The sequence below is a fragment of the Centruroides vittatus genome, unplaced genomic scaffold, assembly GCF_030686945.1.
Source record: "Centruroides vittatus isolate TY-2023 unplaced genomic scaffold, ASM3068694v2 scaffold_861, whole genome shotgun sequence".
NCBI lineage: Eukaryota > Metazoa > Arthropoda > Arachnida > Scorpiones > Buthidae > Centruroides > Centruroides vittatus.
In genome coordinates, this window is record NW_027122718.1 from 9,139,589 (window position 1) to 9,283,767 (window position 144,179).

At 29.8% G+C, this 144,179-nt stretch overlaps 4 protein-coding genes across 6 annotated transcripts in view; 1 reads left to right on the forward strand and 3 right to left on the reverse strand.

Moving 5' to 3' along the window:
• Positions 1-218: 218 nt before the first annotated feature.
• Positions 219-14,007, reverse strand: LOC136990221 (dorsal root ganglia homeobox protein-like). The gene is made up of 3 exons (XM_067288603.1): positions 13,565-14,007; positions 9,155-9,462; positions 219-1,209 (listed from the first exon to the last, which is right to left on the reverse strand). Exons 1-3 carry the CDS (start codon positions 13,761-13,763, stop codon positions 523-525), a joined length of 1,194 nt encoding a protein of 397 aa, XP_067144704.1. The 5' UTR covers positions 13,764-14,007; the 3' UTR covers positions 219-522.
• A 17,921-nt stretch (positions 14,008-31,928) lies between these two features.
• On the reverse strand, positions 31,929-76,354 carry Naa35 (N-alpha-acetyltransferase 35). Its single transcript, XM_067288265.1, has 20 exons — positions 76,231-76,354; positions 66,559-66,656; positions 63,145-63,178; positions 59,642-59,756; positions 57,163-57,237; positions 56,923-57,090; positions 56,172-56,282; positions 56,033-56,083; positions 54,361-54,444; positions 53,864-53,984; positions 50,089-50,270; positions 46,702-46,761; positions 45,605-45,711; positions 45,218-45,383; positions 42,841-43,019; positions 40,783-40,868; positions 38,031-38,152; positions 36,519-36,782; positions 34,119-34,199; positions 31,929-32,106 (listed from the first exon to the last, which is right to left on the reverse strand). Exons 1-20 carry the CDS (start codon positions 76,308-76,310, stop codon positions 32,038-32,040), a joined length of 2,253 nt encoding a protein of 750 aa, XP_067144366.1. The 5' UTR covers positions 76,311-76,354; the 3' UTR covers positions 31,929-32,037.
• A 45,036-nt stretch (positions 76,355-121,390) lies between these two features.
• LOC136989954 (zinc finger protein basonuclin-2-like) overlaps positions 121,391-144,179 on the reverse strand; it is a 117,883-nt gene continuing 95,094 nt past the window's right edge. For all 3 annotated transcript variants that reach the window (XM_067288262.1, XM_067288261.1, XM_067288263.1), the window contains 2 exons: positions 132,045-132,280; positions 121,391-124,808 (listed from right to left, as the gene is read on the reverse strand). In XM_067288262.1, coding sequence (XP_067144363.1) covers positions 121,947-124,808; positions 132,045-132,280 — 3,098 coding nt within the window. In that variant the 3' untranslated portion in view covers positions 121,391-121,946. The remainder of the gene's footprint in view (positions 124,809-132,044; positions 132,281-144,179) is intronic.
• Positions 125,228-144,179, forward strand: part of LOC136989963 (microcephalin-like) — a 305,005-nt gene continuing 286,053 nt past the window's right edge. Inside the window, exon 1 of the mRNA XM_067288272.1 lies at positions 125,228-125,241. The gene's annotated coding sequence lies outside the window, so the exon portion shown is untranslated. The remainder of the gene's footprint in view (positions 125,242-144,179) is intronic.

Consider the following 144,179-nt stretch of genomic DNA (forward strand, 5'->3'; position numbering starts at 1 on the left):
TTTCTTTTTTTTATCTTATTTAACATAACATAAAATAAAAATATAGATTTAAATATATATATATATATATATATATATAATTAAAAAACTAAAGTTTTAAGACCATGTAGAAGCAATTTTTATAACAATTCTCCATATTGTTGTGGCATAGAATAGGTTCTTCTATGTGATAACAATAGAGAAGATATCACAAAACTAGAAAATTCGGCGTGAAAAATCACTTTAATTACAATTAATTCTCACACAAGTCTAGTATTTTTCCACATTTTTTTATGTTTTTTTTTAAGTCACGAACATCAAAGTCAATCGGAGAAACGTAAATTCCCGATGAGCGAATTAACACATTATTTACCAGAAGGGACTTATTAACAAGTAGTCTGTGCTCTTCTGGCCATAGAATTTTATATATAATATATATATATGTAAATAGTCCATTAAAGTGTGTTTCTTAGAACTGTTTATTCAGTCGAAAGTTATTTTTAACTTCATCAGAATATACAAAAGAAATTCATTGAATATTTTTCAAATACACGTGCGTTGTAACTCGGCCATTTCTCTAGTATTTCTCAGGCTACTGTCCGACCTGGATGTGGCAGGGGGTGGAGAAGATTGTTGTTCACGCGCCTTAAGCCGTAGTAGTTCCAAACTGGAGCATGATGCCGATTTTCCAATATTAGCGAGTCCTAGATAACCGGGAGTAACGGGAGCTCCGGAGAACGATGTGCTGCACAATGTGGGAAGAAAACCCGATTTTGTTAGAGTGGATGTAGGAGGCGGAGGAGGTGGTCCACTCGGGCTCAAACTGGATGACGTTGTCGAAGTGCCGACACCGGAATTTAACATGTAGATGGAAAGTAGGGCAGAACTGAGAGGACCAACCCCCTTCGACCAGGCGGTGCTAGGAGATGCTGTAGGTGGAAAGGCGTGAGGGATGCCCGATGTACCGTGTAGCGCTAATATATGGCCCAGTCCTAGAGGCGTGCTGAGACCAGATAGGGATGATGTGTGTAATGCCGATGCCCACAACTGATCGGACGGTCCTAGCGATAGAGAACCAGCAGCGTTACCAACGTGTAGAGGTGGGGGTGTCGAGTACAAGTCGCTCCTGGCAGCCAACAGTGGTTCGCCGCTTCCCGTATAATTTGGACTGTCTCTGCCCAAGGCTTTTTCTCGTTTCCTCCATTTGGCTCTTCTATTCTGGAACCACACCTACACAGACACAAGGCAGACAAATCTTATCAATCATCTCTCACTTATAAGTATCTAATTTAATAGAAAATATTCTAATTATTACACCTCACATCACGTTCTGAACATTTAATTTCTAAGTTTTAATCGAATTTAATTCGAATTTATATTCTAAAAGCTCTAAATTTGATATTTTTATGTTTTATATTTTTCTAAGGACTTATTTTTATAATTCTCACATTAAAAAAAAAACTAGTTTAGAAAGTCTTTACAGAGAGAAATTTTAAAGGTTTTTTACTCAGATTAATGAGGCATTTGTACACAAATTAAAGAGCCCAAAGCCACTTAAACAGTTTAGGAAATATAATTAAATTGGGAACTTTAATTTTGTTATAATTTTACACGTTTCGTTTATAATTAATTTCATAATTATTATACAGAACAATTCAGTAAACACGAAGTTAAAATAGTAAAGACAATATATCAAATTAAAAATTTGATAAAAATTCTCATAGGCCTACTAAATCTTATATAAATACTTAAAAGTATAAATTAGATCTATGCTTTTTCTATATAGTAGTAGGCCTGTATGTATAAATTCATTGCACTTCATTCATTAGATTATATCTACAAATTTATCGGTCGTTCTATTAAATATAAGTAAAAATTCGAATTAAATTGGCAATTCTTTATTTTTGTAAGTAAAATATATTTAAGAATAAGTTCAATTAAAGCAATATATTCATTAAAAATCGAAGATAAATGCCATGATTTTTGTGAAAAAATCAAGTATCGTGCGCTTTTTACGCTTCGTTCCTTCGCCATTTCTACAATTCCCGATCGAAGAATTAACCTTTAAATTATTATATTCGTAGAAAAATAGCAAGTAATTCAATATTCGAAAACAATTTTTAAATTAATAATTAAATCATAAACAAAAAAATATAAGAGATTCCACAAGTCATGAAGCAAATGTACAGTACAGTACATCTACTAAAAAAAAGAACAAATATCTGATGTCAGAAATTCTTTCCTTCTCTTATATTTATTTTAAAGGAAGAGAAAAGAATCATATGAGGCTCAAAAACCTTTTTTTCCTAAGTATTCAGCAAGTATAAATTGCCCTATCTTAAAAAGAAATCTAATGGTTCTTTTTTAATCTTAATTAATGTCTATAGATTTAATACTATCGGTAAACTTTATAAACTTTAATAATAATTTTTAAATAACTAAAGATTATATCATGCTTCACGTTAAATAAAAAAATCGAATGAAATTCCTAAATTATAAAGTAATTTTATACATGCAGAATTAGTGAGAAAATTCCTATTGATAGAATGTAACACAAGCATATAAAAACATCGAATAACTATTTTTTTTAAACATTTTAAATAATTTAATTAGCATAAGAGAAATAAATTTTGCGAGTTTTCCTAAAAGTTTTTCGCTCAGACAGCCGAACTAACTCAATAAATTACACCTTTTACATGCTTCCTATATAAATCCCATTTCGTTAACTTTGTTTCCATTGCCGATTATTATATAACTGTACAGTACAAGAAATCGTATTGATTCTTTAGGATCTATACAAATATATAATTAAAATTAATAAAGTAACCATATATAAAACGATCCATGCTTTAATTTTTTTTATAAATTTAAGGGTATTTTTTTCTTTTTTTAACATTAAAAGTATATGCATTATACAGGCCTACACGCTTACGATGTATGCTTATTTACTACAGAAATATAACTAAAATTAATATTTTAATTCGATATTTTTGCCAAATAATTAATTTTAATTTGTCCTGAAGATAATAATAAATAAAATAGATAAAAATATTTACAATATAAAATTATATATGAATGTAAATTCTAGATGAAGAACGGTTCCTTATCTCACTTTTGTTAACGATTCTATAAATGTTATGCTATTTTAAAGCATTTTAATTTAAACTTTTACTTGTATATTAGTAAATTATAAAAATATAACATGAAAATTTCAATATAGAATATAATATTTATGTTATTAATGAGAATAAGATGAATAGTTTCTGCTGGAAACCGAACCCTCTCGTTTCTTAGGCCTCTAGATTGAATTTGCAATGGAGATAATTATCATTTTTATATTATAGTTAATTAACACAGTGTTTTTTTAACCTTTATAAGCCCAAGGACCAGTAAAATGTCCGAAAAAAACCCTAAATTATATAGGCCTAATTATTTTTAATCCTACTTGGGTATTACCAACATTTGGGACATACTGTGCTATTTATAACATAATAAACTTAAAAGTATGTTTGAATACATAGGAAAACAATTAATTAAATCGGAAGTAAATTATTAAAAGTTAATCTCATTCAACAAAGTTTTAATCTTTATCAATTTAAGTCTGCCTGCGGACACTTGTCCCATTGTCGCCAATCACACAGATGGTCCGTAGACTACAGGTTAAGTAACTCTGCTTTAACACGCATTTTATATAGATAAGAACGGCGAATAGTTCGATTTAGAGCCAAATTTTTTGAATTAGTTGATGTTTTTTTCCTAGTTATTAACACTTAGAATTTAGAGTTAGACAATATTTGTTTAATTACTAAAATTTTATAGCTTTATCTAATCATTTAAGGTTAAAGTAAGCAGTAAATATCGTTAATTTTAGCAGGGAAAAAAAGTACACAAAAGCACGAAAAGGGGAGAGAAACCTAAATAATTTCTAGATAAAAAGAAATAAATAAATAAAATCAATTTTCTTAACTAATTTACGTTTCCAATTTTGAAGATCTAAACATAAGATAAAATAATATTTATTTTAGTTTATATAGAATAATCCATTGTCATTTTTGTAAAATTGATTGTTTCAAATAAAATTACTATAGGCGACTTCACCCCATTTACTCTTAAATTGCTGGAGAAAGTAACAAATGATACGAGAATTGGAAAATAAAATCTGAGATTTATTTATTTATTTCGAAATTAAAAATAATTTATTTCAGTGTATAGACAATAGATCCAGTTACACACAACTTATTTAAGAGAGTGTTTAAAGTATTGTACGCTTAGATATATTGAAAACAATGATATATATATATTCAGAAATTCTAATTTCCTATGGATTCTCCGGTTATGTTGCAGACAATGTGAGGATTTTTAAAGGTTATTTACTTCTCTAGGCACTTAATATTTAATTTAAATATACAATATATTTAATATTGAATATTTATAGATGCTGCTGGAGAATCTTAAGGAGGTGCTTAAGATGCCACGACTTATGCAATTCTAAATATCTTTATGCGGTATCGAGACATAAAATAACGTATTTAGGGAGCTTTGGGGAAATTTGAATACCGTTGGTAACAACCGTTTACAAAATCCTGAAAACATTCGGAGAATATTTATTAATTATACTCAAGATCATGAAGATCAGAAGAAGATTTTTCAACTAATTTTACTAATTAAATTCATTTTCTAGCATCCATTATTAAATAATTTCAAAAGCAATACAAGAAAATCAATAATAATTCAATCTGGAATGGAGAAAATTTGTATAAATTTACTAGAATATAGAGAAATTTATCTTTTAATTTGTTCCTTCCGTTCTTATAATTGTAGATCTATCCGATTAACACACTATTAACCACTTAAGGAGTATCATATTCAAATGTAATTTTTTCGTAATTAAAGGAGAGAATAGGGAGGGATGGAAAATTCTATATAATTCATTTTTGGATGGATTCATTCTTTCCATAAAGTAATAGAAGCATGCAGTAGGCAATGGATAACGTGAATAAGAGACTAATGGCTTCTCTTGTCCTAAAGTGTGCTTCTCGAGCGGGTAGCAAATTGCTAGGTATTTGATGGATACAATTTCCGTGAATTGAGCGATAAAGTAATTGATTCTGCCTCCATTACTTTGCCTGGGGGTAGGAAAAGATCGCTACGCGAATTAAAAGGTTCGGATTAAACTGTTATCAACTGTAGACTTTGAACTAAAGTTGAGCAAATTTTATTTTATCCTAGAATTTTATTCACGCGATAATGTAATATCTACCTTAAAAATAAATCAAATTTTCTATATCGATGGGCCGATACAGCCGATTTGCCAGTCTAATTACCCCAAAAAAATTTCATAACATCTAAAAAGATAATACGTTTAAATCAAGCATTATCCATTTAGATTTATCTTTAAAATTAGAAGAAAAAAAAATTTATCTTCGACGTATAAATTAGCTTTAAATACAGTTAAGAAGCCAGAATTTTGGTGTAGAATAAACATTTTTTTTTTTTTTTTAAAGATCTATCTTTTAATCTTTAGTTACTATCGATTCTCGATGATACCCTAGCTTATATTAATTACTTTCTGGAAAAAATATGCCAATATGGAAGAAAAATATTTAAGAAAAAATTAAAATAATCTATTAAAAATTTACTAAATTAAAATTTAAAGATGTAAACATTAAAATAAATCTATAAAACTACAAGAATCAGTGGCACTATGCATGCTAAATGGGATTTATCAATTAAGTTCGAGCTCCATTTGCATTTGATAAATTCCATTTTCTCTCTCTCTCTCTCTCTATACAGATCGATATACTTTAAGAATCTAATCCTATAACGATATAGGGCCAACAATACCAAGTTTATTCTTTAATTTAAATGCTAAACAAGTCCGAAAGAATCGAGTCGCATCTTTCAAAAAAAATAAAAAGAAAAAAAAAAATATATTATTTTATATATGGCTTTATACCAAAAGAAGTTAAAATTATTTCGTAGAATAAACTACATTTTTATGTTCTAAAAAAACTGAAGGGGAAAAAAAAGAAATTCCCCCGAATCGATAACAGCAGGATATCATAAAATTTGAATTCTTTACATTTCAAACAATTTTAAATCATTGAAAAAAAAGGTGGAAAATAAATTCTTTTTTTAAGTTTTATAATGAATTATTTTATTTATTTATTTACTAAATCATTAAAAATTTAAGTAAAATTTCTTTAAAAAAAATTCTACAGTTCATTATAAAACTATAAATAAAGCAAAAGTTAATTTGTGTTTGCTGTGCTTTTAATTGCTTCTATACTCAATTGTTTATTTATAAAATAGAACTTAATGATATTTAAAAAATTAAAATGTTCAAGAAATAAAATAAAATTTTCTTTCCATGAATAATTCATTATTTTATTTTATTATTATTATTATTATTTTTAAATTCTTATCGAATTTTCACATCAGCAGAACAAATTTTGCATTTTTTAAAGCTTAGAAAAAGCAGATTTTTTTAAAATCATTTTTCTATAAAAATTTAAAATTAATTTTTAAAAAAATGAGTAAAAAAAACCGACAAAAACAATTTAAACTTGATCTTTAAAGAACAAATTAATATAAATTACAAGCGCATTAACTTTTTTACATAAACAATGCTTGATAGACTCATAAATTGAACTTTATTTATTTTTTAATTAATTTATATTTATTCCTGTAAATTATGTATATTAATACATTAAAAATTCAGCTTTGAAGAATGTCTAACATAGGCTACTTTATTTTTTCTAGGCCTATAATTTAGCCTATATAAGTAGGCCTATCTTATATAAAGAATAAAACCTTTAAACGTAACCTATGTACACAATTTTTGTATAGATTTTTAAATTTAAAATTTATGTAAAACGTGTAAATTTTTCACTTAAATATCTTAAATTCTCAATACGGGTCCAAGGCCTTATTTATACATACTATAAGGCCTACAAAAGGCGCTACATTTGCAAATTTATTGCTATTACAAAAGTAATTACAAATTAAAGATAATCCTTATTTATTATATAATATATAAGGATTATAATTTATTAAAATAAAGTTTATTCTAAAAGAATTTCATTTTAAAATATTAGTTATTATGTTGTAAAGAGAGAAACGTTAATTATTTTTCGGGGAGGAATATTTACATTATTATTATTATGTTTTTGGTTTTGGTTATTGAATTTTTATATAATTTAAAATAAAGAGTGATGTTAACTGTTAAAAATTAAATTTTTCTTGCATTATTTATTATAAAATATAAAAAGAAAAGATGCAAAATGAATAAGCAACAATCCTTTTCAAGATATTAATCCTTACTTATACAGTAGATTTATTATTTTATCGTTGATTAAAGCCGAAAAACCTAAATTTCCGTTGAGTTAAAGAAGGTTTATACAGTTATTTTTTTAAATTATAAATGTTTAGAATGTTGTAAACGTCAGTATTTATAAACAGGAACTGAATATTAGGAATAAAAACTTAAATAAGTTATATTTATATTTCAAAATTCCTTCTCAAATTTTTCTAGAAAGTTTAGAAATCGATTATCGTTTCGTTTTATTTAAATATTTAAATTATAATATTTAAATCGGAACGAAACAATGATTGGTTTAATAAATAAGCGTAAGCGTAACTCCGCCTACATCTATTTCTTAAACCAATCGACGTTAAGACAATCATATTATCAACTAATCCGAAAGCCTATTTTTGAATTTAAATAATAATATTATTTTTTAAACTTTGTTAAGTAAATAAACGGGTCAAACTTTTTAATTGATAAATATATTTTATAAATAAATCCTTAAAAATTATAGACCTACGAGTTATTAAGCTTTAAGTCTATGGCCTAAACAATTTTATGTTGTTTTTAGAGGTTTAAACATTTTAAAATTTATATAAAATCATTTTTATTTAAGTAAATTCTAATTAAATGCGGGTTTATTTTTTAAGATTTTAATCATATTTTTATAACTTTTAGCTTTATTTTCACTAAAGTTTTCGTAACCGTTCGATTGTAAGATAACTTTATTCGCCTGAAAGTATTATCTAATTAGAAATTAATACTGTGAAATAATGTATTAATCAAAGATTACAACGAACTTAATCACTAATGGAAGATTTATTAATAAAAATGACATAGATAGAGCAACGGGAGTCCGCAAAAGAGGAAAAACGGGGCATTTACCCTCTCCTGGGATCGAATAAAAAATTAATATGTAACCTTACGCCTCGACTATGAGACGTCCTGTCTGTCTTAAAAAAAACTAAAAAAATTAAATAATTAAATAAAAATTTATTGATGTAGTTATCTGGCTTTAAGCTTTGTCCCTCCCCGGAAAATTTTCTGCCAACGTTCATGGATAAGGCCTACATTAATGCAATCTAACAACTTTCTAGCAATTAAAAAATCATTTAGAATTAAATCAAAATGAAGTCGTAACCTATAAACACATCTTTAGAATAATTATATAATTTTTAAAAAGTCTAGAAACATTTTAGAAATTCCAAACTTTCACCTATTGATTTACCTATTGAAACTTTTTATCTGTAGTTTAAATAACATTAAAAAAAGGTTTAAAAAAATAGTTTTAAAACAGTAAATGAACATAAAAATCCATTAAAAGTGACAGTAAATTGATAAATCAAGAGAAATAAATCCATAATCGACTCAATTGGAAGGATTAGGCCTACATCCCATCTAGATATAATTGCGAACGGATAAAAATTGTTTACTTCAACAAGAGATAGAATGATTAGTAAAAAAGATAAAGTCTACGAATTGTGGTGATTTATCAATCAAAATCCATTCTTTACCATTAAAATATAGAGAAAATTTATTATGACAGTTCGGCATTACTTTAATTGAGTTACACGAACGAAGACGGATTCGTGCATTATTAGCTATTTAGTTAATAGCTTTATCACAGTTTTCTAATTATAAAATAATAAAGGAAACATTCGAGAAGCATCATTACTTATGATATTATAGGTTTATATATATATAAACTAATTATTAATTCCTTTAACCTAGCGATGTAATGAAGAACTTTTACATATCAAAACATCATATTCTCTACTTCGATTTTTCTCGATTTTAATTTAGGATTTAGTTAAATTTTTTTTATCTTTTTTCCCCCTTATTTAAAGAGAAATTATCGATTTAAGTTACCTGTACTCGTGCTTCACTCAAATCCAATCTCATTGCTAGTTCTTCGCGAGTGAAAACGTCGGGGTATTGTGTTTTTTCGAATGCTCTTTCTAGTTGATGCAATTGGTATGTAGTAAATGTAGTTCTGCTACGTCGAATTTTTCTCGGTTTATCTTCGTTGTCACGAATTCCACCTTCTTCCGAGTTAGTTTCAGGTTTCGATTCTTCTTGAGATACTTTTTTTCCTACGTTTTCTATAGACTTAACATCAGAAGATCCTTTACCACTTCCTGTATTTCTATTCACTTGAAAGGCCGTAACGTCATTTCCTGAGTAAATAAAATCGCAATTAAATATTTTATAATTATAAAACGAATGTTTTTATTATTATTATTATTATTTATTAAATAACATATTTTCTAACGAAAAGTTTTGATAATTTCGTTATTTTCCCGAAAACTGTTTTAGAAGGGGGGAAATGTTGTATCCAATCGAAGAGGAATCCTATATTTCACTTCAAAATTACTCCGGAAACACCGTTAATTAAAAACTTTTAGTAATGTTACTCAGTCCCCATTCATCTCTCAATATGAACGTCAAAATCTACTTTCGAGTGAGCTTCAAAAACTGACTCTCTCTAACAAATTATCCAGTAATAATTTCAGTTAGGCGACTGTGTCATTTCCAGTTACTCATTAGCACGTCCAACATTGCTGATGGTTTGACTCGTCTCAAATTATCCCAGTAATAAAATAAATTTTTTATATATATATATATATATATTTTTATTTTTATTTCCTTCTTTCCCAATTTTTCACTTTGTAATATCAATAGGGGTAGTGCGCGCTTACGTCACAGATGCTTAGTAATTACGATCGTTCATTCTGTTATCACCGCCAGGCAATCCAAACAGAGTTTCTGTTGTCTTCTAGATTTTTTTTCCCTTTCCCCTACTTCTTTTTTTATTTTTTTGTTAGGACCAGAAGACGGTATTTATTAAAATCTGACTAATGGTTTTTCTCTCGAACGAAATTGCTTTTTCAGCAACTAAAATATCCACAAAATGGCATCTAAAATTTACTTAGATATATACATTTCACTTCTTCGTCTTTTTTTTTTCTACATGGATTTTATTTTTGTAAACGTGTCAAAATCTATTTTAAATAATAAAAATTATACTGTATATTTATATATATATATATTTTAAATTAAAATTAAGCCTGTATAATTTTATACTTTGCACAATGTGTTAACATTTGTATTAATAAACACTTACTTAAACACGGAAATTTCACTGCATTATCCATTTTTTTAATGAAAAAAAATAGAATTTTAATTAATTTTACACATTGTTAATACAATTTTTTTATATTAAGTCTTATAAACGAATAAAATATTTTTGAAATTCAAGAGATTAAAAGATGCTGATTGTACTGTACTACAGTACAAGAAACCAGTCTTTTCTAATATAAAATTAAACGTATTTTCTTATATAAAAGACTAATTAATTAAACTGATATGTGTAGATAATATAATTTAGCAGATAATTATTCAAAAATTAAATGAAAATTTATTAGAAAATTGTCGTAAAGAACGTCTTCTTTCATTGAACTAAGCGCATTCGGATATGAGAAAATAGACAATAATTATTGAATAATACAAGGAGTAAACCTCTCTCGAATTTCTTATAGTCCTTATAGGATAAACTAACTGATAAATTAATTTATATTTTAGATAATTATAATATTCTGTAGTAAATTCCTTGTTAAACCGTACAGGACAAGAACTATATTTGTGCTTATCAGATATTTAAAAATTACTGCAAAATTTGTAACTTATATAGTAATTTTTCATATAATTCTGTACAATTATCCGTTAAAAGTAACTAAATTTATTAATTTTTAAGCAGAAAAAACATTAATTATCACTTAAAATTTGATTAAAAAGCACCTATATAAGACGAACATCACGCCGCTTCTGCATCCATTCTTAACTGTTTTATACGTAAAAATGTCTTACGAAATGAATTTTAAATCGTATAAAATAAAAAATTCTTAATGGAAGAATAAATATAGAGTTTTATAAAGTAAAAAACATAGAGATATTATTAGTATCGACACAATTAGACTTACAGCAAATATTTACAATAGGAAAAATAACTGAAACGTGTGTAGAACTGTATATAACGAGCATTACAATTACAATTATTATGTTAATAGAGTAAAAATTAATAATACTTTGTGTAATTTATAAAATAAATTGAAATAGGCCAAATATCTTTCTAACATCCCCGAAAAAAAACTGCTAGAAAATTGATAAAATTAAAGATAGAAAGAAGTAACGTATCAGAGATTAATTAGAATGTACAAAGCTGTTCGTTCTTTAGCACTTAATTAAAACAAATTTAAAAATAACTTGACGTGTCCTTTATAGGCATGTGCATGTACTAAATGTATTTTCTATCCCTGTGCTCCGTTTTGCATCTTCTGTTAACTTTCCAAAGAAAACAAATGGGATGAGTTTATATATATTGAAAAGAAACAAGAATTTAACTACTTAAAACTGTAAATATAGTAAATTAAATAAAGAGAATTGAGAAAAATAATATAAATTTACTACACAAATTATTTAATTTATAATATACACGAAGGATTATCGAAATTACAAATGCTACAAATTGATGGGGATAAGTAAGAGGAGGTTAAAGAAATTATAAATGAAAATATAAATTATGATATATTATATTATAGATTAAATAAAATAGAAAATAAATAAAAGACATTTCTTAGATTAATTCAATTGTAAAAGCAATTTACAACCCAATTAACAAAGCAGAGTTTCGGATATTACTTTCATTAAGCACATCCAAACCTTATGCAATATTAATAAAGAGAAGTTCTATTAGAAAATGGCCGCTCTTACGTAATTCAAGAACACTTTTATAAACCGAATTAATTAATTTAGTTTCTTAGAAATTATTTAGCAAATTGTTTGCGATCGAAAGAAGTACAGTACCTTTCTAAAGTAATGAAGGCTTTTATTTGTCTTGATACTTAATGTAGTAGACTGTAATTACAGTACGAGGGGAAGAGGAATCTTCTTCATTCGAGATACCCACTGAACTGAACCAGATTAATCAGGTTCCGAGTCATTTTTATTATTATAGGACAGGAAAATAACAGGAAATGACCAAGATTTGCACAATCCGCATAACTATACAATCCTTGTTATGAACTAAGACCACTTCTCTAAGATCAAACCTGTCCTTGCTCTCTAATTACATAAAAATAATTATAATAATAAAGATATTATGAAGCAATTTACTGTGATTTTTGAATGAATAAAGAGTTTTTAAAAAAATGTATATAATAATGATTAAACTTTACTTTCAATTATTACTTCGCCATATTTAATAATAAAATATCTCATGTGTGTTGCATGTGTTTGCACTAGTGATTAAGTTTTATGAATTCAAAATTCTAGAATTAAAAGTTTAATTAAGAGAAATTCTATTGTTATGATACAGAAATTCAGTTTTTTTTTTAACATTAAAAATTATTTTTTGAGCTAAAATAAGGAATTATTTGGTGTTAATTCCATTAAAATGTATACAAACTTTAACACGGAGAAACTACGTGAGGTAGGATGAGGGGATTTATACTGTTAGTGCCGCTAAAATAGAAGGAAATTTTCAAATTTTAACACGAAAAAATGAAATATTTAAACTAATAAGATGAGAAATTTTGCTATAAAAGTGTATAAATTACAGTATATGAGCTGGGAAAATGTATGATGCGAACAATAGATAATCCGGGAAGTAGTAATCATCCCGAAATTTAACGCAAAGTCGTGTTAAAAATAATAATTGTTATATTCTTTTCAATAAACCGTAATTTAGAATTTGTCAGATTAAAAAAAGATTATTTAAAAGTAACCATATTTTAATAAATAAACCACCTGTTTAGGATTAAAAGTACAAATGTAGCCATCTGCCTTTTAGGTTCTCTACATTAAAATACATGTTACATGAAATAATTAAGCTTTGTTCTTATCAAATAATAATAGTAATAATAATAAAGTATAGCTGTGTTTTTGAAGAGGAATATGTGTTAATTTTAACTATTTTATACTATTATTTCGTTTGTTTGCACGTATTAATCTCGATTAATTTGTTTCGCATCCGCTTAATTTAATTGGATCGGAGTTGACGATGATAGACTAGAGTTAAAGGCTAGGAAAGATTATATTTATGCTTTATAAGTATAGAAACTACTCACGAATAATCAGCAATAGTCCGAAATGAAGATTTTAGTCTAGAGTTAAGAGGAAGAGAAGAAGAGAAGTGATGTGACAAAGGAAAAACGTTGTTTAGAATTTACTAGATGCCAAGGATCCGAGTGGATTCGATGGCAGTCAAGAGGGTCTACTTACCACTTCTATTGTGCACACTAAAGTCTAAAACGTCGGGGAGTTGAGCGAGTGACGACTTGGGGGTGGTAGTAGAAGGAGAATCTCTGCGGTAGCACTCTTTGCTGGGATTGAGCAGCCTCTCTATGCTGTACAACGAGACCTTAGCTGGAGCACGTTCTGTAGACTGTCTCTCCATCGGTTGGCAATTTTCTTCTCTCATCTGTCCGCTGTCCGAGGGTTCGAGACTCGCACGTGTCGCGGTCCCGAGGAGTTAGACTGCTCGGTATGTGCGCAGGTCGGGATTCGTCCCGCTTACAACGCCCCCACTACCGCACTGGTCCAACTGGGGACGTCTGTTCTATGGGCAAATATCCCGTTAACGCAATTAGCGACCAGACCAGACACGGAGCACCTTTAATGAAATGTTTGCCGGTTGGCGCCGCCGTCCGATTGGCTGCTATCCCGATAGACTCGGCCGTTCCCACCTAATTTCGGTGCTAACGCGTGTTGCGTGGAAGAGCAATGCGGGGGAGAAGACGGATCCCCCCTTCGCTCTCATACACTCCGTGTTTACTTTGAGTTTTGGACCAGTTCATTACGTGCCTAATCTCTTCCCCCCTCTAAAAGACTATACAATAGACTAGTCCCACTCACACCATTCCCGCTTAAACAGGGGGACGGTTCCCACCCTAACTTAACACTCACGGATCACTGACAACCCTCAGCTTATACTAAGTGACAGGGGCACCATTTACAACACAGAAAGACTCTAATTATCCCAATAGGACTAGGCTTCTAACCCCCGTCGGTATCGGGTTTGGGAACAACCGAGAGAAGGTTTACTGTAGAGGAAGTAAGCTAAGGCTCCTTCTTTGTAAACTTGAAATATCTTCATCCCCTTCTATTTATCCAGGAGATTAGAGGACCAGTTTTTCGTCCATTGGTGAACGAGTCGCCAACAGGACGTGGGTGTTATTTTAGAAAACTTTTTCCCTACTCTTCACTCCGGGGTTCCCTTCTTCGCTTATGTATACATTTTTGTTATCGGAGAGTGAATTCCTATCCCCGCATCTGTTTATTCGGGGGTGGTGACATTCGTGCTATGGAATTAAGTCTTAAATACGTTCGAACAGATAAATGGGGGGAACTAAATATGGCTGCGACTATAATTACGGACTTCCCGCCAGGCAGCGGTGCGACACAAAGTAAGCAACAAGCCTAATTAGGTCTAGTTAGCGTTGGAGTCAGCTGCCGTGTCACTCAGCCTACATGGCGGTTTGTTTGGTAAATAGTGGAGGACGTCTCCGCCGATCAGGTGGTGCCTCCCGTCGACGGCAGCCAATGGAAGACACTCGTCCCTGTGACGTCGAGACATCTTATTGGGTTTGATAGCCGAGGCGCTCATTAATTACTGCCAAAGAATCCATTGTCGAGCAATTCGCATCACGTGCTTCTTCTTCGCTCCCATAATTATATAAAACTAACCTAATTGCTTTTCTATATATATGTATATATAATGATTATTTCTTCAACGCTCGTTTATCGTTATGTCTAGTGAAGAGCGGCTTTCCATTTTACTAATCTCTATAATATTTTTCCAACTTCTTACATCTTCTAATACAAAACTCGATGTTCAAGCAGAATTCTGCATTCTTTCACACTCGAAACCACCCTCTTCTTTCCTCCTTCCACTGACGATTTTTCTCTTTATTTTATTTCATTTTTATACGCATAACTTCCATTGTAAATTTACTCGATTATTATATATTTTTGCACTGAAAATTGCATTTACAATGCCCTTAACTTGATTGCAAATTCACTCCATTCTCCTTTAACTTCAACTGTCAATCCAGTTGATTCTACTCTCAACTTGGGCAGCAAATTCATTTAATTATTATACTCTTAACTACCATTTATAAATCTATTTTATTTTATTGAGTATTTTTATAAAACTTTAAACTATACGCCTTATGAAAACAGTAAAAAAATAAATCGAAATTATAATAATGCATTATAGATTTATAACATGTAAATTGTATTCTTGATCCTTTATTGTTTTCTAAGTTTTGAATTTTAATAATATTTCTTCGAGATGCGGCAGAAATCTAAGGAACACTTTTTCTTATTTATTGGTTTTCGTTTTTTAATATATTTTTTAACGTTTATTATTATATTTATATGAACTTCTATCAGAATAAAATATATATATTTTTCTTAACCCCTTCATATGTATATATAAAACCATGAGTGCATATTCTATAGCCTGCAGGATATTTTTACTGTTTGATTTTAAAATTTTCCTATCTTATACATAGAATTTTATTGCAACAATGAGAAAATAACTTTAAAATATTTAAAATTTTAATAATTATTATCTCTAGGAATATTGTCTAACTAATTAACCTTTATTTTTCTCTTCCCTGTTAATTACTTGAATAAAATTACAAATTTAGTAGTTTATATAACAATTTGTATTTATAAAATGTATTTAATTCTATGCACATTCCTGTCTTTTATATTATTATTAATTTTCCTTTGATAATTTTACTCTGATATAGGCCTATATACAATTGTCACGTCATATCCTTACAGGAACAACAGAATCTACAATAAAATATGCCTATTTGTAAATTTATTTAATATAGGCCCTTGAATTTCTCATCAATTTTGACATATTTAGGCCCTAAACATTTAATTACTCGTATATAAACTATTAAAACCCTTTAAATTTTTAACTCTAAGCACTTTTCTTCACAAGCATCTTAACTTCTGTAATTTCACCGTAGGCCTATAGTTAATTTTTATTTTATTCTTGATTAATTATTGTTTATTTATATAGTTACGGCATCTCAATATATTATTCCGATACCAATTTGTCGATTTTTTTAATCATTACGAATACAGAATGAGATCAGAAAGAGCCTGGAATTTATAAATGATAACCGGGATCAGGAAGCAAAACATAATCAAGATTTAAAAAACTAATAGAGTAAGATCAGTAAATAGTATTATATTCTATAGATTATCATCATTATTATATAAATATCAACGATTAATACACGATAAAGCAGTAATTTTACGTGCGTGTAGGCTATAATATGAAGAGTAATTAATTTCTCTCTTAAATCAAATATAAAATTTATCAATACTTAAAGTCAGAATTGCTATTTATATAATTATAGTTTAATTTTTTTTAATAATAATTAAATTAAATCTGAATTATTTATTCGATAGCGAATGTATATATATATATATATATATATATATATATATATTATCAAGTTATTCACTTAATATATTACGAGAGATATTTCTTTTATCGTTATAGCTCGTATCTTGTTAAGAAGAATATAGCTTTAGGTAATAAAAAACTGTCCTTTTTCATTTCCTATATCCTATAGATATCCATATTGTGTTTATTCAGCTCTTGTAAAAGTTTATCCTGATTTTTCGTTAGTGATCTAACATTTCATTTCCTATTCTTAATACTTTTATATATTCCATTTTGTTTCCCTTTTCCGTTTCTTTGACGTTGAAAAGATAAAATTACGAGGATTTATTTCTTCAAAAAAAACTTATATACTTTTTTTTTTATATATAAAAATTTATGCCCTTAAAGTTTACATAAATATTTAATTAACACGTCTGTACGCTTCTCTATATAAAACTTAAAAATTGATTAAATTTATATTGTGAGCAAAATAATTATATTTTTAGCTAGTGTTTACGTCTCTTTCTCTTTTTATATACAGTCGAATGTTATTAGAATGGAGCCTTTTGTATTCGTTTAACGACCGTACAAGTAAATATCTAACACGAGTTATACGGAGAAAAAATTAAAATAAAAAAAAAAATTAATTTCAACTTAATTAAACTTCATATTTTTATTTTATTATTCTTAAAAGTGTAAATTTGTATCGAATAATTTCAAATAAAAAAGAAATTCTTACGAATAAATTGGAGAAATTTAACATTTTTAAATCTCTCTTGCATCATTGTAAAAAGTATTCATTAATTCGTAAAGTGGAGTTTTTTTAGATTAAACTTGTATAATTTTTGATTTAAAATGAATTAAACCAGTGTCACAAATAATAAAAAACATTTAAAATATAATTTAAGTGTATATTTAGAATAAAATTTAAATTTGTCTATTTACTTATTAACGTAAAAATTCATTAAAAATTGACAATAAAATGCCTTTTTTCTATATTTATAAATACAAAAAATGATATATTAATATGCGAGAATTAGAAAAAATATATAAAATTTATTGTCTAGATGAAAATACATATAAAATTCGGCATGTTAATCGAGGTTTATTGTTCGTGAAGTGTAATTATACTTTATCAGTCTCCAATAGAGATTTATGGATTTTTATTATAACGAAAGGGGAAAATTAAAAGGGTGTATCGCCGAGGGAAGCATAAAGGATGATTTGTATAATAACAATTGATGGAGATACTTTTAAAGTTATAAAAGTTGTCAGCTTCTTAGAAGGAATAACAAGAGAAAACGTAGGAAATATTCGAATCGGATAAAAGAGGAAATTTGTTAAGGATTAAATTGAGACGTTGAATATTTCAGCTTGACTTTATTGAGTAAAGTTTTCTAAGTAATCAGACATTAAGTGACATTCAGTTATTCTATTTCGGAACCCACTTTGAATTTCACACAAAGGTGTTGCTGGACAACAAACAAATACCTTTCAGTGATTAACAATTGCAAAAATACAGATACTGTTGTATAAATCTGGTAATATATATTGTTCAAAAGGAGCTGCTATAGATATAAAGTAGTGTTGAGAAGATATTCACAAAGGCCGGATACAATAGCGAGTGTAGCAAACTAGAGTCAGGTGACACGTGCTGTATATTGCTACTCAATCGTCTCCAACATGGCATAGCTTCTAACGTTATTACATTGTCCACTCCTATTCACGCTCCGCTGCTTAACTGATAGCGGGACGAAAACTGTCTTCGGGGATATTAAACTTCATGGGTTACATTGGATGTATAGAGACCACACGACCGACACGAGGATCATCAGCTAGAAACTTGACGGAGAATCGGCCAGGGTCTAATATGCCGCAGCCTTGTACACCAACCAGTATCACTGGAGCTTCCATTGATTCTACCCTGGGGCACAGTCAACCCAATATACGTCCCGAATGGCAGCAAAATCCCAAAATTATGTTTACCCAGCTCCTCGTAATCACAGCAGCTCAGACCAATTTCGCTTCATTGCTTGGTGCCAGAGATTGCAGGGAATTTCCGTTCCACTATTCCTTTATTAAACAGTTGACTAGTTACACAAAGAAGACACCGAGTTGACGGCCGTGGCTCGATTACCTTCCACGAACGCGTGACACGTGACTCGTGACGCGTGTGTCCTCTAGGCAGGACTCCTCGACATCCGCTTCCACCACCAAATAGATCTATCTATATAGTGGACAGTGTACACAAGATCACCGAGACGACTCGTACTCGATTGTCAAACGTTTACAAACGAAATTCGACAAAAGATTTCTCCAGAAATTAAACAGAAACATTAAATGTCAACAGCTCGTTCGGTTCTAACAAATACATTTATATCTACCCTTTTCTATCCTCATTTTAACAATTATTACGCTTCCTATGCCATTACAAATCAATGCATTTCCAGGCTGAACTCTCGCTAACTAATGCATTCGCCGCTCACTTATTTATTCTTTCTTTTTAATCATTTAATAATTCAATTTTTTCTTAATTTTTACATTAAATTCAACGTTATAAGGCGATATTCGATAGGCTGTTTCGTAAGAGATTCATTTTGTTCTCTGAATAGTAATAAATGATATTGATTTTATATAGAAATTGAATAAAGCGATTTTTCTATAAAAATAGAAAATTGCACAGAAAACAATTAATATTTTCTAGAAAACAGCCACTCAATCTCGTTAAGTTTTAATATTTGTTCATTAAATACGATTTTATAACCAAAACAATGGTTTATATTTTTGTTTTAAAATTAATTAAATATTATTTTTATAATTTTTCCATTGTTTTTAATAATTATATTTTTTAAAAAAACGTTATTTAATTTATTTAAATTATTTTTTTAAATTAAAATGTAAAAAAAATTAATAATTTTGTATATTAGACGAATGGACGGATCGATATTTAAAATTGCCATTAATAGTCAAATAGGAGTTTCTACGAGGGGGTGATTATAGATGTTTGACGTGTCTACTAAAGTGCGATTATAATGTTAAGAGAACAAATTCGTTTCCAATAAATTCACATAGAAAGGAAAATAGGGGGAGGGAGAAAACTCGAACAATGTACAAATGTGCCGAGTGCTTGACGCTTGATTAATTATCTCATTGACTAGTTGGACTCGTTCTACGATTATCCTCGTAAGAGGTATTATACTATAACCACTTAGTTATTTGTGTCGAATGCTGTCTAGAAAAGTGATGACTTGTTTAAATCGTTAATCGGACTGCCAAACTAAGAGCCGTACTTGAAGTATCGCCTTGCATACAACCCTCCAGTCCTTCGACATCTGTCCACAACGCATAATGTGCACGCCAGATGTACTCTACTGTACATATCGAGACGTTACATCTACTGATTGAAATTTCTACATATTTTAAAGTGTAATATACAGAGTATAAGCACTAATTTTCAAATATGTCTGTAGAGAATAATAAATTATCAATAGTGTACCCATTTCTTGATCGGTTTTTATCAGTTATGTACCAATACAAATACTGGATTTTAAACTAATACATAGGCTAGTTATATATAAACGTGTATGATGTGTACTGTACGGTACAATACTAGGATAAGAGATATACGAGTACTGTATAATTCGATAGCACTGGAAAAGGAAGTATTGTTAATACGAGTCTATTCTCACGTACTGTACATACAGTATCGATGCTGTTTTCAATGTTGGTATTCGGAGTGGCACTATTTACATAGGCCTATTAGTATTGTTATCAATGTAACTGGTACTGATGAACAGTATCACTATAATACTACTGATTCAACACCAGTTACTATGCTACAAATATATTCATCGCTTATATTTAATAACTTCTAACCATCTGAAAGAGTTAGAGAGGGACCGGATCTTAATTTCTGTAAGTAAATTGTATTATTATTTATATAACCAAGCCGAATTGTATTCAATATTGTCCTTATTTATAACACATTTTGTATATTAAGCAGTTTATGAATAAATAAATAAAAACTAAACATTTATTTTCTTAAAAATATATTTAATTAAAATTGATTTTAATTACTAGACTTAATGAAATTTACTTATTAAGAAAACATCATTAGAATAATTTATAAAGTGTTATTTTATCTTCACACCGGTTATTATTATTAAAAATTCTTAAAATGTAATTACCGTTCTGATGTAAAAATGCAAATATTCCGATGACAGTATCTTAAAGATAAATCAATTGAAGGAAAGATCTAATTATAAAAATATTTGCACACAGAAACTAATGCAAATTTATGCGTATTCTTAAACCCGATCGTTGACAAAAATTAAATATTGATACAAAATTTTAATTAAATCACTTTCGGCCATAAAATTTCATTATTTTTATTTAAATTCGAAATTTCCTTTATAAGGTTCTTTCAATAATTTCACTTATATCCCGAATGCATTGTTCTTATTTGTACTTTGACCTTGCGAAATTGTTCGTATGCAAATTTTGACAGCAAATAATGTCTATGTAAAGATTAAAATAGGAGAAATATGATCAAGCTAAGCTTCCATCCTTATATTATATCCTTAAATTTGCCTTAAATTTGCCTCATCCTTATTTTTACCGTAGAAGCTGTATGTACTGTGCACGATAATAGAAACAATGGCCCGTCTGTTATCATTTTAACTTGCCATTTTTTATACTGTAAAAATACAATAGAACGGTTTTCTATTCACGAATAGAGTTAGTCGAATATTATGGTTTTAGTACAAGTGGCTGGTCTTAAATTATAGGCAAGGCCTAACCCACAATGGGAGTTAGCCAGGTAATCAATAGGGGTAACTAGACAGGGGCCATTCCCCAAAAGGCTAAATGGTCCCAAGAAATTTCCGAAATAATAAAATCAAAGTGAGATTATTAGGGGAGAGTCTAGAGGAACCAGTAACCCTAGGACCATTCGATTACACAATGATGGTAAGAAATAGGGCTCTTATTTTCACTTTTCCGTACTAATCGTGTAATAATGTTCTTGAATTTTTCTATTTTAAACTATTTTAATGAGGTAAGTTTGTTTTGACGTGTTAGTGTTTAATTAATTCGATTATCCTAATTGAGAGGCATGAGATCCATTTCACCCCATAATGATCCACTTCATCCTTACACCGTGTTGAAATGGACCGTTTTGCCAATATATATTTTGAAATTTCAATATCGTCACTCCCGATAAACTTAAGTGTTTACTAAATTATAATGTTTTAATCACTACCTGCGGTACTTTTTAACAGTACAACTAATTTAATTTTCTCTATTTAGTTTCATACAATAAACGATTTTTCTGAAACTGGTCTCTATCATCTCCAACTTATCCTATATTTTCTGTGTTTATTACTCTATAGTAACTGTGTATCTATGTCAATTTTGTATAATCCCCGTGTATTGTCCTCGTATCTGTAGACGTAGACAAGATGTGCCTACCCTTATCTATATATTTAGTAAAATATATCAGATATTATTCAATGTATAGTTCTTATCTGTTTACGTTCTTGTGTACTGTACAGTACAGTCCTTGTGTACGATCTCTCTGTCAACATGTATACAATCCTCAAGTTCAATGTTCGAATGATAATGGAATATAGTAAATAAAAAATGAAATAATAAAATATTAACAATGTTTATAAGCTTATAAATTATATATTTTTTTTAACATAAAACAGCAGTAAATAAGTGCTAAAAGTAGTTTGATGTAGCGGATAAAATGCGAATTTCTATGTTAAAGTAATTTGCATGTATTAGAAAAAATTCTTATAAATTGCAGAAAAGAAAATCTGTTGTCTTCAATAAAGAAGAATCGATAAGGAATAGATAAGAATAATGTATTTTTGATTTATTACTTCCTTTTCTTATTTTCGAATTTGAGTTTTTAGTAGCTTTCGGCATATTGTAAATCATTCGAGTAGAAAAAATCATATTAAGGAAGACGATTAGATATATAAAAATTATATATATATATATGCAGAGAAGGATAAAATCTTTTATTAAATTTTTCATATGGAGCAAAATTCGCAGTTCGCACAAGAATAAAGAAAAGAAGCGGGGCAAGATGACTAACTTCTTGAAGATTCTATAGAGAAACAATGGACGATATTAGCGGAGGGTGGAAGATAAAAGAATATATATAATTTTTTCTTTATTTTTTTAGAAATTTCGAAGAAAAGCGTGTAATTAAAGCATTGCTTAATTGAACATTGAATGATTTTTCGCGTCGTCTGTTTCCGTCATGAGAAAGACGTGAAAGGACACGGATTAAGCAGGTTCTCTATTTAACAACTCCTATTCTTCCATAGGATCAATTGGATATTAATGCTTCCTCACCACAGACGATCCGGCTTGTCTCGTTAACCTTAATTAATCACCGATTCACAGCAATTTGACAATGAGGCAGACATAGGACCGATAATTGTGCAAGTTCCAAATGTACGGTGTCCGGACTGGATGCTGTACAGAATACATCATTAGTCGGTGCTCAATCAAGCCATTTGTGAGTACCTCGTCCAAAGTAATTGAAAAGATTGGACAAAATAATTACCCTGAAAGACTAGAGAGACCACAAGTGAAAGAGCTTGTACGAAGCGGCGCGCGCACCACAGGGGTGTCAGCTGCTTGCTAGCGGGTGGTCACCAGCTCCGAGCAGTGCTCGAGTCTGCACATGTCACCGTGTCATCCTCCGATCCCTGTAGAACGGCCGTTTAGTCTGCCTAATTGCCTGTCCTCCTTTCTTCTCTTCGCTTCACATTGTACGTGTGATATCGACAACCAGTTCTCTACATCCCTTATAAACAACCCCCGAGCTAACTGGCAAGGAAGGTGGTTCCGCTCTCTATACACTCTATATTCTATCAAATTGTTTCAAATGTGAATCACCAACCAAATCTCCTTTCATACGACGAGTCGGTCTTATGAATAAATATCAATAAAATTATTCTTTTTTGATTACCCATCTACAAACCTTCCTTCCTCTCTTTTATCATTCCACTTCTGTTACGTGCTCTACTCCATCTTCTATCACTCCTAATAACTTTAAGGCTAATTAAAAAAATAATATACCGTACCCTGTGCATCCCACTTACCTCAACCGTCTCGGCTCTGTCCTTTATTCACTAATTTCTAATTAATTCTAATAAATTATATTGTTCTACCCCTTTATGACGCGTTAGAAACGTAATTTCTTACATTCGTTTCTCCATTTTCATAGATAAAAATCATAAGATTTAATACCGAAATATATAGAAACACAAAGAAATAGATAAACGTCGCTGATCAGCGGCATGATACTCTATTGACATATCGCTATTGATGCTCGTTTCTCTATTGCCTGTGGATATCCATGACCTATTCTCTGTCGTGATATTTGATAATCTTTATGAAATTTTCAATAGAATGATAAATTAAGTCTGAACTCTACAGAATAGGAAATTACGAGTAATAACAATTTATAACATTTTGTCTACGAGACACAGAAACTTCCTAAAACATCCAATTTTTCATTATAAAGCCCCAATATTATACAAAAATGAATATTTTTCTATATATTGGAACTTTTTTTTTTAAAGTTAAAGAGAATTTCAATGCTTTCTTCAGTTAAAATATCAGTTCAGAAGTACGTTTGCTTGTCTGACCTATCTGGATGCTCTTTATACATCTGGTTATGGTTCGAATTCTTCTTCCTTTACATATATATAAAGCTGAGATAATAACTCAAGAAATGCTTTGAATGATTTATTTTCTGGATAGATTAATAACTTAAGGGTAATAATCAAGTGAGGAAACAAGAAATAATAAAGGACTAAAAGCGTTATAGACGAAAGAAGAAACGTATTATATTAGAAAAATTGAATTAATTTGGATAAAGAAAATGGCCCAAAGGGATATGGAGATAGAAAAGTAGTTATTTGATCTTTTTATTTTAGTATATACATATATAAGTTCCTTACTTTACATTAATAAGGAGACGAGATGGGAAAGGAAATGAAAAGTTAGATTTAGGAGAGTGCATGATTAAAAGATTCACCATTACAAAATATCGTGAGTATAGTCTCATATTAAAGATAAGAAAGCTGATTTTCATAAATTTCTAAATGTATTTCTGAAAAATTCCATAGTGATGCAAGGGATGCGAATGATAAAAAAGTGTTTCAAACGTGGAATTTTTGAATTTCTTTGTTTTTGGATCGTATTTATTTTTATTTAATTTAAAGAATAGAATGTTTTTTTATGCACTTCTTAACAATTTGTATAAATTATTAAAGATTTACAAATAAGAAATGAAGATAAAGATCCTGCATCAGAGAAAATTCAAAGGTTTAAAGATGGAGAGAATGCTTTAAATATAATAAAACTTAACGAAATTCGTATTTATGAGACACTTAAAAGCATAAAATTTCAGTATAATTCATATTAATTTGCATACATATTAACAATGCTACGAAAGAAGAAAATAGTGTTCCTAATATGTTGTTTTTTTTTTAATTTTAAACAGGTGTGTTCTTCTTCTATATATATTTTTGGAATAGTCAAGAGCATCGTGGGACTCAACAGGGGTTCAAACGTAGGCCTTGGTATAGTTGTATCAGTCAATACCAAGTAGGCCATTCTACTAAACGTCGAGAGGTTTGGCTCTTATGACTTATCCTCAAGCTCTTAACGTAGAAAATAATAGACATTAAAGAGAGGAGGTTGGAACTGGTAACGGTCATAACATTTAAGACCAAAATTCCTCTTCAAATGTTATTAAATGCTGACGTTTGTTACATGAACAGATGTTATTGTATATTGTAAAAAAAGTAATTATAATTAAACCTAAAATAAATATTATAATATTTATTTTATTTGAATAAACATTCAGTCAATCAGCTAATATCTCATTTTACCCTCAATTATAATAAGTACTGTAATAATATAACACAACCTGTAGAGACGAAGAGATTGTTTATTGCTATTTATAAAGAATATTATTTATATTTCAAAGTATTACGTTTCAATTATTTACGAGTTAAGTCTAATATTCAAATTCAAATGTATTTTTTACGTAATTAGTGTACCGTTTTACCCCAGTGTGCCATTTTTAGGCCAGTTCTCTGGAGGAAAAAGACCAGAAAGCAGTCCATACAGTAAACGTATACTTGTATAAGGTTCGTTGTATAGTATTTCTATATAAGCTGAAATAAAATATAGTATATGAAGGCTCAACGAGTGTATAAATTATCTTTCTCTTGTATAGTAGATAAACAAAATACAGGGATGAATGATGCTTTAGTTATAGACTTACTTGAATCAATTCAAGTATAATAAGTTAAATATAGTGATATAAACAAATTGATAATGCAGAAAGAGAGATAAATCAAGACGAATCCTTAAAATTAGGCATAAAAATGTCCACAGATTCAAATAATAGGAACAAAACCATAGACAGTATAAATAGAGTAATGCTAAGAAAACAAAATAAACCGAAAGAATAATATCCAGTACATGAAGGAGTAATAACAGATACCTTTATTATTGAGAATGTAATAAAAGATACGTTGTTTATGGTTCCCGTTGTACCGTTTGTAATTAGGGCCACAAACAAGACGATAAAGAAATAGAAATGAAAGGTAGTTCCTTTCACAGACAATCAATAAAATAGGATAGAAGAAAACTTTGTTCACTTATTGATAAATCAGTGTCTTTCAACGAAGGAAACTTGTCACGCGGCTCTTACCATTGAAAGGTATTTGGATCAATCAAAATTTTCTCAAAAAATTGATAGGAATTTCGAAAGGTACAGGTAAAAAAAAACATTTAAAGGGCATTTTTATCACTATAATTTCTCAGCAGGCAAATCGCCAATCTAAACTCTATTCCTACGCAATATCGGGGTTTTTAAATACGTTAAAAACGTTTTAAAATCGTTATTAGGTAAATAATAAAATATTTTAACATTCCCCCTCCCAATGTTACAATGGAGAAGTATATAACAAACACATAGGCCTACGTAGCAAAGTTATATAGACGTTAATTATTAAATTACAATTTTATTTATGGAAAAATCAAATAAAAAATTAATTTTTTTTTCTATTTTAATTGAAATTATATTAAGACATTTTAAATTTTAATTCTTAAATTTGTAACGTTTCAACCGGTAGATCGCGACTCCCAGCAGGAAACATTTTTTTTTCCTCCTCATTTATCTTTAATGTTACATTCTAAAGAAGCGCATTGAGCCTACAGCTTCAATTTAATTTAAAAAAAAAATGTTTAACATAATTCTAAGTACATTTATCTTTCATTAAATCTAATAAATTAAAGATGAATTTGTAGTATAGAAGTGAAAAATTCATTCGAAAATGCTTACAAAACGTTAAGCGAAACGTTTCTGCGTGTTATCGGATCAAATTAAAACTATTAATAAATAATTATCAAACGTAATAAACGTTAACGTTTACAATTTTCCTATCTCTTAATACACTTACGTAGAAAGCAAAAACGTTTCGAGTGCTGCCATCTGGTGTAACTTATCAAAATTGACGACAAACGTTGACATACAACGCTTTCTCATATTTATATTAGAAAGTGTTAAACAATTTGCAATTGTACCGTCAGGCTATAAACTATTCAGAATATATATAAAACTATTAATAGAATGAGAGAACAAAGTATAAAAAGCATAGAAATATGCTGATTCTATTACTTTAAACCGGTGTTTTTCAATCCTTTTTTGATAGTGGCACCCCCGCAACTTGGTAATTTTTTCTTGTGGTACCCTTACTTCTTTATCATCATTAATGAAGGATTCAAAGATTCGGCTGCAAAAAAAGGAAGCGTATGAATAAATTCTGGCAAGTGTCAGCGAAGTGTACAAGTGTACTTCTGGGGATTCGAGCATTGAAAACCCCCGAGAAACTTCTGAAATGGATATTAGAACATATTCTTCAAACCATTGGCTTAAGATTCTATTACTAAAATAGCCTTATTTTAGAATTAAATATTTTTAAAATTTTCATCGATTTTGTTGAAAATTTCACTCGTTAAAAACTAGTTGCTTCAGACCACACTGGGATGATGGATCCTGAAGCTTAAGCTTCATTATTTTCATAGTATTGATAGATCCTTCATTGCTTTTAGTACTTTTAGCAATACACGTAAGAAGTGTTATGGTATCGCTCAGCACTATATTTCGCAGCACCGGGTCCCACGAATGGCCGAGTGGATAAAACCACTGGGCCGACTAAGTGGGGTCTTCATTTGTCTAATACTTAAATAAGGGATCAATTTCCCATAAAAGCCTTTCCGAGAGGCAGATCGCCCAAGCATTATGCTGCCTTCTTCCATCAATCCATTTCGTGGCACCCCTGAAGTCTCTCTCTTAGTAAGCACTTTAGAATGCCGCGGCACCCCGGTTGAATACCAATGCCTTAATCTTTCAATAGGGTAAAAATGATCACTCTTTAAGATTTCGTTCCATTCAAATATCAGTTAATAATGAATTGGAATGGGAATGGAATTTAGTTTGTTAAACAGTATGAATATTTTCCAAGTAGTGTATTTTGAAACACACTGTTTTCTATATTAAATTCGAAATTAAATCACAAGGTACAGTCTAAGGTTATTTTTAAAAATACAGTCGAATGTTGCTAATCCGGCACTATTAAAAACCAGCTAGTGTCGAATTACTGGAACGTAGGGAGTAGGTAGGTAAATAAAACATGCACGTAACACGTGCAAGTTGCTATAACCTGTACTATTAATTGAAAAAAGGTTTTAAAATGACACGTAACAATAGATTTTTTAAAATTTATTAATTTATTTCGTGACAAAATTATGTAAAATTCCACACAAATATTCCATATTGGCAAAATTGTAGCGACGAACAAGGCGGCAAATCCGATTATTGGTTCTTTTTCGTGTTAAACAAACATAATTAAGTGTAATACACGTAGTTTACTCGAGTTTCCAATAAATTCACTTTACACTTCTATTCAAATTTTCTAAAATGTTTTATTTTTACAGGGCCGTATAACTCCAAAAGAATAAGTGAGTACAGGGACAATATTATGTATTAATAATTTTAATAGTATGTTTTGCATTTAGGTGTGTTCTTAGTACTGCATGTAATCTGTTCTGATATTCGAGTGTTAATCTTTGTTTGATCTGTGTATGTTCCATTGGCCTGTTTGAATTCTAAATATTTGTAAAACTCGCCCTCTTCTATGGATTCGATAATATCGCCCCTTCTGAGTACAAAGTCTTCTTTCTTCAGAACTCCTTTTTCAATGGGGAGTATTTTGCATTTGTCTGTACCAAACTCCATTTATATATCATTTGAGTATGAAGTATGTGTGTGTAGTTTGTAAGAGATGAAGTTGAAATTATTATTGTTGTTATTGTTATATCTACCATAATTCCGAAAATTGAGTCGATTATGCTGATTTTTGTAAATGACACATTACTTATGTATATGCTATTAAGTATTAAAAACTATTAAGAATCATATATATATATATATATATGCTATTAAGTAAATAGCATATACATACTGATAATTCATGCAGTGAGCTTTTTTCTGTTTTCCTTCTTTCAACATAGGTTTCTCTTTCACATTCTTCTTCCAATTGGTTCACTTTGAAAGCTAAATCTCTCAATATCCTACTGTTATATTCTCATCCCCTGCAGAGAGTATCAAAAATAAGTCACTACGTAGTCTGTAATGAATTTTAATAAAATGAAAATTACGGGAAAAACTAAATTAAAACGAGCATTTATTTATCGTGACATGGTCACAATGCCGGGCTGCAATTTTTAATCATAATTTTAATTTATTTAATTTAAATTATATGCCTTCCACCTCAATTAATACTGTATTACCTATTTTTACTAAACATAGAACAGCCGGATGGCCAAACGGTTAAGGTGTCAGTCTATCGCTCTTAGGACACAGAAATAAATCTAGTCGGGTTGAAAAACCCTAGGAATTTTTCGGAATATGTAAAGCCCCGGCCCTAGTTCGGTGGCTACATTGTGCACCTGGCCGAACTACTGTTACCAACTTTCTTATATGTTCTTTCACGTACTCATCCACTTGTTTCAATCAAGACACTCTCTGCCTTCCCCTACGGCACTTCCCATGTATACTCTTGCAGTAACAGTAGTGTGTATATTGAGAAGAAACCTTAAATAAAGTCTTTATTGTGTTGACCATAATCGTTTTCTAGAACTGTTTCTAGATTAAACATTCCCAAAAGAAATCTCATTTCAAGTAGTGATCTTGTATGGGGGGCATCTACAATGATGCAAGTGATTACAAAAGCTGGAGTGTTTCTGTTTCTCCACATGTAATCTGTAGTAAGTTATATTCTTATAACTTGAATTGAATCTAAATGTGGTTTTAAACATAAAGAAATGCTGTCTTACTTAAGATTACTTTTCACTAATAAATTTCAAAATAAAATATAATTTATCATTTATTTCTATCAAAACAAACATTGGAAAATTGATTTTATTGAGTAACTCTCTAAATGGAACTACAGTCAAATCTTGATATAATGCCAATGAATACTTGTATATGGATATCCTCTATAAATATAGACTCACGTAAACATTAGAGACTTCTATAAACTTCAATATCTATATTATTAAATGCACGAATTCGCATTGCAAACATCCTTACCACCAAATCACACGACTTTCAAGCTCCCAAACTTAAACATTGTGTGCAGAGCTTGATACTATATATAATTCTGATAGTTTAAGATACTTCCATTTAGCGCCAGTCTCAAAGTGATCAAATCCAAGTTTTCTGGAATAGACCACCGTGTTAAGGTGTGCCGAAAGCTTCAATTCTGCCTTTACTGCCGAGCAGCACATCCCTCCATTGATGGTGTACTGGTCTGGGGAGCCATCTCATTATGACAGTCAGTCACCACTAGTGGTGGTACATTCAAAAAATTCTGTGCCATTATGTGCTAGCTTTTATGGCAGGGCTGCAAACGGTCATTTCCAGTAACACAATGGTCAGCCACACATAGCGAGGAAATCAGGGCACTATGAGATAATATTGAAATTACAACATTCGGATACAATGCATGTGCAAGAAAGTGTAGCAAGCCATTTTATATATAAAGATGTTTTGCTTGATTAGTGTGAGTACAGCACTGAACAAAATTAATTTCCCTGAAATTAAAACGTTTTATCTTATTCAATGTGCGATACACCTTTTTACCTTTAGAAAAATGTTTCGTATAAGAATATTTTTGTTGCATCGACATGCATCCAGCCTTGATTGCTCATCAAGCATTTGTGGGATGGATAACTAAGGCTGGATGAGACAGTAGCTTTACCTTTCTACAAATGTGAAGGATCTGGAGTGGAAGATGCAACATCTGCAGAAAACTATAGTGTATCACAATACTATCACTGAATAGCATATGGTGCCCATGTGCATCCATGTCTGACTGCATCATTGCATGTATCCAGGCAAGAGAAGGTCCTACAAGGTAATAAAGACTCCTTTAAATTGTATTATTGTTCCTTAGAAAATTGTCCCTTTGTCATTATATATATGAGGAGTCTGTTGCTTAGCTGATCTGAGACACTGACAACTTATATGTTTGAAGATTAGTTTTGCATACCAATTCAGAATACTCCAAAACTTATAACTAAAATGGAGATATTTTCCCTAAAATTATAACACATTAAGTTTGTATTTTCATTTAAACATCTGATATTCTTTGAACTGTGAGTACTTTTTCATGTGCAGTCTATGCAATGATATTTATCTTTCAGTGACTTTTCACTCCAAATAATCCATCTATAATCATGATTTTTAGAAATGGAAACAACAAATTTAGTGCATAATTTCTAGACGTTACAGAAAATATTCAAAAATTGATTTTGAACGTCTTTTTTTTTCACATAATCACCTAATAGCATCATTATATGACTTAAAACATCTTGAACCTCATTAAAATTCCAAATACTTAACCAATCTTTAATCTTCATCAATGTTTAAGATGTAACAATCTTAAATACTGATGATACAATGAACATGTTTGATAAAAATGTTAATATATAATGTTTAATATATATTTTGTAAAAATGTTAATTACTTATGTATTATGTGAAATGAAATGGCAAATTTTAATATAAAATAATGAATAATTACTTTATTTTACAATTATTTATTTACAGTTAATAAAACAATAAATGATATTTTTACAGAAAAAATGAGAAAATGTAACAATTAAAACCCATATTACTATTTATTCCAGATGATTCGTATAATAGGAAAACTCTTGTGCAAGGAAAAATCAAATTCAGGTGGATCCTAAGGATAAATGAAACAAAATAACAATAAATATTTATTGATGTTTTTCACACTGAAATATTTACTTCTTTATAACAAACAATTAATTACATGTTAAATTAAATAGTAGGTTGATAAAATAATTCATTTATGAAAAACTAATGTTAAAAGATATATCTTATTTGACATCTTCACTCAACGTTCATAATAAATGTCAAATATATTTCAAATAGGTTTGAAAACTAATTTTAATAAATGAATTATATCTTTCACTTCTCCCAAAACAAAATGGTTATATGTAATGAAATAACCCACAAAAATACTCAAAACCATTAAAATTATTTAATAATAAGAACATTTTCGTCTGTTATCCACAATCATCATCGGGTATAAATGAATACCGAACACAACTTTAATTAATCAAATACTGAATTATATGTTTACATTTTCATAATGACTCGGGATATCTTCTATATCGAAGTTAAGACCATTTACAAAAATATTGTATATTTTTGTAAATGACCATTTACAAAAATATTGTATATTTTTGTAAATGGTCTTAACTTCAATATGAATTATATGTTTTTAAAACTGTGAAAATGAATTATATATTTTTCCACATTAATTAATTACATAACAATCAAATTAATTTTATGATGTTTTGTTTTTGAACCTATTATTATTAATATCATTTTGATAGAGGTAAATTTTATTTACATTAAGATGAATATTGCTATAAGAATAAGTTTTTTTTTTTTTTATTTGTAATGAATGTCTTATTTTTAAGGTTTAAATATCAATTATTAAATGGTAGATGAATGTTTATGTATATAGAGTAGAATCTGCTTATTGTGTAATCACAGCTACTATAATTAGCCATCTAAGGTTATACAATTAGGGATACACTAATACTGATAAGTTAAAATGCATTTATAAAAGTTTTACTTTTGTAATCAAATTTTTCAATTATACTTATCATTATCTTCAGATAAATAGGCATTTTTAAGTTGTTTTTCACACTATCAGCCTCTTAACACATTATTGATAACATACAACAGTTATTGTTTTCATCGTTATTTGCTCAGAGTACAATAGCTAAATTACTGACATTTCTTTCTTCAATTACATGCTAACAATTGTTATTAAAGATGGTACTACAAAAAACAGCAGGCAAACACTGAATGAATTACTATTAATTAATAATAATAATTAACAAATCTTCAAGTTATACATTTTATAATTGTTTTAACATGCCCTGTTAATGTATTGTATTGCCATCAAGGAAAGATTAAGAAACCTAAATCCTTTTTTAAAATCCTCTCTTACTGCAATATGGTTCTACAATACATCTACAATACTAAAATACATCAATAAAGGTCTCTTGGAGTTTAATAAAGCAATTAAAAAGGAGCATAAAGTTTGAAATGCATTTTGCATGTAAATATATATATATATATATAAACTAAAGTTTTTGTAAATAAAAGAGGATTTTTAGTAAATCCTTAATTGTTTAATCTTCAAATTGAAGACAACACAATACAGAATAAAGTGCAACATAATTCTACAATAATTTTTGATTTACAATTAATACAGGGTTTTAATGTCGTTCAATAAAACCAGAATTTCCATTAATCTATCTTACTTGCATTCACTCATTTTTTATCTCTTATAATCATCATGAGTATAAGCAAGTTCCAAATCGATCACAGTAAGTGGATTCTATTGTATATAAACATCAAAATATTTTTATGCATGTGAAATTATTCACATGAATGAACTGAAAAGTAAAAAATAAGTTTTCTTCAGTTTTTACAATATTCTTGATGTTACAACCAAACAATATAAAAAAATATAAGCCCGAGGGTACTCATGTTTAGAAATGTTCTTAGTTATACTTTTTATAAGTTTTTACGGGTTTCCAATGAGTGCCCCCATACTTTTATTTTTGGTCGCATAATATCAAGAATAGCATGAAAGCTGAATAAAGTATTTTTGATATTTTTATTTTTGAAATATATTTTAAATTGTCTTACCTTTGATTGCTTTTTATGTCCACTAAGTAATAATTTCATCACAATGAAATTTGTTTTTGCTACTTTCATTATAGACATAATCTAAAACAATAAACAGAATAGCAATTTTTTAATTCTAAACATTTTCAACAAATTATATATACAGTGATATCTCGGTTTTTGTCGATAATCCATTCAAAAACAATTGGCAAAATCCAAAACCGATAAAAACCGAGGCAATTATTTCCATATGAATCAATGTAAATCCAATTAATTCATTCTAGACACTCCAAAATACATACCAAAACACATTTTATAAAGAATAAATATTGTGTATAATACTAAAAATAATAAGAAATTAATATAAAATGAATATAAAAAACTAATGTAGAGAATAAATAAACATTTAACATGGCATTCAAAGTGCTATGGCTCTGAAAACTTTGTTTGGTCCCATGATGGAGCTAAAAGGAAAGGAAAGCAATGGAATTGTTTGGCTAGAAGTGTGGGGTAATGCTCACATGAGAAACAATGCCACACTGAGCAGAAAAACACGTGGGTCGCTCTATGTTTTTGCAAAATTAGCAGGAGATTGAGTGAACACGCCGACGAAAACAAAGAAATTTTTTGTGAAAAAAATAGAACCAACAATAACCAAGGTATTACATTACATAAGATTTTTCATGTTGAATTAGAATAAATTTGTTAAAAATTTGTGAGTATTTTAACAATTTATTAACTGATAAACTGAATTTATAAATATTCAGCTTCATTTTCATATAATTATTATTATTACAAAAATGTTAACTAACTGTCAGACATTTTTGAAAATTATTTCTATTTTTCTTCTTAACAACATATTGAAAGAAATTCTCAGGATCATCCAAAATAAACATAATTCCAATAGAAAAAATTTGATTATTATGATCTTAAGATCTATTTCTCCTAAAAGTAACTATTAATTTTTATAAATAACAAACAAAGTAGTTATTTAAAAATAATAGTGACACAATTCTCTATCTCGGTAAATGCAGAATTGATAATATACTTATTAGCAGCTACATCTATATGTAAGTAAGAAGCAATTTTAATCTCAATTACTGCTTGGTAATGATTAAAACCACAAAATATGAAGAGAGATTGATAGTAACTGCAATAAAATAAGTGATAATCTCAGATTTTTATACATCTCATAAATGATAAACTAAGTAAAATGACATTAAAAATTCTACTATATTAGTAAGAGGGAAAACATTTGAAATCAATTATTACTGATAGCAATGTTCTATCCATGCATCATAAAAATACTTTTCTAAATGTTTTAATGCTCCTTGCTGTATATTAAATCTCTCAATTTTACTCCTATGATTAATCTTTGTCCTAAATTATTCCAAAAATGTGCATTTTGTTTGAATATCTTTTAATAATTGATCTCAGATTAATATTTAAATGTGGGGTAGAAAAGTCAGTTATACTAGAGTCATTAATTTAAACTGAGCATACAAGATTATAATTTTAAACTATGTAAAAAACATTATAAATAATACAGCTGTTATTGACATTCTGAATCTCTTTAACTAAATAATAATACTATTTTGATATCATAAAATGTCAATTTGTAGTTTAAATTTTAATGTTTAATACAATATTCAAACTGAACATTATGCATTATGTAAAATGAAAAATATAGCAAAAAAAAAAATTATTTTAATGACATTTTACATAAAAATAATTTAGCAAGTTTCATTAAAAATAAACAGTTAATGTATAATATTTATATTTGTAATGAAAAATATCAATAAAGTTTATACACAGTAAAACTAAACTTTCTGTGTAGGTTCAAAAAACAATAGAATAAGGGATCAAAAAATAAATAGATGAAAAATTTTCAACATAATGCAACAGATCTGATGCATAGGATTACAAACAACAACAACAGATTTCAACAAATAAATACAAATAAATTCTGTTCTTAAAATTTGAAATACAGTAGAGCGTCGTTTATCCGAATCAATTGGGAACTGGGGTTGTTCGGATAACCGATTATGTACGAAAAAATATATTAACCTATCCGATGTTGAAATTTTTCTCTGTTGTGTGTTGCTTCGTGTCGAATTTTCATCGATTTTAAGCCTAACGAAAATTTTTATAATAATAATCGAGGCTATTGTATCGTTAAAAATTATTTCTTTATTTTGTACAAAAAATAAATATATTGGAAAATATAAAAACAAAAAAATTATACTTTAGAAGTTAATCTAGTATCAAAAACGTTCGATTCAGCACAACACGGTCCGACTGGAAAGCTTTTGGATAAACAATGCTCTACTGTATATATATGTTTAATGATACTCAGTTGATTTTTTTACATTCTTGATTTCATGTAGGATATTACAAAAAAAAAAATTAATGAATACTTACCTCATCATTTGGTTCAGGAATACTTTCAAACAACATTCGAGAATGTTGGAAACACTTGCATGCGGCAATATACAAATCTTCTGGAGTTGGTGATGGCACATAATGAGTTAAATCTGTCATTTCACAATACTGAGCGTACTGAACTGGCGGTGGTGTTATAACACTGTTGAACGGAGCAAATCGATGTTCATATCTTACTTGCTCATTATCAAATTCAACAGATGGTTGTTTTAACTTTCCTTCTAAACTAAATCCTGCTACAGCCTAAATCAAAAATTTATTTATGAAATATAAAAATTATTATTTGTAAACATATTTAATTATTTACTACAGTCATAAAAATATGCAATATCTTCATCATAATTGAATATATCAAATATAAATAAGAAAATATGGAAAAAAGATTTTAACAATATTTAAATAATTAATAATTAAAGTATTTAAAAAATGCATAAAAATAAAAAGCAAATTCATTGAAAATAAGAACCTTAAAGTATTACTTTAAATATTTTACATCATAAAGATATTTTGAAATGTTATTTGAAATTTGATTATATTATACATATCAATGAATTTTATAAACTTTCAATGTAAAAAAATATTTGATTGTTGTTCAATTTATTGATAATGTTTTTACAGATATTGGAAAAGTTTCACATTTTAAACTAAATCTTATATTTTTAAATTTAATGTGATCAAAACTATCCTATTTCTGATTTTGGAAGATCAAGAAATAAATGAAAAGTAATAGTGAAATCCTATACAAATGGACTATAATGCAAAACAATTTGAAAACAATAGCTGCTGTCTTGTGAATTTAAAAATTTTATACAGTATTATAATAATTGAGTCCATTATTACATTTACACTGATTTATCTTAAGTATTAAATTCTGTTTTCAGCTTTTCATTTTGTATACAGTTAAACTGTATAGGAATGCTTTTACCTCTTGTGGCTATGCAACAATTACACAAGTAGAGTGAAATGTATTTAACAATAAAAAAAAAACAAAGAAAAATTAATTAAAAAATTAAAGCAGATAAGTTTTTCAAATATTTATTTTTGAAAAAACAAAATAATTTTGATTTTTTTAAAATAAATATTTGGAAAAAAAAATCATTTATACTTATATGATGACAATAAAAATGTGATGCATTATGTAATTTCTTATTCACATAATAAATCAAGCATTAATCATTTACAGAGCCAAGTTTTAAAATTAATATTTAGCCTCTTACCAAAGTAATACTTTAATAGGTGATTAATGCTTGGTTTAATATTAAAGTTAGCATTGATATTCTAATAATAACTATAAATAAAATAACTTTAAAATAAACAGCAATAAGAATTTAATCATATCATTAAAAGTTTAATATTTTATGACTATTCAATTAAAACATTAGCAAGTTTTATTTGAAAATCATACCATTAAATATAAATATGATTTAAATATGATGAAAAAAAAAAGACAATAATTTTAATTAAATATAAACTGAAACATTAAATATTTACTTTATAATAACCTCCACATAAATTTTGTAATGCTTGATTAAGAATAATTTCTCTTCCATGAGGTCTTGGTCTTTTCTTCTTTTTATTTTTCTTTGAATTTCTTCCTTTTTGTTGTTGTTGTTCTAATTAGTTAATAAAAAAATTATTATTATGATAAAAATTTTGTTGTTACACATTAAAATTACAGATGTAATATAAGTACTGTGTTTATATTGTGCTGTCAAATGCAATATAAAAATGATACAAATTTTAAATGCATATTAAATATTTTATAACTGTAATTAATTAATTAGTAATAAATAATTTAGAATGTTTAAAGAAAATATTGACTTAGAGCTACATTTTCCACAACTCTTATAATTTTGGCAGGTACATTATTCCATTTAGACTCCAAAACTAACCTAAACTCTAATGTTTGGAAATACGGCTTAATCATTCAAGTTTAACCCTCACTTTTAATTAATTAAATGGTCTTTCTGATATAAAAAAAAATTTAAAAATTTAGCATTGTTTGATGATTAAATGTTTTGCAATTAATGAAATATCATTGACACATATTTTAAAATTAACTCTTATATTATAAAAACAATAATATATATTTCACTTAGAACTAAACTTGAAATGAAAGTAACTAAATGTGTATTTTCCTTCAGCTACATTTGTTTTTAATTTTTAAATAGTAAATGATGACATTTGCCATCATACTCCTGAATATTTAAAAATTCAATAAAGATTATTTCTTTTATTTTCAAAGAAATTATTCTGTTGTAACCAAATATTCACTGTATTAAATAATTCTTTTGTCTCAAATTTTGATTATTATGACTTTTAACATTATTTATTTGTATAACACATTTAATGCACCTGTAATATCAAATATATCAATGCTGATAGTGTTATATCCTATAAGCATAATTAAAATTTTTCATTTACATCAATAATGTGTAAATCATTAAAGCACAGCAAATATTATTTAAAAGAAATAAGTCTATTTATTAAAAGAAAAATTGTTATTATATGCAAAGATCTCTTATTAGGTACAGGTTTTAAACTAACTTAAAATGACCTAGCTCAATGTGTAAAAACCTTTGCTCAAAAAGAGAGAAAAAACTGAATATTAATATACAGGGTGGTTATAATTAAAGTTGCCTTACTCAGACCTGTCTAGAACCCGTTCTCGTGGACGTATTTTGATGAAACTTGGTATATATGTTATACGGACCACGGGGAAAAGGAAAATACAAAAAAATATTTAGTTTGAATTTTTACCACTAGGTGAAAAAATGGCACATGAAGAACAAGAAACACAAAATGGAAACACACAAAAGGTTTTTATTCATAACATTTGTTCAATGTGCGATCCATTTGCATCAATTACATGTTCAAAACACCTTACAAATCAATCCATTTGCATCAGTCACATGTTCAAAACACCTTACAGCATTGAAAGGCGTTTTGAAACATGTAATTGATGCAAATGGATTGCACATTGAACAAATGTTGTGAATAAAAACCTTTTGCATGTTTCCATTTTGTGTTTCTTGTTCTTCATGCGCCATTTTTTCACCTAGTGGTAAAAATTCAAACTAAATATTTTTTTTGCATTTTCCTTTTCCCCATGGTCTGTATAACATATATACCAAGTTTCATCAAATACGTCCACGAGAATGGGCTCTAGACAGGTCTGAGTAGGGCAACTTTAATTATAACCACCCTGTACAAATTTAATAAATTAAATTATTAATTATATTGTATTAGTTTAAATTTTACAATTTTATCAAAATACAAAATGCTTACTTCATAAATTACGTATCTAGTAAGATCTTTTGTGATTAAAAACTTACTAACTTCAGTATTAATACATTCACTTCACTCTCTATTGTAAATTTTTTTTTTAAATTACAGTAACTTTTACAAGTGATGGATTTTTAATTTCTATTATTATGATGAAGCTGTTTTAATCCATTTTACAATTAATGATAAAAGTGAATGTACTAATGCTAGAAATAGTGAGATTTTATCTGCAATATACAGATTTTTGCAAATACACAAAAACCTATTTTATAAATTAGTATTCAAATTCTCTTCATTAGAAATGTAAAATGTAAATAACTTTACACAAAATTAAATACAGGTTATTAATTTTTCATTTAGTCAATGTTCTTTTTTTAAACATTTTTTAATTTTTCTCTGATTTTTTCTTGAATAAAAATCTGAAGATGGCTTTCTTAATTTTTGCAATTATTTTTAAAAGCATATTAAGGTTTCTAGTTTCTTTACATCAGGTTGTAAAGGTAAAATAACATATTTTCATACTGTTGCTCTATCACTTCAAAAGTACTCACAACACAACAAAGATTGAAGATCCCATTTGCAAAGTACTTGTTAAGGCATTCATAGGTAGACAAAGGTCATCCTGCTGTTTCAAATGTCAAAGATTCAATAGTCAGAAGGCAATAATAAGCATTTGTTTGTCATCATCATGCTAAACAAATGCAGATTACACAACATATAATAAAGTGAAAAAATTATATACACATCAAAAGTAAAATCTTTGCATCTTCACCCTTAGCCTTTTTAATTAATACAGAATAAAAACTGAATTAATAATTAATACAACTAATTGATTTCTTGAAATACTAGACAATTACCAGACTTTTAATATCAAGTTTGATTCTATAAATTATATAAAAATTAAAGAAATATATATATATATATATATATATATATAAAAGTAGAACACATAATATACCTGCTCTAGAGTCTTGTTCCATCAAAAAACTATCAGCACGAGATAATGCTGAAACCATCCAACCATAGAGAAATTCGTATAAATACCTAATATTTAATAAAAGTCATTTTAATTTAAAGATGTGGATTATGTTCAGTTATTATATTTATCTAATTAATATCAAATAACAAGTAAACTATTTTAATATTAATTTTTTATGAAAAGAAAAAAACACATGCAAATATATTTAATATGTCATTAATTACTGTATATTAATTACACTTTTTAAAAATTTATTTTAATTAAAACTTAATTTTGATTAAATTTATTTAAAACTTTATATATTTAATATTTAATAACAAAGTTAATTTGAAACATTTGACTAAAATGCAATATTATTGTCTAATGATATATTTTCATTAAATTGCCACTTAACTATTATATTTATATAGATTTAAAATAAATGGCATGTTTGAAATTAGTTAGGAATGAAACTATAAATATGCAAGAGAACAAAATTATTAATCAACATAATGCTTTGTTTTATTCTTTAATTTTATGACTCTAAACCTAACGTGTTTTCCATATACAATGGAGAATAGTTTATCCGAACACCGGTTATCCGAACACTTTCCAGTCGAACTGTGTCGCGCTGAATTGAACTTTTTTGATACTAGATTTACTTCTAAAGTATTATTTTTATCTTTTTATATTTTTCAATATATTTATTTTGTTTGTACAAAATAAAGGAAAAATTTTTACGATACAATAGTCTCGATTATTATTATAAAAATTTTCGTTAGGCTTAAAATCGACGAAAATTCAACACAAAGCGACACGCAATGAAGAAAAATTTCAACATCGGACAGGTTAATATATTTTTTCGTACGCAATCGGTTATCCGAAAAATCAGTTATCTGAACAACCCCAGTCCCCAATTGATTCGGATAAACGACTTTCTACTGTAACATCTTCCATCATACAGAGATTTTTTCACTAGCTAACACCAATATGTCATCTTTCTTTCCAGAACCAACCAGAAAAATTTGAATTGACCATCAGATGAAAAAACTTCACTTATGAATAGATTAGTTTAAGTTTGCAAAGCTCAATCGATATAAAAAGAATAGGTTGAAAATCTCATCAGTTTAGGGAAAAAGAAAATCAGTAGTTGCAATTCAAGACAATGAATGGGATAATAATTGCAAGTCCTAATTGAAATATTTTGTTATGAATGTTATTTTAATGGTCAACCACTAGAGACAATTTGTCAAACATTCTTTCTGTGTCCAAATTGTTGGATGTATAAATATGTTCAGATGTAATTTACTCAATGTAAACCCATTAAAGTTGTTTAACTTTAAATGAATGATATTATTAGTAATTTAAGAGAGCTGTCACTCTCCATTCCAGATCCACAACAGTGATCTTTAACAAGGTCTGTCCTGTATTATGTAGATGTAAAAATTGGCATAGGCCAACTGTTCAAGACTGACTGTGACTGTCTTAAAACCTCACACCTCACAAATACTGTATATGAAACTAAATAAATCTGTTATATAACAATTTTGTTTATCTTTAACATTTTTCTACTAACTGTAACTTGTTTTAACAATATGTAGCAACTAAATATCTTCTTAAACAATTTTTAAAAAATATTTTCACTTTTATAATGTTTTCTAGAAATTTTATAACATTTGTTATAAAATTCAATAAAACAAATTCTTGACTTCGAGACTGATGATATTTTTACATTTTTTGCACAGTTATTTTACAATTTAAAGAATTTATATAATATTTAAATTTCTGTATATTTAATTATAAAATTATTAACTGCAATACATTGTTTAATTTACTTTATATGTTTGATGAATTTTTCCTTTAGATGTTCAAAATTTATTTAAATCTTATTGTTAAATCCTGTAATTGCATGCAGCAATATATGTATATATTACATATATTTTATGAAAGAAACAAAATTACTTTATATTTGTTGATAATTAATTAGAGTTAATACTAATGTGTTGTTAATTGTAATATATTTGATAATCAAATTATTAAAATCAATAAACAACTTACCAAAAGATATATGTATATTCGTGAACAGAATATAACTCTAACTCAAATCCCGATAATATATATTGTATCATAACTCTTAATGTATGATACAGAATCCACGTTCCAAAACAAGCAAGATGTGGACAAGGATTATCAGTTTTTGCAGATAAATTATGTAAATATGCATCTACCTTGTCAGCCTGTGTATACAAAACAAAACTTAATTAAAAAGGGATAATAAAAATATCAATATCTTCATAATTACTAAAAATAATTGCAAGACTTGACAATTACATTCCAGGAATTTTGCAATGGAATCCATTACAAAGGAATAAAAGCATAAATAAATAAAATTCATTGTTATTAGAACAATTCAATTGCTCCCTTCTATGAAAAATGCATATATAAATTAGCATATTTATGTATTTACAGCATTTTTCACACAGTTGAATGCACACACTTAGTAGTTTTCATATACAAAATTCTTGTGTTATTGTTTTTAGTCATAAAACAAACAATATATTCATTCAAACAATTATAACCATACAAATAATTTTGAGCCATTTTAAAGTATACCTTTTCAACATTCCAACCAGATACAGATGATTAACAACATAAAGATACAAACAGTTCTTTGTTTGTTTGTTTGTTTGTTAAGTTATGGCAACGCAACACTTGGGCGATCTGCCTAGAAGGGATGCCTTTCTGGGAGGTCTTTTAAGTAAAACTGGCCTCTATTTAGGCATTACAGATGTGGAGAAAACCTGGAAAACTCCATGTGGCCAGCCCGACTGAGTGAGGCACAAAACCACGACCAAACTCCCAGTGTTCAGGGTATGAAGACCGCTTGGCCACTGGTGGACCTACAGTTCTTTGTTAAAAACCGACAATATGATATTAAAGAAAAGGTCAACGTCAAATGTATAGTGTGTATATGTTTTTAAGGATCTGACCTCAACAACACAGTATTAAAATTTTTTAAAATATAGCTCAGGTTATTTTTTATTTTTGTTGTATTTATACCCATCTGCAGACTCCTGGTGGAAAGTTGGGAATTCATTGCAGTTTTACATATTTACATGAGTTATAAAGTCCCAAGGATTAATTTACTTATTCAAATAATTATGACCATACAAATGGTTTTGGGTCATTTTATCATGGGATCCTCAAAGGAAAGCTTGACATCAAATATATAGTGTATATGTGTTTTTTAATATCATAACATCAGTTTTTAACAAAGAACTGTTTGTATCTTCATGTTGTTAATCATCTGTATCTGGTTGGAATGTTGAAAAAGGATAAAAACTTTAAAATGATCCAAAATTATTTGTATGGTCATAATTATTTGAATAAGTAAATTAATTCTTGGGACTTTATAATTCATATAAATATATACAGTAGAGCATCGATTATCCGACCCCCGATTAACCGACCGTGTTCTAGTCGGCAAATTCAAATGTCCACTAGGGATGTGGCGTTACAATATTTGGTTTTGTCTTGGCTACTTTAATATTATTTTTGTTAAATTTTTGCATGTTTTAGCTGGCAGCACTGGCTCAACCATGAAAGGGAGGCCAGTATTTAAACCAGGCCTAATACACTATACTAATAATGTATTTTTTCATACTTTTCGGTTATCCGACCAACCCCAGTCCCCAACTAAGTTAGATAATTGATGCTCTACTGTATTCAGTTTTAACCTATCCTATGTTATTCCTAAGATATTTTGAGGTCGTGACCTCTGACCTCGACTAACTGACCTGAGATATCTCGTTACAGCCTCAGAATGTTTTTGAAACTAGATGTCACTAGTCGTTATAATTTTTATATTAAAACTAACTTTCAAAATATAATTTTTGTTGGTTATTACATTTATTAATATATCTATTTTGTTTGTGATAAATAAAAAAAATAATTTCAGATGATACTATAGCCAGAATTATTCTTTTCAAAAATGTGTAATTTTTGCTATCCATGAAAATTCAACATGGCATTGCAGGCAACAGAAGATTTAAACATTCGATAGGTTAAGTGTATATATATATAGTCCTGGAACTGAAATCTTTTATTTTCAATAGATTTTTCAATTCTAATTTGTATTCATTAAATACATAATATTTTTAATAGGAATAAAAAATATGCACAATAAACTACATAATTAATTGTGTAAATTAAATAAATAACCATCTACAAATCTATATATAAGCAATGTTAAATTTACAAAATAAATGAATTCCTAAAGCTACAGTATTATTGAAATTTCACATAAAACAAAAATTGGTTTGTTTATTTTATAAAATATATGACTAAATCATATATTTTATAAGTGTAAAATGATTTATAATTTAGTTTAATATTAAAATTTTATTTTAATTAAGATTAAAAAACAGGATCTTACTTCATCTTGCAATGCTGCTAATTCTTCTAATAAATGAGCTAATTTGTCTCTCTGTCTAGCTCTATTATGTCCGTAAATTTGAAGTAAATTACAAAATGGACGAACACAGTGTCCAAGAAAACCTTCTACATATTCTTTAGCTTGAGAATTATTCATGAGAGGTGACCTAGATTAATGAATCTGCATTATAAATATTTCATAAAATATATTTAATAAATTTTTTAAACATTAGATAATTTCATTACATAAATTAACATAGAGCAGGTATCAAATAAAATAAAAAGACATTTAGAAATTAATACAAGTATATCCCTCACATTACATGATTAATTATTTCCAAGAATGAATCACATGAAGTAAAATCATGTAAAGCAAGGTGACTTTTACCTTGGAAGTAGAGCAGGAGGTTTTATAAAGCTGCGAACAGCATCTCTCAAAATTTCAACCATAGGCTGTGATCCAAGCACCTTATTTGGTTGTGTTAGGTATAACAGCTTCAGTGTTTCAATAAAATTTAAAATTATACATTATCATCAATATACTTACATTCTATAAGAATTTAAATGTTAAAAGAAAAATAACCATTCAAAGAAATATTAGAAATTATCTAAACATTAAAATAAAGCAATATTTGTAAATCTAAAAACCCGGTTTTCTTAATTCAATGTTAAAGCTCATTTTTTTTTTGTAACAAAAATGTAAGAAAGTATGCTTTAACGAAATATATTATTATATTAATATATACTAAACATATTTATTTTGTATTCCTTTTACTATATAAATAAGTTTTAATGATCAAGCATTCAAATTTACTTTTTTATATTGAAAAATAATATTGAATTTAGTGAACATAAAAGATTTCTAAATAAATGTTTTCAATATAAACTACATTTTTTTTTGTGTTATTTCTTTTAGAAATGTCAAAATATAATTTACTTATCATAGAAGCTTAATTATAAGATTTATTAGAATTAATTGCTAGAATTATTTGTAACTTCAATTGCTAATAAATTTTTAAAAATCTTTTCAAAAGAAAAATAAAGATTTTAATAATAATATATCTAAAGGACTGTTAAGAATAATTAAAATAAAGTAAAACAAAATATTTTGATAAATTTATTTATTATCTAATTCAACCAATCATAGCATTTTACATAAATTAAACACTTTGTTAAGTTAAACACAATTGAAAGATGTAGAAAAATAGTGTTTTTAAAATGTTCAACTTAATAAAGTTTATAATTTCTACAGACAGAAGTAATGAATCTACATTGAATTAAGAGATTTAAATAATATTTTCCTAAATATCTTATTCTTATTATTAGTTACTATTTAAATATATTTGATTTGTGTGTGTTCATTAGGTTGAAAAAGACAAGACCTTTTCATAGTTTAAATAATTATTATAAAAATATTTTGATTTTAAAAATAAAAAACGAAACATTCTCGAATTTGATTGAAATAAAAAATTTCATTTTATTTACCTGTACAATTGATCTAGATAATACACATGGAGATGACTTGCTAAATTCAGTCAAAAAATCCTTTAAAAACAAAAACAAGCATTTCAATTCATAATCTTCAAACTATAAACTATTCTAAAGTTATCTATAATCTATAAAAACTACAATAAATATTTCTTTCATTTCATCGCTAAACAATATTATTAACTTCTATAAATTAAAATATTCTAAATTTAAATTAAATATTGTAATTTATATTATGAGGGCATATCTCCAATAGATGTCTATAGCATTAAACTTTTTATAAAAGATAAAATAATATTGTCTGGATGAATCTGCTTGTTATTTGCGTTTAAAAGTGGTTTTAGTAATTCCCCGCTTCTATAAAATGATTCTCAGAGAACCACTTAGAAACCAATAATTTTTATCTTATGATAATTCTCTACATTGAATAAAAGCTGAATGATTAACTCTGAAACCCATCTTTGGATCTTACTGACATTACAATTTTTTCAGTTTAAATTTTCAAAATTATTTTAGTATTTACTATTATCATTATTGTATATTTTTATTAATTTTGTTTGATAAATAAAACAGAAATAAAGCAAAATCATACTAAACCGAACACTCGGCAGCCATTTGTATTTCTGACATAGAAGATATCATCTCAAATATTTCATTTTTTTTTCTATTTGTTTTGTTTCACTTATAATCATATCCATAAGAAACTGCTAATAGAAATAAAATGAAAGAAATGAGAGGAAAAATGAAATATTTGTTAGAAAGTCTCAAGCCTTTCTAAGAAATTTTCTAAAAAATATACAACTTCTAAGTTAACATTTTATTGATCACTTCAAAGATGTAGGACATGAAGTGGTGCTGGTTATGTGAATGTTTCATTTTTGTTCTAGCAATTTTTGCAGAGTAAATACTGGTCCAGGTTATCAATACAAGTTATCTACATAAAACCATAGTAATTTAAATAAAACTATTAAGAAAATGTGAAAAAGCAACTTACTAAATAGTATAATGTTATCTACATATATAATTTTTTTATTCAAAATACATAAACTGATTTTCAAAGTAAATAATTCAATAATTTTATAGCTTTCATTTTTAATGTGATAAAATTTCTCACGTAATAAAAACATGAATTTTTGGTTCTTTCATTATTGTTCAACTTTACTTTTGAACAGCATTAATGTATCTTGTATCTAGAAGTTTTGAAATTTACTTCTTAAATTATCAAAACAATATACTCAGAACACCTTATAGATTTGCAGCCGTGTTTATTAGGTACTAATGAACGTTTTCGGTCGTATTTAACGACCTTCTTCAGGAAATATCAAAAAATCGAACACAAAGACAATTTGCAGTAACGAACAAGCGTTTGGAACGTTTTTAAAAATATTTTAAAGAGAATTGCGTGCGCCATCTCTACATCGATGTGTATTAAATAACACAATACATGAGAATAAAATAAAAATAAATAACTGACAATGAAAAATAATATGCTCCATGGAGACATTAAAAATAAAATACAGACATAAAAATACGGTGCAAACCGAACGGCGCAAAGAACATAGGGAAGGAGAGGAGCTGTGCGGAGACAATAACTAACGGGTTCTGTCCTTGAGTAAGCTTCCGCTTATCCGCTTTTCTGACGTTTACATACCGCCTGAGCGCCAGGCTGCAGATACTTTACTAGCCTCTCTGAAGTTGATAGATTGTCCTTTCTGGCTTGCTTTGCAGATATGCCAAGCTTCTGTATAACGGAGGTGCTTTATGTTGCAAACTGTTTGTATTAATCTTGCTTGGGCCCATTCAGCTTAGACTTCTTGGGGATCTGCCAGGATGTAAGTCGCCAACGCTGTGAATGGCTGTTCGCTTCTTATATTTCTCTGATGTTCCGCCAGCCTTTCCTTGAGTGATCTTCTGGTGGCTCCGATGTAAAACACACGCAATAAGGGGCGAAACGTCCTAAATACAGAGGAGTTTACGTTGATGGACTACAGGGCGGAACTGGGCAGCATCTATAGACGTATAGGAATCGCTACAAACAAAAGAATAATATATAAACGGAATCCCACTATATACCAGCTGTTAAGAGCGGATAAAGACGCCATGGACACTAACTCTCTTCCAGGGGTTTACAGAATCCCTATTACGGACACACGGAGGCAGAATAAACTGTTTTACATCAGAGTCACCAGAAGATCACTCAAGGAAAGGCTGGCAGAACAGCCATGCACAGCATTGGCGACTTACGTCCTGGCAGATCCCCAAGAAGTCCAAGCTGAATGGACCCAAGCAAGATTAATACAAACAGTTTGCAACATAAAGCATCTCCGTTATACAGAAGCTTGGCATATCTGCAAAGCAAGCCAGAAAGGACAATCTATCAACTTCAGAGAGGCTAGTAAAGTATCTGCAGCCTGGCGCTCAGGCGGTATGTAAACGTCAGAAAAGCGGATAAGCGGAAGCTTACTCAAGGACAGAACCCGTTAGTTATTGTCTCCGCACAGCTCCTCTCCTTCCCTATGTTCTTTGCGCCGTTCGGTTTGCACCGTATTTTTATGTCTGTATTTTATTTTTAATGTCTCCATGGAGCATATTATTTTTCATTGTCAGTTATTTATTCTTATTTTATTCTCATGTATTGTGTTATTTAATACGCATCGATGTAGAGATGGCACACGCAATTCTCTTTAAAATATTTTTAAAAACGTTCCAAACGCTTGTTCGTTACTGCAAATTGTCTTTGTGTTCGATTTTTTGATATTTCCTGAAGAAGGTTGTTAAATACGACCGAAAACGTTCGTTAGTACCTAATAAACACGGCTGCAAATCTATAAGGTGTTCTGAGTATATTGTTTTGATAAGTTATGCAGTCTACGATGAATTCTTAAATTATAAAATAAGTTTTCAGAAATTTAAATATAATATGTAAGAAATATTTTCAAAAAACCAATTTTTATGTTTTCTATAACAATTCTATGTAGGATAATAAAACATTATGGTTTTAGATAAATATTCTTTTAATTATTTTTTATTGTATAATGTAATTGTTTAATAATAATAATAATAATAATAATAAATTGTTTATATCTGAAAAGAGACTAAGAATATAGCAACATTTCCATCATTTTATTTTATTTTAATAATTTTAATCAGAATTAAATAAGATTATAAACAAGGCAAATAACTAAATTAAAAATCTATTAATCTCATATATTTTCATTTCAATGTGTTATAAATCCAGTTACATTTAATTTTAATGTTAGTTTAAACTTGAAAATAAAGACTTAAAACTTATTTTATCGTCATTCTTTATATATAATTTGCCTTACTATAGTCAAATTTAAAAATTAACCAAAGAATTGTTTTTTAAAAAATCTGTGTACTTACAACAGCAGAATGAAATGAAGTACATTCTACTATTCGACAAACTGTTCTTAATCTTGTTACTAGCATGTCTAAATATTCCATAGCTTCGTGTCTGCCTTTAATTTTTGTATAACGAGGAAATGTAGGAGGAAGAAGCCGTTGATTAGTTAATGGCTCAAATCCCATTATCGTTGGATAATCAGCTATAAAAAGTACATTTTATGTATATATTATTATACTGTATACACACAAAAATTTATCTGAATTTTTAATTACATAAAAATTTTATCTTATAAGAAAAAATAATTTTGTTTATTCATATTGCACACAAATAATGAGTAAACAAATCCATCATTTATAGCTAGTTTAATTGACATTAACAGGAGATAATTCAGGCTAGTGCTACTTTATTTTCAGGAATCTAAGGTATAAATTCTGATGAAAGGTTTGATAATAAAGTGGAATTAAAATAGGAACTGAAAAACTGCAAAAATGATTCTTATAAAATAAATTTGACAACAGAAAACAAAAAATAGATTGAAAAATGTCTTTCCAGTATTACTAGCCTTCTTTTTTGTAACATTCAACAAAAGGAAAAATAAGAACACAAGAGAAACTTTTTACTTTTTGTAATATCTTCCAATTTTTTCAATAGATGAGAAATACTATTACTGAATTTCAATAATAAATCAGAAAAACTGTTCATTAATTAAAGAATATTTCTAATTCATTATTTTTAGAATTCTCATACGAACAAAAAATTCAGATTTTTGGGAATATTCAATAAAGTAAACAAAACACAGCTGACTGAAATAAAGGTATTTTCAAATTGAATCACAATGATGAAAATCTATAAATCTGTTTGATACTTTATTATATTTACAACAGAGATAAAATGTGACCAAATTAAGTTGCTGTTTACTTTGTCATTTATTTCAGAATAAATAATCTATGCCTGATAAATGTATATAAAAAATAGGTAACAATTTCCAATTCTGGATAGTACTTTGCGCACTTTCTTATATAGATCATAATATTTGATGTGATAATCCTAGAGATGGTGTATGAGTTACATACTTTCAACGTTGCCTTTGTTTAAAATCGCTAAAATCACGGACATCCGATATATTAGATAAATTGAAAAATTTGTTGTTATTATTGCCAGGATGATAAGTAAATACAGTTGAACTCTGTTATAATGAGCATTATGGAGGCCGGCAAGATTTCCTTGTTATAACAATTACTTGTTATATCTGTGAAAAGCAGTGACTTAATTAGGGAGAGAATGGGTGGCTGCTTTGGGCACAAACATGTAGTGGTGCCCTGCAGGTGGTAAAATCTGTAGTTATGCCACTTATGATTAGTAAAATTAATTTTTACTTTTTTATTCTAAATAAGTTGATTAAAAATTTTAAATACGATATAATGAATATTAAACAATTTACTTTTTGTAATTAAAGATAATACTAATTAATAATATGCCCAATTTCAGTTAGTCTTTTTATCTACAAATCTTAAAATTAATGATTGCTTTATTTTTCAATATTGTTGATACTGTTAAAGATGACAAAGAAAACTTTCTACACACTTTGATGTTTTTAGCACCACATTCTAACTAGCAAATAATTTCTACTTTTTGTAAATGAAGAGAAATTTTCTTTTCTTTGTAGACATGTTTCTCATAAAAGGGTTTGTTTCTAACTAGAGTATACAGTAATTTTACAATCATAGTGACAATTAGGTAAAGTGCCAGAGAAGAGCTAGAAGCTAGTCAAGAAAGAGGGGGATGTTCTTAAAAAGAAAGTTCAGTGATAAATAGGTCTGTAATTGATGTAGTTTGCAAAACTAATTATCCAGTGGTCATAAAACTAAGTAACCCTTTCAGTTTTATCTTGTCCAAGAATTCAGTATTGCATTTCTTACTACTTGAACAATTAAAGAATGTTCATGTTTTTGCATAGCTACTGAAAAAAGTTGCTTGGTATATCTGTGGAGTACACTGGTTATAACTGAGAAAATGTATGGAAATACACATAAATTAAAATTGTTATGGTATTTTGCTTGTTATAACCATGAATTTGTTATATCTGTGTTCAACTGTACTTAAAAATTCACAAAAAAAAAATCTTTTTTCTTGAAAAGCCAATATATTAAAAATGTCTTCACATTCTGTTCCTTTTTTACACCTCAGGAATATAACAGTATATATTGATTCATCAAACACTTGCCTTTTTTTCCCTTTTTAACATTTGGTAATATAGTGTAGGTATTTCTCCATCTCTGAGTGGGTTTGGAAAGAAAAAAAAATAAGTATGTTTCATTCAGTTAACCTTTAATGAAGTAAGATCTTTTTTAAAATAAAAGAGTTAATAGAATAGCAACTAAAAAATATGTATTTTTTTTCTTTAAATGTTGTTCAAGTATAGAGATTAAAAAAAACCAATTTAGTGTTTTACTAATAATTTATTAAATGACAAATTTGCTAAAAACTGAAAATTTCATTGTATATTATAAAGTAAAATAAGCAAATGAGGTTAATTTCATTTTAAAAGTAATAATAGCAGGCACTGATTCTAATGATAATTGCTCTTCCACTGATTATATTTTACATATTATTGAGTTATAATCCAACAAATTAACATTTTTTTAAAACAATTTCTTGCAATTTTTCAACAGGTTTTGGGCACCCTATATGTTTTGTATCCTTTAGTTCAAAATTTCCTAAACAGAACCACATTTAAACCACATTTGACATGTTTGAAGTTTAGATGCATCTTCCCCATATACATTATAAATGTTTTTTACTGTTTGTACTGTTTTGTATCATTTTGAAAATTCAAAAAGCTTAATATTCTGGATATGCATTTTATCTGCAGACATTTCAACTTGATTTTACTTAAACAAAACCTGGGGTAAAAGTTTAAAATAAGCTTCTAAACAAAGAATACAATCTCACATTAGCAATAATGTGCTAAATTTCACAATTGTTATAATTACATTACACATCTGTGTTAAGTAATGACAGCTGTTAAAAGTACGCAAAAACTTTCCAATCAACCCAATAAAATTAACAGGGATATTTTGCCACTCTGTATTGCATATGGATTTTTTTTTTAATGATTTATGCATATTAGGCTTATAAACTTTTAAATTTGTATTAAATTCTAGTTAAAATGCTTTTATAAGTTTATTTTTTGGGGTCTAGAACAGATTATTTTAATTTACATTATTCCTTATGGGAAAAGTTCATTTGGTACTCAAACAACCTTCTGGAATGAGTTAACTTTGAGTACTGAGGTATCACTATAATTTACTTTCTAAACACTATAAAGCTTTTCCTTATTGCTTTTAATGAAGTATAATTGAAGACAGATATGATTATGTAATGATTTCATTTAATGTTACTTATTATATTTCCTTTTCTTTAGGTAATTTTCATTTTACTGATGCGTTATATTATTTCAGATAATTCAAATCATTTCTTAATAATACATGGATGAATTACAGTTACACCTCAGCATCCAAACTCCTGCTACAACAAATGCTATTCTTTAGTACCTATTGCAAAATCTATAATCAAATAATCTTATTATTGTAAACTTTTTAAAGCACATTAATAAAAAATTAAAAATCTCACTAATAAAAGTGGAAGTAGGGAATTAAACTAATTTGCACAGATGTTCTCTAGATTATTCCAATATAAATATTAAAAAAACATATAAAATAAATTGAAATGATTTTAATTATAATTTAAATTATCCATATTTTGTCATAAATTAATACAAAACTTAAATACCTCTATTAATACTTTCAGCATTTGGATCAGGATGAATTCCTAAGTCAACTGTCCTTTGTAAAGTTGGCATTAATTCACCACACTGTTGTAAGTGACGATCTATTTCTTCGATTCCTGAACACTAAAAATTAATTTTTAATTAGGATATTTACAAATTTTAAAATAATGAAATGAATTATAAATATATATAATTTTTTTTCTTATATATTATATATATATATATATATATATATATATATGAAAAAAATTCTCTGAAAAGAAAACATTCTTAAAATATAAACTTTCCTTATTTACATCTAATAATACAAATTTGAAAATATTATACAACGTATGTAAAGAAACTGAAAAAAATTTACATATTTCATTATAATTTATTTAAAAGATTTAAAAATTTTATTAATTATTCAATTATTGTATTACAAAAAAATTTAAATATTTTATATATATAATATAATTTTGAAATTTATGAAATTCGATAAATTTAAAAATAATTGTACCTTTTTCTTGTTAAACAGTAGAAGAGCATGATAATAAAGTCGACAGAACTTTATTCTAGAAAATAATGCTAATGCTGATTCATGCTAAAACAAAATACAAAATAAAATGAATTATTCATCAGGCATCAGATTAAGATTTGTAAAAACTTGTGAAAGATTACAAAAAGAACAGTTGATATTAGAGATTTTTACATCGCTTATTTTTTTTAGAAAATTAGCCTCATTAATTTATTTAAATCAACTTCTTTTCACTAATGCAAATGTACATAAATTAGACTGAAGTACTCTTTATCTTATAATTACTCTGAAAAAACTATAATAGTAGAAACAAATAAGCTATTACAAATGAATATGTTTAATATTAATGGGAGTGTTAAAGAATCAAATGTAAATTTATTTCAGGAAAAAAAATAACAATAAATTTTTTAACAAAATATTTCAAACCTAAACATCTTGAATTCTCCAGCCAGTTTACAGATTTTAACACATTACTACTCATCTGTCAAATCTCATATATGAAAGCACATTTAGAACATGAGTACTCATTTTTGTTTGAAAATGGTTCTGAACTTATTGACTTAATAATTGTTTGTTTCTGTGAAAGCTTGCAGTCAACAATACTTAGCTAATTTATAAACAAACTAAAGGCAATATTTATCAATGGAAATATTTTGTACCTAGGTACTGATTAAAAGTGCAGTACCTAAGCTGAGGTACTGTACGTAGTAATGTTCAGGTCATTTTTACAACAGATTCTCATCAACAGATCATCATCAGTTCTCATCAACAGATTCAGACTTTTCTCCCCATTTCTTTTAAAATTTAAAAAAAAAAAAAGCTTAAAGAAGGGCAATATTTTATTTACATTAGAATTTTTGAGACTGATGTATTGTCTTCCAATACAATATATTTTTTTATTGATATTTGCTATATCACAATAATAAATATGGTTTGTATTTGTTGTGATCATTTTGAAATATTTTTGAAATAGTCATCTCAAAGTAATTAAAAAAATACAGCTGACCCTTGATAATTCGACATGCTCAGTAGTCCGATCACCTCCCGTCAAGGTCATCGTAGTCCCCGTCCCGTTATGTGTCTGCTTGCACAGAAGGATGTTGCGACATGAATCTCTCCACCAATTCTTACACGATGACACACATTTCTTGTGTTTTCTGTGAGCAGTTCTGTATGTACTGTATTATTTATGCCTATACATACTGTATGTACATTTATTGGCTTCCATATTTCTTTTAATAAACATGTTTTAGTTAACTGAAATGGGTGTTTCATTTCCATATTAACCTAGGCAGCATTTTACTCGTAAAATGTAGGAATATTGTAGGCTACTGCTAGCAAAACAATGCCAAATATGTAATCACTTTTGGTAATTCGGACACCCGTTTGGTCCCATACCTGTCGGATTATCAAGGGTCAGCTGTACTATAATTTCTACATATATTTTGAGGTTATTCCATAAATTACAAGAAATATGAAGAAAATTTAACATTTTTCTTGTTTGATTTACTTTCAAAAATTATAAAATAAAAGCTATTTGAAACTGAAAACTTTACATACAAAAATTTTTTAAGTTTTTTAGTTTATAGCAAAATAAATCATAATTCAAATTTTAAAAATTGTATCTTATTTAATAATCTTGAAATTTACTCACTTCAGTTTGAGTGGTAACATCCTGTTGCTCTCCTGGTTTACTTCGAGTCATCTGATTGAAAATAGACATTTTTTTATTATTAGACGATGAATCTAGTAAAAGTAATCTAATTTATAAATATTTTAAAAACATAAAATACTTTAACTTTCCGCTGAAGTTCTTCTTCAACTTCTCTCATCATACCAGCTGCTCGAATATCAGTGATATCATTTGCTAATTTATATCCATAAATAACAGGTTGAAAATCTTCCTAATTTTAAAATACATGATTCGTTTAAATGAAATATCTTAGTCAGAATATTTTTAAAAATTTGTTGATCAATAATTTTGAATCGGTTTTTAAAAAATGTGAAATAAACGCAACTTTTTATTTCACAGATTTTTAATAAAATCTGTGAAATAAAATCTAATATATAGTTGTATGCAGTAAAGTAATTGTAAATGATTTAAAATAAAAACCAAAAATTTATGTAAGGTTTCAGAAAGTTAATTTTTAGAATTATTACTTATATATCTCATTTTTAAATATAGAGATCTTTATTATTCTATTAACATAACTGACTTAAGCTATCTTCAAGATAATTTAAACAGAAAACAAACCAAATAATCAATACTAATAAATTTTTGAACAGAAAGCTCTTAATTTAAATAAATTAATAAATTAGAAGCTAATTAAAAGTATTCCTACAAAATAATTTATTAACTTTTTCAAAAGTATACTTTGAATATGTTAAAAATATAATTTATTTATGTACAAAATTTTCAAAGAAAGAAAAAAAATATATACGTGCAAAAGTATTTAAATCATTGTAGACTTACGATGAGAGAATTAAAATAAATTATAGTAGAAAAATATTTTATTAATAAATAAATGCATTGAAAATAATCACCTCTTCAAAAACACCAGCTTTATTAATAAATTCTCTGATGATATCCACTAATTTCAAAATACATATACTAAATGCTTTGATAACTCTATCTTCTATTAAATTTGGTTTATGAAGATAAAGATTTGTAAATACAGTTTGAGCAAGAGAATGTCCTTCTAACCATGTAACCTTAAATTAAATTTGTATTAATAAATAACTTTAAAAAATAAAATCAAACTTAAAAATAAAGCTATTTCTTACCAAACAAGAAAGTGTTGCATCTATAATTCCAATATGCTCTGTCATTTCAAGATCTTTTAATCTTAATTTTCCACTCTAAAGATACAATAGTAATATTTTGATTAATATTTTATTTTTCAACAATTCATTTTAAAAAATAATTTTAAATTTTTTACTTTCTAAATATCTATCATAAACTAATATGTATTTTATAGATTGACACTAAAAATTATAAATTTAAACAGAAGGTAGTCAGTAATATAAAAGACTTTTTTACAAACTAGAGATAACAGAAAAAAATATTCTTATTGACTAAGATAGATATCAAATTAATGTAGAAATTCATTGTCATCACTGATAACATGGTGTTTAATATAGTTAAAATTTAAAAATTTTATTATAAATTATTTATGAAACTGGGAAATTTGCAGGCCTTACATCAAGCCCATTCCGTATGGATTGATACAAAAATGACTGATTATAACTTTAAGTAGTTTAAAGATTTCTTCAGAGAGATTTATTCTGTTTTAGATGAAAAAATTAATTAATTTTAAAATATTAAATATAAATAAATGATAACTCAAAACTATTGTATATTCCGGGGATGGGCAACCTTTTTCTATGTAAGGGCCGCATTTTAAGACTTTTGAACTGATGCGAGCCGCATACAAGAGAAAGAGAAAAAAAAATGTTGGTAAATCAGAATTATTTATTCATATATAATTATAAATTAGCATAGGTATACTTAATTTAGCTTCTGGAACTGATGTAAACGTAATATATTGGAAATATTTGGTTAAATATTCGTCACTGCTAGTTTTAAATTAGTTTCGATGTATCTGTTAGCCGGTTTCTTGTTTTAATTTTTACTAAATTCATTGCGGGAAAAACTATTCACATACATAAGTTGTAGAAAATGACGTTTGAATTTTTGCTGCATACTTCCTTAAGCTGGGAAATTGATATATTTATTCACATTTTATGCGTCGCGGGGCGCAAAATATATGAATGCGGGCCGCAGGTTGCCCATCCCTGGTATATTCTATATCTGATGATATAAAGTGACTAGCGTCTTGATTAAAATATATCTATATGCATTTTTTATTCTATTTAAAATTAAATCCTTTTCAGTGAAAAAAAATTTGTAATACAAGAAATCTTAATAAGATTAAGATCTAAGAAAATTCTTTCTGTAACATTAAATGTTTCATTTTTTGTATTAATTGTTAGCAAAGAAATTAAAGTAAGTTTATCTATGAATAAACACTATAAATTTAAAATTTTAATGTTTTAGGAGATTTTACTTCATCTTTAGAAACTGTTTTTCATGAAAAAAATAATTTTAAATTCTAGCAAAGAACTGATAAATTATTAAGAAGTCAATAAAAATTATTTTAAAAAATCAATGTGCTCTATGATTATTTTGAAAATATAATTAAAAATCAAGTGACTTCTAGTCCAAATCAAAGTTTGTTTATAGTTAATCAGCACCTCTGGCCCTTAAACTTTCCATATAATTATGCTCTTGATTTTCATCTAACTAACTTCATTCTCAAGATTAATGAAAGACAGAAATACAGATGGATGACAGTGGAAACTTAAAACAATTCTAAACAAAAGTTAAGAACATTCAAAAGCTATTAATATTTGTTTATATTTATGTTACAAGGTTGTGTTTATAGAATGTTATCTATGAATCTAACTCTTATTTTTTCTGTCTATTAAATTTTATGTATAAGTACTTCTAAAATCCTTTTATTCCATAATCATAAATCTTTTAATGCTGTGCTTCTGATCTTTTATTGCAGATGGTTTCCAATGTAATTAAAGCAAATGTGATGCAACTAAAAATAACCATCTTTATTCCATTTCAAACAATTCTTCACTGTTTTAATTTAAATGAGTATCGTATGATATTTCATTTTAAACTGTTTGTAAAAATTATTCAATGAAAAGACACTAAAAATATATATCAGTAAAATGATTACTACAACATAAAAATTATTTTAAACATTTTAAGAATCTACTAAAATAAAGATTTAAATTTTTATATAAAAAAAAAAAAATTACTGTTAAACTAATAATAAAAAATTTTGCTAGTATAGGGTGTTCAAAAAGTTACTGTGTAGTGAAAAAGGTATAAGTAAAGTTTTAATAAAAGTGCAATTTTATGTATGATATTTTGGTTTCTCCTACAGCAAATGCTGGAAATGTCTTCCAGAAGCCTGAAAACCTGGGGAGTGAGATCAGGATAAGTAGCAAGCCAAATTCTAAGGGAGATAATGCAATCAGCAAAAAAATTTCTCAAAAGATAGAACATCTGAATTAACAGTATCATCATCTACTGCAAAGTGGAAATGCAGGATACATAATTTACATGTCTCATATGCAATGCCTTACATATAACTTTAATGTCATTACAAATTTCTCACTGCACAGTAACTTTTCTTACATCTTGTATATTTCTTAACAAATAAATATCCGTATTATAAAACTTTACCTTAACTGCTTGATCAAAATTCATTACTTTTTTGCTACCACGATTACACATCATTCCAGCATCCATTTTAGGATCCATCATTTCAATTGCTGACATTGCTTCAAACAATCCAAACCTAAATATGTATAAATGAAGATTAATAAAATTATGAAAATTCATCCATCTCTAGTATATAAAATAGATTTTTAATAGCATATTTCATTATGTTATATTTTTAAAATGTCATCTAATGTGAAAATGTTAGTAACAAAATGCATAAGTTAGGAATAAAAATGAAACTATTAGTATTGTATCATCTAATTTTGTCAAATTTCAGTAATTAGTAATAACTGATAATATAAAATTATTGATTGTTATTGGCAAAATTATAAGGAATTAAAAAATAAATGTGAACAAATTAAATACTCAACTGAAACTTGATAATTAGTATTTAAATACATGAATTAAAATTCATACACAGTATTTTCAATAACTCAAAGTGAAAGGAACAAAGAAAATATTTCAATTAGCAAAATTTTGAGTAATGAAAATTACTATTGTTTAATAAGATTGTAAATATCATAGTCACAAACAATATACTATATGTAGTTAGACTTAAATACATGATTTTTATATATATGTGGTGCCCGTCCCCCACGTTGGTGACATGATCAAGCCGAATGTCGTGCACATCCATTCTGGCGCACGCGGGAAACAGACGACCGAAGCTTATGTGCATCCATTCTACCCAGGCGGGAAAAGATGACGGTAAGAGTAGAAAAGGAAGAAGCTACGACGTGTCCACAAGACGATTTGTTTAGTGTTCTTTGTTTTGTAATGTCTTCTGTGTCATATTAAAGTGTACGTCATTATATGTTATAAGAAGTTCCTCGTGTTTTCTTAAACTGAGTTCTGCATACGCCTCTTAATGCCCAGCCCAGCCATCCATGGACACCACATATATATATATATATGTAGATGTACAAAATAATAAAAAATTGATATGGTTAGTAAAAAAGTCTGTTACACAAGTTTGTTAGCAAGAAGCAATAAATTCTAGATGACAGTGTTTTTGATAGAATTGACAGTTGCAAAAGTGTCTCATTTAATAAATGATATAGTTTCTAGAAATCCCTTTAAAAGCTTGGTTTTTCTGGCTTCCCTTAATGTAGGGGAAGCAGGATATTTGTCCTTGACAGGATTTATTTCCCCCTCTTTTTCACTGCTTATTTCTTGTACCTGGTTTGTAATTTACATCCACAATATCATTATCTTCAGATAAGTGTTGCAGTCATTGTAAACATTGCCAAAAATCTCCAAATGACACTTTTTCATTATTCATTGTCACAATGAGATTGGTCCATTTTTCAATATAGTTTACGTATTTTGGTAGAAATTCTGATTTATTCAAAGCTATTTGCAATGATGCTTCATGGAACTTCATTCCAAGCTTTGTTAATCACTCCCATTACATCTAGCAGGTTCTTTCCAAAATCATATGATCCACCTTTAAAGCATGCAGCATCTTTCTTGCAATAAGCTTTTTGTATTGTAATTAAAAATTATGAATGATTCCCCGATCTAAACATTAAAATCTGAAAGCTGTATTTAGTGATAAAAGTTGAAATGTTATAGAATTCAGAGTGGAAATCATCAACTCTACACTGCAATTGTCAATAAAAAGAATAATTTTGTTTTTGACACTCATGCAAATGTCTAACTTTTTCAGTCTGTTAGGGAAAGCTCTGAAGTCATCCATTATTTCTTATTTGCTGCATATTGCATAGTTAACATCTTGACATTGCAGAAATATCAAATCTTTAAAGATTTTCCAACCAATAACAAGGGCAGTTTTCACTACCTGTCATGTTTGTTTCCAAAAGAATAGTTACATGTTCAAAGCTGGAATAAGTAAGGAAGGTGTTCTGTGTACATGACAGTGTCAATTGTAAACAGTTCCAGTATATTAATTAATTAAGTTATATATTCTTTGCATTTTTTTCCCTCTGTGACATGAATCACTTTTGATACCATTGTTTTGTCTGAAATTTAAAAAATAAGCCCAATTTTTGTATGTATTGAAAGCATCAACCAGGATATAATTCTAAATAACTGTCAATCCTATATGCTATATGATAACCTCTTATAATTCTAACTTTTAGCATATAGTCCTTCAGTCCTATATGCTAAAAGTTACAATTATAGGAGAAATCCATATGCAAAAATATGATAGTTCAAACACAAAACTAAGATTGTGTCAAAATGTTCCAAAATATTGAAAAAAAAGTTTCTCTGTGAATCAGAAAATTTTGTTTTGTATTATGTATATATTTTTGTTTTGTATCATGACACAAATACATGTCACGGTATATCAAAAAACAAAACACTTGACACTATTGTTGGCAAGAGAAAATATATGTTAAACATTTAATAACAGATGAAGAGAAAAGAAAAAGATGTGCACACAAATAATATAATGTCTTGAAAAATAAAGTGTCATTTCATATACACAAAGTAGCTGAAATTGTTAAGCAATACTATTAGCATTCAATATAGTAAAAGACATCTTAACCAAATTTTAAAACATTTATGTTTAATAAATTTGTGCATGTAAAATTTCCTTATAAATTCTGAATAATTGTTTTTAATTTATCAATGGACAATTTTCACCAGTCACTGTAAAAAGTTTATTTAATGTATAACTGCAAAAAACATACAACTGAGGGGTGTACTATAGATTACTCCCTATGGAATTTCAGGACTTTGATTATATATTTGAACTCAGGGGACCAAAACGAGTTCAACGGTACCCTATTTTTGGACTGGAGATGAAAAATAAAACAGTTATCATACTTTTTCACTTACCATACTTTTTTAATGCTCTCATGCAGACGGCACCGTAGTTGCTAGTATTGCCATCTTGCGGTAAAGTCTGCAAACCATTACGTCGGAGTACGTTCATCTTCCGGAGGGTAAACACGCGATATGAGAGCGGAGAGAGCGACACGACTTCCGATCATCGCGCAATCGCAAACATGGTGGCCATTCCCACTGTTCGTGCTCCCGACTGACCTCTCGTATGGGAGCCACCACACGCCGCCATGTGCTAAACTAGTGATCGATTCACGGTAGTTCTTGAACAAAGTAAAAAAAGGGGGAAAACGTCTACTAAAGGCAATTTTAACGGCAAGCACGCGACTCTCGATTGCGATAGCAAGGCCACTTAGCAGAGAGCGACGCGACTCCCTATCATCGCACGATCGCTGGGAAATAGTATGATAACTTTTTTATTTTTCGTCTCCGGTCCAAAAATAGGGTACCGTTGAACTCGTTTCGGTCCCCTGAGTTCAAATATATAATCAAAGTCCTGAAATTCCATAGGGAGTAATCTATAGTACACCCCAACTGAGAAACACACAAATGGGGTTTGACTGTATTTTATTACAAAATTTATATTAATTAATTTGCAGTTACATTAAATTATTAATTATTTTCTTTTAGTATTAAAATAAAAATTAACTTACATTTCATCATGTAAAAGTTCACCCAGTTTTAATTCTGTAACAAAATAAATCATAATAAACAAAAGATAAAAATTTCATAAGTATTTGTCTGCATTTACTTTAAAACCTGTTTTATTATTTTGGAAATATATAAACTTTGACTGTAATAAAAATATAACAGTCACCACATCATTTATTACATTTTGATTTGTAATTTTTTTTATTTCAATTTTTTTGGCAAATGCTACCAATATATAAGGTTAAAATTGTTTGTGAAATTACATAATTCATTCTAAAGATCTATATTCACTTGTTGGAACAATTATCTTACTTTAATATCTTGAACTTGTTAAACTTGAATATGTTTCATAACAGAATTTATAAACAAAATTGTTTTCTCAAAATTAAAAAAAGGAAGCAGAGACTATTTCACTGTGTTTTCAGTGTTCAGTAAGAAGACAATCAGTATTAAACTAGGGAGTTAGCACAGTCTAATGGCATCAATCTTAAGTAGAGAATTAAAACAACTTATCTTTAAATTTTAATTATTATATACAGGATAGTGACAAAATCTTTTTCCTGTCAATTATTTAAAAAACAAATAGTATACATTGGCAAAAGGTCCATAATGGTAGCACTAAGTCAAGTATGTGCTAAATGATAAGTTTTAACATTGCTCTCCTCCTTAGGTCATAAAGAATGGGACTTACTTATATTAATTATTAATTAGCTACCTAACTTAGTTTCAGCCTATCTCCATACCTAGTGGAAATAGAATACTAGTGTCAATTAAGAAGTTGTAGAAAATGACAAAATATATAAATAAAATATAGTTTCAGCCTTCCTTCTATTCTAAATACCAATGAGATTCTAGAAGAGGTAAAAAATTGCTCCTGTGTGTACCATTGCATAACAACAGCGCAATATACAAGGAACTGAATGCAACATTTAATTAACCATAAATAAGATCAAATAATCCAGCTGAATGGAAAATACCAAAAAATTAAATTAAAAAACCACTAATATTTACCATCTTTTATTTTATACACTCAAAATGATCCCATCTATAACAATGCATATCTATAACCTTTCACTCTACATACCTGTATAGTACAGAGCTCTGTATAATTAACATGCAATAATTACGCACAAGCAACTAGTTACAGATGTTTTAGGTAAGTAAAGTCAATGAAATGTATACAGTAGTTTTTGATATTTTCCATTCATGTAGATCCTTTGATCCTTTCACCAGTACTGAAAATGCTATATTCAGTTTCTCCTGCATTGTATTCTTGTTATACAGTGGTGGACTTTTGGGAACAGATGGGCATTTTTACCATCTGTTCCAGGTTCTATTTGATATTTCAGAATAAAAATAAAAAATCTGAAATTACAAATTTTGCAATTCTCAACAACTTTGTAATTGACATAGGTGTCTTATTTCCATTCTCTGCAGCCTAATGGGCAGGAGATGAATAGTGACTGCATTTAGTGTATGCTTGATATCTTATGCATTAACAAAAGATACATGATTGCATTCTGCTTTTGAAATAATTGGCTGCAAAGCACTTTTGTCACTTCCTTGTATATTTTTTGTGTGGTATTTTGTAAAATATGATTTCCATTATATCATTAGAGGATAACCATCTTTTGGACTCCTGGACTGACCTCCATCAAGTTTCTGTAATCGCTGCTTGGTAGGGTTGTTTTCTATCTGAAATAATTACTACCGTAACATCATTACATCAGATGGAAAACAACCCTACATGTATGCAATACCAAGCAGCAATTACAGATACCTGATGGAGGTCAATCTAGAAATCCAAAAGATGGTTATCCTCTAATGATATTATAGTAGTCAAGGTAGATAAGTCCACAAATATAGTATAAAATATGATTTCTTTAAACATTAAATTTAACAATTTTGAATAATTGTAATAAAGAATTTTTCATTAACATAATAAACAATATATTTCAGAAATAATGCAATCAAAAATTTTAAATTCTATTCCATTATTTGTACTGTTGAACAAAACTTATTAAGGGCCAGATTTATGTGCATGTAAAATCTCAATATATGCACATACGTATGCATGATATATGCACTGCTATATGAATAGTACATTAAAATGCCTGAAAAGTGCATTATGCATGGTAAAAGTGCCAGCAATTCACATTAAAATTGTAGGTTGAAATGTGCACACATTTTTGTTTGCAAGCAATTCTCATTAACCTCTATTACATCATAATTTTCATTTGGGAGGGGATAAACATGTGTTAGAATAATGTTTCATGTAGGAAGTGTGCAATTTTATAACTTTCTATGTTATCTAATCAATCATTATTAAATTTATTTCTATATACACAATATTTTACAAGATGTTTGAGGATTACTGAGTTAACCTACTTTCCCCTCATTCTACAGTTACATCACTAATCTATAATCTAATATTATAATTATTATTTAATATTATTCTTTTTAAGAACATTTATTATTATTGAGTTGCACTTTGAAAAAACTGTAAACCTACAAATTCCTACTGTTGTCCATCTGGCCTTTCTTGATCTTGAAAATGGAGTTGGATATATGAAAGTTGATACCAGATATGGAAAGCTTAGGGGCAGGAGACCCCGATTAACTATATAAAAACTTCCAGTTTGCACCAAAAGTCCCGTTATTTCAATTCAAAAATTTTCCCCGAAAAGGTGTTAAATGACCAGCACGACTATTGTTAAAGGAAAAGTATGATGTACAGGGGCAAGCCACTACTAATTTGAGATGGAGAGCATATATTTTAAATTAAATAAATTAAAAATATGATTAAAAATTGCAGAGCCGGCATTTTGACGATGTCACACATCATCAAAATGCCGGTTCTGCAATTTTTAATCATAATAAGTAATTATTAATACAATGTTTATAGATCATTAATTATGTACAAAGCACATTTCTGAAATAAATTGTGCATTAGATAAAGTACATGAAAAATTTTTGTAATTTAAATTATTAATAAATAAAAATGTTTGTAGTTAATTTTTGTAATTTAAATTACAAAAAATTTTTTAATACATGCAACTAATTTCAAAATTTTACAGAATGGATCCTCAGAAGTTCAACAACAACAAAACAGAGTAAACAGAACAAATTATTAACAACATATCATTAAAATTATATTCTATTTTTAAAAAATGAGTCTGACAGAAAACATTTTTCATCTTTTTGTCAAGCATAGGATTTTTGAAAATGTAAAATTAGACAACATATTTGTTAATATGTTGTCTTCTTCATACTAAATATTGCTTATTTCTGAGGACACAACTGAAAACTATAAAAATATTTAATTTTAGTACATATTTCTTTAAATAGCTTTTGTATAATAGATTTTAAAATATTAATTTATTCAAAATATTCATATAATGTAAGATTTAACAGACCTTCAGTGGCTTTAAAAAATTCATCTGTAATGTCAACCCAATCATATGTCACATTTGAAGGCAGATTTGACGAAAGTGTATCAACACATTCTGAATTTCTGTTTCCACAAAAAAAATAATTATATTAATTGTAAAATCATGTTAATTTAAAAATTTTGTACTAAAAATGTTTTTCGATATGATTAAAACTATATAACCAAAATACTTAAAAATATATTTTATAAATTATATTTGAGAATTCAATTATCACAAACACTTATTTGTAAGAATAATTTGTTAATGATTCTTTCATAACTTCTTTCATTTATCAATAAATAGAAACTTTTAATTCACAAATCTTAGAAAAACTTTAAACATAAATATTTAGACTAGTAAAGTTTTGCCTGTATCTATATTTTTAAATTTCAATTATTAATATTAAACACGTTAACTGCCAACTACAATTTAATTCATAGGTGATGGTTTCTTTTAAGAGTTATCTCATGAAATGTGAGCTGCTCTACAGTGTCTGATAATGAGCATACTCAGAAAATAAGCATTAATCATGAATAGTGGGCATCTGGATTAAGATTTAAAAATACACATTTGCATGTATATTAAACAAAAGATTGAATGCAAAGAAATACAGTAGAGAACCAAAAACCAGAATCAATTGGGGACTGGGGTTGTTCAGATTAGTGATTTGTTCCGATTACCGATTATGTACGAAAAACCTGTCCGATGTTCAAATTTTTCTCCCTTGCGTGTCGCTTCGTGTTGAATTTTTCTCCGTTGCGTGTCGCTTCGTGTTGAATTTTTCTCCGTTGCGTGTCACTTCGTGTTGAATTTTCGTCAATTTTAAGCCAAACGAAAATTTTTATAATAATAATCGAGGCTATCGTATCGTTAAAAATTATTTCTTCATTTTGTACAAACAAAATAAATATATTGAAGAATATAAAAACATAAAAATTATACTTTAGAAGTAAAGGTTGTTCAGATTAGTGATTTGTTCCGATTACCGATTATGTACGAAAAACCTGTCCGATGTTCAAATTTTTCTCCCTTGCGTGTCGCTTCGTGTTGAATTTTTCTCCGTTGCGTGTCACTTCGTGTTGAATTTTCGTCAATTTTAAGCCAAACGAAAATTTTTATAATAATAATCGAGGCTATCGTATCGTTAAAAATTATTTCTTCATTTTGTACAAACAAAATAAATATATTGAAGAATATAAAAACATAAAAATTATACTTTAGAAGTAAATCTAGTATCAAAAATGTTCGATTCAGCACGACACAGTCCGACTGAAAATCGTTCCGATTACTGGCGATTCCGATTACCGGGGTTCCGATTAACGAGTCTCTACTGTAAGTTATTATTTGGAAATTATTGTGACTGGAAACAGGAACAAGGAACTTTTGTAACCAAGTTAGTCGTGAATATAAAGAATTATTTATGCATAGCACTCTGCAGGTGAATGACTGCCATCAATTCAAGGTCAATTTGTTCTCTGATGTGTTAGCTTAGCATGCATAGTTTTGATAATGGCAGGCTTGTTCCTGTTTTGTCAAGAGTGTACAAAATGTGTATAAAAGTTAAAGACCCTACAAAATTAAAAGTGTTTATCCTATAGAAATTCATAAGCAAATCATGGAAGTCCATGATCTAATCATATTATGAACAAAGAGTGAGAAAATAATGTTTAATGTTTAATTAAGGAAGATAATGCATGATCACACTCTGCTGTGGCCACTCAAGCTGTGCTTCAGAAATTTGTCTGAGACATTTTTAACCATCCACCATAATATCCCAACCTAGTCCCCAGTGACTGTCACCTCTTTCTCAAAACTGAAAGTTTTTGGATAGTAAATATTTTGGAATGAATGATGAGATAAAAGAAGTTGTCCCTAACTGGCTGAAAGTAGCAGCAGTGAAAGTTTATGATGAAGGAATTCAAAAACTAGTGTTGCATTGACAAGTGCTTAAATCATAATGATGACTACATAGAAAAATAACTGCTCTTGTACTAATTATGTAAAAAACCAGTAGTAATAAAACTTTTTCCTATCATTACCATTTTTTCCTTGTTGCTTGCTTGCATTGCTTGTTTTTGACTGCAACTTTCAAATTGCAGACCTATACATTCTCACTGTTGTCTGTCCCTCTGTCCTTCATTAATCTTGAGAACAGCATTAGATAGATGGATATCAAGATCAGATATAGATAGCTTAGGGCAGGGGTCGGCAACCTGTGGCTCCAGAGCCACATGCAGCTCTTTTAATGTGTAATTGCGACTCTTTTTAAGTTAGTAAATAATATACATATAACAAAATAAAATTTTAAATTTAAGTAAAAGAAAGAGATAACTCGTAAACTTCCCTAATATTTTTTTAAAGACTTTTTAATTTCATTAACACTTATCATTTCACTATCAGAGTAAGAACAAAACTTAATAATAATAATAATAATTGAATATTGCTTGAGAAAAACATGCCAAACTAATTCTAGCAAAGGTAGAATTTAGTGCTTTAGCAGATGGCACTTAAGGGGTGGTGTCATTATTAATATAAAAGCCTTCATCTGTGTGTGTATGTAAATTCCTTATAACGCTTGCAATTTCTCTCCTATGCTGATGAAATTTTGGTTATATTCGTTTTTTATTCTGATGGAAAGTATAGGCTACTTATTTTGCAAAAATATTAGCTATAGAATAAATGATTTATTGATTTTGGATCAGTGACTGCACTTAAATTGCAGTGACGTCAGTAACCACATGACATTCATGCTTGATGAAGGAATTTCCCTTAAATTGCATTTTTAAATATTTTGGCAAATGGCATTATTTTAAACATACTTCATTAAATTTAAAATTTAAACTTTAAAAAGATAGCCTCATTGTGTCACTTCTATAACAAATTTTTAAAAATCTTTCCATAGTGACCATGTAACGTTCTATTATCCAGTCAAAAGTAACAACCCATTATTTAGAAGGTTTTATCACTCATCTAACTACCATACATACAATTTATCTTTGTTTTATCAATGTGGAATTAAGAAATGGCTTTATTAAGGACTGCAGAAACATGATCACATCATCAATCACAACATCAATATTAAGGTGTCTATTACTAAAGGAAGACAGTAAGGAAATCTTTTAAAAGACAATAGAATGTTTACTCAAAATGTAATGTATAAAGTAATTTTATACAGAAAGATTTTATTATTATTTTAATATAAAAGGCTTAAATCTGTATGTGCGCGTGTGCTTGTGAATTCTCTATAACTTCTATTTTTTTGTCCATTCCAGATGAAATTTTGTTTTGTTGCTCTTTATATTATAACATAGTATAAACTACTTAATTTGTAGAAATATTAATTAACAACTCTGGAATTTAATTTCTTGAAATCTCTACTTTCTCATAAAAAGTATTCCATCATGCTTGATGGGGAATTTCTAGTATTGTTGTAATATTTCGTGAGCATTTTTGGACAGTTTTGTCCATGGCCCTCATAATTTTGTCTAAAAATATAACCTGTGGAGACATCTTGCGACTGTAAGGCAAATTTAAAATAGGAGACAAGAACCATCACGAATACTCCAATGCAGTTTAACCAATACTTCTGCCCGATTTAAGTTAAAAATGGTGATATGAACAATCATGTTGTCTTGGCGTATGATAGTTTTATATTGTTCTTATTTAGTTGTGTTTAGTTCATTAAATATTATAGTGTGCAAAACAAAAATATTGAATAAAAGCTTCTTCTAGTATTGAGGGTAATATATAATATGGCTGGAAAAAAGAGAAAAGTAGAAGAAGAAAATTGTGAATTTAGAAGTGAATGGACTGAATCCTATGCAGTTGTTGCAAATTTAACAGGATTCCCAATATGCTTAATATGTCAAGAAAAGTTTTCAAAAAACAAAAAATCAAATGTACAAAGGCATTTTTTAAATAAACATGAAGCATTTGCAAACACTTATTGAGAGGGAGAAAAAAGAAGAAAGACAGTAGAACAACTTCAATGTAAAATGAACTTAAGTAAAAGTACATTTTCAAATTGGAAAAATCAAGTAATAATACAACTACTGCTAGTTTTGTTGCCACTCTAGAAATAATGAAATGGTGATGATGATTTTGTAAAAGATTGTTTTATTAAAATGTCTGAATATCTTTTTTGTGATTTTAAAAATAGAACAGAAATAATTGCTAAAATAAAAGACATGCCTTGTCTGCTAAGACTATAAGAGACAGAACTGCTCATATGGAAGAAGATTTAACTAGTCAGCAGGTTATGGATTTAAATTCAACACCAGGATTTTCTACTGCCTGTGATGAATCTTACAATGTAAATGATATTGCACAGGTTGTACTTATTTGTAGATATATTAACTCTGATGGACCTCAGAGTTACTTGATATACTACCACTTACAGGACAAACTCAAAGTGAGGATATAGAATCTGCTGTTACCAGTTGTTTAAAAAGTAAAAATATTGATATTAATAAAATAGTATCAATTGCAACTGATGGAGCACCAAGTTTGAAAGGTGAAAAGAAAGGTTTTGTTTTTATGTTTAAAAAACAAATTTTGCATGACATTTTTTCTTTTCACTGTATAATCCATCAAGAGGTACTTTATTCACAAACCTTTCCAAAAAAAATAACATTAGTTGTTATGGACCTGGTAGTACAAACTGTGAACAAAATATTGGCAAGACCATTCTTCTTTTACATAATAAAGTAAGGTGGCTTTCCAGAGGAGCAGTGTTAATGCAATTTGCTGTTTGCATTGAAGAAATAAAATTATTTTTAAACCAAAAAGATCTTGAATATGTTGAGCTCAATAATCACAATTGGTTACAAAAATTTTAATTTATGGTGGACATGACCTCACTCACATTTAAACACACTAAACAAGAAACTGTAAAGGAAGGGAAATACAGCTATTTTGCTTTTAGAAGTAGTATACTTGCTTTTGAACAAAAATTTTATTTGCTTACCGCAGACTTAGAGAAAGGCACATTGCTACATTTTCCTATGTTGAAGAAACGAAACGTCAACAGGATCATATTTCATGCAAATAGTGGTAAATATGAAATCAAAATTAGGTGAGAGATTTAAAGAGTTTAGAAACGAAAAGGCAACCTTATTGTTTTTATTGAGACCACTCAAAATTAATTCTACTGATTTGAATTTTTCACCTTTTAATGATATTGATCAAGCAGTTTTTCAACTAGAACTAGCAGATTTAAAAATCAAGAAAATGTGGAGTTTAAAATTTGTAAATCTTAAAAGTAAATTAGAAAATTTAGAGAGACAGAAATCTACCTTTTCTGCACAATATAAATGGTCTGAGATAGAAAATTTTAAAAGGCAAGATCAGGTTGTTTTTGATACTCGGAACAGTTTGCCTGATACTTATATTCAATTAAATACTTATGCACTTGGTCTTCTGTCGATTTTCGGATCGACATATTTCTGCAAACAGACATTTTCAAATAAGAATTTTATTAAAAATAAACTAAGAAATCAGCTGAACAGTGTGAGTTTGCCGTCTTGTTTGAAAATGAAAGTAATGTCATATTTACAGAATTTTGACAAACTTTCTTGAGAAATTCAGCAACAAAAATCACATTAGAAACTATATGTTGTTCTTATTTTTTTATGAAGTATATATTTTAATTTTATTATTCATACAAGTTTATATTATAAAATATTTGAAATCCCAGCATACTGTTTGACCAAAGAAAAATGTTAATTTATATGTAAGAATATTTAAAATCACTTATTATTTACTTTAATAATTATATTTTATAATTATAATCACAACTATTGTAACATTGATAATAAATAATTGAATTGCAAAGAAATGAGAAATTATAAGCTTGGAATAAATTCAAACTTAGATTTTTATGGAAGAAGGAAAAATTTGTGTGATAAAAGATAATCAAATTGATAAACTACTAATTTTATTTGTATCAATGATAATACATCTAAAAACATCTTGGTCCAAATTGACATTTGAATTTTCACATTGATGTTCAATTCTCTTTAACCTGAAGATAACCAGTTATTTAAAAATTATCAAAAACATTTGTTTTTTTTCAATCGTTTTAGTAAGTATAATTTGTGCAGGATATTTTTGGTATATTTATGTGCATTGGATTTAATTAATCCAGTTTTATGTAGTATATATTTATTAAAACATCTTGGTTATGTTTGATAAAATTAATTACTGTATTTACTCGCATATAGGATGAGGTGTGACTTTAAAGATCAAAATGAAGAAAATTAGATTTATTAATACAATTTTAATTTTATATCAAATGCACATAAATGCACACATTGTCCTGCAAAAATTACGGGCATTTTAAACTTTAAGGAAAAATCTTGTAAAATCGACAACATAATTTGTTCATGTAAAGCTGGACAATCCGGAACCTTCTTTGCCTATTCTTAACACTCGAATACACTCTCCGTCGATTACACTTACGAGTTTCTCCAAATTCTGATTTCCGAATAATCATCTGTTTTCACCTGGGAATAAATTTAAACTTATATTGGGCTCCCATGTGATTTTGGAATTCAATTCAAAAGTTTTGTTTTTTCTATTGCTATCCATCTTTAGTCTTGACAATACACAAGAACAATTCAAACAAACCAGATAAAATACTTTTGCTTTTAAACACCATAGGGTGAGCATCCGGTAAAAAATGCAAATACATGGTTCACAAAAATTATTGCAAAAACACAAAGAATCCTTTGCTCTCGCATATAGAACAACTTAGGTTTTTGAAGCAGTGAAAAATAAATTAAAACCTCGTCTTATGTGCGAGTAAATACGGTATCTATTGATATATACAGTATATAATCGAGATGGGTTGATGATAATAATAATAATAAGTGCAGAGCCCAAATAGTTAGGAGTTGAAAGTTGAAATTTGATGTACAGTTAGGGTATGCCATGCGAATGCAGACTAAAAAGGGAATTTTGGAAATTTCCCGTGGGGAGGGGGAGAAGGTTAAGGATTATCCAGAAAAACTCGGCTTCTACTGTACTATTTTAGATGCGGTTTTTTGCATTTTTGCAGGAAATCACACATATTTTTAAACCCATCTGAAAATTCTCTAATTAGCCTCGGAAGATAAGGGGACCTGATTCTTGCACCTGGCGAAAATGGGTAAGATCAGCTATAATCTAATAATCTTAATCATTGCTATCGTTACTTTTTGCCCGAGCAATGCCAGGTTCATCTGCTAGTATTTCAATATTACTAACAACAAAAACAATAGCTGTACAACAGGGATATTGAATAAGTGAAATTAATGCACTTATTGCTAAATTCTGTAATCAAACAAAAAGGCAGCCTACAACTACGAACCATGGATGAAAAGTAGTTCTCAACTATATTCCTTTCCTACACATGATGATTAAAAAAATAGCCTACAAGAATAATTTAAGAATGATTTATCAACGTAATCCTACGATGTATAGAATTTTACGAAATGATAAGAAAGAAAACCAAAACAATAGTACAGGGGTGTATTCTATTCCTTTAAGTGACCGCCGTTTTAATACAGATCTGGTTTACATTGGAGCTACTATGAGACTTTTGAAACAGGGACTTAAAGAGCATAAATATTCCATCACTAAAAACTTGGACAGTACCGTTCTTGCAGCCTTCGCTAAGCATCAAGATATTAATGTTCATTGGGACAAAGAATCCATAATTAGGATCGCTGCCAACAAACAAGCACTTAAACGTATTGAAAAACTTGAAATTTACAAGGCCCATATTGACAAGGGATGCATCAACCATAGAGATGCAGAAAGTTTATCCTCTGCATGGAAATCTTTTTACCACAGCAATTAATTTTCTTAATACTTTAATTTATTTTTGTTTTTTACTTTCATTTTTATTTATTCTGTCTTTATTCTTCCTATGTAAACCACGTGCACTATACATTGGAATTATTTTCAAATTTTTAAACTGTTGTATGGCTTGCATTCTATTTTACATTCTTTTTGTTTTAAAGTTGTTTAACTGAAGAAGACTATTAAAAATAGCCGAAAACATTTTTATTTTATTAAATACATCATTGCTGGAAATTCTAAGGTGTTGGTTATTTCAATTACTAACAACATTGATTTCCAAATGAACATACAAAAGTTTTCATTATCTAAAAGATAAATATAAATATATATCAGAAAATATATAATATAGGGATTTAACATTCACATTCCCACAATTCAGACGCATATATATACAATAACAGCTATAGGAACTGCATCAATCATAAAATCCTATAAAAATGTTTATTTTTTAAGTATCATTTTGCTGCGGATCTACAAGAAACCATAAGAGATCTCATTACGAGTGACATCATAAACATGAGAACACTTTTCGGGTATAGTATAGATTACCACCTATGGAATTTTGGGACTGAGTATATATCTGAACTGAGGGGACCGAGACGAGTTCAACGATACCCTACTTTTGGACCAGAGATGAAAAATAAGAAAGTTATCATAGTTTTTTAATGCTTTCATGCAGATGGCACCATAGTTGCTAGTGCTGCCATCTCGCGGTAAAGTCTGCAAACAAATTAAAAAAGCACTCTGAAAGGCAAGAAATTGGACGAACAGTCAAATACCACTTCCTTTTTTTTTTCTTCTTTTGTTCAAGAACTACTGTGAATCAATAACTAGTGATGTTAAACAATCAGCAGCCTGCCGGTGGCTCCCCTCCTGGGGGGAGTCCGCCAGTCAAACGCCAGTTTCTTTTTTTCAAGCATCGCGACTCCCGATTGTGATAGCGCAGTCGGCTCGTAGTACTAGCCGACCGCGAGCAATAGCGAGACTGAGGAGCCGTAGTCCCCGAGGTCGACAAGTGCGAGGGTGTGCAAAAAGGACTTAACTTGAACTGTAGACGATCAGTGTGCTCGTGGATCAACATCTGCCTCTGTTGAAGGTATTTATGGCTGAGTGCTGGACTGTCTGTTAAACACGCGATAGGCTTAGCGAAGAGAGCGACGCAACTCCCAATCGTCGCGCGATCTCCGTAAAAAGTATGATAAATTTCTTATTTTTTGCCTCTGGCCCAAAAGTAGGGTGCCATTGAACTCGTCTCGGTCCTCTGAATTCAAATATATACTCAAAGTCCCAAAATTCCATAGATGGTAATCTATAGTACCCCCACTTTTCATTTGCTGACAAAGTTTACTGCAGTGATGTTTCTGGTAATTGCATTGTTCATTGGTCCAAAGTTATGCAAGTGTTTTTATAAGCAAAATGAAAGTTTTCAATAGTTAATACTGTAATGTAAAAGTCCATAATTGTTGTTTTGGATGATGAAAGTTTATCCTCTCGTGAAAATAGCACAAAGTTTGCATTGTAATCAATCAACAATTGTTCATTTGTTACAAAGGTGATGTATATAGGGTAACATTGAAAAAAATCAAAAGCTAAATCAGGTAGTAAATATGAGTACACCATGTCAGGATAGGATGCTGAAGCATCTCATTCCGTGAGAAGATACTCCCAATTCCTCCGAACTGAAAATGAAATGGAAAGAGCAAACAGGTATACAAGCGACTGAATCATCATCATCATTACAACACGAGTTTAAAGCCTACATGCATTCATTCATTGAATCTAAATTACATTTTATTCAATAAAATAATCGAATACCTAATAGACAATCTTCTAATTTCATCAGAAACACGTTTCGGCCGTCCCTCGTTATCCGCATTTTTCTCTTCGTCACACATTTTGTAAACAATTCAATAATATCAATTTCAAGTCATACATTCGGTTTTTTCAGTGTTGCCATCTCTAACATAATTGACACAGTGTTGCCATCTAAACGGATGTTACAACATTTTAGATAAACAATTATTAATGAATTTTAGTATTATTAATTAATTAATTAACGTATTCTTAATTTTTTGATAATGAAATGCATACAAACTTTATTATTTGAATATAGTCGGCCGGATGGCCGGGCGGTCAAGATGGCAGCCTACCGCTCCGGAGAACCCGGAATCGAGACCGGACGGGTAGAAAAATCCCCAGGAATTTTTCGGGGTTCGCCCAACTGGATATGTCGGCCTCCGTCCTTCATCATCCGGCCGCCTTATTGTGGGCCTGGCCGAGCCCATAATGGGCTTGCTAAAAGAGGTCTTCTTAGTGCCCACAGGGCGGAAAAAGTTAACAAAAAAACAAAATTATTTAAATATAAAATTAAATTTAACATATAGAGGGTTTAGGGTCAGAGTTGACAAAGTCCTTGTTTTGTCAATTTCGAGTTAAAATACCATGTAGTATTTCTCAAAGCAATCTTTCAGACAGAATTGGCTAAATACACTGAAAAATTATGATGGCGCGATTATGCGATATCCAAGAGATGATCAAAACCATTGTTTGTACAGTTACTGCAGCCAGACCTAACTATATTAATTTGGTCGTGTTTGTCTACAATGTATACAATATTTTAAAATAGAATAATAATTCTGACTAAGTTCCTTTGTCAGGGTTACCTTTATTGCCTGCCTTCATGAGATTCAATTTAAATTATTTTGACTACTCTCTGTAAAAATTTTCTATTGTGATTGATATTGTAAAAGCAGTGGTGTACACAATAGCTAATGGCAGCTTACGTTGTGCTGCACACTCTTCAGATGCGTCTAACTTTTAAATATTGGTAAAAACACATTTAAAAAGAAAATATTGTAGCTGAGAGAGGTCAGATTCGAGAAGAATCAGACTGGTGCTGTGATGTTTAGAACAGGATTTAAATAACAAGATCTCTTCCCTGAGACTCAAATTTTGCTTTGGGCTCGAGATTTAATGTGACGTCACCAATATTGCGAGTAGGAAAACGTTCTAAAGTCTCTAATTTTTGCTATGGCAATCTCCACGATCGAAACCTATAGATGATTACCTGAATTGGATGGAAAAATATTTTTACTTTAGATGTTTCATGTATCAATTTAAGTAATTTTTTTTTGTTGTTGTTTTTACTCTCTTCGCCCTGTTAGCACTAAGAAGGCCCTTTTTTCCATATTTGGCCTGGGCCTGGCCGAACCGCAATGGTGGTGAGGAATGGAGTGCGACGTATCCGGAACAGCCCACCTCCACAAATTCCTGAAATTATTCACTCGGATTCGATTCCGGGTCTTCCAGAGCGGCAGGATGACGCCTTCATTGCCTCGGCCAAAACGGCCGTCGGTATTTTTAAGTTCCGGGGTATTTCGGGTTTTTTTTTAAGACAGTGCATTGGAACTTTTATGAAATCTCTAAATTACTATCAATATCAAAATTTCACATATTTTTAGAGTGATATCGTTCTGTTGCCAACCGTGTCGTAACTAGCTTTTTTTCTGCCCTGAGCAAGGTTTTATTTCTGAGCCTCTTAATTTTTGGGGAGAGGAAATAATAATAATAATAATAATAATAATAATAATAACATAGATTCAGTCATTCTACGGCAAGCACACAGACAACACAGAAACATACACATGGCATATATAGACTACAGAAAAGCATTCGACAGTGTTCCACACAGTTGGCTGCTACATATCCTACACATGTACAAAATACATCCATCACTCATTGCATTCTTTCAAAACACTATGCAGCACTGGAGAACAACACTACATCTCAGGGCCCATAACACTTCCATACAAACAAACCAAATTTTTATTAGGCGAGGAATTTTTCAAGGAGATTCCTTGAGTCCTCTCTGGTTCTGCTTAGCCCTGAACCCATTATCCAACATGTTAAACAACACGCAATATGGTTACAATATTAGACACAAAAAAACAACACAGTTTACACTGTCACATCTCATGTACATGGATGACGTAAAACTTTATGCATCCACACAAAAAAAACTTCATCAACTCCTACAAATCACACATTCATACACCAAGGACATACAAATGGAATTTGGCCTAGATAAATGCAAAACACTTCACATAGAAAAAGGAATCCTGAAGAAAGAAGATTTTGCACTTGGAAATGGAGACATTATTGAATCCATGGAAGAGGGCGAGTTCTACAAGTATTTAGGATTCCAACAGGCCAAACTAACAGAACATACACAAATAAAGCAAAGATTAATTAAAAAATACCAAAGTAGGTTAAATGCTATTCTCAGAACACAATTAAATGCAAAACACACAGTCAAAGCAATAAACACATATGTCATCCCAGTACTCACATATTCTTTTGGAGTTATACATTGGACTCACACAGATCTCGAGCAACTCCAAAGGAAAACAAGAACAACACTTACTAAGCATAAACAACATCATCCTAAATCCGCCACAGAAAGATTAACCCTTCCACGTAAAGATGGCGGACGTGGCCTGATTGACATAGTTAACCTTCACTACAAACAAATACAGTCACTGCGAGAGTTTTTCTACAAAAAACAAGAAACATCACAATTACATAAAGCAAAGTAACTCTAGCAGACTCGAATAACACACCATTAAACTTACACTCACATCATATGGACACAACACAACATATAAAAAGCACAGACACCATTAAGCAATCATGGGCTCGAAAGGCGCTCCATGGCAGGCATCCTTATGACCTGGCCCAGGATTTTGTTGACAAAACTGCGTCAAACAGCTGGTTAGCTCGGGGATGCCTCTTTGGGGAGACGGAAGGATTCATGATCGCCATACAGGATCAGGTCATAAATACTAAAAACTACAGAAAACACATACTCAAAGATGCAACACTCACAAATGACACGTGCAGAAAATGTCACATCATGCCAGAAACTATACAACACATCACCTCTGGTTGCAAGCTCTTGGCACAGACAGATTATTTACACAGACATAATCAAGTAGCAAATATAATACACCAAGAGCTTGCAAAGAAACACAAATTAGTAGACATTCACAAACCATACTACAAATACATTCCACAGACAGTATTGGAAAACAACACGCACAAAATGTACTATGACAGAGCTATAATCACAGATAAAACAATTTATCACAACAGACCAGACATCACACTCATTGACAAACACAATAAAATCACATACATTATAGACATATCCATTCCAAACACTCACAATTTACAAAACACATGCACTGAAAAATTTAGTAAGTACACAGAACTCGCCCAGGAAATAAGGCATCTGTGGAGGATGGATAGGGTGCTTATTGTACCTGTTGTTCTCTCCTCTACAGGTGTCATATCACACACACTACACAAAAGCCTGGGCACATTAGAATTGAATAGAAACACATACATCACTCTACAGAAGGCCACTATATTGAATACATGTCATATTGTGAGAAAATTCCTGAATACAGACACACACACTGATACACTTCTTTAATTTCTGTTTTGGTTACTATGCCTTGACTTTGGTCCGGCATAGTACTTAGCCACCGGTGTTAACCGAGTATATCTAACTTAACCCAACATAATAATAAAAGAAATATGATTAAGCTTTATTTATAAATAATGATTGTATAAACAAGAAGTGTACAAAACCTAAAAAGTCGCGACGCCACAGCGTAATGAAACAACTTTTTTATTTCTCTCTCTTTCTATCATGTGGGCATTGAGGGAGTTTTTTAATCATGCCTATCAGAATCGTAACGTTAGTATCGATCATTCTCACGCTTTAAATTAAAAATGTTAATTTAGAATTACCGATTGCACGCTCGCTTCGAAGAAAAAGTAGCAGGAAGCGAGTGAAAACTTCTTGGTCTTCTAAGCGTTCTTTTACAATCACTAGAACACAATCAACCTTGGCGTAGTGAAGCGGCCTGTTTGTCGTATATACTGTTTCAAGGCGGCCACATGCTGGCTCGCCGGTATATCGGCCGTCGGCCAGTAGATCGGAAGTAATGTACGGGTCAGGTTGGGATTTATGGAGAGATTCTTGCCGGGGGTACGTCTGGGTCCTTCGTAGCTTGGGCAGTGGAGCCAGTAGTGGTAGGATGTCTCTTCTGTGCCGCAATTAGGGCACGCCGGCGAGTCGCTTAGGCAACGAGAGTATAGGAAAGCCTTCAGCGGAGCCGTGTCCGTACGTAGACGGGCCAGTAGCTTTTCCATTTTTCGAGAGGAAGCATGTTGATAGGGCCACTTGGCAAAGGGGCGTTGGTGGTCGCGCCCTTTCTTGTGCAGAGTTAGCGCTCACGCGTCTATGAGATTCCGTATCGTCGATCTTCGGATGTTCCGGGAGCTATCGTCCGACTGTAGCGGGCGCCAAATTGTTTCAGTTGAAGTGCCAGTTCGTGCGGCCCTGGCAGCCTCTTCATTGACTAGAATGCCCGCGTGGCCCGGGGTCCACCCGATAGCGAGGGAGGCTGAAAAGGATGCGATCGTCGCCGCCAGGTCTATAATGAGCGGCTGTGACATGTGGCTGACCGTCGTCAATGCTTGGAGAATGGCTGTCCGATGTGATAATTGTTGGGCGGTGTAAAGGCTGACAGAGGTGGAGGGCCCTCTGGATGGCTAGGGCCTACGCTCTGAAGATGCTACAGACTTCGTCGAGTTGTCATGTCTCCGTGATTCGCTGAGACGGGATGACCACTCCGGCTGTCGTGTTGGTTGGGGTTTTCGAGGCGTCCGCTCCCACGAGCACCCAGTCTGCCCAGTAAGTGGAGACCTCCTCTTGGAAGCGGGCGTTAATGGCCGCCGGAGGACTAGGCGTCGCCGTCGAGAAAATGTTTAGATGTATTAACGGTTGTAGATTCGTGGTGTCTGGTGGGGAGTTCTTTTGGTGATATACTTTCGTTAAAGGTAAATCGATCTGCTGTGCGAGGGAGAATACCCTCGTTACGTAAGGCTCCTGATATGGCCGCCAATGATAGAACGACAGACTGGGCGCAGTCGTGTATAGATTGTAGAGCGGGCTGAAGGGGATGACTGAAGATTTTCTTTTGAAGAAAATCTCGAGCGTCGGTATTATCATTAAATTGTATATTATCAATATGGTTCTGCAGGAAACGAAATAAATGGTAGCCAGTTAATTCAGGTGAATGAGACAGAACCTCCAGGCCCAGACTGGCCAACTTCCCTAAGATCGTCTATATTCTATGTGCTAGCGTGTTGTCGTGGTGAGATCGGACTTTGTCAATTTCTGGACGTAGTTCTTTGATCTTGAAGCAATTCCATTATAATGACGCCAAACAAACGCAGATCATTCATCGTTTTCTTCTACATTATCGGTCCTTTGACATTCCTTTTAAATTTCTTCTGATATTATTATTTCTTTGTAATTAACAAGGCTGATCGTGTGCTTTTATAAATATGTGACATTATACAAGCATTATAAACAGTTTTCGAGTGGGATCATACGGATGGTCTTATGCATTTTTAATTTTATTATATTTATGAGCTGTTTCTAAACATCTTCCACACTTCTTGCTTTGATGAACCCATTTCTGAGACAACTGCCATAACATGTAAATCTATTTCTTCTGCTTTGTATACAACTGTTTTTATTAAATTTTACAGAGAAATATTATCAACGGTAAAATGGTGCTTTACAGTTTCCATAGGCACTTAATACTATTCAACATTATAGGTGATTTGCAAGATAATTCAGTGTTCAAAGTGAGTGTAACATTACCAATTAAACTTTATGATGATGTATCAAAATCATAACCTTCAGTTATAGATATTTCATTGGTACAGAGGCCATAAAGGTTTGCTGATTCAGTTTCATTTCTTTAACCTTTTTAATAAATCAAAAAACATCTTTTAATATTCCAGGAGTGGCATTTTATTTCTTGAATGCAGTTTCTTAAGGTTCTCGATGCTAGTAAAGGATAGCCTTCAATAATTATATGTTGATAGCCTGAGATTCTACGTGAAAATGTATAGCTTAATTATTGCTTTTTTTATTGTGACAGGATTCCACTTAAATCCTCTTGACTTTCTCAAGCTAGAAATTTGATTTGAAGTTAAAAATTGGGTCAGATGTTTCGATAAGATTTTAAAGTTTTCCTTTAATTTACTATTACTATTAGTTTGATTACTATTGTCAATAATTTATCATTATGCTTTTTTAGATTTTCAATGATTTTTTGTAAGTAAACACATTGTATACAGATAACATTTGTACTTTTTTCTAATGTAATAGCAGAAGTTTCATATACTCTACATTATTTACTTCACATTCAATATTTTCATTAGTTTCAGCTGATATATTATCATCTAATGTATCATCGAGTGTTGAATTTTTATTTTGATAATCATTTTGTGAAGTTAATAGTTGGTATAGCTGAAGATTTATGTTTCTTTTTTCCGTCTATTCTACCTTTATCCCATTGAGAATCTTCAAAATGATCCTACAGAAAATAAATTATACAACAGATTATTTTCTAAATACTTGAAAACATATTTCATACATTTAATATATTTAAAAAATAATGCAAACCGAAAGTCACGTTATTTCAATTAAAAAATTTTCTCCTGGAAGGAGTTAGATGGATGACAGCATGACTCTATTGCAACAGGAAAAGTATGATGTACAGGGGCAAGAAGACTACTAATTTGAGGTGGAAAGCATATAAAATTTATATTAAAGGTGGAAAGCATTTTAAATTATTTATTTATTTATTTATTATTATAAAATAAATAAAAATATGATGTGATTATTTTTTCTTTTTTCACTCCTTACATTCTGAACTTGACTGTGACTGACTGTTCAACCTAGTATAACCTTTACTTATTAACCATGGATAATTTAAAGATTAAAAATTTATTACAACTAATCATCTGGAGATAAAACTTATCTTAGACTAGAAACAGTTCAAGTTGATTTTATAAATTTTGTAGTTTATATACTTGTAAATTTACAATGTTTTCGCTGTGTAATTCACTCACAACACTTCCAACATAAGCTACTCGAGCGAATGATCTTAAACATAGCTCCCGTGATATCACGTGACAGAAATAACCCATAGAAATCAGCATAATTTGCTAAGCTCTTAGTATATAGGACCTCTACGTAGTACTAATGACGGGTTTTCAATAGCAGTACCCTTTTTCCCTTTTATTCTGAGGCCCACTATGGCCGGAATGCAAAACCAGCAGCACACAGAAATCTCCTTTTACCCCAAAAACTATATGAAAGATCAGTATTGTGTAAATTATTTTCTGTTATATGTGCTATTGTATTAACAATTTCACCACTTGCATTGTTATTTTAACGTAATTTTAGTTCGATTTAACTTGTATAGGCCTAAAAATGGAACATATATTAGAAAATTACAAGATATGTTTAATTTCGTAAGAAATTCGATATATGCAAGAAATATTCTAATATATGTTCTATACATACGTGAACACAAAACTATTTTTTCTACCCCTATATAGACTAAAGAACACCTGCTCTATCCTTTAGATCCAAGCTGCATCTATCATATTAATAATCAAAATTTTTTGATGTATATTACTTTAAAACGTTATCAAAGTTATTAATGAAACATAACAATAAACTCTCAATCAGTAACTAGCAATTCTGTTGTAAGTACAGTAATACTTAACCAGTAACGCCTGTAAAGTTGTCTACACTGCCGAACGCTATCATTGAAGTTTCGATTTTTTTTGGCTTTTTTACTTACAAATGTTGATAACAGATGGCAGGAAGTGATTGTAAATAAGAATTACATTTAAAAAAACGTAATTCTCGCAGAATATACGAATTTCATCCAATTGAAAATACAAAATAGTTTATAAATTTGAATCGTTACACCTTGAAAACTAAGTTACAGATCATAGAAAGTAAGTATTATAACTTCATTAACATTTTACAGTCACATAGATAAGATGATTATAATTAAATTTTTAATTATATAAAAATTAAATTATGATTATCTAATTAATTATTTTTATATTTAATTTTAATAAGTTATTTAAAAATCATATTCCTTCTAACATGTTAAGAGTACATATCTGCTTTTTTTAATGTTTAAAATTAAAAAGTGTTTATTACACAAACATTATAATTTTAAGCTAAAATATATATTTTAAAGTGTTAAGACATATAAAGATTTTAAGTTTAAAAATATTCAATGGCAAATACCCAAAAATATGGAAAATATAAATATTCTTAGGCACACAATTCATTTTTTCTGCTATACATTTTGTTTCTGAAAGATAATATTTTATTGGCATGTTGATAGAATTTCTTTGCATCTATGAAGCGAAACAAAGATTTGAATGGATTAGTTAATCCCATCGGAAACATGTTTGATAATGCGACAAGTTTTCAAATGGCTTTCAAGAATAAGTGCCGTTTGGTATGCAAATGCAATACGAGCGGCCAGCATGCATGGTCGAACACAATCATTGTGATGGAAGATATAGTTGAACAACATCTGACACGATTCCCCTCCACCGTTCCTGAAAGACAATGAGCTTGGCAAAGAAGAGATTGTTGATCTTCAACTAATCACATTTGTTTTCCCTAATTAAATCATTAATCGCTTTCTGTTCATACATTTAAATTAAGCAACGAATAAAATTCTCCCACAGGTCCAATCTAAACTACTCTTTAAATTCTTCTTACATAAAAATCCCTTCAGCTTTTATAATAAATATTCTAATGTTTTCTTCTCTCTCAAGTGTTGATTTAGTCCGAAGAAAATTATCATTTTAATTACTTTTAAAAAAAAAAAAATTAAAAAATTCCTCTCCATTCTCAATTTTTATAACTTTTAAAAATTCTCTTTTTTTATTTTTAGATAATTTATAGCAATTATTAAATTAATTCTATATTTATTTATGATAATAATAATAGTAATAATAATTTTCCGTGTTGGCGAATGTGCGATTATTTATGATGGTATCTGATAAAATTGATGGGAAAAAATTCTGTGTCTTGGATACTTTTTTCTCTCGTATCGAGAGGTTTGCTTAATCAGTTTTTCTTGAAGTATAAGATTTTAAAGTAGACGTTTAGCCGTTTCCGAATGTGAAGAAGAAAAATTTTAGAAGATATATAAATCTGCAATATGTCCAAAAGATGGAAAACGAGGGTGACAGAACATTCCTTCGTATACTTCAGTTTCAATAACGTTCTTTCTGCATGACACCTGTGAGTAGCACACTAACCAGAACAAGCAATTTCCTTGAAAACCGGTATGTAAATGTCGTTACGAACTCAATCCGTTTGGACATTTACCATTCCTGCGACTAAGCGGCGAATCTGATGGGAGAGAGATGTCTCCTATCGCACAAGGTACATTATTTATGTGTTGTTTTTCCGCAACAAATTGCTCAAATTTCCCGGCGGATGAACGAAACAATTATATTAAAGCAGAAAGAGGGGGGCATAATGCCCCAGCCATTTATCACGAGCAAACCCTTCTCATTTTCCTAAAGAAGGCAGATGTTGTATCTCAAGTCTTGATGGATCAGAACTCATAATGGAGAGTTAAAAAGGTAGTATGTGTATGTGTGTTATGCGTGCGCTTATGGCCAATGGAAAAGGAAGATAAGACGAAGAACTACATCGATAGTTTAAGTAGTCTAGATTCGATCTAATCGTTATTGTGATGAGGCGAGAAAAATTGATTGAAATATCCAAAAAGACGCGATTCAAATTTAATCAAATGTTCTACGTAATGATGTAATAAAGATGAAAGTAAGAAGCTTATATTTTATAATAATACATTCTTACTTCTTACCTTTGTACATTCCTGATTAACAATTTCTTTTCTTCAATATCTTCAACAACAATCAGGTTCGATAGCGCATTTCCATCTGTAAGCGCCAAATTCGTGTGCTTGATGATAATAAATATCATAAATTCTCATCTTTTCTAATTAATTATCGTAAAAAAATATATTACATATAACTAATTTTAATTATGTGGCACTAATGATAAATTTGTTACGTTGATTCATCCGAATATTCTATATTTTTTTTTTTTTAATTGTAAGAAAGTTGAAATTTATAACTGTTTTTATGCTTGATTATAATTCACACATTATAAGAAAAAATGATAATTTTTTTATTCTGAAATAAAAAATTCTCACATACGTTAATTAATGTACAAAATAACTATCTGTACAAGTTTTAAATCCGATAATACAGCGTTATTTGTTATATCATCACTCAATCAGTAGATCGCGAACCCCGAGACTTGAAAATTCTAAAAGGAGAGCTGAACGAAAGCTTTCGTTAACTGAAAAAGTTAAAAAATAAAGATTTAATTCGTTCAGTTTAATAAAAAAAAAATTGTCTGTCGTTCCTCCATGTCATTCCCTCATTAAAATGCTGCATCTATGAATTATCCTTTAATTTAAATGACACTAATTTGTAAGAAAATGCTTAATAATAAGAATTTTTTTGTATAATGAACAGCCCCAAATTAATTTTTCAAATTTGAGTACTTAATTTAAAAAAAAAAAAAGCTGAGATTGTTACGTCACAATATAATTTGTGTTCGTTAATTTTTAATACGAAGTGATGTCACGTGGATTTTTTTAAATTTAAACGTCCTCCGTTTTATATAAAAATAGTAAATGAATGCATTTTAAGTATAAATTTATAAAAGAAAATTGATTTAATTAATTAAAATAAAAAAACCATTTAATATAATATAATTAACTTTAAAAAAAAAAAAGGTTAATCGATGGATAAAAGGTGTTGCGAGTGATCAATTTTTGAAATTTTTTCTTAATTTTTCTTTATTTTTATTGAATTAAAGCTTTGGATACGAAGAGGAAAAGAAAAAATTGCTTGCGATGGAAGTAATAAAATAAAAGTTAGGGATGAGATGAATAAATAATTCTCGCATCCTTTATGTTTTGACAGGGATGCATTTATATCTCTCAACTAGTTATAGACAATACACTAAACCATATCTTAGAATGATGAGGAAAATACGAAAGAATCTATATTATTACATTGAATTGACAGATTAGTTGATGTTTTTATGATAGAAAAAAGTAAATATTTTGACCTTAGAATTATTTTCAAAATTTTCAAGATTTCATGATCGAAAACTTCAGAAATAAAAACAGTAAAAAGGATTTATGGTGATGGATCGTGATGTATTATTCGCTATTTAAATACGGTTAAAAAAAAAAAAAAAAACATTTAATTTTATATTTTTGCTTATCTAAAAGAAGCATTCAATTTTAAATTAATTATCATATATATATATATATTTATTTAATTAATTTAATTTTTTTAAATCAATTTTCTTAGTAAATTACAGTGCCTACAGTGACCGAGTGGTTAAAACACTCGTGGATTTACACCCGTCCAACGGGCTAGCCACGTGGATTTTTCCGGTTATCTTCACCTTTGTAACACCTAAATAGAGCGCAGTTTCCTATAGAAAGATCTCCCAGGAGGCAGATCGCCCGTGTGTATACAATGGGATCATTTTTTTGGAAGAAAATGCAAATAATATACACAGAAATTACAAGTATATATTCGCATTTTATAACGATATTTATATATAAAATAGGCTGGTTTGATTTTGTATATTAGTTAAATACGGGTTTTATTTTTGTCACTCGGTGTTGATCAACCGGTGAGTCGCGATCTACGTGGGAGAACGAACCTCCATTCCAGAGTAATATCAATATAAACCTGAAGAAATTCCGATTAAATAAGGTTGATAGACTTTACTCTAGGAATGAAATAATAATTTTCTGACGTTATTTGGCTATTCGAAACTGATTTTAAGTTAATTATATATATATTATATATATATAAATATTCAATATTATATATTTATGGAATATAAAAGTAAAATATTTATGCCGTTTTTTCTAGCATTTCTAAAGGTTTAATAATTTTAAATATATATATATATAATTTATTTTAGTATATTTGTTATATTTAAATTACTCACCAGATGGCGGTAGTACAGTTATATACTTTCAACACTAATAATCTATAAAAATATAACTTTTAATCAAATTAAAAGCTTAAAAAAATAAGGAAAAATAATTTTAAAAAATTTCTTAATTTAAATTCTTTAAATTTATAAGTATATAATTTATTTTATACTTAAAAATCAAAGAAGAATTGGGGGATAAATGCTTTGTAAATGAGAGTATTTTATTTAAAAAAATAATAATTATTATTATAAATACTTTAAAAACAAAATAAAAATTACTTCTAGAATTTTTAAATATATTTATTTTAAACTTTAAACTAGTAAAAACAAAAAAAAATTAACAAAATGAAGGCATAAATATATATTTACGTAGTAAATTTAAATTTATAGAAAATGTTATTTAGTTTATATAAGGTGAAGGATTTCTTAAGAAATTTCTATACGTAATATAAATTTGTATAGAGTTTGCTTCATCAATCGCTTCCACCCTGTCTCGTTTCATCTAATACGCTCTCTGTTTTTATAATAATAAGCAAGGCCTTGAAGTAGAAATATAGTTGACAGTGACTAGTTTATCTTCACCCAAATGTTTTCTGCTCATTTCTCAACATTATTTTCCGCATTTCTTTACAAAATTAGATCTATCTCAATGCGTGGTGTAGAATAAATAATCCACCTCCTCCTGCCATTTATTCTAAACACTTTAAAGTATTGTATCCATTTAATAACTATTTATTTATTTACTTTTAGTAATTACTATCTTAATTAAATCTTCTTAACTATTTTATGCATATTTTAATCCTCTTCTCTACTCCCGCTACGTTATTTTTTAATTAAAGATTATCTTGATCTCTGGTTAAGTTGGCGTGTTATGTGGTAACTTTTTTTTTTTATTTTTAATTGTAATTTAAGAGTTAATTAACGTATTTACGTGTTTTTAAATTATTTTTGGAATGTTTTAAAAGTCTGTATCACGTGTAGAAAAGTGTATAGATGTGGGATAAGTGATGCGGATGATGCAGAGTCTCCTCTGCATCATCCGCATCACTTTGGCTATTGGGTTATTCTAGTGTTTTTTTAAAGTTCTCTAGAAGGCGAAAAAGAGCTAAAGTAATCTTTAACAATGCCCACTTTACTAAAATTTGATCCAAACTGAGCGATATATTTGGCAATTGTTCAATAATGGCGAATCTTCTCAACATGTGGTTCACTGTAAAAAAAAAACGTTATCTTATCAAAGAATGTGGTTCAATATCTAAAGAAGATCGAGACTTACAGATTGAGAAACACGCTAGTGATAAATATAAGATGAAATATTAGTAATACGCTAAGAAAATAATCTATAAATCCATATATAAAATCATATAAATCGACAAGGTTTAAGTATTTAAATAAAAGAAAATAATTCATTATTTTAAAAGTTACACAGTCTACAAGCATAATTATTTGAGAAACAATCCTCGAACGGATTTTATCATCGAAAAACTAAAGTTAGATAGCCTGTTTCTTATTCCCCAGAGAATATCTAGAGGATAAAGTTTGTTTACCACTTACTGTTTCAAGAACGTGATAGGAGTTCCCGTCTTTCTTTACTCGTTTGTATGTGGTTATTTTTTATTCTTTTTTATTCTTTTTTTTTTCCTTCTCTTCTTCTTAACATGATTTGCCATTACTTAATTTTCCGCATTTAATGTGAAGAAGAAGGTTGTAAACTCTGCATAAGTCCCAACTAAATGATGTCACGAACCTATTTCTTTTAAAGAAAAACACTGCAACAACAAGAGAAAGTTGTATCAATTTTTTTTTCTTCTTCTTTTTTAAGTTAAAATCTTTGATTTAAAAAATAAAAAAAAGAAAAAATTAATACATTTATTAATTCTTTATTTTAAATTTGCCATAAGAATAAAATCAAAAAAACATTTTTGGTATGTAAAGATGAATCTCATCATATTTCAAAAACCTATTTTTAACATTAAAAATTCTGTAATTTAACTGCTAAATCTTTCTTCCAGATGCGATTCTCTTCGCGTATTAACATCATCTAATTAACTCTGGTAGTAAAAAGAAAAGGGAAAAAAATTTCGTTTAGGCAAACAGAACATAAAATAGCATGAACTAAGCCATTTACTCCACCTCCCTTCCAAAAACGTGCCTTATAATATATGTAAATATACAAACATTCTTCGTTCTGTCACCATTTTCTAGAGTAATTAATAGAGGGATAATTTTTGTCTTCGTGTACCAAATTAAGGCGGGGTATAAAAAAAAATTAAGTAAAAAAAAAAAATAATAATAATAATAATTTGCTGTTGTTTGTTCGTCTCGTCTACTTACTTCACTATTCATATAGAACTTACATAGGAGACTGTTGTACATCATCACATAAGTATGCTGTGAGTTACTTACGTTGTTAGGACAAAACTCTGTTGCTCGTATCAATATTTCATCCTCTGGATAAAAATAACTTAATTACGTGATTTAAATATTAATATATTAACTGGTGGTTTTTTTTTCGTGTTTTTTTAGCGAGTACAAATATATCAAAAGCTTAAGTCCACAAGAGCTTTAAATAAAAAGTATAGGAGTGTATGCAAACAGTGCTCTTTTTTTTTTATTATTATAAATTTCTAGACGTATTAATATGTTAAAAAACTATAAAATTATCTTCTGACGTTAGTTTTTTAAACCTATATTTAAGTTTTATCTACGTTCGATAGGCGTATATTTTGATAATTTCTCTTAAAATATGACCTACTAAAAGATTGCTGATGGAATATATTTCTGTAGACTTTATTTATAGTCGAAACATAAGGTAAACTGGAATAAAAGAGAGTTTCAAATTCTGTCTGGCGGCAATATCACACATTTCTTTTCTTTTTTTTATTCTCTACCTTACATTATCAAAAATTCATGAAGACCCGGGATTATGTTGATCTATGAGAACAATATTTTAACCTAGACCTATGTCTTGTAAAGTAATAGATTTTTTAATGTTTTATTTTACAAATATTTCTTAAAACAATGCAAAAATATATATATATTTATTTATTTATTTATTTATTATTAAATTAAAATACGACAATTCTTAAAATAAATTTTTATAAATCAAAATGTATGTATACAGTACACATTAATTTTTTTTTCTTTTTTATGTAAGATGAGGGGTGGATATCGTTGTGTTTTGATCATTTTTGATCGAAATACGAGCGTAAATTTTATATTTTATATAAAGTAAAATTTGAAAAAAAAAATTTTAAATAAGATAAAATATATTTTTAGTGACAATTTGAAAGTTTGGAGTATTTTCTTTTTTTTTTTTTCCTTGGATAAGTTTAAGCGTGTAGAGGAATTGATCGTAACAAAGTCGTTGTATGGAGAAAACAGAAATTTGACTTGAGTTGCAGGCAAATTAAGAAAGTAGACAAGTACTAGTAAAGGTTGATATAATGTAGAAGCAAAGAAAACTCTAGACATTGCAGATTGACAAAGTAAAAGCATTAAGGATAAAGGAGGAGAGAATTCAGTAGAAAAGTGGAAGAGAGAAAGAGAAGGGGAAAAAAATAAATGAAACAAAATAACCACAAAAGTGTAGATGGAAAAGAAGAAAGAAAGAAATAAAAAAACATGAAGGAAGAAAAGCAAGAATTTCATAAACAAACTGAAAAGTATATAAATTGAAATATACTTTTAAAGCGAAGATGAAAAAGTATATATATATATATATTCTCCATCTTTTCTAAGGAAAGAATCGAAAACTATTTAAAGATAGATTAAAGTAAATGCAGAAATCTATTTTGAGATGGTATTAAATACCGATAAGAATGTGGTGTGAAAAAATGGTAAAAAGATGAAAAAAGTATTAAAATAATAACAGTAAAATTGTCTAGAAAAGCGAAGGAAAAAAAAAGAAGATGAAGAAGAGAAAAAGGAATAGAGAAAGGAATGGAGAAGTCAATGAATTGAAGGAAATGCAATAGCGTAGAGTTTAGAAAAATATTCGAAAATTTTCAAAAGTTTTCGTGCAATTTGTTAAGAGTAAATGTAGAAAATAACACAGAAAATAAGTTTGGTACGACAGAATTTCGATAAAAGTCAAAATTTTCATAATTAATGGTGATAAAGTGAGTTTGATAGAATTCATTTCCTCGTTAAAGAAAGGAATAACTGTAAATTAATTTGTTAAAATTTCATTTAAAGTTGAAAGTATTATATATATATTTTTGCCAAGAAAATATTAAGAATAAACTATTTTAAAAAAAGAAATAAATAAATAATAAATTTGTCATGCGATTAAGGCAGATGGTGGATGATAAACTCGCAGTTACAAATGCAAATTAATTTTCTCCATTGCTGTCTGAAGGTCGCGATTATTTAAAAATTAATTACTTACTTATAAGTAGAACCGATAAATGATATAGATTTTTAAAGTTAGAAGTTGGTAACTTTTATATTTACCATTTCGACGTACAATACTAATTATTTTCTTTGATTTTGATAGTCAAAAAACGTTCTTTAACACCATTTTTTGTCGTAAAGATGTTGTTTTAAGGTTAATTTCTATGTTTTTATACAATTAATCGCCATTTCTTTTTCGATTTTAATAGAAATAATTAAAATATTATAGATATTTCTATCAAAATCTGAGAAAAAATAATGAATATATCTATCATAGATGGTAGATCGTTTGTAATATTGTAAAAGTATATAAAGGGGGAAGTTTCTATAGCTACCAAATATCCCATACTTTTGCTATCTTCTCGTGTGTATATTTATATATAGGGCCTATATATAGAGAGAGAGACATCATAGTTAAGAAATGGACTGTATACAGATGAAGCAGAATCTAAAATCCAACCGAATTTTACTCGAACATTAACAAGGAGTCAATGCATACAGGGAAATGAAATGAGAAAGATAAAGCATATTTCTTAGACAGACTGACAAATGGGACAATAATTAAAGGGTTTAGAAAGCGAATTTCTAGGTTTGTCGTTTCTATTTGTCACTTGAATCATGCAATTATATTGTCAACTCTTTAGTTTCCTCGGTCCGAAAATGAGTTATATTATATTATATCGACAAGTATAACAAGTAAAATGTCAGCAAAAAAAATACGTTTTAAATGTGACATCGATTTGATTTTAATAAAAAGAAAAATTTCTATAAGTTAGAAATGGATTTTCTTACATAGAAACGGTGTCTTTAGCTTGCATTTTTTGCTATTAATACTTAGAAAAATCCAGTTTTATCGTATTAATTTATGAATTTGTATATTAGAATTTAGTAAGAAGAGGAGGAAAACGTGAGAATTAAGGAGAAACATAGGATAAAGTAGGAAAAATTAGACGACACTCTTCATTAAAATTCGAAATTTATCAGATTCTGTGTTTGAAACTCAAATGAAATACGACGAAATCTGGCATTTCTTTCAGAACCAACACAATGATTAATCCATCAGAAATGTTTTCTCGAGCCACGAGAATAGAAAGGAACAAGACAGATAAAGAGGAAAAGGGGAAGAGAGAGAGAGAAGGAAGAAGAAAAAAAAAAAAAAAAGACATAGGATCAAGTCGGAATGATTTGTGACTCTCACTTTTACATGGCTTACTTAATCTGCATACAGGGAAAAGTGGGTGAGTGATGACACAGGGTGTCGCAGTGTTACAATCGATAAGGCACTTATTAAATCAGGAGATAAATGACCTGTCTCTCCGGCGACAATAGACATTTACTCTTATTAAATCAATCCACTTTAATCACAGACTACAATCGTATCATTTGTGAAGATAAAATATAAAGACTTTACACACCATCACTGCTGTTGCCAATGATATACATAAACTGCCGACATACAACATTGTACATTCAACCGTTTGGTTTGTAGATAAATCGAACCAACAAGTATATCTAATGCGTTTTAAATCTCTCCTAACTTTCTATTAATATATATATTATATAATCTACTTTATTTATATATAGTATATACACTCGAATTTTATATCTAGGTAAGCTTAAAATTTATTAAAACTCTTAAATTTTCAGTGTTTCTGATGGATCGTCTAGTTGTTCTGTACCAAATTCATCCATAAATAGATTTATTATAAGTTTAATATTCTATTAAAATTACATTTTGTAAATAGCAGGGTATTTGGCTATTTAAAAATATAAATGAGATGCGCTGTTTTAAAGTAAATCTTATCAAAAATAACGTCCTTAAACCATTTTTTATTGGCTTTTAAGAGTTGCATTATAGACCTATTCGATTTTTAAACAGTATTCTTCAACCGGTAGTTCGTAAACTCGCTGATTTTTTTAGTACTCAAAAAACACTAATTAAATATAACTTTTTTTTATTAAATTATTTATTAAATGTATTAAAATATCTCAGAATTTTTTGGGTTTTTTTCCCCCAACCGGTAGATCGAGAGATACTCGTGATCTTTCAATAGAACAATATACAGAAGAGGTCTCGACAATTTCTTAATTAAATTTAAATATAAGAATTAAACAGAAGAGGAGAGAGAGAGCGAGAGATTTTTATGTAGAAAGTTTCTCAAGTCTTGGATCGATTCAAACACCTGTTAAATTTAATTCCACGTAATTAAATACAGGATTTAACATAGCGTATAAAACAGAAAACAATTTTTGAACAAATCCAATCATATCTAGTCGAAAAGTAAGAAGTAATCAAGGAAAAATTCAATTAAAACAAAAATTTCTAAAGCCGAAATTTTCTATCCAAAGTATATATATATATAAACAAAGTTTCGTACAACAAAATATTTAAATACATCTTCATCATTTGCATTGAGTATATTAACGTCACGCAACAACCATTGTTAATGTGCTCTTGTTGATGATTGTTTTTTACGTGTGTATATTTATGTATATATATTATTATTATTAATTTATTTTCTCGAAAGCCGTTGTGCAAATTTAATTATATAATAGTCACCCCTTGTTAAACAAACGTGGCTGATAGCCATAACTAGAAAACAAGCGATTAAAATAATATTAATAACTGTAAAGATTTAATTATTGGTAAGGATGTAGAATAAGAAAATCAGATAAAAATTATCGATCAAACTATAGGAGTTTAAATATTAAAGGAGGAGGAGGAGGAGGAAGAAGAAGAAGAAGAAGGAGGGAGAGAAAAAAAGAAAGTTATGATGAGGAAGAGACGATTCATCAATGCAATCATGTAGCGGTCCATCTAGTATCGAAAATATCGGTCTTTTTTTGGACAGTTTGTGTATAGAGGTGATAGTTTTTCGCTCGAGAGCATTGGAGTTGATAGTGTTGAGATGTCACCTGTAAGATAACGGATTTCTTTGGGAAGTGCAACGTCCGTTCAACGAAAGTGAGTGATTAGACTCGCTAGTTATTGGCACATCACCATTATTTGGTTGGTCCCGTACGAACGGACACGATATTAATGACACTGACAGGCACCTCCGATGAATAATATCTAGGATTTTTTCTCTCGCTCTTACACGAGGTAGAAGCGACACTCCACACTCGGATGATGGAGAAGGGAGACTTGAGGCTCGCCGCATCGACAATCGCATTAGCGGGTCTCTACAGAAAAGACACATGTAAACTTTCACACGCCCGTCCTAGACCTACAGTAGATGTCTTGTCGTTAGTATTATCTCCTTTTTCCTAGTGATGACTTCTATTCCGGATGCTTTGTCTGTGTCTACTCTACCATCTGCTGTCATTAGGTACATGTCCCAGCCTAATCTCATTACCAGGTGGGGAAATTTCGGAAGTGGACTGTTTTCTGCACTCGTTGACCGATTACGTCTGCTTAATAGTTTTTCTCTTGCGTCACAAAGAGGTAAACCATCATCTACTATGGACAGCAGCACCTATATTCGATCGTACGTTTCGGAGATGGAACACTTTTCTAAGAACCGTAAGGTTATTCAATCATCGCAGTTTACAGAGTAGAAAGTAGATTATTTTTGTGGCTTAAATCAAAAATAATAATAATAATAATAATAAAGTAAAGAAATGTTTAGATGTAATCCCTTTTTCACACCAATACGGCATGTGTTGAAGAGGGGTGACTTTCGAGTGTTGGACAGAAGTTTGTCTAGCCTACAGTTGTCAACCATATCACGTTGGTTAGTCCATTAACTAGATTTAGTATTTTTGTTCATTGTTTGGCAAAACAAAGAGCAGTTTAGAAAGCGACTGCCTTAACGCTACTACTCGATGCCATTAGCACACAGCCGCATGCGTGCGACTGAATTCATTAAATTCTTTTATGGGCAAATCTCCGACACTTCTTTCGGTTAATTTATCATCAACCGTCTTTTCTAATTCAGGGAAATTAGCCTTTTTCTATCAGGGGAAATCTATTAGCTTTTTTTTTTTTATTTGCATGGTTCCTGTAGACTAGAGAGCCAGCTGACAAGAGAGATAATAAGCGGTACAGATTAAGCGTGCATTATGGATTGTAGGAAATTTACTGTAGCTCATTAATTGATAAAAACAAGGGGATGAGTTAAACTATATTTTGTATTGCATCGCATCGATTCGATTTACCAGTCGAAGGATTAAAATAAAAGAAATCTAACCTTCTCCTTCCCTCATTCTCTTCTTCCTATTTTTGCTGTTGGTGTTTGCACGCGAGTTAAGCAGACATTTGCCATCTATTCACTTCACATTTTCTGATTGAATTGATCAACTGTTTTCCATTTCAAATCAACTTTGACAAAGAATAAAATGAATTTGTGAAAAATGCTTTTCTTAAATTAATGAATTCTCTCTCTCTCTCTCTTTACTTGGCTGTTCAATAGTTAAAAATGGTGTGCTTTTAAATGTTTTCTTCTTTGATTCATATCTTCGCATCGAGTTAATGAAAATAAATCGTAATTCTAAAGGAAAATTTCAAAATTATTTTTGTAAATAAATTAATTAAAATAATTAAAGTTTTCTTTTTATTTTAATAAAGAAAATGACCCAAACATTCGTATGTATGATTATTTATTTTATATTTTAAATAAAATCAACTAAATAACTGTATTTTTATTTTTTAAGTAATTATAATAGACTATTGAATGTATTTGTAATATTTAATCTTAAAAAAACAAAAAAAAATGTAAATAAAATTTACATTTAAAAAAAAAAAAGTAAGAATTTTAACTTAAAAGTACTTTTTATCAAAATTAGAATTGTTATGAACATTGTGTGTCAATAGATAAGTTTTATCATCAACCATTAAAATATTATTATGAATATAACTTTATTCGGGGCCGTCGAGAGTTTATATGGGGCCCAGGAGTAGGACTGGCCCTTTTACCCTTTTTTATTTGAAGTAATGAAATACGTAGAATGCTTATTTATTAATAACTTCTTTTTATTAGTAAAAATAATATTAATTTATAGGGATAAGAAGCCAAATTTTCCGTTACAAATCCCTTAGTTTTCTCTTATCCGGGAAAAAGCCCCATCTCCCCCTCTATGGCTTAGAATATATTTAATATTTTGACATCAAAATTGCATTGTACAGTACATAAGACATTTTTTTTTTTAAATTTATAAAGTATTGGCCTCTTAGTAATATATTATTCTTTGCTTTAAATATATTGATATAGAAAATAGCAAGAGTTCTTATCAGTGTTTTCTCTATTGACAAAATGTGGAATTTAATTCTTAAGTCATTACCTGAATATCACAATACTTTTGTTTTAGATAGAAATTAGATAGATTTAGTTTATCTATTTAAAGTAAAATTGTACTTAAAGTATTATACTAATACTTTAAAATGAAATAAAGATGCTAAATTTTTTTTTAATTTACTCATCAATAAGCCAAAGAAAAACCTTAATAAATGTAATAATTAAAAGAAGATAAAGCTTCTTTATCAATAGAAAAATATATAGAAAATTATATAAAAGAAAAATAAACATATAATTGTGTTCAATACATAATCTATGTTATATTCTTCTACATATAAGTGTTCATCGGAAACATTAACCATATATATTGTAAAATCATAGGAAGAAGTAATTCTATGATCTAATCCTTACGAAAATAGATGGAAAAACATAAACAGAGAGGAAGAGGATTAAATTCCATTGAAAAATCGTTTAAAAACTGGTAAAATTATTGAATACTTCAATCTTACTCGTTAAACTTAAATCAATGATTTATAAGATTTTTATGCATGCATTAACATATAATTTTCCTATGTCATATATAGATTTATAATGAGTTTTAAAAAGTAATTATTTATATAATTATATGTATAATTTATATTATAATTCTAGTTAATACATATTTAATGCTACACTTTTTATAATATTCTTCCATTTAAACAAGTATATAGGACTAATTAAGGAGTGAGATCCTCGCTTTACGACCGTTAGCAATACTCCTTATATAAATTATACGTAATTATCCTTACAGTATTTAAATATCTTATTATTTTGCTGTCCATCTCAGTGTCTTAGTATTTAGTTCAAAGTTTATTTCCAGGACTAGAACTTCATATTATAACACTGAGTCTACGGGAAATTAGAACTCGATATACGACGGTTCTTAAAGTTCGATTCGTAAAAGTTGGGTAAATCTAATGTATTTATTTAAATAGAGAAAAATAAATGTATTTTTTCCTCAATTATAATAATATTTTAACTTTCATCTTTAATATTGTACCTGAAAATGTCATTACAATTAAATATCTTGCTAAATATATGTATTAAAACATTTGAGTTAGTATATATCCTGTATATTTATATTTTTCTGATACATAATAATGTATTTTCAGTTAAATTAACTTAATATTTTTTATATAATTAAACTCAGGCATGAGTTTAGTTACACGTTTTCTTAAAAGATGGAGCCACGCATCTTGATGTACAGTAGAATCTGCTACAGAACAGATGTACTGTACTTTACGTACACAAGACTATATAAAGCAATATAAACATTAAAAAATTCTAAATTAAATAACTATTTAATATACAAAAAATAAAAGATTATATAAACATATTCATGCCTTTAATAATACCTTATAAAATAAACAAATATGGAGTCGTGTAGTCAATACTAAAATATTTATTTATTTTTAAATTATTTAAAAAATAATAATAAATAATTGAAAATAGTGTAATGTAAAGAGTAAACGGAGTACTTAAATGAAGTAGTTTTATTAATAATTGAAGAAGTTTTTGCGTATTTTTTAAGTAACATAATTAAATGAATGGAAGAGAGAAAACAGTAAAAAACAATATTTTAAAAGTAATTCGTTGGATAGAAGGAATTAGAAGCGATAATGCCGTGATAAGAAAGAAACTAGTTGATAGAAAGAACAACTCTTCTAATAAGAATACACGAGAAGGATGAAAAGTAATGGGATACCTTGGTTGCATTCATAATTAAAGTGGATAGCAAGCAAGAAGCTTCTTCTATAATATATAATCAACAAAAACGAATCAAAAGAAGATAGAAGCAGCAGACGTTGGATGAAGTTAGAACAAGAAAGAAACCAATAAACGAAACCAAATGATAACCCCCGAATGATCTTTAATGTTGCATTTCTACTATAAATTGTACAAAAAAAAAAATTATTTACAAAATTTATTCGTTTAAAGAATAATAATTAGATTAGTGAGTAGTAATTTTATCATTTAAATATATTACAATACTGTTACAATGTGTCTAAACTTAGAATATGGAATATCATCCGTTATAGATATTCAATTGATTTTTTTAATCTATTTTTTTCCTATATTGAACAGCGTAACATCAATATTATCACTTATATCCATTGCCATTTTCTTCGTTTTAACATAGGGGATTACTACAACATAATATCTTACTCCTGTGTCCTAGATACGTCAAATTCGAAGATGGATTTGTTAGAAAGATTGTCGACAGCAAAAACCTGTAATTCGATTCATTAACAAAATTTCACGCTGTTTCTTATTATTAAATTAAATTCCATAAAAAACATACAATAATTAACATCATTATATGCTTTTTTTTTAATTATTTTCTTAAATTCTTACCTATACGTGATGCCTTTCCTTTGATCTTAAGATACGCTTTTCCATTAGAAAATTCGATTTTTTTTTTTTTTCTTAAAGATTTCTATACCGTAGATTAAATTAAACAAAGTTTAAAAATAATAAATAATAAAATTAAGCGGACGAATACTAATTTCTTTAAAATTCATTAATGTTTAATATCGATCCGTAGAGAGAACCCAAAATCGCATCTCGATGAAACTTTGTGGTACGTTGAAAGGATGACGATGTGGATAAATTTAATATGAAATTTTTTAAAAGTGTAAAGTCAGATAACAGATGGTGAAAAACCGTGAGAAGACACACCAAATGTTCTTGATTCATACCCAACAACTAATTTACTTAGAAGGAATCAGGTGTAACATTCTGGATTGGAACGTTAGAAGGCAAATATTTAATTTTCTTCAATTGAAGTAGTGAGAAACTATTCCAAAATTCTATGATCTTTGTTTGAAATATTCTTCTTTTTTTTTTATCTCAAAAAATTTTTTCAAGATTGAGGCTTTAATTCCTAAATTCTGTTTCGATTGAGTAGTCGCTTTGAATAACTAACACACCTATAAATCAGTTGAAATACTTATAAAATATTAAAATTTTATATTGTTTTATTATATTTTCTAAGAAAAATATTAATTTAAAACTCTATTTATTAAATAAATATGATTATTTAAGTCAAAATACTTTAAAACATTAGGCTAAACGTATGCAAGCGTATAAACTCTTGCGCGTTATTATAGGTCCTAATTTATAGAGATTTTATGAGGCCTATAATATTTTAAATTATATTTAACTCCTTTTTTTGATATGATACAAATGGATAACTTAGAAATTTCCTATTTTGCATAAAAATAGATTAAATGTTCTTATATCAATTTGAGTAATGTTCGACTCTTGGAGGAGCATAAAAATTTCATTATGAAGCCATGACTCGGTTGAAAGGATCCAGATAATCTGAGAGGATACAAGCTAAAATCTTTTCAATTTTAGAAATTTGATAGACTATAAAATTCTGTGTCATTTTACATTTAAAATTTTTAAATTGTTAATAAATAAAACGGTATAATTAAAGTACATATGCAATGAAGCCTAATGTTAAATGAAACCTATTTATATACCAAGTATAGACCTATAAAATGTATTTGTATACGTTTATTTACATCGTAAGTCATAACTTATTGCTTAAATAAAAGGTCTAACTTCAATGCACAGCTTAGTAAAATGTAGCATTAGTAATATATGTCTTCGAAATAGCTGATTTTGCAATTTATAGGTAAAAGATCTGAAAATCTTTGTTAAAAGGGGAAGACCTACTATTAAAAAGAATTTAGAAGCCTCTCGTTGGAAAAAAAATGTCGAGATCTCCTCATAGAAAATGAAGGGAAGGGAGGGGGGAAATGCAGAAAAAGAAAACAAATTAAGTGATTTCTTATTATTAATAATTTCGAGAGATCTTCTAGTAGAAAAAATAAATAGGCCTTTGTTACTAGAAGGGATTAAAAGGCCTTTCCTGTGAAAAAATTCGAGAAGACTTCTCGTTAAAAAAGAATATCTTAACAGCCTTTTCTTTAATATTTTTTAAACAGAAGAAGATAGAAAGAAAGAAACCCTGTGATAGTATTTCAATTTTCCACTTAAAAAAAAAAACGTTTAAAGGTTTACTTTTTATAAGAATTTTTATAGGATGCTCGATGTTAATTTCAATTCAGGAACCATAACGCTCCTCTAATTGCAACTTTCCACTACACACAGAAAGAAAAAAAAATCATTAAATTACCTCCCAACAATGCACTGCAGCAATTTTTAAAACAAGTAAATTGATAATTGAATCAATCCACCGGAGCATTCAATAATTTATAAAATTAAAACATTATTAATCATCAGTTAAACATAACAATATTAATATAAAGGCACGTATGGACTTATTTGCGATTTTCATCAAGTGACCTTTATTTTAGTCAATTTAAAGCAAAGAAAACTTAATCTTATCGTAACTAATAGATCATATATCAAGGTAATAATGAGATGAGACTGTTAATTTTCAGCCTCTCGCACACTCCAATGAAATACTCAATCCTTTGACATCACCATTCATCACATTGTGGCAGTTAATTGTTAGCCATTACTTAAAACTAATCTAAGCTTTAAAACAACCTTCGTTTAATATAGGATAATGTCGTCGGGCTATAAATGAAAAATATTACATGATTCTCGGGCTATTATACACACTACTGATACGATTAGCATCATTTTTATGATATTTTTCTTCAGAGAAATCGTGTAGATGCTATATACCTTTCCACCAAAACATGATGCGAAATTTATCGTTAACGCTCGTTAAATCATAAATTATGCGAATTAAATTATTTTTTACAATGATATTTTCTTACATTTCAGTTAAAAAAAAATAAAGTATGTTCTCTTACATTTTTACAATTTTTTTAAATGTAAACTCCTTAACAAAACACGTAACTTGTACAAAATTCCATCGAGTAAATCATTAAATTCTACGTATAATTTTAATTAAAAATATTAAATTTTTTAAAGATCTTTATTTTTTCATATCGATGTTAAATTAAATGACAAATTAAAGAATAAAAAAAACGAAAGGATTGTTAATTACCTTTATTATTAAACTTAAAAAAATCAGGAGCGTGAGATAAGAAGAAAAACTTTAAAAAAATCATAAAATCACTTATAAAAAAAAAAGAATTTTTATCATAAACAATCCATTTTCTGGAATGTTTTTCCATTTATCGATTTGCGCCAATCTTAAAGATAATTTCGTTAAAATTGACTGAATTATAATCAAATAAATAGCTTTTATCTTATAGAATATGATAAATAACTCGATATTTATTATCAATATTTTGCAAATTTATATTTAAATTTTATAGAAATTGTTAACGATTAAAAACAGCTAAAATACAGATAAAATAGTATTAAAAATAATATAGTAAAATAGCATTAATTTAATTAATTTATCTAAATTTTCTTAGACGAATTTGCGTATGAAACCCACTTCAACAGCTTGTTTTATTGATAAACTTGGGATGTTGGAGCGGATAAATTCTTAAAATAATAATTATTATTATTATTATTTAAAATCTTATACAGTTTTTGATAAATAATATAATTAAAGTGAGATGTAAGTAGCGATGTTAAATGGAAGATAGGCAATTATAATGTATGCATTGATGGAGTAAAGGATTTTTAAGCTACTGGTTACCTTTCTATCGATCTAGAAAGGAGATAAAAAAAAGATAGTTTGATTAGATGATGTTCTTGCGAGGTCAAAGTAAACAATTTGGAGGTTGGATAGATCCAGAGTTAGGAAATGGACGTTGCTTTTGGATAAATGAAGCCAATACTAATATCGGTCAAAGAAGCAAACGGTTGTCCATCTAGAGTTGTGTTTGTCCATCCTACCGGTTGGCTTATGAATGTTTGATGTATCCAGCCTGTCACTCAGCCTAATATGGTCGTGGCAGACCTAAAATAATCCAGCCCTCAGGCCATTATGGCAACCGTAATATGGACAGTCAGAAGATTGGGTGCATCACTGGGACAGCTCTAGAGAGTCCGTGCAAATCGGTCAGACAACAATGTTTCTCACTTTCCGGCGTCTCTAATACAATTATATCCCCATTACAGCGGTTTTTTCACATCCCCTGGGATAGCAGGAACCAAGGCAATGTCCATTACCCGCAAGGGGTTCCATCAATATTTCACATGGTTACCTATTGTGGGGATGTCGCGACTTGCTTGGTCAACCGAACACGCTGCGGTCTCGGGGAGAGAGAGAAAACTCTAGCTACAAATTGGATTGCTGCCTCACCATGTTATGTTTCACTTGATTCCTTTACTGCTGGTCCGGGCTGTCAGTAAATGATAGAGTCGATACTACTTCCGATGTTCATCTACTTTCGCTCTGCTACGCGCTTAAGAAACATGTCGTGACATTCGATACTGGGTCCACTAAGCAATATGCCAAGTAAAGGGTGTGCTTTTTTTTTTCCTTTTTCTTCCTGCTACTGCTTTAAGATTGCTTCGTCGACGTAAGGAATGTGTCGAGAATTACAACCGTTACTTATAGAAATTATTCTATAAATCTTGCATAGGTGGGAAGTATCGTGTCGATACGCTCCTGTACTTCATTCGATAAACTTACTAAAGTAATTATTCTTCGTAAGAAAAAATTAAAATAATTTAAAAAAAAACAATAAAAAATTGATTTTATTTTTTCACAAATTTACATTTCGGTGGGTGGGTTAATGCTTTAACGAAAATGAAACAGATTTAAGATATTTTAAAGGATTTTAATGAAGTAAAACTCGAATATACAACGTTGAAGAATATATTGACTATAAAAGTTTACGTAGAAATCATTAGAAAATTGAATTAATTTCATAAATAAACGATAAGTTTGAATGGTTTGTTTATATCAAAATGATAAACGAATGTTTCAATAATAAATTCGTTGGAGAAATCTTCGAGAACGTAATTAAGTAAAGGCCAGTTTGTGGGGGGATTGGAAATATGCGAAAATTTCATTTTGAATTATGATAAACAAAGTGATGTACGATGCCAGATCAATCTTAAACCAGGTAAACTTTTATCATTGTGTAAAGTAGATCCTTCTGTTGCTTGTGACAGACGTCGTTAGCAGTGAGGTGATTAGAGAAGAGATAAAAGTCAGACCACAGATGGTTGATGGCTACATTAGGCGAGACTCTGTGCTTCACCAACTAACCTTTATCATTCTATGTTGGTAAATAATGAAATACAGAGGTGAAAAGAGAGAAACTCGTTCTTTTTTTCTAAAATTCCAAGAACTTTTCTTTCGTCTAGTAATTTCATTTTCTTTCTTTTCTTACAACGAACTTCTACTACTTTATTATAAATTCTGTTAAATTGTACTTTTCGACACCATCTTAAGTTATTAATAAGAGTGAATGTGATAGAACGAAAAGTAATTTAGTAGATTAATTTATAATTATCATTAGAAATTCGTATAAAATATTCTTATAAGTGTTTAATTATAGGATTATAGCTTCTACACTCAAATTTCTAGTGTAAATAATACCTTACTCCTTGCTATGAATCCCTATTGTGAAGTATAAATAATCTATATGCTTTCTATTCAACATTATTCTCCTTTATTTAATGCGAAAAATATATAATTTAAATACAATACAAAGGACTTCATTATTGAGGAAAAAATACATATATTTCTATAATTTAAAACGGAATTATAAATATAAATTTTAATTTATTGCATCATCAATCCTACTTATCTTTGCTCATATATCAAGTATCTCGATACAATTCTTATAGAATTATAAAGTCGTAAATATATTTTAATCTTTATTTAACCTAAAATCTATATCATAATAATTTAAAAATGCATTTAAAATGATTAAAACTCATTTAAATATTGCTATCAATTGTTGTCGCGTATCCTAACTCCTCGACGTTTGCTCCTACTTCAGGATGCGAGTTTTATTTATTTTATTTTTTTTAAGTAAAACTCTAAGAGAAAATAAATGCTAATAGTCTAGACAAATGCTATTTGCATAATTTCTTCGCTACTGAATAATATATATGTATTTTTATTTTTAGTTAGAAGTAGAATTGCAAAATAGTTAAATTATATCGAAACTCGTGAGTTAAGTAACAAAGAGAGAGAGAGTTAAAAATAAATATATTTTTTAATTACTATAATAATTTTTAAGTTTAAAATGAAAGTAAAATGATTTATAAACAATATTTTCTTATTAATTTATATAAAAACTTAATAAAAATTTAATTATAACGAGTAGAAAAGCAAGAAGAATCGTAGCAAATAGCTAGCGAATTATGATTGTTAGATACATCAAATTCCTAATAGACTAACATTCATTAATTAGTTTACTAATTAACCCATTAAATGGAGAAAATTAATTTAATTAACTTTATTTAAAGTCATTTTATCAGATGAGATAAATTAATATTCAATAAACGAAAGCAGTTATCATTTATTGAGATTTAAAAGAATCATTTACGCTTCTTTCTCTACCGATATTTTTGTAATTCCTCAAAAAAAAAAAAAAATAGAATAAAAATAATAATTTATTTATTTAAAAAATTCTTTTTAAGTTTTATAAAATTTTATTTTTATTTTTATTTTTAAAAGTTTTCACTTGAATTATTGAATGTTGGTGTCTGGAAAAGGAGCATAAGTCAATATTTGTAGAAAATAGAGTTAGGCAACGTGATCGATAAATAATATCTCTTTGTTTGAAGGTGGCTGTCGAGCCAGGTGTTAAAATAAAATAAAAAATAATAAAATAATAAAATTTTATAAACAATTTTTTCCCTCTTAAAATTATTTTATACATTATTTACTTAGTACACATCTCTTCAGAACATCTCAAAAATTAAAGGAGAAAAAAAAAATTCTATCTATTAAAGTCTATAGAAATATTAAGAAATTATGAAAATTTAATCGCTAATTTACTTATTTTTTTTAATAAATATTAAAGATATAATTCTTATAATTTACGTAAGAATGATTAATTTTACACGATATAAAGCGAATTGTATTAATTTTTACTATTTTTTTCTAATCTGTTTTTTTTTTCTTATTACAGATCTATGAATAACTTAAATTTCTACTGAATAATTTAATAAATATTGAGTTTTAAATAATTTTTACGAGTTTAAATCTCAGTTTTTAATGTTAAAATTAATAAAATAAATGACACATCAATGGTATAGAGTACTGTATTGTTAATGTAATGTGTTTACTGTATATGAAAGGTTGTTTACAGTGAATTAACTTTATTATTATTATTATTATTATTATAAATGGATAATTTACTGTAAATTAATAGTAAACGAAATACATAAATCGAATTTACTGTGATTAAAAGATGGAAGAGACTTGTTACAAGATAAAGAAACAATTATTAACGAGAAATTCTCTAAAAATTACATAAATTTTGCACAAATTTCGAACATAATACAAGATAATTGGTAATACTTCTCTAGAAGAAAATAGGAAAATAGAAAGGAAAAAAATATTTAAAAAAAACACATTACCCCTCGTAAATATACGCATATTTTTTCGTTCCTTCTCGGCTAGAAGAAAGGAAGTTACTGATTAAAAAATTTCTTTTTTTAGAAAGAAGAAGAAGAGAAGAGAGAGAGAGAAAAAAAATATATATTCCCAATTCACCTTCTTTTATCAGGTGATTTAACAAAAGAACGTATAAAGCCCAATTAATTTGGCTGGTGGCAAATAGCCGGAAACTAGGCTAGAAATCTGCATTACTCTGGTGAACGGTCCGGAAAGCAGGATGTGTAATTTCGCAGTGCACCACCGTGAAAACATTGTTCACCCCACTGATTCTTGGCAATGTAGAAGAATCAGTCGTTCCTACAACCATTTTCCGTATTGTTGAAGCAAAGAGGTCGGATCATGCAAAAATATAAGGTAAATTTCGTGCCATTATAACCAAGACAACTTATACAGACACTTATCTGAATAATCTACAGATCATAATTATAGAATGGTAACATTTTATAACTGCTGTGGTATAAATATCATCATAAATGTCTCGTAAACTTCATAAATCATCAGACATTCATAAAGGTTGATAGACTCGCAGGAAACTACTCTGTAAATTGAACTGTTAAACGCATTTACTTCCTATCGTTTAAGTTAATCAACTAAACAGTTTAAAAAATTATTAATAATTAATTAATTATATTGGAGAAATTCTGTAGACTTTTTCTTATTTTTTCCATTGGTTGATAAATTACTTTAAAATCCTTTTGTGAATTAAGTATATGTGGTTATATCTATAATTTATTTATGATAATATATTCTACACCACTAAGCATCATTTACATAATGTCAAAAGTCAGCTAAACTGGAAAATAGAAAAAAAAAAGGTAAACCCTTGAACTCTCGCAGATAATTATGGCTAATTATGAAATATATTTATACATTAAATTGCAAAATAAATTTATATTTTTTCTTTCTCTTAACGAAAAATCTATGTCATTCCACATAAATCTAGGATGCTGAGGATGACGAAGGATTAAGGATGCTGAGAATTAGAAGGATTTAAGTTTATGAATAAAATAATATATTTTGCTCATTTTTATAAATAAAATAAGGTTTTGTATGCCTTAAAGTATATTTTCTCAATTAAAAATGTTGTATAGATTATGATGAAGTAAGTGTAAGAACGTCTTACGTAGTGAGAGTTAGAATAATGTGTCATTTCCTTTAAGTGACATTTTGTAGAAGTCACTAGTGGAAAAAATGATGCTTTACGAGTCTAATTACGTGCATGGGATGCGAGCATTTACGACAAAGTCATTTTCTTGTCAAACTTCTCTATGAGATAAATGCTAACATCCTGCGAACAAGAATATCAATGAACTTTGTGACAAACTTTACACAATGACATTATGCCTAGTTACCGAGTGGGAAAATCTATTGTCGTTCCACATCTTAACACATGGATGAAGGTGATAAATCGAGCGATTGTAACCGTACAGCATTTTTTTAAGTAGAAGAATTAGCGCAGATTCAAATATTTGAATCCCCACGACTAGACTTGGAGTTAGTTAATTAAAAATTCTTGTGGAGAAGGTTGTAATTTATCTACGGAGGGACCCGAAAGGTGAAGAAAATACGACATTGAAAGGAAAATCGCCGACAAAGTCGTATAAAGTGTCGTGGTTTTATATGCGTCACTTGTCGCTGGGATTTCACTAGGGAAAAATTTGTCATTTATCTCTGTCAGGACAGTTGCTGGGTTGCTCACCGTCTCCTCCTGCATGATCACACAGGTACGTGCATGGGTGGACAGGCTAGCTGTGAATGGAATTTCAATTTATCAACCATGCATGTGAGATTTCAGAGTCCTGCAACTTTCCGGTGACACAAAACTGCGAAATTGATGTGTTGCGTGATTGTCTGTCAGATTCCAATCCATAGCTGGATATGTATCTAGTTTATGGAAAGGTATGACACGAATTACATAGTGTATCATACCGTATCTGTCAGTAGAAGGGATAAATTTCAATACTTGTTCGTCAACAAATTTCCAGGAAAATATTTATTCTGCGTGAGTCTTCCCGCAGTACATAGTTTCGGCAAATGTGTTCGAGTTTAATATTAATACATAGGCGTAAATGAAGGATCGAAACCAACCTCGCCCCATTGTTTATAAGAATATTTGCAATTAAAATAAATAAATAATCAATTATTAAAACTTTGAGGATAGATAATATTACATTTTACACCTTTATAATCGATTAATCTACATCTCGAATGACCAATGTTTGGGTGTCGACGTGCACTTTTAACAGAATTTATAATCAATTATCTTCTCAAAGCCATCACTTTTAACAATAAAATTGTTTATATATTCTGAAAAATGGTACAGAGTAATTATATAAAATGAAAATTTATAAATTTGATTAACGTTGGTTCGTGTTTTTTGCCAGTTTCAAACATTAATCCTGGGGATGAGTGGGGAGATCTGGAAACGTGGATGGGGACTTCTACGTATTTTTCTTCCAGTAGAACGTCATCGAGGAATCTTAATTCGGTGTCCAGAGACTGTCGCCCGCTGTTGGGAGTGGGATTTTGGAGACATTGTCCTCCCCTAAGCAATGACGTCGGACAATTTGTCAAGTGACTCCACAAGGGGCAGCGGGGTTCCCGCTGAGATTGAGATTGAGGTCGATGGGCGAGTTCTATCATCCACTGATCACTTTTATAGCATCAAATCTCATTACTTTAGTGTAATTTACCGAAAATTTCTTCCGAATCGTCCCTCTTAAGATTTATAATTCGATTAGATCTTCAGCTAATTAATTTTGACTTTTAGTTAATTAAACTTAACAAATTAATTATATAGTTAGGTTACTGATATAGAAAAATAAATCATTTCGCATTTAAAACGGTTTCATTTTATATTTTTTTTAATGTAATTTGATCAAAAATCATCTTAAATAAGCTATAGAGTAAGTGATACAACTAATAATTACTTTATAAATTGTAATAATTGTACAGGAGTTTGAGTAATTTGAAGGTCCATAACCTCATTTAAGAAAGAGTGAAGAGGTTTCCTATCAAAGTACACGATTTACAAGATGTCATTGCTGTCACTCTTACTCTTTTTTTTTTCCTCCTCATCCAACTTATCAGCTAGGACATTCGTTATTGAAAGCATAATATTTGAGGACGTAGCACCTTTAAAATCATGTCTGTAATACTAACCACCTAAAACACTTGTTTTTCCTTGTTTTTTTTTTATTCTAAAAAATTCTAGGATTGGTTAATTAACATTCCAACAAGCTTTCTTTAATCCATAGATAAGAAGAGGGTGTTTTATTAATGGCTGAATTGATAGTGGTCGAGACGTTCTTAAACTATTTTAAAGTACCTATGTGGCTTGTTTAAGAAGAAAATAGGGGGAAGCGTAAAATCGAAGATAGGATTTTTGCTACATTAAAGAAGACCCTTAATTTGAGGTAATTTAGATCGACCTCCCCTCATCCTCCATCGAAGGGAACTCAATGTTGATTAGTCAAGGGGATAGAAAAGCTTCTATCAACATAGCTTCATAGTTGAAAGTTAAGCTTTTTAAAAAAAAAATTTACAGCAATCCCCCTTCTCGTCTCTTATTAGATACAATTATTTATTAATTTTAACATTTTAAAGTATAGAATTATACTAAAAATGTTATAAATTTCATTCGACTTTAAGAAATAATTACAAAAAATTGAGTCAACTTTTTATATTTTTAATATATTAATTACATTTTATCATTATTTAATATTGATTATTTAAAAAAAAATTAATTTTATCCAATAATATTCAACATATATTAATAAATGGAAGAGACCTCCCGCTGTTTTCCCCGGTGTAACATTCAGCATCTACGTATGACAACTGTGCTAATTTGGTTGCACGTGACGTGTCGTAGACACTCATTCGGATGTCACCACACAGATAACAGTCTCGTAGTCGTGTAGCGTGGCAAGGGATCACCCCACCAGGACATTATCAGGAGTCGTATCTTGTCAGTCTTATCTCTGTAACGCTATTGTTGCGATCGTCTTGCTGATCCGGAATTGATTATCTAGTATAAAGCCAGACTTCACTGTGTACAGACTACGTACGTACATCGATTAAAACTGTTTTTTTATGTCTCTTTTATTGGAAAAATGTTCTGTTGTACTTTTAAACAATTGCAGTTTGCTTTCTTTTTTTTTTATGTTTGGCAAGAGGAAACAGCATCATACTCAAGCTCTTTCTATAGGAAAAGAACAAAAACTGTGTTATTTTATTAGTTAAAAGTAAAAATAATAATAATAATAATAATTTATAAAACTTTTTCCTATATCGTGAGATATTACGGATGATTTTTTTTTATATAGTAACTCCATTAACTTCTAGACTAGTGGATACACATTTAAATTGTGCAAATGAAGATGACTCGTGTATACCTGGATAATGTTTAAAGTGATCTTTCAGGAAAAAAAAAAGATATTCTTTTTTTTTTCTTCTCCTTACCTAAGGCTGAAATCGTTCAAAAAACTATTTGGTGCCAAGATATGTCACGTGTTGAGAGAAATGATGATGCAGGGCACACCCCTCAATGTCTAATCATGTCGTGAACGGGGTAAAGTGGTCTTGTGTACCGTGTCATTACATCTCCATTAGTTCTATGTCTCCGGACCATTGCGACATGGGATTATTGTCACATTGACTTTAGGGTCATGTGGCTAATGTCCATTTTCACTCATCACGGACGTCGACCCTTTGATTATATATCTTCTTGGATATCTCACCAAATCGGTGCTTTGTATGCATTTTTTTCCTTTATAAATAGCAATTTTTAAGAGTTATTTTAATGAAATAAACAAAGAATCATTCGCATGATTTATATTTCTACACTTACACCACTATACAGTCACACTTATTTTTAAATCGAGATTAAGTTTTATGTAATGACAGTTTAACAATTTAAATCGAAACCTTTCTTCCCACGCTCAGATATAACAATTAAAATTTAATATATATATATATAGACCTATAAATGTGTTGAACGTTTCCTATTTCCTTACTCTTAATTATAATTGGAACCTTGTTAAAAACCCGTTTACCTTACGTCTAATTTTTAATGAGTTAGTCTCTTTTGTACGTGTTGTTTAGTGTATTCGTATCATGATCAAATCATTAAATGTCGGCAAATATCGTGCGATTTCTATTGGATTTTAATGAAGAATTTTTTATTTTTATTAAAGCTTTAATGCTGTCTTTTCTATATCTATCAAGTTATTTTCAGACTTATGCTAAATTTTAGAGAGGTGATCAGATAGAAAGCCATAGTGCATTGAGTTAATAGAGAAAACATCGAAAGCTACAGAGTGTAGAGATGTATGGAGCACTAAAAGACACCTCCAGTATGGAAATTTATACAGTAGTTAGTAAATACAGTATAGGTACATTCATACAGTGATAAAGTCTAGAAGCCTATAGAACACGTCAACAACTTCTTTGTTCAAGATTTAAAAGAATATACTAATGAGAAAACATGGAAGAACATTAATGAGAACATAATGTTGTGCACAAAAAATTTAAATAGGATTATTTTGTTTACACGGAAAAAACAAAAATTAGCTGTAGGATGTTCTAATTTAGAACAGAGCAACGAAGAAAACACAATAAATTCATCCAATATCTAATGTAAGTATTACACGTAAAACGTGAGTGATAATATTCGGTGTGATGCGACTAGATCACAATTTCTTTATGATAAAATCACAGGTGAATGTACATTTTTCATCCGGAAGTGTAGTTAATCAGCTGGCTTAGTTATAGCTCGCTTCGTCAGATGGCGTGCGTGCATGTGCAGGAACACGTGGACCAATCTTGTGTCTTTTTTCATTCTCACGCCTTCCACATCCATTTTTTTTTTTTTTGTTTAGTCCTCAGGTAGTTTCAAATTGTAATCTAAAACAAATTAAACGCCGTAGGAACGATACCTTGGTTAATCAAAGTTTGTGTCAGCTGCTTCGGTAGATTTGTATCCATCATATTGTTGTCCACGACGAAAATAAGATTTAGAAAAAATTAAAAAAAAAAAAAAACACACAAAAATTGGACGTTGTATATAGAAAAAGAAAAGAAGCATACATCACTTATATCTTTTTAATATTTTTATCCAAGAAGGTGTGTTGTAGCTAAGTTAACTAACTCATCTTCCTGATATAAATTTTGTAAGGGGTAGAGGTTTTTTTTCTAGTGTTGCTAAAGGCGTAACTGATGGTAGTTTCATTAAAATAAGTACTGTTTTGTTTTGTCTAAAGAATTAGAGGCCCCATCTGGCATCTTGCCCCCTGGCATTAGAAAATCCTGCTCGTAACCAATTTATAACAATGATGATTAATATCGTTCCGAGATGTATCCAATATCCCAAATCGTTTAAGAATACAGAAAGAAAAAAATCCTAACCACATATTTCAATAGATATAACAAGTTACACTAATTTGTTAATGTTAAATAAATGCTTTTTTTTTATTATTATTATTATTTTTTCCTCTTTAAATTATATTATTTATATTTTACAACTCCTATTTTGGAATTGACAAATATTAAACTTATTAATTATTGTCGACTGATAATTAGTTTATTGACTTTTGTGTGAGGGGAGGGGAAAAAAAATATCAAAGAGAGACGAATTCGTACATCAAATAATAGATAAAATCAAAGTAATTTTAGTTAAGAAACGTGCGATAATCAATCATATATACATCATATCAATAATTATCTTCATCTTTTCTTCTTTAGCATTAATTTGCGGAATAAAATGGTTGCACGTTTCTTATACGACATTTTGACATCCCCCTTCTCTACTGATGGTACTTATGGTCAATGTTACTAAGTTAATGACCTACTGCACTAGTTTCTCTTCGATTCTTTTATACAAATTGATAAATTTAATACGATTCCACTCTTGGAAAATCCGTGCTTATTCTTTCCATAGTTCATCTTCTCGCTTATCCGTACATAAATTTGCTTTTATCCTGATGAAAATCATGTATATGTGCAGTAAGTGGATGGTGAAGTAAGAGTGTGACAGTTGTTAATAGTTTGTCACCAAATTTATCAATAATACATATATATATATATATAAAAATGGAAGGTATAGAAGAGTGTTGAATAGTTATTGATATTCCTAACACGATCATTTTTATTTAAGTGGATGATGATGGTTTTTGGCAGTTAGTGGTGAGGGTGGACACGGAGTGGTTCCACGCTATTCCGAAACTAGTCAACCGTAATTGTAGGTCATTAAGTCAAGTCGTATCTCACTGTGAAAATTTAACCTGTTCTACAGAACGATTAGCTTTGGAACTTTATGGCCATAATAAAAAGTAATATACTGCTACTGAATCTCTGTCTAGGAGAACTTCTAATTACGCTGACTTCAATCTTCTCCATCGACACAACATTAAAGGAAAACTTGAAAACTTTTTTATCATCAACCTGTACAAAGTGTTAGCTTTAATCTATGGTTCACGAGTTAATTGTTAGAAAGCATTCGATGAACCTTGCAGTTGCGCTGCTGTTTTCTTTAAGCTTCTTCTTCTTCTTCTTCTTTCTTTACTATAAATGAAGTTGTAGATATCGCTTCTGAAATAAAATTCGTAAGTAATCTCTCTTTTTTTTTAAACCTGTAAAACTAGATTAAGTGTAGAAAACAGCTTAACAAAGTTTCTGACCCCAGTTTGATCGTTAACCTTATGAAAACCTTCTAACAAAAAAGTAATATTTTAATCGTTTATTTATGTAAAAAGTATTATATTTATTGTTATTTTTTTCGTTGATAATTAAACAAAATTTATTAATCTTAAATGTTTAAGACCTTTTTGATTTAATTTTAGCTTATTTATTTTGTTAAAGTAACAGCTAGTCTATCTAAATAAATTGATTAGTACTTAAACAGTAAAAATATGTGGATGAACCGAACTCGTGCCTTTCGACTGAATAACGGTTCAGATCCGATCAAGAAGCACATTTTTCTCTCGTTGTGTTTCCTACATCATCATTTCTGATTTATAACTTACTCATCTTCCAAAAAATTATATCCTTTATCTTAAAAATACATTTTAAAATTCGATTTTTATGCATCTAAATTATTAATTATCAGAAGACACGTAACAAGTTATTGCAAAACTGCGTAAAGGAAATACCTTAAACAGAGCAGAAAAATATTTCACACAACTTTACAAATAATTTGGCTTCTATCCAAAAACATTTTTCTAAAAAAAAATAATAATAAAAACTAATTTTTTCGGCTCCAGTTTCTTAAAAAAAATAAAAAGAAGGATGATGATTATAGAAAGAAAAGAAATGAGAATCGCTCAGACCTGTAAGATTAACTTATAGATTTAAAACATTGCATAGTTTCTTTAATGATTTATATGTATAGAAATAGATGATGGAACTAATTTAAAGATATCATTAAAATAAAACATCTGTTAGCTTTAACAAAATGTCTAAACCCGAAAAAATGATTAACCTATTTCGAGTTAAATCCTAGTAACTGATAAATCTTCGTTGAACTAATGATGCCTTTGTTTTGAATAATAATGGGGATAAATTATTGGATTATTAAATAGGCAAACCCCTCAGTTACAACGTCTTATTATGTATTAGAAAAGGAGAAGTTGGCAGATAAATATTAATTTTTGAAACGTTTGAAAAAAAAAGAGTGAAGAATGTTTATAAAGTTAGCAGTAACGGTAGAAAGGATGAACTATTATGTGCTGGCTAACTTAAGATATATTGACCTACTACTAGGCCTATGTGTCTATCTTCCGAGGGTGAAGTTTCGGAGGGGGGTAAGAATCAATTTACTCTTCTATGTTTGGTGTGCGATGGGAGATGAAGTTAATTCCCAGTGACGTCATATACAGAGTCCCGTCTAAAGTTGGCGTTGGGTAGAATTAAATGAGAGAATAGATAAAAAAGTATCAGAAGCGTAGTAGTGGGTAACTTTAAAATTTAAAACGTGGGAAAATTTTGAATGTGCAAAAATTTCCATTTATTAGACAAGACGGAGGAGAAAAGTTTCCCAGTCGGTTTTATTCATAAGTTGAGACAGTGTGCGAGTTCATACAGTGGCGTGGGAATACCCCCCTCCGTTCTTTGATTATTCAGTAGGTAAATTTGGCAAGAACACTACCAACTCATAACAGTCTGGGAGGGTATACGGGAGCCGGCCAAGAGGGAGAACTCTCTAGCAAATCTATTACCTGAGAGAGAGAGTAGAGAGCGAGGGAGGTGGTCTGAAAAAACCCTCATCGCCAGTCAACCCGACACTAGGACGTCACGATAGAAACCCATCGATAATCGCGACCGCCTCACCCGTCCGTCACTCATCTCACGCAAACTTGCTCAACGTGATTTATCAACTAACGTGCATTACTCTGCTTTGTTAACCCAAGACAAGATCGGACCTAAGCGTGACACTCTACGAAATACACCATTCTGTAGCTCGTCCGAAGAGATTTTACAGGTTGGTAGAAGAAAAAAAAATTCTTCCTTATATATATGATGAAGATGAATGCCCATAGATACCGGTTTTATAATGCCGTTTTATATTAATTAGATGGGCCTGTTTCTACACGCCTACCTCCAAATGAATAAAGAATTATCCTATTGTAATGGATCTAATTAAGAGCCTTCAGGCTAACCAAGCAATTACTTGATATAGGATCTCTTTGCGGCTTTCTAGAAATAACTTAAAGCGCTTCTTTTGTCTCCTTTAATATTATGCATTCGAACGAATTATCGGGCGTTAATACCCTTTAAATTCGGCTCTTGGATAAATTAGTAGAAGCGCAAAACATTAAAGTCTACATCTGAGATATAATTAAGCAAAGTTTCGAATCACGTAAACAATAATTTAGTCGTGAATAACCTTTTGACCTCGTAAACCAATTCTTGTATTGTTCTAAGGTTTTTGTGTGACGAGTTTTCCTTCAAAAAACTCTTAAAAAATGGTTAGAGAATAATTTAATCTTTCGCCTGATCAACTTCTAATTGATAAAGAGCCTCTCCTTGAGCATACTCGTGATGGAGTCTACACTTTGCAATTACTAACCGACTTGTCCTACTTCGAAATCCTGTCATTTCGACGACAGATCACGAGTCACAGCCGTGAGAACTCAACCAGTAATTACTTAGGAGTGATTGTTAAGAAGACGTGAAGCAAAGTGATTGATGGAGATTTGTTCGGTGACACAAACATTAGGTACGCTACGTGGATAATAGGGAAGCAGCGGCCTCCTATATACCTGTATTAATGATCGAAAGAGTTGGGTGGTGTCCACACGTGTACTTGTCCTTGTATGGAAACATTTTTTTCCCCCTAAAATATTAAACTCATTCGCTATACAAATGTGTCTACTTTTCCGCATCTCATTCGCGCTGCTACACGCTGCAACAGTCAAAAAATTCGATTATTTAAATTTTTATTATGTTTGATTAGTCAGGAAATAACACTTTAGATACGAAATTAAAAAAAAAAAAAATCTCGAGTTAATGTGACTAATATTTAGAATTAAATTCATTTTCTGTAGAAACGTGTGTACTTTCCCGCATTCCATTCGTATTGCTGCACACCGCAGCATCCAAAAAATTAGTTAACGTTTAAAAAATCGATCTCCGATCGTTTAAATGATCGGGAGCTAATGTTTTACACAGGAAACTTCAAAAAATTCTCGTGTTTAATGCGCTTAACACTTAGAATCAATCATGTCGATTACTAATGGTTCTGTATGAATAAATGATCCATTTTTATCATTGTATTCTTAGATCTCATTAAAAACGTGGAGTTGATTAAATAAGCTGGACTTTTTTCGGTAGCCATGTTAAAAACGTGCTTGAAACAAATAGCCTACTTGTAGGAATGTGATCCTTTTTACTTCGATACTTAATCACGTGAGGTGCTGGGGTTAATTCCATCTTCCATACCCACTGCGTTGTCCAGCTACGAGACTATTAGTCATTGCTGCAAATCCCATTAATTTCTTCTTATGTTTAGACTCCTGTAACTGCGTTGTCTACCATTGGGACATTGACAACTGCTATATCATACATCATATTCGTGGCGTGACGTCACTGTTTTGAACCCGAGTGACGGAATGTCTTCACGAATGCGTACAAAAGACCACCGCGGGTCACTCGATAAGCCTTTTATATATCGAGATGTAATTAATGATGGAGTATTTACATCTAAATCGTACAAAGGAGTGCATAAAGAGGGCCGACTGATACAACTGACTCCTTTCTTTAAAAAATCTTTTATTGAAAGTTATGAGCAGAGACTATAGGAGTGGATTTTGAAAGACAGGAAGAGTATGCAAAGCCAAAGATTTCTTTCTGTTGCATGTCAGGATGTCATTGAATGAATGATCGGGAGCATATTCAGCTAAGCTAGAAAATCGATGATTCTATGAATACATTAAACTTTATTCTCTTTATTATTCAGAATTAATCTCATTCGTTTTAAATTGAACATTTATTTTTCTTTATAGGCCTCTCTACTTTAGTTTCAAATAGATTTTGACGTGAAAAGATTAAGCGAAACTGTTAATCAATGACATTTTTTCTCGATTAAATCGAGATTATTTTTATAATATAATAGATATATATATATATACAAAAATAAACTGTATGTCTGTATGTAAATACTAATGACAAGGTATAATTTAGTGCATTCTAAAAGCCCTTTCATTCTTTTTATAGAGTAAGACAGAGACTAACATCCTGACATTGAACACAGTTCCTGTACAGTAGGATCTGCAAGTGAAGCATTTCCCTTTTTGTACCAAGAAAGATGTTGCTAGAGTCAATATCCTGTGCAGACTCGAGTAAGCGAAAGGATGTTGACAATAACACTTCATGTCCTCACTTCCCTGTTAATGGTGGACAGAACGGATGAACGATTTCTCTCGCCGATGGTCGCGATTGTGTTAAGGATGTTCTATTTATAAGGAGCCATCTTTTCACAGTTTGTGTTGAACTTCCTGTCATTTATTTTTTCAATTCGACGGCAACAGTTACAAACAAAGTTTTAAACACATGCAATAATTAGTTCTTACAACATTTCAAAAACTGTTTCACGTTCATCGTTTTTAATAATATTTAACCCCCCCCTAAAATTCAAAATTATATATTTTTAAAGTGGAATAATGTTCCTTAAGTATATTATCTACTCATTTGTGGCACGTATAAACCATTGTAAGACTTTGAAATAAAGAAAAGAGGTGTATATTTCCTTCTTTACAAATAGATACTCCTATACAGCTTAATGATAGTATATTATTTAAGCATACGTTCTCCTTTAAAAATATAGGTTAATGATCATTAAATAGTAGGATAAGGAGTGTGTATCTTGCTAGGATTTTTTTAAAAAAGAAATTCCTGCGAATAATTGTCGCAACTCTATGTTAAGCACGCAATTATATTATTTCTTATAGAAATTATAGGAGAAAAAAAAAAAAAAAAAAAAAAGGAAAATCTTTTGTAGCGTTAACACCAAAGAATCCAATACAAAATCCTACCAAGTAAGATATTCTTTTTTATTCTTCTTTTCTGACGATCTTTATCGCAGAACGATCCGTGCGATTTGGTAATTATAAAACATTTGCGCGAAGATGTATTGCCAGGATTTAATAGCAAGACGAAGGAGGATTTATCCGTTCACCTGAGTCCCATTCAATCTTGCTGCGAGGTCATCCCCATCTCTTTACCCCATCTCCTATGTAGAAAGCATTAGAAAAAGCTGTAATGGAAAGGGAGCTTCCTCTACACAATCCCATTCGGATGACATTAATCTGCAGGATTTACTATATTTCCCATCGTTTAGCATTTGTCGTATGTTTTTAGTTATGTTTTAATGAAAAATTCATTACCGATTCGATTCCTTTCAAAAATAAATAACCAGATGCAATAGGGGAAAGGTGTATTCCGCATCACGTGACCGGGCACAACATTCAGTTTAATGGCAAGCTTACAATCTATAAAATAAAATAAAATAAAATGCAGTTTGCGTGATTAGGATTTTCTTTTAAATTTGAAATTGCGAGCATATTTTATAATATTTTAATAAATTTCTTTTAGTTAAATAACTTGTAATTTTGACCGCTCGGCCATAATTAGGTTGAGTATAATAAAGTGTTTTAATGGTAATTTATGGTAATGAAGTGCTTCGATGATAATTACCACAATAAAATGCTTTAAACGTAATTAATTTATAACGATAAAGTGCTTTAAATGTAATTAATGATAGTTTATCATAATAGCATAATATCTTTATTGTAATCAAGTATCTTAATTGCAGTTTTTCACAATAAAATACTTTAAGCACATTTAGTTAATTAGAATAATGTTTTTATTGTTATTATTATTATTATTATTATTATTATTGTATCTCATCACAGTAAAATGCTTTATCTGTAATTATCATCTTTTAATCAAGAACTTTAACTGAGTTAATTTAAAATAATGCTTTACTACGATTAATTATTGTTAGTTAATCACAATGAACTACTTCAATATAATCATGTTTATTATATCTTAAATAAATTTTGAAAAGTTTAATAATAATAAATTATTCTTCAAAGTAAAATTAGAATTAAAAAAAAAATATTACAAGATCTATGTTAATGATTTATACGAAAAAACGAAAATTTATTTTAATTATAATAAGAAAATGCAATAAAGATGGAAAGAAAAAGTGTAAATTTGTTAGTTTAACATCTATTTAATGTATTTTAATATATATAATTTGATAAAATGTGGCGTGAAATTGATAAAATATGTACAATAATTAACTATGTTATATATATATTTGATAAATTACACAATGAAATAGTTTAAGTACTTTAATATGTCACCTTATAGGGTGATACAATATCTGTGGAAATGACTGGGAGTAAATAATTTAACTTTTGGCTGAGAAATATTAATGCTATCTTATTTTTAAACATCAGTTTTGGCGGAGATAAACAACTCCTTTTCTAACAACTTTCAAAAAACCTTTTTTGTTTTTTCGGAGGCTACAAATGACAGAACAAACGGGGACATAGTTCACATTCCCAACTAGTTTGTACTGTTTTTTTATTTTCGTACGGGGACAACACCCAACTGTCCAACTAACTAGAGGCAGTTTTCACTCCGATCTGGCAAAAAAAGGGGGAGAAAAAACGGAGACACTTAAGAAAATAGTCTGGAAGACTCCACCAGGTCGTCACCAGTGAAGGATGAGAAAGAAACGTCGACGAACAAACAACTATATTACATCACACTTTCTCCTTTAAACTGACGTTTTTCCCAGCGGATTGAGAAACTGTTGGCACAGAATGCATATAATATTACATAGACGTCCATCGTACAGATAAAAATGAAAGAGAGTTGAAAGTTATAGTTAAGAGGTGGTTGCCACCTTTTCCTTTTTGTTATGGAATTCCTCGTGTAAAGTACGGGTCCTCCTCGATAGGAACACTTTGTTACAACCTTCTACCGAACAGCGTTGAACCTCCTGAGTATGCGATTTTTCGTAATGTTCTCTTAACACGACGTTTTCGTGAAATTTCTTGTCACAAAATTCGCAAGAATACTTTCCGTCGCTGTCTGCACCTAGTTCTTCTTCCAAACACGCTGGATATGTTGTTTTAGCAGGACTGGGCGATGCGGGTTGAGGGCTTTGGGCCGAACTCATCGTGCTTGTTGGTGAATTCCTTCCACTCGTTTCTACTACGGCTATTCCTTCCGATAACGTTCCCCCCGACGCGGATGACGTGGGTGCCATAAATGCTGGATGGAAAGGTGGCATTGTCGACAATGGATTACTCGCTCCCAAGTGATTTGTGAAAGAGGCACCGAGTCCATCTGGACCACACGTCGGTATACGTCCATGATATATGTCAGGAAATCCCAGAGACAAACTCTGAGGATCGTAAAGTCTACTGAAAAACTCGTCCCTTAAAGCAACTCCTGGATGATAAGGATACAGTGAAGCTTTGTCGAAAAATGCACCACCCTTATCCGATGATGTCGAAAGAAGTTTCCTGTGTAAATTCAAGTTGGCACTGTGTCTATCTCGGCTTCGTTTAGATGGAAATGCCGCATTGCATCCCTCTACGGTACACTTGTGCATAAGTTTTAGATGAACATTTTGGTAATGAGTTTTCACACCAAAATGATTCTGGAAAATTTTTCCACAAGCTGTACATCTTCTGGGATTTTCTTTATCTACAGGAATTTCCATGTTAGACCCAATGGAAGCATCACGATAAACTGGCATCAAAGACATGTGATCGCTTTCTTGATCGCTATTGTTATTAACTGGAGGATACGATGCCGGTGGTACTATTGTGTTTCCAGACAAGTCTGTCCCCGTGACATTTAAATCTCGACAACTTTCAGAGGGTAGAGATGATGCCAGACCTAATCCCGGGGCATGATAAAGTACACCACTAGTAACAGGATTATTCTGTGTCAAATGGTTCCTGGAATTTGTCGATACCATATTATTGAATGCCCCAAGAGATAATGATTCCAAATGACGTAATGGATTTTCAGATAAATCCTCTACTTCATTATTGTGATTTATAGATAATTCTCGTTTAGAAAAATCTAAAGAATTTTTTACATCCATGTGTCTGGATTTAATAGTTTCGGTTTTAATATGTTCATATTGTAATATTTCTGTACGAATAATTCTAGACTCTCTCTTTTCTTCTTTCTCATCTAGATCGTCTTTGTCGAGGTCTTCGTCTTTGGAATCGTCCGCTAAATCAGAAGTTCCGTCTTCGGATTTTGAATCCAAAAGTCCATTTTCATCTGCTTGATCGATATATGTATCACTAGATGAATCATCTGTTGAAACATACTGAAGATCATCATCAGATGTCACAGCACACTTTGTAGGGTTTAAACTTTTCCTTTTTCTTACTCCCCTATTGTTTAGACCATCGTCTTTTGTAGTTAGATCCATTCCTTCTTCGGCTCCATTGCTCACATCTTCAATATCATGCTCTACTCGTGCTTTTTTAGTTAATGGCAGTGCTCCATCCTCATCATACTTGTGTAATACTGATGCTGAATGAGATACGACTGTTTCTTTCATAGTTCCCATAGGAATATGAGAAGTAATTTCACTTTCAGGAGTAACGGGACCATCTCTGTCCATTAACTGATTTACACCTGAAGGAATAAGATTGCTGTTAAAATTAATGAGGGCACTTGGTGGAATAAGTGGGAAGGGATTACTGGTCCTTCCATCGTGTGGATTAATTTTTCGCCTTAAATTTGGGGTGTGCAATTTAGGATTCGGATTGGCACTATGTCTGTTTCTACTTCTTCGCGAACTGAACATCATATTACATCCTTCCACAGTGCATTTATGCATCTCTCTTAAATGAACAGCACTGAAATGAATCTTCAAAGCACCTTTGTCACAGAACGTTTTTAGGCACACGTGGCACTGTACTCGTTTTTTTCCTGTCGAAGGATTCGTGTTTAGAGTGCTTAAGACAATTGGATTCCACCTTCTTTTCATTGGATTGGCTGATTTTCTTAAATGTCGAACTTTTTTAGCTGCATAAACAGAATCCATATGTCCTGTAGACGATTGGCTTAAGTTAATAGCACTATTTGTGTCGTCGTCGGAACCACCGTCTGTGACACTAAAGTCTGAATTAACAGTGGCAGTTGATGTATGATTTGTTAAAGTAGTACTTAATGTGGGTAAAGATGGAATTGAAGTTGTTGGAGAGGAAAGAGGTGTACTATGAGTTAAGGATATCGCTGGAGCTTCAGAAGTTCTCGTTTCGGGACTGGTTTTCTCTCGTCGAAAGTCATACGGTTGCATATTTTGTAGCTTATTAAGCGGAGAGATAGCCAAGGGACTGTTTCTCTCGATTGGAGAACCTTCGTTTGGAGATAATGAGTGTGTAGAACTTACACTGGAAGGATGTCTAAACATAGAGGAACAAGTAACTGGTAGTGACTGTATACTAGTACCATGTGGACTCGCTGTATAAACACTATTGTGTTTGAAGAATGCAGTGCTCGCAACTCTGTTTGTTCTGTCAATGAATTTTTTAATATCAGAATCAGCTCTGGGTGCATGAATCACATAATCTTGTCTCTCGCTACTTTCTTGTACAAGTAATTGTTGAGAAATTGTCTTTGTTTCACCAAATCTGAGGAACTGTTGGAGAATAAGAGGCTCTTCTTCTCTGGTCGCCAGGATCCATCTATCCAGAACGTTGCCAGCAGCGTCCTAAAAATAAAAATAAAAATAAATTATTCTAAAAATAAAATAACATTTATTGTAATTTTCGAAAATTATGTGTAAATAGCGTTATCATCAGACGATTCATTTTGATTCCGAGTGTAATATAATCAATTTAACATATGAACTTTTTGGTTTATTATTAATGTTAAAGGACAAATTATAGAATATAAACTTTAGTATAAAAATAAAAATAGACGTATAAATTCTTAAAATCTTATATAGTTTATAAAAATAGTTTAGAGACATGTTCAACGTTGATGCTAGTTATTGAAGATGTCCAAAGCAAACGTCAACTTCTGGCAACCAGATGGTGCCGTAGCCAAATTTAAAACTTTTGCACATCCTCTGTAGATAGTTTTCTGTACCTGAAAAATAAATACTTAGCTACTTTCCTCAAACAATAATATAAGAAAAGACCGTCCACATTCATTATTATCGAGGGATGGTTTTCAGAAATTCATCCTGTTAGAAGCTTCCAAATTATATCACAAGTTCAATTTTAATGATCAGATTACCGTCGAAAGTAGAGGGAAAAAACAGTTGAATATTAAACACTTTGATACCTTTAATAAGTGCGTTTTCTTCGACAAAGTGCTACTGTAACGTTTTTATTTTAATTAGATGACACTTTCGATAAACACAAGTAAATCCCTGAAAATGTTTATGTTGCGGTTCGATAAAAGCCACCACTTAGATTAGATGCTAAACTATCGTTCTATATCAAAATGTCAAAAATTGAACCACTACGACGATCAATTTATTGCTTTAAAAGAAAGACAAAAATTTATTACTTCGATAAGCAATAACATTATAACTAAACTACCAAGACCTCTCTATAACGCACGTAGTTATTTATATAAATTAAGCAATTATTTAATGTAGGACGAGTTTAATACGCTTATATATAGGCTATATCTTTCAATAGATAAAAATTATTATATAAATTAAGGTTTTAAATCTTACATGATCAGTTGACAGGATTGACTTTTGGCGTTAGATTTATATAACCCCTTTTATTGACGTCACATTTTAAAGAAGCGAAGAAGGATGGTCCTTGAGTCTTTTGCCAAAGGTAGTTGCCATAGTCCATGCCTGGCTAATATCTAGTTTTAAACAGCATAAATAAACATTGTTTTTTGTCGCCAGTGCCAGTGTTGACATGTCACCGCCATCGTATAAACATTAGATCAACTTAACATAAACAAACCCTTTGTCACCATCCACCTGCCTTGACATTACACGTCTCACCAAAGGACGGGCCAATCCCGAAATTGGCTAAACATCCTGTTTCTGGTGTGCAGTTGCCTTGGCTTGACTCAATCCACGGTTTATCCCCAGCTGTCTGGCAAGTCACCAGCTCTACTAATTTATTGACTGAGAAATATTCGGTCCTACCTCTGTCCTCTCCAGATGGTTTCAGTCTGCACTGGTCGAGATTCTGTCTTCTACAAGTGCAATTCTCTATACCTTTATACGATAATTCTCTTTCTAATTAATTTTCCACTCATCGAAAACGTAATTAATATTAAAAAAATACATCTTAAAATATTGAATTTGGGATAAATACGCAGCTCTAAATGCAATTTTTTGCAGATATAGTTATATAAATTAAACTTAAGTATTGTTTAAAGTATAAAAAAAATAAAGAAAAGTCGAATTCGTTTATTATAATTTGTAATAATTTCTAATTATAATTAACTTTAAAATTCTTTAAATTTTTAAATTTTAAGCAAATAAAGTGATTAAAACTGGTTATTTTTTTTTTACATATAAATGATATTTTTTATCCTTTAAACTTTTCCTCTCCCTTAAATTTAATGTTAAAATAACATACAGCATTGAATTAAAATTCAATTTTATGTATATTTTAGTGTAGAAATTTTATATTTTATATTATATTTTACTTAAAAATTTGTTAAAATTGTATTTAAAATCTAGTAAATATAAGTGCATTCGTTTTATAAAGAATTTTATTATAATAAAGGATTTTAATGTAAAGATTTCTATAATTTATAAACTTGATAAATATTCTATAATGTATTTTAGAAAATTAGCATTTATATACTTAATTATTTAACAATAAACACTATTTTAAAATTTATGTCTACTAAAAAGTACTTTAACAATAACTTAATAATGTAATTAAAGACACTACAAACAGTTGAAAGTACTGTACATTTTTAAACAATTTCAATTGAAAATAAATACATTGTGACAACGGGAATGTCGATTGTTGAAAGAAAACTAATAAATCTTATTATATAAAAACGAATAAATTAAAAAAAAAAATAAGATGTAATGTAACATTATATCATTTTATATATTTGAAATATAAATACTTTGATGGCATATTCCCGAACAATAATACTGATGCCAGAGACTAATAACATTATTATGATGTAAAAAGGTTACGCTCCCAGTTGCCCGAGGGATGTCAGTATTCTCTTCAACTCTTAAGTAAGGTCGACTGTTATTATAGAACTAGTCTTCGATGTATTCTACAGAACCTGTTTGACAGAGTCAGTTGACAAGTGTCCTGATGGCTAAGACACAAGTCAACGACACGGAACTAGGAGCAGATGAAGTGGCCACTTATCCCGTGCCTTTTTGGGGACGTCACGTTTATGGCCACTCTTCTACCCTCCATTTATTTCCATCTTCATTCTATTGACTTTTTAAAATATCTTTTTGCTTACATTTCTTCTGACCTTCGACACGTAAGTAAACACTATGTTTTCTTAAAATACAGTAAAAACTATTTTAAAAGTTCTACAGTACAATGAATGCATACTGATTGGTACAATGGAGTGTATTTTTAACATATACAGGAATGTTTTCAAAATTTAAGTATGCGATTTAAGAAAGAAAAATCCATTAAACTGTGACTCGAAGCAAATTTCACATCCCTTCAGCTATGATTATAAGACATATAACTCCAGTGTTTTGTTTCTTGTTGGTGAAAAGAAACAATTGATTGATGGATTGCATAGAATCTTATATTGATGAACAAGTAATCCGAACTGTCAAGGAATTATTACACAATTATTTTCCCCTTGTTATTATTATCGGACACGTCAATATTTCCAATCATTAATGGCACAGTTTTCCACATTGCAAAACATACGATTTTTGAAATATTTAAATCATATTTTACACCATTTAACAGCAATTTTTCTCATTAATATAAATATTAATAACTTTGAAATAAAGTGGGTGTTTTTTTTTTTCTTTTTATAATCTTCTTACATCATACAGACTAATCTTCTTCATTATATAAATCTGAAGAGGACGTTCTTTTGTTTTCTCAAACACATAAAGAGGGCAGATCTATAGTTAGTACAGGACAAGCAGCTAGACCTACATCAAATGTCAGTGTCGGCGTTCACCGGCATTAAGACCTGTCATTTATCATTCAGTTCCCAGGACCTGCTTGACAAGAAAATTTCCTAGCTAATAGTTTCCGTACAATTCTGTTCCTACTTTTCACAAGAATGAACTCTGTGACATTCTCATTGTAGCTAAGAGCAATCCGTTCGTCAAGCTCTTGAAGTGATGCACAATCGTCTGTCGTGACATCACACCTTTATAAACACGTGCCACTTTTTTTTTTATGTGTGATAGAAACTAGACGGATTGTACGAATACGTTTACGCTTTTTTTTTAGTTTGAGTACATTTATATTAATTTTACTAAAGTTAAGAGCGTGTTTAATGAGTTTAGCTTTTCTAAGTTAGTTAGTGACATTAAAAAAAAGGCATGTAAACGTAGTGTTTCGACGTGTTTTTGTTTCGTTTAATGAATAAAAAATGATAGTTTAGATCGTAATATATCGTTTAAGACCTTTAAATTAATAATTGAAAGGTTAAATTTTGCAGAAACAAATACTTTTCGGAGCCGTATATATTAAAAAAAAAAAAAATCCCATTGATCGTTTCCGCCAGACTAAACAATACAAGATGCTGTTGTTATAAATAACGTTAATGACGTGTTGCAAAGTTGTGAACCAAGACGTGCACCTCAGTTTAAAAACAACATGTCCTGTCGAAAGGCTAAGTGACAAAGTCTTGTCATTAAACATTCAGTCGAGCTGGAGACGAGGCAATGGGGCAAGGCGTAGAGACAGAGTTGTAATGAGCCATGGCTGGCACACTTCCCTCTCGCTTGCCTTTCCTTGTCGGATGTCTGCGACGATGAAAGGGCTCAGGCTCAAATGGACCGTTCCTGGGTCCAACCGGCACATTTGTCAAAGATGGGAAAATGAACTGGGACAGCTGCTTTTGTGTATTTCCCTTTTTGACTCGGTCACTTTTTTTTTCATCGCTATTTTCCTCACTATTCTTAAATTTAGCTACAAATTCAATAATTACGGATAGACAAATGGACAGACTACATAAATTTTATTCAATTATATATTATTCTCGACTAATTAATCAGAGGGAGGTGTAATTTTTAATAGGTGCTGATATTAATCATGTTGATGTGTTTTTTCCACGTCTCAGATCTTAGAAAGAATTTATTTTTCAAATAAAACACAAATCATAGTTAAGTTTTATTATAAATAAAGAAGAATTGCGTTAAATTTTAGCTATTTTCGTCTATAAAAACTTATAGAATTTCTTATATACTAGATTAAATTGAAAGAATATTTTTAGTAATCCATTTTGGACCCTCATACGTAATAAAATCTAAAATAATTTTAAATAATTAAAACTTTAAAAACAAATCTAAAGGTTTTATTTATAAACTTTGATCAAAATTTGTTCGAAGTCACTAAAATATAGAATTTCTCAACCGTTCCCACTTTTAGCTTATCGACAATGCGATTCACAATCTTTCTGGGAGTCGCGATCTACCGGTTGGGAAACCAATTAGTAAAAAAATATATATTTGTAGTTTATTTTCAATTACCATTCCTTATAACTTTATTCTTTTGTTATAATTAAGTATAACATTTTTTTCTTGTGAAAATATAATTAGTTTTGTAAATTATCTGGTCAGGGTGGTAGAGAAATATCGATTTAGTATCATTGTTACTTCGAATACAAACGAATTCAATATTTTGATTAGAATTTACACTTCAAGATTGATGAGTTTTTAAAGTATTTCAACTGTAAGTAGAAAATTTATTTATACTCGATCCATAAGAATCGCAAGAGGTTGAGTAATTCTCATAGGATATAAATCTATAAATAATCTTTTTAACAGTTTGGATCCAAAGGTGCTTTTGTATGAGAGTGGGGGTGGGATTTTAAAAACCAAGTTTCTTTCGGATAAATAATTTATAAAAATTTCTCTTTCGGCTCGTGTAATGTAGTTAATTTATTGTTATTTTCTATAAAGGGGAGGGGGTGGAGAACGTCAGTGAGATTTCCCTTGTTAAAGAAAAGTGCAGAAAATCCTCCTAGACAAGTGGAAGTAAGTTAATGGATGTATTGTCGACTACAGAGAATCAAATGGACAAAACAACGGTTGGAGAAATGTTCCCAGGGGCCCTCCGAATGACATTTTATGGGGAAGGCGAAAGGGGGCCACTCCATTTATCACAGGTGTGGGCCAGGTAATTCCACGTTCATGACGTGAACCTAATGACAAATAGTCGATCAGACGACTGACAATTATGTGTCGCCTCGATATTATTGAAAGACGTGGTTAGGGGCAAAAATCGTACGAATTTATCTATGCAACTTAGCCCGAGGTGAGTTCAATAACTGTTAAAAAACAATGCAAATCCAGTTCAACGATGTCAATACAATATATTCTCTATATTATCCTCGCTTCTTTGTTATAGAGCCTAAGGTGTTTTCTCTCTATCCCGTTTTAACCGTTTTTGCCTCCAGAAAAACAAAGTGGGACTTCGTTGCAGTTTAATTTGCCACGTATGACCTATAGGTCACAGGTAGGGACCGTCTCAATAACGGAATGTCGGTGAATTTGAAGTGATGAGTTATCGCTGGCATGCTAGCTCCCGGCCATTTACATCATTTAACTGACAACTCGTGACGTCAAAATAGTTAAAAAAATATTTTCTCGCTTATTGTTTCATCTAGAATTTATGGGCATACATTCGCCAACATTTATACCCCGTAGAAAATTCGGGTTGCTTCAAAATAACTTAATTAAAGTTAGTTTTCGAGTTACATACAAGTCAAATTCGCATTTTTACAGCTTATTCTTACAAGAAAACTACGAAAATATTATAGGAAAATGGCACAAAACAATAAAATTAGCCTATTTAAACAGCTTCGAAGAGAATACAAAATATTTTTTTTTGTCCCGAATTCTTCCATTTATGTTAAGCAATTTTAGGAAGGAACGTATAGAAATTGTTAATTAAGAGTTTGCTCTCCCCAAAATATAGTTGAAAGTTTTCCTTTTTCTGTAGATTAATTGCTTATCCTTCTTAATGCTGTCTCATAAACTGACTTCGGTACTTGTTATTTTCTGTTAATATAATTATGGCAAAGTAGAAACTCTCCAAAGAACAGTTGCACCAAGTGAAAGGAAGGATGCTGTAGACATTTACAGTGAACAGAAGCTAGAAAATCTATTCTTAAATAAGTACACGAGATAAAGAAATTAGTCTGGGCTGCAAATTGTGAGTCTCTATGGTTTAGACTGAACACAATCCGATAAACGTCAACTAAATTCCATAGTGTACTTTCAGTGCAGAAACAATTAAGATAATTGTGAAAATGAAAGTCTTGGCAGTATTTAATTATAATGTAATTAAAGGGACGTCTTTATCCTTTCATCTGAAGACACTACGTTGCAGACTTCAATTAAAATTTGATATTTTAAGTTCATAGTTTATCCCTCGGATTCTGTTTATGTAGGATGGGTTGTAGCCTCAAGCAAAATTATAAACAGCTATGAATAAGCCGTTATTATATTGAAAATATTAATTCAAATATTGATGATACTGCATTAGTTATCATAGAAACCCGTTATGTTTAAATAGATAATGGATATAGCCCACTTTATCAGATCAATCTCGTTTTATATAGGTGATTCTATAATAAATGCCGAATAAACCAATGAATAAATTAGAATCTATAATATAAATAAATTAAAAAAAAGAAGAAGAATAAGAATAAGGATATACTTTTTAGATTGAGATAATAAGAAAAGTGAGTGGCAAATCTATCATTTTTTTTTATTTACAACTTTATATAAATAACCTGTTTTTCCTACAGTTAATATTAAATGATACACCCAACTTACCTGTAATATGTAACCTCGAGCATAATCTTCATACGTCCAACCAAAGCCGTGTAATACTTGCAACACTTCTTCATGCTGCAATACACTAAACAGTCTATCCAGAAGAATTTTTAACCTTATAGGGATAGCTTGTGTTCCATAAAGCATGAGAGAGGCAATGTCGAAGGCAATACTAGGTTGCACTAACTCTACCTGATGACAATTATAAAGATGACGAAAACCGAGTTTATCCAGGGCTGAAATAAAAGAGGAACATATATTTATCTACTAAAATATATTTAAAAAAAAACAACTTAATGTTTATCTAAATTAAACATAGAATACAATAGCTCCACGTGTAATCGCCCTTTAAAAAGATGCAAAATTCTGGTTTCAGATCCATCAAAGATTCCAACATTTCAACAAATATTATTACTTTACGAGTTGAATAAGAGAAACAATAGTGATGTTAAATACAGAGTTAGAGTGACAACTACGAACTGACCCAATAGTTAAAGATAGGGTGCAGACAGCTAAAAAGAAAATCCCTCTACCCAGATGGGAGGTCCTGGAAGGGAATACATAGTAATTAAGCAATTGGGAAAAACGTGGTTCTACCAGTTCTAATAATAGCTTCCTAGAGATGGTTAAACGACTTGATGTAGATCGATGGACGTTGTTACAACTGATTGTCCATTGTCCGACGCCATTCGCTTCTGGACATTGGATAACTAAAGACAAAAGTCGTCTGTACCTCAAAAACAACTGACTTTACTCAGGTTTGCTCTTAGACATATGTCAACAAGCTAAGGTAGAGAAGAACAAACAATCCCTTTGTTATTTATTAATATAGAATTGATAATGAAACAACTTCCAGAGATGTGTTACAGAGCGAAAGGACATATTTGAAAATCGACCATTTAATACACACACACGCAAAAAAAAACAATATAAAGTTTTATTTTATTTTATAAACTATAAATAGAAACATCATTAAATAACTTAAATAAATAGGACTAAACAAAGTCGACTTTTCTGCTTTGTTTTAAGAATTCTGTGTATTATTAATTTTTAAAATGTTCTTTTATAAGAATTCTTTATTTTATCCACTTTTTAAGTAGAATAAGCACAATAAACACTTTTTTTTTTATAAGCTTACATCAATTTGTATACTAAAACACGATATTTCAAAGCCGAGAAAACCGTTAAATCTTTAAAAATAATAAATTAAATTGTGTAAAAATGTAACCTGTTTTTATAAAATTTATTAAAATTAGTTAAATTTTTATAACGTTGGAAGAGAGAGTTGCACGTTAAAATCGGTTTAAAGAAAGATGAATGGGGATTTTTTTATCACCATATCCAATATTTGTTTAAATTCCGTGATTAAATAGAAACTCGCTAGTTTTTATTTATGATATAAAGCATTTGTAACCTATTGTACCTCAAATGCCAGAGAATAATTAGTCTGACAAAAGGTATCTGTGTAAACTATTGCCTAATTTTCTGTATGACCTCAAATACATTCGTGACATTCTATAGCTCACGTTCATCGTCACGCGTGATAACATGACAAATAGCGTCGGGAATATTCTATTGGATAAGGAGATTTTACACGATGGATCAGAGGTCATTCATGCACCTGTACTGCTGTATAATGAGAACTGGCGACTGCAATATCGTGACAGTCCATTTGTAGGGGGTTCGGAAGTCGTGACAAGGTGCATCCCACCGATCACTTTTCCGATAAGAGGACAGTCCCCGGAACAGCGAGAGCAGGGGTGGCACCGGGTCTATAAAACAAAAGGGAAGGCCTCAGGAAAAGCAGCGGCCTTTCTAAAGGCTGACTTGTCTGTTGTCCGTGACTGCCGACGGGTGTGAAGAGGGGCCCATCACACCCAACTTAATCCCTCCCTTTTTTTCTCTTCCTCCCTCTCAAAAATCATGGTCAACCTTAACAGAGGCCCATCTAACACTTCATAACCTGGTCTCATTTGAACGAGGCGTTTGTCAGCTGACGGGTCTCTTATGTTATTTGGGTGTTTTTATGACTATGAGCACTTACTAAAGTTCTTATATCTCTATAATTACGCAATATTGACTTTATGCAGTGCGTGCGAAAGAGAAAAACACAGTATTCGAGAATTTTAAAATTAATATATGTATAATGAGCCTCTTAATCCTCTTACATTTAAAAACGACGGTTCTTTAACAATTTATACGAATTAAATCTCCTTAGAAACGATAAAATTACATAATTTAAGTATAATATTATTTAAAATATGATTTTTATGTTCCTATAGCGATTAAGTTTGATTTAACTTATGGCTGAATGTAAAGCTTTTATACAGTTGGAGTGCATTATTACTGTCTGGAAATGAAAAATGGAACAACCTTGAATTCACGACATCCCACATAAAATAGGAGACTGACATCCCGCTGGACAGTCACTTTAGTCTTAAAGTCTATCATTAGTTTGGCATCCCAAAATGGTTGCATAGTAAAATCACGGGGTCCCGTTTCATCTCTATCGTCTCATATATCACTGCCACACGTCTAAGCCCCGTTTCTACGGTTATTTCTCTTGTAGCTCTCTAAACAGCGGTCACCATCACCGAACCGAGTACGCTGGACCCGGAGCCAAAGTCCATTAGGATGTGCTGGATGCCAACAATGGAACCGGGCCCCAAAATTACAGGGTTGGTGACAGTGGCCGCAAGCTAGACAACGTGGCAGTGACCCAGGGTCAGCCGAGTGGACTCGACAGGGCAGACTATCGAAAGAGACCTCCCGAGGCCCCTAAGAACATCGAGAGGTCCTGCTGCACCCACTACAACAATGCAACTATCTCCGTCACACTGCATCAGGACACAATTTATCATGAAATATCTCCTATGGCCACGCCCTGTAGCAACCACTAGATGCGTTGCGAGGAGCCAAAGAGAAGAAATGAGAACTATCAGATGAACTATCTATCATAATACAGAATATTGAAAACGCCTATACACCTATATTTGGGGCGAGAGAATCATACGAGACATATATTAATATTGTATCAATCATTAAATAATCATTCTACAGCAACATAATCCTTAATTTCTATTAGTTTACTTAAGTTTACTAATAAAACAATATCCCACCTGTAGAGAAAATACGGTAAAGAAGAAACGGGGTCTTTGGCATTAATAATTTTTAAACATTATACTTCACGTAATTAAAGCGAATCTGGTACATCCCTCGATGTAATATATCGGCCATGAAAATCGTAGTTTTGACCCTTCCCTCTCACCCCGGGGCGTGCAGCCGCCCCCTCCCGATCGGAACATCCCACACCGGAAGTACCCTGCGGTCTTTGGGCACAGGTGATATATTACAGTAAGATAGTGGGGAGAAGAGAACATTAAATAGAAGGTCAATATGGATACTGACACCCCGGTGAGTTTCCTAGCTGATGTAACGAAGTGAGGAATCATTTCAAGCTTCCTTCTCATCTCTCTTTAATGAAACCCCAGTAACCTACGACTCAGGAAAACTATCAAAAACTAACAAATAACCTGACTCTAGCCATAGGCCCTGCCTATCCGGAAATGCTTTTAACTACCAAGAAATTTAGATATTTGTAAATTTTCGTTACAGACTTCGGATGAATTGTTTCAGATTATGATATAAATTTCAAACGCACTTCAGATTGAGATAATGTTTACTCAACTGACATATCGCAGGAAATCTGCGTTTAGTCAAACGTTTTAAGCGGGGTACATTGTCAAATACTACTCACGTACAGTGTAACTTTGTTAGGTGTGTAATCTGTATTCCCGCAGGCGTGCCTCCCAGCAGGATGTTAACTTCATTAATTAGTTGGTAGGGTGAGATCGATTAAGTACACTTCAACACCAAACGTCTTGATGTATAGCTGCAATTTAGCATTGTATCAATCGTCTTTCATTTTCATTTCTCAGAAATTATAAGATACAATGTTTATAATTCTATTTCCAAGAATATTCCGTGTGATACGATGTAGAAATTATTCACATTCTAGCAATTATCTTCCATGTTTAGTTTCCTCGACGTCTCTATATCAAAATGTATGATAGAAAGTGGAGGAAGTCAAGCTGTAGGTGCACATTTGCTGACATTCCTAACCCATTTCTACGCACTCGCAGCTCATTTACAAAGTGTTAGAACCACAAAATCTACTTGAAAAACATATTCTTCTACATTCAATACTCACATATTAATGTTTAAATGCGTATAAATTATAGGCTGTTTATTAGACTTTAAATACCGCAATTAAGAAAATTGATAGAGATACATAATTTGTGTAAGAAAATCATCAAAGAAAACGTTAAAAGTTATCAAAATGTTTGTGTAAAAGTTTGTTGGAGTTCATTAGATTGGTTTTGTTATAACAATAAAGAAACAAGAAGCGGTTCTAGTGATGTTACAACACAAAAGACCCGACAAGTGACATAGGAGGCTACTGTCATCTAGCAATACACAAGCAGTACTTTGTCCATGTCGAAGTTCGAGGACCTCCCGGGTTCCATTGTCGGAAGACTGTTGTAACATCGAACGCCGACACATCTATCACCATAGTAATAATGTGTTCCACTGACACGAACACCGATGTTTAAGTGTTTGCTGTCCGGTGGTCAATTTGTTGTCACAGTCGGGGTTCATCCGTAATCATTGATGAACTCGTAACGCTATGGATTTTTTCTCATTTTTTTCTCGTCGCTACCAATTTATAAATTAATATTCCCGGTGATTTATAATATATTTTCTTATTTTAATTCAACAGAAGTGATTCTTTTGTAAAGAAAATATATGAAGAGTGTATAAAAAAATAGGCCTATACGAGCCTACAATACTTCCTTCGGATAAGATAACAATGGCGCTTGATTCCAAATTAGTTACAAAAAAAATCATTTTACAAAAATAATTATTTAGAAATTACTTAAATTAGAATAAATATAAATTATTCTTCTTTATATTATAAAATTTTAACCATAAATTTCTAAAAAGGAGGGGGAAAAAACATTAAAATTAATGCTTTTTTTATACGTTAAATTCATAATTACAGCTTTCATTTTTGTATTTAATTAAGCGTTATTACATGATATAAGACGATAGAACTATAATATAATGATTGTGTTTTTCGTTTTCTCGCGTTAAAGGTGGTGACATTTTCTACCAGCGACTTGGTCATTCGTTCTAACTATGACCAATAGTAACCAAGGAAGAACTGTTAACAGAAGGTGTTTCAGTTTTAAAATTTCGCTGGATGAAAATATTTTTTTATGAAATAAAAAGACAGTCGCCTCCAAAAAATAATTTTTAGTGGATCACCATTTATTTCCTTACATTGTTCAAGAATAAAAACTTTAGGACGACCCGACCTTCCTTTTTAGGCTTCACGGCCGTCCAGGAAACAATTCTAAAAACACAGGAAAAACTCCAATTAAAATTATAAAAATTTTTTTTTTTTTTCGAATATTGGAATTGGTAACCTTACGACGTCTTGAGTTGCATCCATGACTTCCAGTCGGGATTTTCGGACCTTATATCCACTTGTAAATTTGCGCTGTAAAATGTAGATTATCTTGTCCTCCCTCTGGCGGCGAATTTATAATATTAAAATATTGCAGAGGGAGGACAAGATAATCTACATTTTACAGCGCAAATTTACAAGTGGATATAAGGTCCGAAAATCCCGACTGGAAGTCATGGATGCAACTCAAGACGTCGTAAGGTTACCAATTCCAATATTCGAAAAAATTTTTATAATTTTAATTGGAGTTTTTCCTGTGTTTTTAGAATTGTTTCCTGGACGGCCGTGAAGCCTAAAAAGGAAGGTCGGGTCGTCCTAAAGTTTTTATTCTTGAACAATGTAAGGAAATAAATGGTGATCCACTAAAAATTATTTTTTGGAGGCGACTGTCTTTTTATTTCATAAAAAAAAAAAGAAGGTGTTTTCGTCTTTCATATCGTAAAAGTGAGAATTGGATAGAAACTACTTTAACACCGATTACTTCAGTAACAAAATCATTAATGGAACCTTACAAATTTCGTTTATAATTAAAAATAATTCTAATAAATTCGTTCATTGTATACACACATGTGTTAATAAGATAGAGAAGATGGAGAGTAAAAGAAAAAAAAATAGATGAAAATATTAAGGAAAAAAAAACTGTATTATAAAGATTTTTCCATAAATATTCAGTTAATATAATAATTGTAAAAGTAATATTTTTCCTATAAGAGAAATATGGTGTTTTATTGACGGATGGTAACCTAATGGCAACTACATATGTGATGTGTAGCGGTCGAGTTTTTAATATCGTCTAACTCCCCGTTACCATGGCAATAAGAGGAGGTTGATTGGTAGCTAAACTGTTTCAAGCCAATAAAAGTGGATCAAAAAGGCACCAAGCTTCTCCAAGAAAAATAATCTCACATAATAAGGAAATTCTCCAACACCGTATTCATTATACGACAGAAAGTATTTTTGACTATAAAATTGACAAAATTATGATATTTAAATGTGTAAGAAGTGTACATATTTAGCTTACAATTACTTGTAAATTAAATTATTTTGGTATTAGGTACGGTATTTAAGATAAAATTCAATAATTGGAATTTAAATATTTCCAAATTTATTCACTTCCTGAAAAAAATAAAATAAAATAAAAAAAATATATATATATTAATTTAAAAAGGTAACACAAATTTAATAACTGTTTAATAAATTAAGAACAGGTTTTTTTTTCATAGAGACTACAAATATAATTAGAAAAAAAGCGATGCCTTAGGACTTCTCAAGGTCTACTAATGAAGATGAAGTCTTGGTGGAAAATTTGAGGAAAAAAAAAAATTTAATGAAATACAAGGATTTTGAAGTTACGATTAATTACTTAAAGTTAAAAAAAAACTCGGTCTTTATAAGAAATAAAAACACGAAGATCGATAAGCCGCAGACCCTATGCTATTCTAATTAACAGTTTAGTTGATCTCATAAGAGTGTGAATTGCCAAGTATTGCCATAACGAGTCCACAAGGATTAATTTCGTCAGAACGTTGGCAATACGATGAAGTAAGTATTCCACCAATCATCTTTGTAACTTTATTAGCTACTGACTAAACATGTTGTATTTTTATGAGAAAAATCAACTTGTATACTACGTATGTACACTTCCTATAGGATAAATTCCAAATTTGTAGAAGAGTAACGATGACCTTAACTAGTTTATTAATATTCTTGAATATGATAGACCTTGTATGTTAAATAAGATGAAATACATTTAAATACAGACTGATCTACGTATAAGAACAAACCACGGGTTATGCAAATTACAGGTTATAGGTTTGCAATTAGTAATGTGAACAAGCTATTAGGTTTTTTTTAAAAATATATATTAAGAAATTAAACAGTAAGTTGCAATAACTCAATCATCGATTGCACAATAACTAATGGTAAAACAAATACTATACTATACAGAGTCTAAACTAGTCACACAAAATGATGTAGATTAGGGACTACAAAATCATACTATAAGCTGTATAATATTTAATGACGTTAGACCCGTATAAAATATATTGTTATAATAGAGACTACAAACTATAAAAAGTGTAGGCCAAACTGTAGAGTATACTAAAAGCACTATTAACAAACTGTAGGCAGCTCTTATGATCCTCTCTGTATAAACGAGACGTTATAAGTACTGGATCATATTTATCAGATTGATTAACCGAGTCATTTTTATCAATTGTTCTCAATTAAGCAAGTAAATTTAATTAAATATTATAGAGTAGTTTGGAAACTTTAGTTTTTCTAAAGCATTTAAGAGTTGAGTTTGAAAAGTTGAGCCACCACTCGTGTTGCTGTCGTTGATTGATGGTAAGAAAGTGTCGTGGCATGTCTGTAAGAGAGAAGCTTGCCCTATGTTGCCACTGTGACAAATTGTCTCCAACATATCTCTGTCATTTCTACCATTCTTCTCGATCGGAGGTCCATTTCCCGACCGTGCGAATTTGTTTATTTGTCACCTGCGAGAAGTTCTCGCAAACAACTTGATGAACTTTCGTCATGATGAATGTTCACCTCACAATGTCTGTATGTAGCGATCCATTTCTCCCTCGATACCATCTAAACAATCTTGAATAAAATCGCATTCCCTTCAAGATTTTTCGATTAATTCTTGAATTTTTCTTCAAACAAAACAACGTTTGTTATTTTTGTAAAGAATTATTTTAAAAACTATTTTTAACATCGATATAAATTATTTATATATTTTAAGCATAATTATATAAAGTAAATTTAGAATATCGAACGTGGACAGTGAAATTTTGATCAAATTCAATTTGTTAACTTGATTACCGAAACATATTACCTATCAATTTTACCAAGAAAATAAGAAATTTCTTTAAAATTAAGGATAATTTCGCTTGTAATTTTCATAGAATAAAATTATAAAACTGAAAAACATTATTAAAAAACAAATAAGATATTTTAATTCTTATAAATTTGAACTGATACAACAAATTGTGTAATGTAAATATCAAGATGGAGGAATCAATAACGAAGTTATGATCAAGAGTATAATATTATATTAATTAATAACATAACTATTAACATTTTTAAAATATATTTTAATTAGTTGACAATCATTTTATATATATATATATATTAGAATCCATAGGAAGGAGATAAATAGATCTTCTGAAAGGAGTACCCCATTTTTAGTTTAAAAAAATTCTTTTTCTCTGTTTATATTCGAATTAAAAGCGAAGATTTTTCCAAATAATTATTTTTTACGAAACATATTAAGTTTTACAATAGTTTAACTGTATTTATAACGTAAAATTAAATTTATTTATAGGAAATAAGGAAAACTTTAACGTTGGCCTTGATAAATATACATACACTTGGAAGGTTTTCCTCCCTTTAAATGTCTATAGATTTGTTAATATATCGCTTTTAATTGAAGATTAATGTCAAAAAAATATTTATATATTTTTTTGACATTTATAAAAATAATATATTTATAATATTTTAATAAAATAAAAAAATATTTCTATAATTTTAGAATAATGAGTAAAAACTCATCGTCTTTTTAAATACAGTTTCAATGTGTTTAGACGACTTAATACAGCGAAGAAAATTCTTGTAAATATAAAATTATATTATTAGTTAATAATTATCTTAATATTTTAAATAATCGTTATTTTATTTTAAAAAAAATCATCGTTTTTTTACAGTTTCTAAAAACCGTAAGCGGGACTTTATACAAAAGCGAAGACATTCAACAAGACTGTTGTCGCAACTACAACTATCTGGCAGAAGAAATTAGTCAAACAGCGGGTTTGCGGAAAATAGATCGAGTTTGAATTTTAAATTTGGCAATAAATGTCGATGGTATACACATACTGTTCTGGCTTTACGATCTTTGGCACTAGTTCACTACATGGTGTCTTTAACGAAGGGGGCTGCTACCCCACGGAGATATCTCCCACTGTTAGGACAGACAGGGTAAACAAGAGGGACAGAAACGTCGTATGGATTAAACAGCAGACACACCACCTACCATTGGGAATATAACAGCGGTCTGACTAATCTTCGATGACCTAAGGTCGCATCAGATTCTGTCCTGCAGACAGGTTCTGTCACATATTCGGATTTTATCTTTTTTTTTTTTTTTTTACTCCCCTTCGACGATTAACCTCGGTTTGTAAAAGTCCTATCTATAATCAGATTAAATTGCAGCTCTTATTTATAATGTTTTTTGAACAATTGTCGTCTTGATGATACCTGAAGGATGACAATTGTTCTGTGCATTACAAGAAGATAATTTAAATTCTTTATATATATATTTTTTCACCTTGAAACATGGAAGAAGATACAAGAATTTAAATTTTCTTTCATAAAATTGATGCTGATCTTTGCTTGTCTTCTATAATAGTGCTGATTACAAGTGAAGAATCTTCTTGGAATTCTCTTTGACGATATTAATTTTTCTCTTATAAAAGAATAAAACTTAAAAATTGAGTTAAATATTTGAAAAATAAAAGTAGAGAAAGAGCAAATCTTGTATTTCGCACATTTAGAGAGAATCGAGGTTTTAATGAAACAGATTTAACAAAAATATAAAATATTTTAATGATGAAAATTTTAAAGTTTCAAACTTCATTCTAAAAAAGAACATATTTGGTTAAATGCCAAAAAAATTGTTTCCTTTTTAATTCCATTAAAAGAAATTATTGTATAAAAGGAAATTAAAAATAGAAAAGAACGTGTCTTAATAGTTACAGAAGAAACTTTTATATTACTTTTGATATAAAACTATAATTTTAGATTTATTTCTAATGTAAAATTATTAATATAAATTAATTAAAAGTATAAAATATCGACTTTTAAATGTATTTTTAAATTAATTTTTTTTTATTCTTTTCTTTTTCCTGTAAAAATGTAATCATAAAAATGCAATCTATTAGCATAAGGCAAACACTTAAAGAGTGAATGAGAATTTTTGATTGACATTTGAGGTTCACGGATTTCACGTGATTAGATTAGAAGCATTCTTAATTATAATGTACGGGGTCCAAATAAAATTAATTAAAAAAAAAGAAAGAAAACCTAAAGAACAAGCTCTCATTTGTTTAACATTTCTTTCTAGAATGATAATGAAATGAATTGTAACAAACTCGATTCGACCTCATTATGGCTTTCGGTGCATAATGATGAGCTAAAACTGACAATAACTTAACTCACTAATGATTATCCTTTAACAGTAACCTAGAGGTAGGAAAGTTTTTCAGGAGGTAACCGCGAGTAATTTTTGGTTGTTTGAATGTAATTTCATTTACTTGGGTTATAAGAAACGTGAAAGGTCTAGCTACTTGTGATTACATCTTTATTTGTGATTACTGCTTTTCAAAAAAGAAGCGAGAAGAAAAAAAAAATAGTAGTAGTAGATGTGTCCGGAAGAACGTAATGCGGTCATTGAGGCGCTTCGAGAATAGTCGTAAAATCGTTGGCTTATCTCCTCTTAAAGGGTTGTTATCTACAATGATTTGTAGCCAAGAGTTTTTGACACAACGTCTCCAGATTAATTACACGTAACAGAAGTATTTTAGTACCTTCTACCTTAGGGAGTGAGAGAATGCGCTGATTTCTTCATCTCGTTTTGTTGTAATGGAACTAACGTTAAAAAGAAAAAAAAAATGGTAAAAAATGAAGTGGAAATGAAGAATTCGACACACACACACACACACACACAAGAAAAAGGTAATGCAAATGAGAATTTCATAAATTCGTCTATCTCTCTCTCTCCTCTCTCCTGAACAGAATTCCTGTTCTTTTTTATGTATGTGTGTGTATGTGTGTATGACCCAGTTCAAGGTTGTGTGACAGTGGAAATGTTCGAGATCGTCGTAATGGTTTGTAAAAAGTCAACAAAACTGAATTATGCAATTACAAGTATTAGCTGTCACGATTTGATTATTAATATTAGCAGTATCTATAGGGTATTGTTACACGAGGTTCTTCCAGCTGTCTATGCGCGTTAGTGAAGAAATCCGCCTCTTCCCTTAGGCAAAGAGTCTTGGTTCCGGGACGAAGACGTTTGGCCACTTTCCTCCGCTCCCGCCCCTACATCTGGTTGTCGTGACAAGATGAGATCCGAGCGCCAGATACCACACCTCGCTCCACTGGGTTCTGATAAACATCGCACGCGGGCCTTTTTTTCTCTCTTCTCTACAGAATGGCGTCTAATTGTAAGTCCCGGTCTCTACAGAAGATGAAGAGAAGGGGGAAAGCCGAGAGATGACCAATAGCCATCTTCTGTCAAGACTTGGAATTTGACAATTGTAGGGTCCAGTCTGTCCTTAAATTGTCTCGCTCAGTCTTCCTTTTGATCGTTGCCTTTAAAAATGTCGATACATTACGTGTTGGGGTGATGAAAATCAAGTGTATACAACTATAAATGCTTCAAGAATTCTGTTCCCTAATACTAGGTTTTAAACATAAGCTTACACCTTAACATAAATTCCCTTCTGCATTAATTAACTAAACCAATGCGAATATTAAAGTTAATATCCAATTTAAAGTGTTCATTATAATAGGAATTTTACTAGTAAGTTATTAAGTGTGTAAAGAAA

Coding starts and splice junctions, on each gene's coding strand:
- Naa35 (XM_067288265.1), bottom strand. CDS start 76,310: ATGTGTGACGAAGAGAAAAATGCGGATAACGAGGGACGGCCGAAACGT. Junction 56,283..56,922: donor AAGCTGGTGTTTTTGAAGAG/GTGATTATTTTC, acceptor TTTTAAAATTAG/GAAGATTTTCAACCTGTTAT. Junction 43,020..45,217: donor TAGCAGCATTGCAAGATGAA/GTAAGATCCTGT, acceptor TTGTATACACAG/GCTGACAAGGTAGATGCATA.
- LOC136990221 (XM_067288603.1), bottom strand. CDS start 13,763: ATGAGAGAAGAAAATTGCCAACCGATGGAGAGACAGTCTACAGAACGT. Junction 9,463..13,564: donor TAGTGTGCACAATAGAAGTG/GTAAGTAGACCC, acceptor TTATTTACTCAG/GAAATGACGTTACGGCCTTT. Junction 1,210..9,154: donor TGAGTGAAGCACGAGTACAG/GTAACTTAAATC, acceptor GTGTCTGTGTAG/GTGTGGTTCCAGAATAGAAG.